This window comes from Pangasianodon hypophthalmus, chromosome 11, assembly GCF_027358585.1.
Source record: "Pangasianodon hypophthalmus isolate fPanHyp1 chromosome 11, fPanHyp1.pri, whole genome shotgun sequence".
NCBI lineage: Eukaryota > Metazoa > Chordata > Actinopteri > Siluriformes > Pangasiidae > Pangasianodon > Pangasianodon hypophthalmus.
Window position 1 is genome coordinate 5770952 of NC_069720.1, and position 143622 is coordinate 5914573.

The 143622-nt window shown below is 37.9% G+C and overlaps 10 protein-coding genes across 15 annotated transcripts in view; 5 read left to right on the forward strand and 5 right to left on the reverse strand.

Moving 5' to 3' along the window:
* The window catches only part of sos1 (son of sevenless homolog 1 (Drosophila)), a 48103-nt gene extending 30912 nt beyond the window's left edge, over positions 1–17191 (reverse strand). Inside the window, exons 1-3 of one of the 3 annotated variants that reach the window (XM_034308690.2) lie at positions 15907–17191; positions 2677–2802; positions 560–691 (exon numbers count right to left, since the gene is read on the reverse strand). In XM_034308690.2, coding sequence (XP_034164581.2) covers positions 560–691; positions 2677–2802; positions 15907–15993 — 345 coding nt within the window. In that variant the 5' untranslated portion in view covers positions 15994–17191. Of the gene's footprint in view, positions 1–559; positions 692–879; positions 1012–2676; positions 2803–15906 lie in introns of those variants that run through there. The other 2 variants (XM_034308691.2, XM_053237892.1) reach the window with 2 other exon arrangements.
* Positions 17192–20269: 3078 nt separating this feature from the next.
* Positions 20270–28966, forward strand: rfc4 (replication factor C (activator 1) 4). 2 transcript variants are annotated; one of them, XM_026930675.3, is made up of 11 exons: positions 20270–20378; positions 20576–20699; positions 22800–22878; positions 23230–23309; positions 23825–23944; positions 24078–24221; positions 25109–25229; positions 25336–25461; positions 25557–25637; positions 28277–28390; positions 28777–28966. In XM_026930675.3, exons 2-11 carry the CDS (start codon positions 20584–20586, stop codon positions 28870–28872), a joined length of 1077 nt encoding a protein of 358 aa, XP_026786476.1. In that variant the 5' UTR covers positions 20270–20378; positions 20576–20583; the 3' UTR covers positions 28873–28966. The 2 variants fall into 2 exon arrangements, with proteins under 2 accessions (XP_026786476.1, XP_026786477.1); XM_026930676.3 differs by having other exon boundaries at positions 20295–20412.
* Positions 28967–29975: 1009 nt separating this feature from the next.
* On the reverse strand, positions 29976–37628 carry LOC113536391 (eukaryotic initiation factor 4A-II). The gene is made up of 11 exons (XM_026930273.3): positions 37496–37628; positions 36269–36326; positions 36047–36179; positions 34332–34471; positions 33961–34129; positions 33130–33239; positions 32690–32833; positions 32288–32425; positions 31616–31705; positions 30754–30833; positions 29976–30671 (listed from the first exon to the last, which is right to left on the reverse strand). Exons 1-11 carry the CDS (start codon positions 37522–37524, stop codon positions 30527–30529), a joined length of 1236 nt encoding a protein of 411 aa, XP_026786074.1. The 5' UTR covers positions 37525–37628; the 3' UTR covers positions 29976–30526.
* Positions 37629–37663: 35 nt separating this feature from the next.
* Positions 37664–42980, reverse strand: plaat1 (phospholipase A and acyltransferase 1). The gene is made up of 5 exons (XM_026930735.3): positions 42769–42980; positions 41079–41134; positions 40808–40937; positions 39619–39887; positions 37664–38494 (listed from the first exon to the last, which is right to left on the reverse strand). Exons 2-5 carry the CDS (start codon positions 41109–41111, stop codon positions 38393–38395), a joined length of 534 nt encoding a protein of 177 aa, XP_026786536.1. The 5' UTR covers positions 41112–41134; positions 42769–42980; the 3' UTR covers positions 37664–38392.
* Positions 42981–44875: 1895 nt separating this feature from the next.
* On the forward strand, positions 44876–85102 carry ankrd13c (ankyrin repeat domain 13C). The gene is made up of 13 exons (XM_026930669.3): positions 44876–45590; positions 48076–48117; positions 56178–56282; positions 70237–70322; positions 72885–72930; positions 73642–73708; positions 77810–77954; positions 78052–78183; positions 78274–78435; positions 80754–80833; positions 81056–81154; positions 81336–81436; positions 83371–85102. The coding sequence occupies exons 1-13, from the start codon at positions 45200–45202 to the stop codon at positions 83499–83501; spliced, it is 1587 nt and encodes a 528-aa protein (XP_026786470.1). The 5' UTR covers positions 44876–45199; the 3' UTR covers positions 83502–85102.
* Positions 85103–86932: 1830 nt separating this feature from the next.
* On the reverse strand, positions 86933–98772 carry srsf11 (serine and arginine rich splicing factor 11). Of its 2 annotated transcripts, XM_026930587.3 has the most exons (12): positions 98332–98772; positions 96536–96669; positions 92802–92911; positions 92634–92723; positions 92486–92535; positions 91246–91379; positions 90373–90454; positions 90153–90266; positions 89852–89923; positions 89518–89610; positions 88380–88539; positions 86933–88297 (listed from the first exon to the last, which is right to left on the reverse strand). In XM_026930587.3, the coding sequence occupies exons 1-12, from the start codon at positions 98451–98453 to the stop codon at positions 88127–88129; spliced, it is 1332 nt and encodes a 443-aa protein (XP_026786388.1). In that variant the 5' UTR covers positions 98454–98772; the 3' UTR covers positions 86933–88126. The 2 variants fall into 2 exon arrangements, with proteins under 2 accessions (XP_026786388.1, XP_026786389.1); XM_026930588.3 differs by lacking the exons at positions 96536–96669; positions 98332–98772 and adding an exon at positions 93109–93227.
* Positions 98773–100393: 1621 nt separating this feature from the next.
* Positions 100394–108520, forward strand: sirt7 (sirtuin 7). Its single transcript, XM_026930348.3, has 10 exons — positions 100394–100549; positions 102049–102186; positions 102288–102392; positions 102480–102550; positions 102660–102732; positions 104779–104877; positions 105023–105259; positions 105337–105417; positions 105522–105628; positions 106653–108520. Exons 1-10 carry the CDS (start codon positions 100427–100429, stop codon positions 106852–106854), a joined length of 1236 nt encoding a protein of 411 aa, XP_026786149.3. The 5' UTR covers positions 100394–100426; the 3' UTR covers positions 106855–108520.
* Positions 108521–109437: 917 nt separating this feature from the next.
* rbbp9 (retinoblastoma binding protein 9) lies at positions 109438–112898 on the reverse strand. Its single transcript, XM_026930734.3, has 5 exons — positions 112713–112898; positions 111770–111812; positions 111543–111648; positions 110290–110375; positions 109438–109689 (listed from the first exon to the last, which is right to left on the reverse strand). The coding sequence occupies exons 1-5, from the start codon at positions 112806–112808 to the stop codon at positions 109466–109468; spliced, it is 555 nt and encodes a 184-aa protein (XP_026786535.3). The 5' UTR covers positions 112809–112898; the 3' UTR covers positions 109438–109465.
* A 3011-nt stretch (positions 112899–115909) lies between these two features.
* Positions 115910–120478, forward strand: zgc:194981 (uncharacterized protein LOC561073 homolog). 2 transcript variants are annotated; one of them, XM_034308464.2, is made up of 4 exons: positions 115910–116027; positions 116653–116855; positions 118848–118961; positions 119168–120478. In XM_034308464.2, the coding sequence occupies exons 1-4, from the start codon at positions 115958–115960 to the stop codon at positions 119249–119251; spliced, it is 471 nt and encodes a 156-aa protein (XP_034164355.1). In that variant the 5' UTR covers positions 115910–115957; the 3' UTR covers positions 119252–120478. The 2 variants fall into 2 exon arrangements, with proteins under 2 accessions (XP_034164355.1, XP_034164356.1); XM_034308465.2 differs by lacking the exon at positions 115910–116027 and adding an exon at positions 116038–116343.
* Positions 120479–121581: 1103 nt separating this feature from the next.
* Positions 121582–143039, forward strand: tdrd3 (tudor domain containing 3). The gene is made up of 14 exons (XM_026930843.3): positions 121582–121788; positions 123486–123576; positions 125266–125331; positions 126793–126953; positions 133221–133362; positions 133688–133759; positions 133898–134047; positions 135953–136102; positions 137569–137740; positions 137906–138028; positions 138519–139414; positions 140148–140273; positions 140476–140598; positions 142747–143039. The coding sequence occupies exons 1-13, from the start codon at positions 121751–121753 to the stop codon at positions 140590–140592; spliced, it is 2304 nt and encodes a 767-aa protein (XP_026786644.1). The 5' UTR covers positions 121582–121750; the 3' UTR covers positions 140593–140598; positions 142747–143039.
* The last annotated feature ends 583 nt before the right edge of the window (positions 143040–143622 follow it).

The window sequence follows — 143622 nt, forward strand, 5'->3', positions numbered from 1 at the left end:
TATATTGAGGTTAATATTTCTTTTTGCAGACTTTACATAAAAAGGTAATTGAAGAATAATCTCTAACTATTTTGCTGGCACTTCTTTAAGCAAATGTAAAAATCATGTTAGATATTTTTATATTGAGAATCTAACTTGACATGATTGTTTGAGAATTTTGAGAATTGAGAATCTAACTTGACATGATATTGTTTTAGCCAAATTGACAAAAGTCTAGTCCGGATGCTCGTGACAACCAGATTCAGGGTGGTTGTGTTCAGGTAGTTTGTTTTTATTCGTAGTTTCCAGAAAGTATCCTGTAACTATACCGCACACTCTTCTTGTCTGAATCTCACCACCTGCTGCACTACACACATCACATCAGCTAATGTAATGCATCACTTTTTAGCCTGGGAAATCACGTTTCCAGGGCAAATGGAAATGTGGCAACACAATGAACGTTCTATGTGCCTGGTGTGCTCATGAATTTATGACTTGTCCACCCTGAACAATAAAGGAAAGATATCTCTAAGAAGCAATATTTAGGAAATGTTATAAGGTTAATGTGAAAGTGCTGCACCTTCAGAAGTGGGTGAATCTTATCCACAGGCAGAGCGAGAGGGTTCCTCCTCTTCCGCTTCTCAATGGCCGCCTGGGCGTCCGCAATGGCCCACTTGTCGATGGGGTGAGGGAAACTCTTCTGGACTCGCTCCTGCCAAAAGCACAGAGAGACAGTGACACCGAGAACGACGACTTTATTCACTTTTGCATTTCGTCAAAAAATTTCAAAAAGTAGTTAAGCAGTCACGTTGACACTTAAACATATTTATGCCTAAACCAGGTTCAAATCTCGGGTTGTACATCCTTCTGAAAGCAACCCGGTCGCACAGAGAGACGTACGTGAACAGGTGAATGAAGCTGACTCATCTCATGAGAGGCAGATGAAAGAGAAAAAGAGATGAGGGAAGAAATGATCATGGAAAAGGAGGAGCAGAATAAAAGGAACACAGGATGCAAGGAGCCAAAAATGAATGGAACATGGAGAGGGAAAAAAAAAAAAAAAAAAAAAAAAAAAAAAAAAAAAAAAAACCACAACACACAGTTTGTGCTAGTGATGTGAGACATGTGACAGCACCACAAATAAAGCACCTTTCCAGCTCACGCGAGGCGTCTGCGCGCGAAAATGGATCAGAAACACAGAAAGCACAGAAAGAGTTGAGAAATGGGTCAGTGAGCAAACAGTCACAAATCAGTGAAGGACAAAATCTTTACTTTTTTGCATGGATTAAGATCGTATGAAAGCTTGCAGAACTTGTGGTCTCATTAAGTAAGGAATAAAACTCTTGGGAGCGTGGTGTTGTAGGAAAATAATCAACAACCAGACGCGAAGTGGAATTACTGTCAACACTCCGAAGTTGATCATTTTCCTAAAACAGCACAAGAGTTTCATTCCTCTTATACAACAGCAATCTGCAAACGCTTATAATTGTTTACTTATAAAAGAATGACACGCCATACTTTTTATCCATTTTTAGCTACGTTTAATGTTGTTGAAAAATTCAAAAACCCAGCTCCTGTTACGTTATAGCGGCTATAAACAGCCGTTCCCTCACCTTCTTGTCATTTTACCGAGAAACCGGAAAGCACTAACACTGGAGACTCCTCCCAAAAATGAGAAATAAACATCTCCTTACCGAGATCAACAACTGCACACATTTTTAATCCTTTTGTGGTCCTGTGAGATGTTACTAGGGCTGGGCAATATGAATATATAATATCAATATTGTGATAAAGTTTTTTGTGATGTTGTGATATCTTTTTTGAACAGTTTTTTTTTTTAACAGCAATTACTGAAAATATGAAAATTTGTAACAAACCTTTAAAATGATAAAATGTATTTTTTATTTGTTATCAGAATTTAGGAAAATTATTCAAACCTATTTTTCATTTTTATTTAATTGATTTAGTATTTTTTTAAATCTTTTTTAGACATTATAGAAATAAAATTTCATAGATTTTTTTTTAATGCACTACTGTTCTGCTGGCAGTTGGTTAGCAAACCTATTTACCATGACACATATTGTGTATCATCTTCAGGTATCGTGATACGAGATTTTTTCATGTCGCCCACCACTGGCTCTTACTACAGGAACAATAGTAATATTGTTACAATAAGTTAGGCAGTACAATTGTACAAAAAATTTAAGTGCAACGTAAAGCGAAGTGGAGCACAATACAAAAGCGAGTGATTATGTGGTAAGATGTAGACGGTTTTTGTGTGTATTTATCAAACAAATAACGCGGTTTTCATCAGAACATGTCTTAAAAATGCTCCAGCATGTTTTAGTCATGCTTGTTTTTCAGTATTTCACTCTATTTCCCGTATTTCACCACCTCAAGGAAAGAAACTCTTTCTGGTAAATCTGTTTCCCATTATCATTACTAATGCATCAAATTCTTCTGCAAGCATGTTAGAACCTGAGTAATCAATCAAGTCCGCAGAACACTTAGACATTTTATCTCCTGCAAGAACGACAGCGTCCGCATTAGCGTCCGAGGTGATTCGCTCGGAAGAGCATGCTTGCAGCACATCTGCAAGTTGTCTGGAAGCGGCAGTGCGAAACATACAGATACAGAAACATACACATACAGCAACTGTGTGTGTGTGTGTGTGTGTGTGTGTGTGTACAAGTTTACCTCCACATCCTGCACGGTGCGAGGTTGGGCCTGACAGAGCATGCTCAGTAGCAGCAGAATCAGCTCCTCGATGTACTGCAGAGCCTCCTCCTGAGATGACAGCTTGGGGTGTACCTGACTTAGCACCTATATTAAAACACACACACACACACACACACACACACTTAATAATGCAAAAAGCTAAACCACCAAATGTGTTTTCATGCACATTTACATCTTCATTTAGAGTTACAGCTATCAGATTATTCGAGTGCTCGTGTAAACAGTATGCTCTGAATCAGATTTCAACAAATGCTCGTATCTTTCCTTTTATCAACTACTACACAGTTTCTGTTACGTATAACTAAGATGGAGACCAAAAGACGTCATTGTGTGAACTTTGCAACCATAAAAACTCCTGAGGAAATATTTCCCAGTAAATATGGCTCAATTACAATTCCAACTAACTGACGAGAAATACACAATGGTGGATTAAAAGAAAATATAATGATGAAGTGCTTATCAACACAGCCCTTCTACTCCTCTTACTACTTGCATACTTCATTTAAGAATAAAATCAGATCGCTTACAGGAAAGCACAATCCTGCTGAAGTAAAATGCTAAAACAAACAAACAAAAAAAAAGGCAATTTGTGATAATCATGATTTGAATATTTGAGTAAATCATTTAGGCAATCGTTTTAGCTATTATCGTGCACTAGTCTTAAGCGAGGAATAATACACTTGAGGGTGTGCTCTTATGGGAAAATAATCAAGGGTCCAAAGAGTTACTTTGTAGTTACCACTGCAACATTAATTATTTTCCAATAAGTATGTTACTTAAAAACCACACTGACACTGGAGACTGCCTCCGTAAACGTTAAACATCTCCTTAGAAAAAAGTTAATCATATCAACGATTAATCGTTTTTTTTTTATTACAATAAATAAGAGTGTGTTTGATTAGTTTCAGATTATGCAGATCTCCTGCCATACAATTCCATGTGAATGAGTTGTTACTAGAGAAATGATAATATATATAGTAATGAGTGCAATAATCTTCTGGACCGATTGGATTTGAGAATTCAATAGCGCTGTGGAATAAATAACCACAACGTTCAGTAAAACCACAACAGTGATGAGAGGAGAAGAGATCATCAGGGTGTGTGCAGTTTCTAAACACTCAGCCCTCAGTCTCGCTACTGAAACTATGCGAACAGCAGAATGCAGAGTGACGTAATGCCGTTTGGTGAATCACATGACAGCATGACACCATCAGTTTCACTTCAGCGCAGGTTTCTCAGGGTTATGCAAAACAAGCGCACTTCCATTGCAACTTTCCAAGCTCAAAGTGAAGCATGGTGTGTAACGTCTCAGCAACACCACAGCTCCTTTTCTCTTTCTCGGCATGGCCAAGCCCTCGTGTCATAACATGACTAAGCAAGTTAACAGTGTCTCTTTATCCGCCTTCTCACTTTTCACCATGTCTCTCTTTCTCTGCAGAGCTGAATGTGAGATAGTGAGACAGCCAGCTTTTCTCTGGTACATGAGGGGGGAAAAACAATGTCTATAAACTGAAGGTGATATTTCCTGGTTTACAGTGCGAGTGGTGAGGGAGATTCCCTGCGTAATCATCGTTAGGTTTTCCGCTCTTGCACAAAATACATAAGATACATAAGAACGTGTGCAACCTCATCAAACCAATAAAAAGAAATGACCTCACTCCTGTTTTTCCCCCTCACTCTGTATGTCATGGAAAACATCGGCTATCTTAGTTCAGTTGAAAAGAAAGAGCGTCATCAGCATCTTTACCTCTGTGTAAATGCTGTCACTGCAAGGCCACTACCGTGGGAGTTTCTCCCGCTGGAACAAACTGTTTGTTTTCAGAGAAGGCCATCTACTGCCATCGTCAGCCCACTTCTTCTATTCATCCTTGCATCTAAATTGCAGCTTAGTTCAACTGAGGGAGTTCAAGGTGATTCGTATAGAAGGGAAAGCACAGATAATATTTAAAAAACGTCACATGCTCTTCGTGTTCCCTGTGATCGGTCTTAGGGTTAGCTGCCGGCAGACAGCGTTTATTTGACCCTTCGGAAGAATTTCCACTTCATGCAGGGAAAATTCCCTGACAGAAATGAATCAAGGCTAACTACATCAAATGAAATGTTTCTTCTCCTGAAGGCCATGCCATCTATCTAAACTCATCAACCTGGGGAATCAAGCAGGTCTGCATAATTAACCAAAGTCTGGCACTGATTTTCTGGCTTCTGCAATTAGCTAATCGAGAAAAGACAGTGATCCATGCAGCTCCAGGCATGGCCCATGCCAAACAAGAGTTAATTACCAAATGAGCACCAGGCCTTAACTGAGATGTTTCCATTTTGTGAATGATCTAATAAATCATGTGTTTTCTCAAAATTATATTCCTTCAACAGGAAGATGCCTGAGCACTCTGCACCAGCTGTACTGTGGTGCCTGTTTTCCTCAGGTGCTGTTCGAATAACAGCCCTTAACTTTACATCTCAAAAGCATCATCGCATATCAACCAAATATATATAGTTGCGATAAACAACGTATCAGCGATGGGTAAATCAGTGGTCTGGAGGCTTCGGATAACCAGTCTGAGCTACCAGTTATTATTTGCCCTTCCAGATAAAGGAGGTGCGATCTCTGTGCCTGTCAGGTTTAAGTAAGGAGGTGTGGTCTCTATGACTGTCAGTTCAAGAGAAGAAGGTGTGGCCTTTATGCCTGGTAGTTTTAGGGAAGAAGGTGTGGTTTCTATGCCTGCCAGGTTCAAAAAAGCAGGTATGGCCTATGCAACTTTCAGGTTTAGAAAAAGATATGTGTGATCTCATGCCAGGTTTAAGGAAGGAGATGTGGCCTATGTGCCTGTCAGGTTTAAGGAAAGGAGTGCGATCTCTATGCCTGTCAGGTTTAAGGAAAGGGGTGCGATCTCTGTGCCTGTCCAGGTTTAAGGAAGGAGGTGTGATCTCTATGCCTGTCAGGTTTAAGGAAAGGAGTGCGATCTCTATGCCTGTCAGGTTTAAGGAAAGGGGTGCGATCTCTGTGCCTGCCAGGTTTAAGGAAAGGAGTGCGATCTCTATGCCTGTCAGGTTTAAGGAAAGGGGTGCGATCTCTGTGCCTGCCAGGTTTAAGGAAAGGGGTGCGATCTCTGTGCCTGCCAGGTTTAAGGAAAGGGGTGCGATCTCTGTGCCTGTCAGGTTTAAGGAAAGGGGTGCGATCTCTGTGCCTGCCAGGTTTAAGGAAAGGGGTGCGATCTCTGTGCCTGTCAGGTTTAAGGAAAGGGGTGCAATCTCTGTGCCTGCCAGGTTTAAGGAAAGGGGTGTGATCATGGCCTCCATGTCTCTCAGGTTTAGGGACTTCACATCATATTGCAATAAGACAGTTGTGCAACTGTATTAAAAATCATTGATTGCTTTAAAGGTGTTTTATACATCCGATCTTCCATCAAGAGCTTTGTATCATTTTCACCCAGTCCTTTCTGAAATTCAGATTCCAATATAATATCGATGAGTCCGTCTCTCCCATGTGAGAGGCCTGTCTCTCCTGTGGCAGAAACATCACTCTGTCTAACCTCTGGAGGTTGGTGTGTTGGACGCTGCTGGGTCCGAGCATGCCAGGCCGAGCAAAGTATGTGAGGAATTGTGTTCCTGGGCATGGCGGCCAGCACTGGCCTGCACGTAGCCACAAGTGAGTACGACAGCGTGCCAGAGCCAGTGGGATGCAGCTGGTTCAGCATGACGGGGCTGCAGTGCACTTTCGCAGAAGTGAGACAGTGTAGTCCAGGTCAGCGAGACAAGCAGCAAAGTTAGGGACTGAGATCATTTACAGGCATTTTGGGGTTATTTACAACACCGAATCAGCAAAGTCACAAAGAACATTTACTGTATTAGCACAATCCAATGTATAAACAGTGATCATTTTTAACAGTCAATCATTTTAGGCCAAAAAAATCTTTAGTGAACTTTGAAATACTAATTAATAATTCACAAAATACACAGAGGCTCTGATGTATTAATGCTTGCAGTTATACAGAGCATTTTAAATCAGAACCTGAATGCAGTTTAATGAAAAGGGGATGTACAATAACAGCCAAAATATTCATTTTTTAATAATTATACTGCTTCATACTGATGTTAATTATTTAACACAATATTGTTACCTATTTAAAAACAGTAGTTTTCTTACAGTTTACAACCCAGATTTCTGTGAATCAATCAATATTGCACTCCATTACATTAGTAATAAAATACTTGGGAGTGTGCTGTTAAAGGAAATTAATAAACAAAGAAGCAGATATGAAGCAGTGTTACTGTACTATTACTACTCTGAAAATATTTTTTCTTCCAATTACATTCCCAACCATCTGACCAGCAATAAAAAACAATTTTAAAAAAACTATTTGCACTCTTTATTGGTTTATAGTTACCTTGAATGTTGTAGAACATGTGAGAAACAAATTAGTTCATGTTATCATTTGTGTTATGGCAGCTGTAAACAATCGTTCGATCACCAGGCGATTTTTTTTTTTTTTTCTCTCTTTAAGTTAAAAAAAAATAATAATACAGCTTGTCACATTACAGAGCAACCACAAAATCTCCTCTCCCCCAAAGAAGGGGAAAAAATGTAGATGCCGTTACAGAGCTGACACTGGAGACTCCTTCCAGTGTCAACATCTCCTCACAGAAAACCTGACCATATAAACTATTTTTAATTTAATTTAATCTGCCATCCAAGTCCTTGTATAAGCTGTTACTATAGAAACAATAACATATTAAAATGAGAGCATTAATTTAAACCTCCACTATTGTCAAAGCTGCTGTTATAGAAAACTCATCAACATCTCACTGCTGAAAAATAATATAATCAATAAATAATAAATCATTTATACAGATTATACAACCTCAAGCTGAGCTTCGTGTTTCTGCACTTTTCCATGCAATGTGCTGAAACATGTAGTTGGAGAAAAATATTGTATGAACTTTACACATTAATATTTAAATCAAGGCAAAATGTATCCTTCTGTCAAACCGCCAAGCTACTTTCCCCTGTCGTGTATTTACAAGCCATGCACTCAACTCGTGACACACTGACTGTTACTAATTTGTGCGACTAAATAATAGTTAAACAAATATGTAAACAACCCCAGACACCAAGATCCAACGGCAAAGAAAGAGAATAGCAAAACAAGCACGTGAACTTTTGTTGCACTTCTTCCAGTGTTCAGATTAAGGCCACAAACACTCTGAGTATTTTAGAATATATAATAATCCAGTCTGAAGCTTTGTTGTGGTTGTGTTGCGTAGCAGGAGTAAAGGGAGGCCTGCCAACCTGGTGCTGGGACCCGGATGATGGAGCGCACTCCAACACGAGCACACTCTCCAGCCCGCTTCGCCAGCACATTCCCAGCCTGTAGAACCATGTTTGAAGCCGCGCGAGCCGGCGCCAAAACCGACAAACCAAGCGGAGGGAGGGAGGGTGTGCCCCGACGTCTCTCGCTGGGAGCTCGTCTTTGTGCGTGTTGACACGACCAGAAATAACGTCGAGGGGAAGATGAGAAACTTAAGATCATGCAAAATAAAAGGGAGCTGTTGACCAAGTTCGTCTTTTGCACAAGGATTTTAAATGCAAAAATACTAATATAATGATTTTCTTCTTGTCTCCATGTCTACCATCTGGTTTCCTCTTTACTCCTTCTTTTTTTCCCCCCCATTTCCTTCTAACAGCATCTCTGATCTAAAGAAATTAGCCACATGATGGTAGCGATGGCTTGGCCGTCATGCCCACCACTTCATTCCTCGCATTCCTGTGGGCCATGATGGCACCTCGGTACTCGGCATACAGTAATGTGGAGCAGGAGCTTGTCTGTGCCTGATTTCACACTCCTCCATCGTGCTGCCGCTCCTCTGCTGCTCCCAGACGCTCACACACACTGACGGGTTCATGTGCTACAGAAAAATACTTCAAGATGTCATGTCCAATAATCAGAGACCGCTCAGCATACAACGCAAAATTACACAGAGGTTTGCTTGCAGTCACAGCTTTTGGCTTTTTTTTTTTTTTTTTTTTTAAACCTCACTGACTGGACTGTTGGTGAGCAAACACAGCGCTCCGACAGTTTGCCGATTTTTGTAAAGTATTTGCATTCAAAGGCATCAAGATGGCTGACACTTTTATTACACTATACATGCAAAAGTAAGGACAGGATCTATATGTGGATCCAGAAATATTGGCACCCTTGGTAAAGCTGGATAAAAACAGTTCTGAAACTTTCTACTTTGTAGTCAGTAGTTTAATCTTACCTCTAAATAAAGTGATTGTAACATGGTTTCATTTATTTCAATTAAAGGTTAGATTTATTTCATGTTTTCAATTTATCTCATTTATTATTTCCACATCCTCAAATTCAAATTAACACTCAAGAAATTAGGTCTAAATTTAGCAATCATAATAAAATATCAACTGCTACACATATGATAATATTAAACCAATTGATATTTGCTACAGTATGCAGTAAGCTTCAGAGTCAATGAACCCAAGCATTAAACGTGCAGTAGATTTTTTTTCCTTATTCGCACAAATAACCTGGAAGATATGTAGAGCATGATAATAAATAAATAAATAAATAAATAAATAATAGTTTCAGCCATAGAATCATCAAAAGCACGCTTGGGAAAAACTGACTTCTTGAGCTTGCTTGTGTTTTGTATAGGCCTCCTGTCAGTCCATTTTATACACATTCTACGGACCACCATAGATCCTGGGGGCAGAGCATCACACGGCCGAGAAGGAGGGAGTGGAGTTAAGGAGTTTAAAAAAAAAAAAAAAATTGTCAAATGTTAAACCCACCTACTTTAAAGTTAGAGACCTACTCTTGAAAAGAAAAAAAGACTAATTTTTGCTGTTCAATATTAAACACTGATCTAACGTGATCTGTGTTATCTAATTCGAGTGATGTGATGGTAAAAGTTTTCAAACAGATTCAACTAAATAAGTCAAAAAAACAAAAATCAAAAGGCTACTGAGTTGTCAGTGCTTAGACCCCTAGACATTAAAGGACACCTGCAAATAGGGCGATATGACGACAGTATATCAATATTGTAATTAATTATTGTCACAATATGCTTTCGTATGCTTTTTTTTTTTTTTAATAATTACAATATGGCCACTGACATTAAAATCTACTTAATCTTTAAAATTGCAAAATCTTTTAAAATTTAAAAATCTTTTTCAGTGTTCAAATAGCTTTTGTTCATTTTTATTTATGATTTCTAACAGATTTTTAATGCAACCCTACTGTATTGCCGGAAGATTATGAGCAAACCTATATATCGTGATAATATTGTGTATCGGAGTACTGCCTTTGAGAACTGTGACATTTTTGTTGTAAAATTACTTGCAAAATTAATGTAAATGTTCAATAAAGGTATACAAGAACAGTCGCATCACTATAACAAAAGTTTCGACGCTTCATAATAAAACACCACACCTCAGATCAGCTTTTACACTACAGTCACACTTTTTCAAATGTACAGAAAGAGAAGTTTCCTGCATAAGCGAAAACCTTTGTTTTAGACATACACTGAAACTGAACCATTTAGCAGAAACTGCAGAAAACTGGCAAGGAGTCATCAGTATCTACTGAATAAGGAATGATCAAAATAAGCCTCAGACCAAAAAAAAAAAAAAAAAAAAAAAAACACACACACACACAAAATCCCACAAGCGCACCCTTAAACACATGATGAGTTTCTAAAGGAGGAGTTTCCTTAAACGCACATTAACGGCAGAAAGCGTGATCTGTCCGAATCACACCCTGCTGTTACTGCGGCACGCTGCACTCAGAGCCGTGACTTCCGAGCAAAGCCCTGTCAGAGAAAGTGCTCAGCCTTTAGCACGTACCGGCACTGCGCTCTCTCACAGCCACTAACACCACCACTTAGGTTGGAAGCTGGGCGATCTCAGTATGAAAACTGCCATTTTAACTATATTGACTAAAGTCCTATTCTGATTGGATTCATTTATCGGGGGACGTCTGTAATAATTAATTTTTAAATATCTCCTCAGATATAATATTTTTTAAATATTACCCCAGGGCCCGATTAAAAACCCATTAAACAGCAGAAGTCATTCCAGAAGCATTTAATCCACATTCTATAAATATGCATATTAGAAACACACCAATTCTTCGAGAGCCCACGCCCTGCATGGCCTGCCTGTACATACTCTACATATTTTTGTAGGAAAAAATTGAATTCTATTCGATTTATAGGGTGTATTATCTTGCAAAAAAAACAGAACTTGTTGGCGCCGTTACAGTAAAATATTCGACGACTGGGTGGTGTGAAGTGGGCCGACATGAGGCGGAGTCACTGTTACTGTTTTCCACTAACAGCATGCTCTGATGTGTTTTATTCTTCTTATACCACAGCAATTTATCAGAGATTACAATTCTGTATTTATAAAAGAACAGTGCATTGTATTACTTATCCATTTATAGTTACGCATAATTTTGTGGAACATCCCCGAAGCCTCTCTTGAAGGTAATATGACAAAAACTGCAGCTTGTTAAATGCAAACAGTCATTAAGGCGTTCCAACGATTGTTACAAAGCACTGACACTGGAGACTCCTTCCATAAACGTTACAGAAAATCTTCAACGCAACGATCAGTCATTTTTCCTTGCCAAATAGCAAACACGTATTTATTAGTTTATTATTAGCTTTAGATTACCTCTCGCATCTGCTGTACAGGTTCCTGTGAACGAGCTGAACGAGCATTACTGTAGAAACGATAATGTATTGGAATTAATATAAACCTGTGATTTGTCTAACAGTCTGCACTTCTGTAGCACTTCTGCTGGCCAACCAGATCAGAGAATTTTGTTACTCCATGTTCTCTGGAGCTCGATAGCAAACAGTGCATAAGTCAAAGCGCCCTCTGTGAAGGTGAGACGGTGCTCGAGTGTGTCTGTACCGAGTCCAGTGTAGGTTTCTGCTGACTGAGCAGCGTATTCTACACAACACTACACACTCGAGTTGTTTATATACATCGATATTTCTTAGCCTCCAGGGTCTCATAGGAAACAACACTCATTCTGTATGGACTTGGGCGTACTTACAGCTGATAATCTGTTATATTTGTTCATACGATGTGTGATGTTTCTTTATATTCGCATCTCTCACTAAAAGAAAATCACACTGTCCTAGTGTGATGCATTAGAGGACTGCTCTACTGAGAGCATCACTTACACAACTCTCTAATCAGACATCAGCGTAATATGAGTGCTGCACTTTGCAATATTGGGTATCATGTTGCACTGGCCAATGTTAGGATAACAATTAGCAAATGCAGGATTAGCTGCAATATGATCAGCCGAGCCAACAGTAAACCACTATACCCGTGTCCAAGGTAAGGACGGGTCCAGATTTTAGTGGACAAACTCAGTGTCCTGGCTGTTTACAGTGACACAAGTCTGTCTGACTGACTATCACACAGGTCCAGGACTAACCTCTGGTTGTTTTGTCGTGCCTGAAAAAAGTGTGGTGTAAATCAACATGACTGGTTTCTTCGGGAGGAAGGATGGCAGGGTCGAGCGGTCCAAAGGCGACAGAGAGCATCATACACACATGCTTCATCAGTTAGCGTGATGTTTGTAAAGCTCACACTGTGCTCCAAAAGTACACAACACAAACACAGATTTTTCGATGATCTTTTCAATGCAAGCCTTCTGAGAAACCGCTGAAGTGAAAAAGTGAAGTATAGAGCTACGTATGAATTTTAATTTGGCTCTGCGCTCGAGTCGTTTTTGAAGCACCCGGCCCCTGCTGTTGCTATGGATTCAGAGTGACAGAAGATGGAGCAGAAAGAGTGTGGCTGAGAAACTGAGAGTGTGAGCACGTCCTCCTCCACACAGAACCAGAAGCTGGAGTCACACACTACAACTGAAACCCAAATGGATTACTGCTGGACGCAATGTGCACTCTATAGGGTGTGGCCTATAGGATAAACAAAGCCGGCTTTACACTGTACGGTTTTTGTCACAGACTAAAAAGTCACACTTCGTAAAATCACACATCTTTGGAGATCTTCGCTCTTAGAATGCATAACATAACAACCGATTTACCAAACAAAGCCGAGTTCTGGCTGCGTTTGAAAAGGTATTAAATCCTCTGAGCGTGAGCGCTGCTACGACGCTCGTCTAAAAACCACCAATAAAAGGACGGCATGGGATGGCGCAAAACTTGCCAACTTGCCCGCATTATTTATGATGCGTTCAGGATGCCCTGTAAGTGGTCATTCACAAGCTGTAATAATGCCATTTCCCACCTCGGCAGGTTTGACATGCAAAGTGGAAAAAAAACATGTTCGCCTCCCCAAAAGTCTGTCTTTTGTTTACTCTGTTAGATCATGTAAAGATCATAAAAAGCTACTTTAAGCTACTTTGGCTATTGGTTCTGCTCTACCATACTGAACTTCAAACAATCATACAACATTTTGGACTAAAACTGCAGCACAGCAATAATAGCAGATAATAGCAAGTAGTATTATCAACAAGCAAGCTAGCTAACAAGCTAGCTAACATTAGTTATATGCACGATAACTCTAATGTTGATTAATATCTCAAAACAGCAATCAGTAGCAGTATGGTCAATGTTATAGATTTAACCACATACTGTGTCTGTATATTAATGGATCTAAAGCCAAAACACCTATAAACTAATTTAAAAGTAGAGAAGTGACACTTTATACTGTTTGCAGTGTGAGCGGCCATGTTGATCTGATGTCACTCTGTAAACAGGGAAGGAACTGGTAGTTGAGTAGACTACCCTGAGAGGGCGTTTTCTGTGGCTTTTACTGGTTAGAAGCGAGGAATTAAATGCTGCAACCTCGCCTTGAGTGCAACATTAATATAACATTACCTGGCCCCTCGTACAGCGAGCAGCAAAGCTATCACGCATGCTAATGGATAGAAAATGCATCCGAATTAACTTTGAAAAACGGGAAAAACACTTTGAAGAAGGGATCCATATTGTTTTCTTTTACCCAGCCTGAAAATCTTTTTCGCATTTTAAACATGTTTTATCTCGCCACAACATTGCCACTATTATACCGAGGGCATGTTTGTGTTTATGCGAGCCTGATTTTTGCACAAGCTTGACAAGTCATTTCCTTAAGTCACAGGTCTATCGTTAGACGATCTTCATCAGTTCATTGTGTGATCGCAGTCTGTCTAGAATGCGACAAGTAATAATCGCAAATCTGCAAATTACAGACTAATTTTTATAGAATACAATATAATAAATAATAAAAAATGTAATAAAATATAATATATATTATAAATATAATACAACAAAGTCTTCACAATATTACAACCAGAGAGCTTTGAATCATGCACTAGCCGGTTAGTAGCTGGCGTGTGACAGGGTGAAATAGTGGGTGGGAATGCCAAATGGCCAAACATAGTCTCATAACATGACATATTTAGCCCAGGATATCGTATCGTGAATATTTCAAACCACAACACCCCTAGCACAGATGATACTGACTTAAAATGCCCAATCATATCTGATCTGCGTTTATATACTTTCCGATTCAATCCACTGAATGTGTGATGATTGAAATGATGGAGGTCTTTGAAACACTTTTTAAGCACTCTGCAATCACACCTCAGCTTTTACAGAGGATATCCATGTCAGTGTCAGATCAGTATAGAATATCCGGTGATACTCAGATCTCTGATGTTAGTAATGTGTCAGTAATTGAAAAAGTGGGATCCTGGGATCAGGATCATAAGATAGTGAACATACGTACATGAACAAACAGAGTGCAGGTCAGATGCTGGATTTGCGTTAGCAAGCAATTTTGATTTTGTCACTGACTTCTGAAACCGATCAGATCTCCATGCGTAGGAGTAAACGGATCAGATCGGATTTGTTTCCACATCCCATACGTCCCACGTTCATACGAGGTGCAAAATACGAAAGATATCTGATATCTGGTTGTTTATTTCATATCTAAACATTCAATTTTCCTGTTAATTCTGAAGTTATTGTTAGAGTTATGTGACAAATAATAAATGCGCCCGAGTGCGATAACCAGCTCCTGCCGCAAGTCAGGGATAGCCTGGTGAAAAGCTGAGTTGTGTTAAGACAGTTGCGTATGCACAAAATGGTTCTGCACAAAGTTAAATGTTCCTATTTGTTCGCACACACACTCTATCGACTAAAGTGTCGACTCCTGACATCCATCGCTCCTGACTTCTCGACCTCAACCACATTTCTCGTAAATCGACAGAAGTAACGCGGTGCCTGCCAGAGCAGCAGTAAGGAGTCTTCCTCCTCCTTCATTATACCTTGCATGATGTCTACAAAAATGACCTCTTCTACTACTTTAAAGGTAAAGTCTTCATCCTAGGGCAGTGGTCACCAACCCTCTTCCTTGAGATCTACCTTCCAGCAGGTTCATCACCAAAAAAAATCTAACATCTGTTTTGCCTGATCAAGAACTTCTTAAAGCAGTGATTAGATGGTCAGGTGGTTGGAGCTAAAGTCTTCAGGAAGGTAGATCAGGATTGGTGACCACTGGCTGAGGGAATGATGCAACACAGGAATCAGTTATGAGCTAGGTTTTGTGTATATGTAAACAGACAGGACAAAGAAATCAGATGTGTCAAAAAAAAATACTGGAATTGTGCAGCAGGAGAAAAAAAGGGAGCAAATTACAACACGTGTGTGCATGGAAGTGTGTGATGGGACACTTAAGAGCACAGGTTCTCAACTTTGTTCTTGCACATATTGTAGGACACACACTTCTGATGTTTTCCAGAATCAAATAGCATCAAAAATTGAATTCTTGCATCACTATTCCATGATCTAGATGGAAAAATATGGCACATAGTCACAACACAAGTGTGCATGGAAGTGTGTGTTGGGACACTTAAGAGCACAGGTTCTCAACTTTGGTCCTGCATATACTGTAGGACACACATCTCTGATGTTTTGCAGAATTTAATATCAAAAATTGAATTCTTGCATCACTATTCCATGACCTAGATGGATAAATATGGGACATGATCACAACCCGTGTAGATGGAAGTGTGATGGTTCCTGGACAAGACACAGGAGGTTCTCCAGGATGATTAATTGAATCAGTGCGTGTTACAGAAAGGTGAAAAAACACTGAGATATCCACGAGATGAGCTCATGAGAGCTTCATCCACACGGTCTTACCTTGTTGAGGGACGGCACCAGCAGTCCCTTCCATTTGGGCGCGTTCTCCTCGCTGAAGAAATCGTACTGGCACTGGGCCGCCTGCATGGCGTTTCAGCTGAGCCAGGGAACAGCTCCGGTCCCTACTGCTTCATCCACGCAGGAGCAGGGGCCACAGGCCCGGCGAGCTTCACATTCACACACGACGAGCCAGCGGAAAGCAGGAGCTCCGCCACACGGTCAAAGCGGCGAGCTAGAGCCACCATGGCATCTCCGGCTCGCTGCTCGCGCGCGCGGCTGCTATGCTTATGCTTACGCTTACACTATGTTATGTTATATTATGCTATGCTATGCTATGCTAACTCCCGAGTGTTATGCTAACTGTAAACGTTATACGCCGCCTGATGACGTTGGCCGCCTTTCACTCACTCCCCAAATTCCCAAAGTCCTCAGTCTTAATCCTGGGAAGCCTTCAAAATGTCAAATATATCTCCCAGTTTGTCCTCATGTAGTTTTAAAAAACTAAATAAAACAGTGTTGACATTATCCAATCGATCCGAATTCCACTACGAGCTCGTGCTAGCTGGCTAATAATAAACTAGCTGGGCTAAGCGAGCTTAAACAGCGATTTATATACGAAGGCTAGCTGCTAGCTACAGTTACATGGAAAAAAAACAACTTATATATATTTATATCACGTATTGTGATGTATAATGTGTTAAATTCGTTGTTTAAGACAAAAAGCTCTCCAGGTGTGTGTGTGTTCGTCCATTTTTATCCGAAATGTAGCTAACTAGTGTATTAGCCAGACAGTATTTTAACAGAACGCGAGAGACTACAGTGAAGTCCTGGGGACTGTGTTCCTGTCCTGCTTCCCAGCTTCAGTTCTGATACACTGAGGTATTTAAAAAAAATATTTTTTTTAAAAAAAAAAGAGTATTTATTCTCGGTTGAGTGTTGTGACTCGGGCGCAGCTGTATTGGTAGAAAAGAGACAGAGAGAACATGCGCAGTGGAAGAGAGAGAGAGAGAGAGAGTCTTCCCCAAAAACTCACTCGCTACACGAAAACAAAAAGACTGAGCCCCTTTTTTTGCGCGTCGCCCAAAACTCGTACCAATCAATAACCCGAAATAAACAACAACAACAACAACAACAAAGGAAAGAAAGTGAGAAATGCTCCGCACTGGTTTCCTCTTGATGGACTCGGAGAACGCCTCTGTGCGCGATAAACCCCGAGCGCTGTGCTACGCGAGCGAGCGAGTGAAGAGGTCGCAGACGAAACCAATCGATCACTGAAATGATCCGAAAGGGAACATAACGAGCACCGAGCAACAGATCTGCCTCCAAATAGCAAAAAGGGCATTAAATCATCTATCAGTTTACTCAACAGAAATATCTGCTATGTTATTGGCTCTGCAGTGGGTGCAAGAGGTCAGTCCACTTCTTCACCTTCCTGCACACCTCTGGCAAACGGTACTGAAGCATTCGGGCCCTCACGACCAGACTGTGCAACAGTTTCTTCCCCCAAGCCATCAGACTCCTCAGTGCTCAGGGACTGGACTGAAAACACACACACTCAACTGAGCATCAACCCATCCTCTTTGCAATTTATTCCCCCATGCCATCAGACTCCTCAGTGCTCTGGACTGGACTGAAAACACACACACACAGTTTTTTACACACACCTGTATTCAATTTCTGCTGCTATAAATATTTATTATATACTGTATATTTATACTCTCCATCTGGCTGCTAATCCTTATGTTTACATTCAGCAACTTATTTGTCAATCTTTTGCACTACTGTCATAAGATTAACTTTTTTATTAGTACTGTGTGCTAGTCGGCACTGCACTGTAACTCACTGTGCCCATTGTCTTGTTTTGATAGTTTTTGTACTGTGTTGTCCCGTCTGCACATGTTTGCATTGTGTATTTTATGTAAATATATGTAATGTCTACTGTAGTTCTGTGTTTTGTTTTATGTAGCACCTTGAGGAGGAACGTAGTTTCCTTTCATTGTGTACTAACTAGCTGTATAAGGTTGAAATGACAATAAAGCCACTTGACTTGACTTGAAGTGGTGATATGTTCTGATTCTTATTCACTATCAGGTTTAAAGAGTGGGAAATCTATATACTACAAAGTCTGTTCAGGATATATCAATCAAGAGCAGTCTTTTCCATTTTATGGGTACCCAGAAACAAGGAGGTGGATCACATAGCTAAACTGGCTCTGAAACACTCAGACATAGCGTTTAATGCTCCAATGAGTAAGATGGAAGTAAAAGGGCTAATTAAAGGAGCTGTAAATGGGATATGGTAAAGAAAATGGGATAGTGAAACAAAGGGATGACATCTATATAATATTCAGAGGTTAGTTGGGCTCGAGAGGAATAGTCATGGCGATAGAAGAGAAGATATCATAATATCTCGACTCAGAATTGGACATTCTTCACTCAGTCACTTTGTATCACTGGAAAACATGAATCCAGATGTTGTGCTAGATGTGATCTTCCCGAAACAGTTGAGCATGTCCTAATAAATTGTGAAGGTTATAAGAATGAAAGAGTACAATTTATACATTTAGTAAAATCTATAGGAATTTCTCAACTTTCACTGCAGAGTCTGTGAAGCTGTACAGACTAAAAATACATGCTTTCAACAATATATTTAAATGTATATATTCGACCAAAGAATTAACCTAGATACACGAGCGCATGCTTAAGTAAGGAATAAAATGCTCTGGGGCATGCTGTTATCGGAAAATAATAAATGACGGGATGGTGTGATGTAGCAGAGTTGATTATTTACCTATAAGAGCACATCCCGAAGTGTTTTTTTTCCCTCTTATACCACAGCAATTTGTCACGGTTGTGATGTGGGCAATAAAATTGTACAATAATTTAATAAATTATTATCTGAATTGAGACTTCAACAGTGTTGTGGTATAACAGTTTACACGTCACACATTCAATCCTAAGCCCATGAGCAAACATTTTACTCTGTCTTATCTTCAGTAACTTGATAGGCTCTATAGTGGATCCAGAGCCTAACCTGGAAACACTGGGCACGAGGTGGGAATGCATCCTGGATGGGAGGGTGTAATCCATCACAGGGCCCCATGCACCACATTCACATCTTTAATATGCAATGTATCTTAGCCCACAGGTTCCCAACCCTGGTCCTGGAGAACCCCCTGCCTTGCACTTTTTAGTGTTTTCCCAGCTCCCAACACACCAGATTTAACTAATCAGCTAATTAACAGTGTTTTCTGAATTGAATTGGGTGTGACAGAGAAGGGAAAACACTAGAATGTGCAGGACAGGGGGTACTCCAGGACCATCGCTGGGAACCTGTGTCTTAGTGAATCCACCTACTGGCATGTTTTTGGGAGGAAACCCACACAGACACAGCGAGAACATGCTAAACTCCAGACAGGTGGTAACCTGACATCAGGATTGAACCTGGGAACCTGGAGCTGTGAGACAGCAAAGCTACACACTGCACCAATGTAATGCCAAAATGTTTACATCCAATTGTCCATTTTTAGATTTTTAACATATTCTCTTAATAATTTTCACAGTTCCACAATACGTAAATCAAACAAATAATTGGTGAATTATTTACGTAAAACTTTACTTGTGTTATTTGAGAAATGCTGTAGTATTTGGTATATGCTGTAGAATTTTTCCCTTCACTAGAACTAAGAGGCCCAAACCTGTTCCAGCATGACAATGTCTCTGTGCACAAAGTGAGCTCCATGAAGACATAATGTTAGGGTTGGAGTGGAAGAACTCGAGTGTCCTGCACAGAACCCTGACCTCAACCCCACTGATCACCTTTGGGATGAACTGTAATGCAGACTGAACCCCAGACCTCCCTACTCAACATCAGTTCCTGACCTCACTAATGCTCTTGTAGTTGAATGATCACAAATCCCCACAGCCACACTCCAAAATCTAGTGGAAAGCCTTCCCAGAAGAGTGGAGGTTATTATAACAGCAAAGGAGAATAAATCTGGAATGAGATGATTAAAAAGCACATATGGGTGTGATCTTAAGGAGTGTAAATTTTCTAAAAGTGCGCACGTCACCTACATACTTCAGTTTCAAATTATATATTAATTAAGCATACAGAATGTGTATCATTATATCAACTCACTGTAATGATATTATATTGAGCCATTATACTGTGAAATAAATATTCAGTTCTGGTTGGCTGTACTTAAGTAATAACATCAATAAAATGTGCACAAATCACCATCCGTATTGATAAAAAAAAAAACAACAACAAAACAAAACAACAACAAAAAAAACTGCTGTCACGTCGAATACGGGCGAGAAAAAAAAAATCAGTAAACAGTTCCTGAAAGCGGTCGCCGCCAAAATGACGTTAGACGTGTCGTCATCAATTGTGCGCCTGGCGGGAATCTGGCGCTCTTTGCTTTTGGTGTTGTTTTCAGTTTAAACCCTTCATAAAATTTGGTCTTGTAGGTAATGAAGCTTTGTTATATTTGCACTTCTGGATGTGAGAGTCTTATTTATTCTCTGTAATAGAGTAAAGAGCTAAAAATAATGCCGTGAAAATAATATTACAGACTAGTTTAGCATTAACGTTATTAGCAAGACAGGTTAGTGTAATGGCTAGCTCACAAGGTGGCTTATAAATAATGTTTTGTTGTCTTGTCAAGGAGAAAACATGCAGGCTTTTCTGAAAGGAGCTACACAAGGTGTTAAACCTCAGAAGGACAAAGCCACAGCTTCAGGCAGTGGAGAGAATAAGCGACAGAAGCCAGTGCCTTGGGTGGAGAAATAGTAAGTGAATTTTTCTTTTCTGTCTCATCACATCACTTAAACTGGCTCTGATGGAGTGTGTTAGGTTTTAATTATCATCCTCATTCCTCTATCTCTTCAGATACACAACCTTCTTAATGATACATATAAAGTCTAAGGTTTTAGATTAGAAATTCCATGCAAGGACCTTGATTCATATTTAGTGTCCCATGCAGGATCTGGTTTCTTCAAGTTCATTTACTATTGCTGACTTTTTTTTTTTTTTTTACTTTACATGCATGCAAAATAATTAATCATGAATCATGTTCTTTCATGGTTGCAGCAATGCTGTTATTTTAAATTGGTAATAATTATTGACCACCCAGTTTGCATAATACCAAGAGAAAAATCTGTGAAGGACAGATAAATGTTTATAGCACAATATTGACAAAAACATCATATTGAGATCATATTGTTCTCTTTTGCCATGTATTAAAACAAACTTGGTGAAGCTGTGTTGTGTCACGCATAAAGAACGGCCTGCGTTGATTTAACACAATTGATCAAGCTACTAATCTGAAACCCTTTGAGATAATAGGAAATACAGTACTGTGCAAAAGTCTTAGGCACCCTTTTTTTCAGTACAGATTTCATTATAGATGTTCCCTGTATGACATCTGCATTATTGAGTCAGTACAAGAACATTTTCTATTTCTGTGGCAGATTCTCCAAGATGCTCAGTAAAACCATACCAGCTAATTTCCTTATAAAACTGCACAGATTGTACCTGAGACTACTGATGCATTTTTAAAAAGTAAACTGCTGTCACACCTAATAGTTAACTTATTACTGTTTACAGCTTTTTATGGTGTATTTTTTTATGAAGAATCATTTAATTTAATTATTTTTAACAGCATCTTTTCTTTGCAGCATTTCTTTGCATGTGCCTAAAACTTGTTTTAGGCAGTTTTTAAAATGGTTAGATTCAGGGCTGGCTGGTTATCAGGTCTCACTCTTTCAGGGAAAAAAGTACATTAAATAAGGCTCCAATTTGACATCTATATTATCTTATTTCCTGTTAACAAATGCTTAAAATGAATTCTTTTTTTTTATTTCTGTGGAAACAAGTGCAACAGCACTACTAGTGCTTGTAAATAAAATACACAGAATGGTATAAAGTAGATGCTGGGGCTGATTTCTTTTTAGCCCAGATTGTAGATTCATGCAGCCTGTAAGTGATTACACTTGGTTTCCATTTGACTTGGTGTCCATTTAAACCTAATTTACAGACACGATTGAGAAGGTGCATGTGAAATATAAAAGCAGTGTAATCAACATGAACAAGGTGGATTACTTTCTCAGTCAGTGATATTTCAAAATATGTTTGGCGGAGAAACTAGAAGTAAATAGATTAAACAAGCGTTGTTCAAACAAAGTACAAATTACACTAAGGGATGACAGAATCGTACGTTTTGTGCGTTTTGAAAGAAGGAGCAGACTAACGAGGAGCACAGCTTTTCTGTTTACCATACCATGCATTTTATTCCGAAGTAACAAGGCACGATAATGCGATTGTAACACTTGCCTTAAACAAATAGCAGTTCACACCAAGATTCAAATCTGTCTTTCATTATTTGTCTTTCTGCATGTATATGTAATAGTTTTATGCAAACCATAAGACTCAAAAAGGTTCAACTATAATGGTTTCATAAAAGTAATGCAGAGTTACTGATATATAGTAGATTTTTTTTTTTTTTAGTGCTCCCGTTCAGTATCCCATTTAGGTTGCTCAATTCTATGTTGAATATTTCCCTATCTCCATATTGAAGGATTCTGTGATCTCAGTATTTAAAGGTCAATACTATGATGAAGACTAACAAGCAATGGATTGCATATGGATGTAGCTATCTTGACTATCTTGACACACAACAGTGAAAATCGAGTCAATTCAATGCAGATTATGGCTGTATTTAATTTTATGTTTGGTTGAAGTGGGCACCAAATCTACAGTAGCTTTACTGTGACACTTGTGATAGAAATGTATAATGTGGTGATAAGTTATTACTCTAAACGTTTTAAAGGACTGCTCAGGATGTGCATGGCTTTTGTGTTAAAATCTTTTTTTTTTCCCCTTTTAAACAGCAGACCTAAGTGCGTGGATGAAGTTGCTTTTCAAGAGGAGGTCGTTGCAGTATTGAAGAAATCACTAGAGGGTGCTGATGTGAGTGTTTTCAAGGGTACAGTGTATAGACTTCCACAAGTCTATATACACCCTCTCTCCATTCATTATTACTCCACATTTAATCCGGGTTCACCGATAAATGATAGACGAGCATAAGGGGTTACGCTGAGCTACAGAATGAATAGTATTGAGGCTCTAAATAGAATATCTTGATGTGTAAACACCTCCTTCTGTATGTTCAGGATTTCACATAATTTGTCATGGGCTATTAGAAACGGCCTACTAGATTACACGTAACCCTCGACACACGTGCCACATGACAGATCCAGGGATTTTTATAAAAATGTAGAGTAAAACATGTTTTCTTTTTTTCTCTCTCTCTCATTATAGCTCCCAAATCTTCTGTTTTATGGCCCACCTGGAACAGGAAAGACCTCCACTATTCTTGCTGCTGCCAGGGAGCTTTATGGGTAAAAGCACACAATCTTTCTTTATTTTAGTCATAACAAACTCGCACCCTCTAGCTGAGCTTCCTCTATTGCACACTAATCTACTAATATGTGAAGGTGAATGGAAACATGGGAAGCCAGCAACTACGTTTTCATCTTGCTAGTGATATAAGAGTGCTATTATGAATACATGAGCTAGCAATTGGATAGTGTTGCTGTGATTGACAGCAGGCAGGGGAAGGCCATTGTTTCCATCCAGAGAGCTATCAAACACAGACAGCAAAATCTTACATAGCTGTGCCACATGGGAGCAACAATCCTTTGTTAAATTATTGAATAGAGCTTTTAATTTGCTCAGTGGACACCATATTCTTTCTCAGATAAAGTTGCACTGAACTGCTTGTAACCTGTGCATAGTGTGAAGTAGTGCAGTAACAGAAAGAAGGCTTTAAACATGGAAAAATATACACTGTATATTTTGGTAATAATTCCACATCTGCTCTGTTCAGCACTGATTTTACTTTTCTCGCCTCCAGACCAGAGCTTTACCGACAGAGAGTGCTGGAACTGAATGCCTCAGATGAGAGAGGGATTCAGGTGATTCGGGAGAAAGTGAAGAATTTTGCTCAGCTAACGGTGGCTGGTACGCGGCCGGAGTAAGTTTTGTTTAGATGTTTATGCTGGACTGTCCATAAATCTTTTTTTCATTGTGTGTCTGTGTGTGTGTGTGTGTGTGTGTGTGTGTGTGTGTGTGTGTGTCGGCTTAACCCTGTCCTGTCCTTCATCCAGTGGAAAATCATGTCCTCCATTTAAAATCATAATTCTGGACGAGGCGGATTCCATGACCAATGCGGCCCAGGCCGCTCTGAGGCGCACCATGGAGAAGGAGTCACGCACAACCCGCTTCTGCCTCATCTGTAACTACGTCAGCAGGTCAGACTGACTAAACACCGATGACATTATTAGGACTAAACAGAAGATCCAGAAGATCCTGGATCTTATATTATAAAGACTAAAGAATATCTAAGCACTAATATTTATTAGGATTGATATTATTATTACTATTAACACCTAAGCACTAATATTGTTAGGATTAATATTATTATTAACATCTAAGCACTAATATCATTAGGACTAAAAACCTCTGAAGATATTAGCTCTTATATTATTAGGATTAAACAGCAAGGAAGATCCTGGCTCTGATACTATTAGAACTAAACACCTCAGAAGATCTTAGTGCCGATATTATTAGGACTAAACACCGCGGAAGATTTAAGCTCTGACATTATTAGGACTGAACACCTCAGAAGATGTAAGCATTGATATTAGGACTGAACACCTCTGAACATTTTAGCGCTGATATTATTAGGACTAAACACCTTGGATGATTTTAGCATTTAAAATATCAGGACAAAGCACTTCAGAAGATCTTATTGCTGATATTAGTAGAATTAAAGTTAATAAAAATTGCACATTTAAAAACATTTTAGTGATTTAAGGGTTTGAAATTTAATGTACCAAACCCATGATATTCATTGAAAACAAATTTAAAAATGAATATACATAGTTTTGAATGATTTATGGAAATAGATTACAGTATTTCATTTATTTAGACTCGCTTTTCTTCGTCAAGTGATAGAAGGGTGATTCAAAGCAGATTAAACAGTGGAATTCGTTCTGACAAGGCTCTCCAGTTCTCCTGTTAACGTTTAATACCGTTCCACCTCTATGAAAAACTTAATAAAACAATCAGTACACAGATGCTGTTATTTCCTACTGGGATTTCGGATTGTTTACCATGTGGACGTTGCTTCTTGCAGAATCATCGAGCCTTTGACGTCTCGCTGCTCCAAATTCCGCTTCAAACCCCTCGCCAATGAGGTTCAGCGGGAGCGTCTGGTGGAAATCTGTGAGAAGGAGAATCTCAAATACAGCAAAGAGGTCAATATTAAAATCTGAAGTGTTTGGAATTCTTTGTGAGAAAGCTTCATCTGCATGTGGATGTGGCTGTGATGTTCAATGCTTGGTCCTGTGTGTCCTCTCGCAGGGGATTGATGCGCTGGTCAAAGTGTCAGAGGGAGATCTCCGGAAAGCTATAACGCTTCTGCAGAGCACAGCCAGACTCAGTACAGAGAAAGAGATCACAGAGAGCATCGTCGTAGAGATCTCAGGGGTGAGCCTTCGCATAACTCCACGTCTGTGTAATATATTTGCTGATTAAATGGATGTTTGGAGCTCTTTGAAAACATGATTGGATTTTGATTTTAGGTGGTTCCACCCAAAGTGATTGAAAATCTGCTTCAAACCTGTTACAAAGGCAACTTTGAAAAATTAGAGATTGCTGTGAAGGTGAGTATAAGGCGGAATATTATTTACTAAAAGGTAGACTAGATGATCTGATGCTCAGTTTCTGTATCAGGCTGATACCAGCAAAAAAAGTGGCTCAGTATCAGATCCTGTCACAAATGGCCAAGCTTGGAATTGTATTTGGAAAAGAAATTTACTTTTGGAAGTGGAAATGTTTACGTGTAAAAAGACTTGACTGGTTTTTCCTTTGTTAGGATTGATTTGATTATATTTATTCTTTATTATATTTACAACCTAAGTGGGTTTTTTTGTGTGTCAAAGAGTTTAACTCTGAATGTTAACTGTGAATTGGTATTAGAAACGAAAAAGTATCGTGCCATCTCTACTAAAAATTCATTTGATGCCAATGTCTTATTCAGTTTATTTAAATAGCAGCTTCACATTTTTTCTGAAAGTGGTGGTTTATTCGTTATAGAGTACGTGTAGTCAGCTCCAGATTTATTGGCACCCTTGGTAAAAAATAAATTTACTTCAGTTAAAGGTTAGATTTCTGTCAAGCTGTCAGCTTAATCTGTCAGTATGAGATTAAGCTATTTAACCACAGACATTAACCTTTTTTTACCAAGACTGCCAATAATTCTGAAGCTGAAAATGAAACATACACAATGTTCTCCTTATCATCCAATCAATGTAGACGATCAACCAAGATACAGTATGTATTGTGTCTGAAGTTTAGATTAGTTTGAACTGTTTTGCCTTAAAAGAGATCATTTGGCGCAGTAACACTTTGAGAATTAACAGAAAAATGTCTGTATTTAAATAATTTAATACACAAATTTTGAGCCACACCTCCTACCAAAGTCTGATGCCTGTGTGTAGTGACAGCAGACTATGTGGAGATTAAAGTGATTCAGCTTTAAGATGCAGCTGTGACTCTTTTGCCTATTTTTATAAACAATCATGTGCCATACACAGGCCTGTCACGATAACTACTTTTGTTGGATGATATATTGTCCCAGAAGTAATTGCTATATTAATAATTGCCAAACGATATTATCGTCGATATTACGAGATTAATGATATTATTGTCATTTTAAGACCATTTTATACCACTGATTATAATGATAATATAATAGCATAATAATGCAAGTACACCCTTTCAAAGAGCAGTGAACTTTTAATTCTTAAGAATATTCAGACTTTGCAATTGGAATGTCAAAAAACACCAGATTTTTAAATCAACAGTCCACAAGAGGGCACAACAAATAAATTCAAACGAAACAGTGCCTTGTTATATTGTTTATTGTTTATTGCAAAGAACAAACCTGGCTGTTAACAAAAAGTGCATTTATTTTTAAACTAAAGTGCATAAAATTATAAAATCAAAGGATTTAACCTACGCTCTCACACCAGTTCCAGTGTTCATTTTCACGCTGTTTTTAGTCAAAGTTTTTGTCTTCTGATAAATATTCTTTTAATTTAGTCAATATTTAATCATATTTATTAATTTTAGTCAATTTTACTCTGACTAAAATGGCATCAAATATTATTTTAGTTGACAAGAATATGAAAAATTAAACCAAATATTCACACATTTTATATATTAACTTAAACATGTGAAAACTGCCCTTGTTGTGAAAACCTGATCTCCTGAAATAATAACACTGCAATGAGTACACTATTGTAATACAATATTGTGAATTGTTTATGCTTTAGTTTGTCATTGTCCGTGTTTTAGTGCATTGTTACGGAAAGAGCGGATTCACAACATGACTTACTGTTCTATCTAGCGCATTACTTAGGTTCAAGTTCACTTGTGCATTCATGTCATTTTGTGCAGAAGCAAATTGTAATATTACGTTTATGTTGTGTATATATCTGATTAACTTATAAGTTAATTAAAGTGAGTTAATTAACCCGCTAGTGAAGAGCTTCAGTTTATCGGTGTTCATTCACTGTTCAGCTTCAGCTCAAGCAGCTTAAGCAGGTCAATTCCCGACATTATTGACTATGACTGGATTATTTGAAACACTAGAACTATTCTTTCTAGATTTTTCTTCCTCAAAAATCATTGTTAGTGCACTGTCAATATTTTGCATGTCATTTTTTCAACAGTATGTTTTAATTAAAATCAGTGCTAGTGCTTGCTACACATCTTAAATTTGAATGCAGAGTTTTTGCATTCTAATGTGCACTTTAATCTTAAATTCGATGAATGTTTGAAGTTCATGTTAACACAATGGGCAATACTGAGGTCAGCAATATATTGGGGTCATGTCCATATATTGTACGATAAGTCGATAACATAATTATCGTGACAGGCCTAGCCATACAGTGTCAGAAACTGCATACACAGGTGTTTCTGATTACTCACAACTCAACACCTAACATGTCTTAGCTAATCGACTAAAGGAATAAAGGGGAAGATGTTTACATCGATTTTTTTTTTCTTTTTACTTAGCCACGCTTAACTTTAGCCAAACTATGCTTTAATGTCTTTTTTTTCTTAATGAGTGATTTTCCATTAACATTCCTTTATTAGCTTAATGACTTTTCTGAAAACAGACTATAACAGTCCCTTGGATCCAGTACATGGATGACTCTCCATTCATAATTCTACAAGCATGCAGTCTAAATTGAGTTTAAAAACAGAGTCACTATTCTGTCTCCTGTATTTACAGAATATGATAGATGAAGGCTACGCTGCTACACAGATCCTCAGCCAGTTCCATGACGTTATTATAGAGGAGAAACTGGGTGATAAACAGAAGTCTGTCATCACTGAAAAGATGGCAGTAAGTGGAAACATCAGTGCTTATATATGCCAAATACACATTTTCTTAAAAGTGGAGTCAGTGATTTTTTTTTTTTTTTTTTTAGAAATATTTTCTGAAAATCTTCCTTCTTCTAAACTGTTAGCTTAGGTGAGAGAGAAAAAAAAACAAAAACAAATGTGGACCCCAACATCTAATCAAATTAGAAGGAGGATTCATGTCCACTTGCCTGCCAATTAATAAACCACCCCGTTTTATATTAGCATTCAGATGTGAGAGCCTCACTTCTGATAAAATCACTGACTACATCTTTAAGCTCTTAAGAACAAGGTTTACCTAAAGGCCTAAATGGTATATTGAAGGCTGTATTGAGAGTAACGAATGTCTGGATGTTTTGTTGTCTTTAGGTTGTTGATAAGTGCTTGGCGGACGGAGCTGATGAATACTTGCAGCTGCTGAACCTCTGCTCTGTGATCATGCAGCAGGCCACGCAGAGCGCCTGAGCTCACCACAGACCTTCAACACGTGCTCTCTATCTCACATAAATTAGATTTATTTTGTACATTAAAAAATTGTAATTAAAAATGTTTTCTTACACTTCCTTTGCTTGTTGCATCTCTGGCAAATAAATGTTAGATGCAGCAGGAGCTAACTTGTGACATAAAAGTAGTTCTCTAAAAGACATGAAATGCATTCAAAGGCACATTTGCAAAATTTTTATTTCCAAGTGAAATGGGAAAATTTCTTGTGTGTGCATCTGGGAACAGGGTTAGTTACTGAGGCCGGTCGAGGCTGAGGCCAATTTTTGTGCTCGCCTACATGAACTGTGTCTTTGCTGAGTATTTTCTTTTTTTTTGTCTTGTCCCACTCATGATGCACAGTGACAGTCAAAATGTGTGAAACAGTCGCTGCAATTTACTGGAAGATTACAGACAAATAAATTTTATGATTGCCTAAGATTTATCTGTCAAATACCTGAGGAAGGACAGTTTTGATTTCAGGTTGTCTTTAAGTATGTTCTGAAGGGGTCATGGTTATGTTGCACGTTCAGCTAACACAGCTAATCCATGCCTCTTTAGGGGTTGCAATGTGATTTTGTTATGCCAGTGAGACAGTGTTTAATCTACTGCACTTATTTAAACCAGTATTGGATATTAACAATAACAATTAACAATACACTGCCACGAGTTTTCCACTTCACTCAGCCTGGATAGCGTACGCTTGATTTTATGAAGTAGGAATGACCCTACAAATCCTGCTATGAGCTTTCACACTTTAATTATTTTATTAGGCTCACACTGACAGTGCCTTCCCTAACGCTCTACCAGTAACCCACAGGTTTGCATACCTGCTCTGCTTTGCTTATATCCATGGGTCCCTACATCAACACGTCTGTGTTCACTTCAGGAAGTGACTGTTCTGATGAATCTCTTACTTTACAATAGTTAGCCCTCTCCTCATGCCTGCCAGACACGTCATACTCTCCCTGACCTGTCCTAAACTGTAAATATACACAAAATGAAAGCACAGATCATGGTTAAGCAGGGTGGAAGAAATTATTTCACAGACATGAAGACAGAAGTACTGTGTCAATTACTTCACAAACTCACCAGCAAACATGTTTATTTTCCAGACAGCTCAAATACATTTCATAATCAATGAAGTGCTATTTATTGTTATTACTAAACAATGGCTCAGAAAACTTGTACCACATAATGGTTATAAATAATTTATCAGCTTTAATACAAGCATAAAATAATCTAAGATAAAGTGCTTATATAATTTAGAAAGGCCAGGAAATGTGAGCCTTGTGCTACAATAACTGCAGATGTTAAGTTAATCACGCGTAGTTGGCTGTCTCGATACAGCACGTATACCTTTCAGTCCACAGGTATACTGTATTATCAAATGGTAAAGAGCATCTAATACACACACTTTTATTATACTAGGAAAAATACCTATGAAGAAATAATTTTAAAGCACCCATGTCAGTATCATACCCAGGCAGTCCACTCATAAAGGAGTAGACTTTGAGCATTCCACTTTCAGCATTGAGACCACAAAATTCAAATATGGTTTCTGATAAAATAATGACAATGCGCCTCTGTTTTATTGAACAACAGTGAGCACTGCATTACGAGCAACCAGCTCAGCTATTTAAATCAGATCAGCCACATTCATGGGCATCTCCTCAACTGTAGTGTTGTAAAAAGTTTCAATGTCCCGAAGAATCCTCTTGTCCTCCTCCGTGACGAAGTTAATGGCGACGCCCTTCCTGCCGAAACGGCCACCACGTCCGATTCTGCAGAAAACGGGCGGTAGGGTTATAATCACACAACGAGTGAACATCTCAGGATTTCAGTGAAATGATGATCAGCACAAACCTATGGATGTAGTTTTCTCGGTTGGTCGGCAAATCGTAGTTAATGACTAGAGACACTTGCTGCACGTCAATGCCACGAGCCTGCGAGGAAATGAAATGAGAAAAGCAGGTTTTTAAAACATTAAAACATTCCTTCACTGAACATATCTATTGCTACTTAGTTAAGATGAAACTAAAGTATGGTTTCATGTGCAAAAAAAAAAAAAAAATCTTGATAATTTGATCAGCACCTTTAGTTGTACTTGTTATCTGATAATGGGGAAAACACTGGGTCAGTGTAAGGTAGTCAATAAGTTTTTTGTTTTCTAAATTATTCAGTTGATTCAGATGCTTGTCTTAGGTGTCAGTGTTAGGTCTTTGTGTGTGCAAGTACTGATCATTAGAGGGATCCCTCTTGAAAAAGGGATTTCAGTGATGGCTGTAAACTGTAAACTTATTCCATGATGACACAATTCAAACCTTTTATACATTTCCCAATCAAAGAACATTTTCCAGGTTTTTTCAGTAACTTTCACTTCAAGTAAACTGTGAAAACCCCAATTTATAGACTTTTATTCTTTCTTTTTAACCTGCCCAAAAAAACTCACTGAAAAGGAGGTCGAAAAAGATGTCTTGTGATTCTCTTTAAAATTGGTACGAATGAGAATGATTAATCGCCACTCTGAGTAAACCAGTCACGTTAAGGTGAATTATTTTTTCCCAAAACTGTTCTAGTTGACGTTAATGTTAGAAATGTCAGCATGTCAGCAGATATGAGCAGCATTTTCTAAATGTGGAAAATGTTCTCCTAAAAAGAACAAGAAACCTGATTTGAGGGGGAAAAAATGGCTCAATAGCTTATGAAAAGAATACAGCAAATTCACCAGCAAATCTGTAGTGATCAGCACCCTGCTGGATCCAGATCGAAACTCCCTCATAATCACATCACGTTCCTTCTGGTCCATGTCTCCATGCTGAAAGGATCAGAGCTGAGCGTCAATACAGAATCTCAGAATACGAACAGCAAGGCTGAGTGATAAGATGATGTAATTGGCTACTGGTGAAGATGTTCAGCCATAATAATTGACAGACAATGATGCATTTAATTATTACAAAACACTTTTAAATTCAACTTACTGATAACGAAAATACAACGAAACACTGAAAATAATTTAGCTGTGTACTTAAACTCTGCTCAAGCCAGGTATATCCATTAATTATGAGAAACCTCTGCACCCCACATGCATAGGAGGGATCATGTGACCTGGCTGTGGACTTCTGGGTTTTTAGACGTTTTATTTTTTAAGCCAAATTTGGACCAAAATTTATTAAAACTGTTATAGTCAGGCATGACTTTTGAAACGTGTGAGGGACGATTATGAGAACAGAGTGGTAAAAATTAGAACGCTATAGAGATCAATAACAAGCAGGTTACCATGACAACTCTGCTTTAAACAGACTTGCATGCAATTTATCAGGCTTCTCATGTTTTTTTTTTTTTTATATCACCCACCCAACCTTAATTAACAGTGTTCAACAGAGTGTTGGCTTCCTACCAGTGCAGAGACGGTGAAGTCCCGAGCGTGCATCTTCTCGGTCAGCCAGTCCACCTTCCGCCTGGTGTTCAGGAAGATCACAGCCTGGGTGATTGTCAGAGTCTCGTAAAGGTCACACAGTGTGTCTAACTTCCACTCCTGTTATAACAGATATAAACAAAATATCTAGAATACAAAGAATATCTCAGATGTTGGACCAGACCAAATGCTACTGACAGTTAAAAAATGTGACGTCAGACAGCTTTAGCTTGAATAAAATGTTTCAGAAAGCCATGCATCAGCTCCTGGATCCTGGAGCACAGGACAGTCTTTACAATGAACAGCAGCTGTTCTCGATCTTGGACATAACCATATAGTATGCGCTATACGATATTTATGACTGCTGGTATTTTAGGTGCTCACCTCTCGTTCCACATTGATGTAGAACTGCTTGATACCCTCCAGAGTAAGCTCCTCTTTTTTCACAAGGATGCGAACAGGCTCCCGCATAAACTTTTTGGTCACTTCCAAAACCTCAGCGGGCATCGTGGCAGAGAGAAGCACGACCTGGAACAGAGACAAGACAAGCTCAATGAGGATGTGCTGCTTTTAACACCGAACGTGTCTGCAGCTTTTATTTCACACCTGACCATAATGCCTTTAATCAGAATAAATGGCACAGTGCTGAGAACCTGACACGCTCCATTGGCTAATTACTGTATATCTACAAATAAACGATATTTTCCATCAAGCAATACGAGTAGTCTGTGTTCCTGGCACATGCATAGACCATTTTTTCACAGCAGTGGTACACTGAGATCAAACAACAAGCTGGAAGACACATAAAAATCACTGGTGCTCACTTGAATGTTGGTGCTTAGCTTCTGAAAAATTTCATAGATCTGATCCTTAAATCCTCGACTCAGCATTTCATCAGCTTCATCCAAGACAAACATCTTGATCCATTTAGGAGCTGTGCACAGTGAGAGGGAATTTAAAGCAAGCCCTCCGTGTAGCTACACACTGTAACTTATCTATGAGTGTCTTACTCTGACTTACAAATATGCATCATATGTTAGCATGATACACACTTTCTGAACGCTAGCAGTTAAAGTTGGCCAAAAATGAAATTTACACAAGCTTCCTCAGCGAGTTCGCTTCAAGTACACTCATATGCTCGCCACAAAAGGCACAATTTTGCTCAGTAATACCACTTACATAAGCATAATATACATTTTCCCGATTTTCAAATTTTTTTTTTTTTTTGGAAATAAAGGACCATCCTTACGATTAATTTTTAGATATCACCCTGCCCTAAGTAACAATGTTCAAAAGTGGGGCGTATAGTTTTGCTCACTAATACCATTTCTAGAAAAAGTCTCATCTCAGAAATACAGACTTTAAATATACAAATCTGATACAATAAAACTACATTACCACCTGTATCACTTCAGTGCACACTTTAGACCACACCTCCTACTCGAGACTTATTTTTTTAATTTTCTAAAAATAATCTGTTTACAGGTATCAAACATGTCTCAGCTAAATTAGATACAAATGACAAAATTGTGTAAATTTCATTTTTTAACTAACCCGCTATCTTAACGCTACACTTGTATTAAGAACTATATGAGTTGGTTTTAACCTACACTATTATAGAGTAAATGTAAATGCTAATTAGGCTGTTTACTTACACAGAAACCTCCTGTTTAACATGTCGAACACACGGCCCGGGGTCCCGACCACTATGTGGTAAGCCTCGGCTTGGAGTTTCTGCATCTCGTTTCGCACATTCGTGCCCCCGATGCAGGCATGGCATGTGGCACCCATATAATCACCGAGTGCCAGGATTACTTTCTGGATCTAATTACCCAAAAACAACAACAACAAAAAAACATATATGCAAATACAAAATACAGAGTTAAAAACAGAATCAAAATGATCTGAGTGTGTTTAGGAAAGAATGAAGAATGCATGTTTGTACCAAATACATTGATTTCTAAGCCTTAAAAAGGTGAGATGTTTGGGGTGAGTATCTTACTGCAGCGTCTCAGAGAGAGCGCACCTGTTGGGCCAGCTCTCTGGTAGGAGCCAGCACCATAGCCTGGGTCTCCTTCTGCTCCACATCCAGCTGCTGCAGGATGGAGATGGCGAACGTGGCTGTCTTGCCAGTTCCCGACTGAGCCTGAGCGATAACGTCATAACCTTAAAAAAAGACAAGAAATGATGTTAAAGCAATAAAAACCTAACCTGCCTCTAATGTATTTGATCGACGGTGTCCAACATAGGTTTCTGTGTGTTCTAGATGATAAGACATGTCACCCAAAATATTTTCTGTAAACATGCTGATGTGGTTTAGGACACAGTGTGACTTCACATGAGCAAAACTTTACAGCGTAGCTGAATGCTGTAACATTATGGAGGCTGTAACATCATATTGGACAACCTGAATCACTTTTTTTCCCTAGTAATTAGGCAAAGCTCGTTAAATGTGTAACTACAGCAGAAAGTCGTATGTGATGCGGATGAAATATTTAATATGAAATACCTAAATATGGGCTATCTCTGCTATCTTCAGAATCACTAATGTCATTAATATTAATATCTTCAGAATCACTAATGTCATTACATAGCTTAAGGATGTCCCAGGCATTGACTGTGGTATTAGCATCAAAGTTGAAGCTTTGGACACTGATCTGTTTGAGCAGAGCGTACAGATGAGGAGGTGAGAAAGCTGGACAGACTAAAAGACTAAAGCGCTGCTGCATTGTTCTCTTTAGGTAGAGATAACACAAGGGTTAATGCTGCGTTCACGACAACTGGGAATTTTCCAACTCGGAACCTCTGACTTCCCACATTAGATCGTTCACGCAAAATCAGCAGTCTGAAGTCGGAAATGAAATGAATACTTAAAACCAGTCTTCCTTTCGCTGACTAGAAGAACTGGAATTAAAGTGTTGTTTAGTAAGTTAGTGCTTCATTTATTTTTTTAAGTGCTTGTGATAATTCACTGTTACAGGTGCCAAAAATTAGATGAAAGGGCGGTTTGATCAAACAATCTCACAGAAAGCGAATTAATATTTCAACTATCAAAGTATCACCCAATATTTAGCGATTTCAAATATAAACAGAAACTCGAAAGCTGAAAAACCTTAAATCACACTGTTTTTTTTTTTTTTTTTTTTACTTGTTCTAACTTTTCCACTATGAGCGCCGCCATGTTGAAGTGACATCACAGAATCACAGCTCTGAGAAAACTCTTAAAAAAGCAGTATATTACACAAGAGACACTTTTCAGACAAAAACATAATGAAGGCTGCTGGGTTTCGCTGCAAAAATAAGAAGCGAGTGCGACAGTCAAAGTCTCCAGAAAAACTGTGGCTGCTTCTGCAAGATTCTCAGCAACACTTACAGCTCATTTCCTTATAAAACTGTACACATTGTACCTGAGACTACTAATTTTATTTTTTTAAGCGAAGGATCATCACACCAAATATTGACTTTGTTTCATTTATTACTGTTTACTGCTCTTTATAGTATTTTTTTTAATGTAGAAACATTTAATTTCATTATTTTTGAACGCATCTTTGCTCTACAGCATTTCTTCACATATGCCTAAGACTTTTGCACAGAACTGTACATATACATATATATACATATATATATATATATATATATATATATATATATATATATATATATATATATATACATATATATAAACTTTTGGAGCATCTGAAACCTGTTACAGGGTTGCAGTTTCTAACAGACAGCACTTACCTTTAATGCATGGAATGATTGCCCTCTGCTGAATGGCTGACGGTTTCTCAAAACCGTAAGCGTAGATACCGCGAAGGAGCGTCTCCTTCAAGTTCATATCATCGAAATTGTCCGTAATCTCGTTCCAGTTGCTCTGCAGAGAGGCCAAATTTTCAGATTTAAAGTCACAATCATTCAGCACGGATTTAAATCATTTCTGCGTGGCGAGGACGACTCACTCACCTCGATGACACCATCAGGCTCCATTCCCTCAGGGCCCCCATGGTCTCTGTCTCTAGAGCTGCAGCAGAAAATTATCATTAATACACGGAATTACAGTAATGTGATATGAACCTAGTAGTGCTGTCTGTGGTGGCATGGTGGTGCAGCGGGTAGTGTTGCCACCCCACAGCTCTGGGGTCGATCCTGAGCTCGGGTTACTGTGTGTGTGTGTGTGTGTGTGTGTGTGTGTGTGTGTGTAGAGTTTCACATGTTCTTCCCATGTCTTCATGGGTAGCTGGATTGGCTGTGCTTAAACTGCCCCTGAATATATATATCTGTGTGTGTGTGTGTGTGTGTGTGCGTGGTGATCTGTGATGGTCAATCCAGGGTGTATTCCCACTTCACACCCTGTGTTCCTTAACCAACATAAATCGGTTCCTGATGAAGATGAATAAATATCAATGCTGGAGAGCCATAACCATTAAAAGAGAATAATTTTTTCCATTTTATTTAGTGCAAAAGAACACTTAACACTCATAAAATTAACGTATAGTTCATTTATGAGTGCTTAAAATTAAATTAAGTAAAAATAATTTAATATAATTTTAACTAGTAATGTACAGGTTTCTTTTTTCTCTTACCTTGTTTAGCGGAAAGTAAGACAGATACAATCACTAAGCAAGGGCTCTGGCTGAATTCCAAATGGCTGCTAAGTAAATCTGTAGTGCACTAAATAGCATGTATAAACCGTCACTTATGCAGCGGCTCGTGTAGTGTGCAGATAGAGATTTGAAACACAGCCCCTGTCAATGGCTCTCTGTAACGGATTTTTTTAGAAGCCGGTATTGTTTTTTTCCTTTCCCATAAGACAGCATAATAAAAGGGAGGAATATAATATTCTATGCCTCAATACGTATGTAAAATAGTATATATATATATATATATATATATATATATATATATATATATATATATATATATATATATACATATATAAACTGTTTAAAGGCTAGCCAATTATTAGCCTTTCCACCATGTAACGCTACCTAAGCGGCCAGTTGACGTTAGCTAGCTGGCTAACGTTACTAACCCAGACGCTGGTTGTTATATAGCTACACAGTTAGCCGATAAGACTGGAATTCAGGCGTTTTAACTGTGCAGGGCGGGACTAAAAGATCAGGATGACACCGGGCTAAACTAGCACTCGCGCCAAGGATGCTTATGCGCGCGTATTAGAGCGGTTATTACCTGTTATAATCCGCAGAACCGCTGGACATGATCCGACCGAAGCTTCAGCGCCCGCTTAAAGAGGAAGTGCGCTGCGTGCGCAACACATATCAATCCGCCGACTCGCTCATTCTCTCTAGTTCCGGCAAAAAACCACAAACAAAAACAAAACAAACAATGACCACAAAACAGGTTTCATCCCATTTTATTGTAACGAATGAACACCATTTTTTAACGCGCTATTAGGGAAATACAAGCTCACAATGCAAAAGTATAATGTACAACACACCAGTTTATGAACTATATCAAGCGACGGAGGAATATTGCAGTAGAACACATTTTAAACGGTTCCAGATACTACGGGGTTTCCCTGGGGTTAAAATGGCGTCCGGAAACTTCGAAGTATTGTGGGAAATGAGGTCTGAAATTATAGGCGCGAGACCTGTGTTTCATTCATTCATTCATTCATTCATCTTCAGCAACACTTCTCTTAGCCCTGCTAATATAAAAATGCTGTTATATCTCTGTATATATGTAACAACTTTAAAAAGTAGTATCAAAAAGTAGCTTTAAACTTATTTAAGCTTTAAACAACTTTAAAAACCCGTACACTAACTCACATTACTTCATCATGCATTCAAAAATTGACACTTCATGCATAATCATCCTCCAGACATTTCAGAATGAAGAGAATAGACAATTTTAGCTATACTTATAATTTGCTATAATGCTATAATATATACTTTATTACACATTAAATAACTAAACTGTACGCACACTGTGTCAAAGAACAAAGCCAAAATCATTATCACAAACTAATTAGCACTAAATGCACACGTTTAAGGGTTAACAAATGTGATCTGACTCATTTCCAGTGTGCATATAACTAAAGGTCTGAATTTATGAGTTGCAGTAACATCAGAAAGGTCTGTTCCTGTTGCGAGCATTGATGAAGCCAAGCATAGAGAAGGCACTCGCTGCTGCCGTCACCAAACTTATCGCCCCGATAGCACGTGTTGCCTGAAAAGACAGGAGACCAGATACAGTAAACGTAATTAATGATCAATTTCAATGCATTAGGCATATCTGTATATTATTCAATAAATAAAGTAGCAAGAAATTTCCAATGTGGACACAGTGGCTTGCATAAATATTCACCCCCTTGAGCTTTTCCACAATTTGTAATGTTACGCTATGGAACTGAAATGGACTAAATTATGATTATATGCCATGAATCTTCACCAAATAGCACATTATATTTTAGTGAGAGGACAAATCAATTTAAGAAAAAAAATCAATACAAACATAAGAGTGACTGCATAAGTATTCAACTCTGTTGGCGTTAAACCTCTACATTATTTCTGGTGCAACCAGTTGACATCAGAAATCACATAATTCATTTAAAGGAAGTCCCAAACTTGTAATCCCGCATTTTCAAAAGGCATGTCAGAGGAGTTCTGGTTTGATGAGACCAGAAAAGGTCTTTCTGGCCTTGGTACATACTTTCTTGCATTTCTACACTTTCTGGCCTTGGTCCATAGCACTATGTTTGGTGGAAACTGAACACTGCTCATTTCTCTGTGACCACCATCTCCACAGTGAAGCATGGTGGTAGTAGCATCATGTTGTCAGCACTGGGAAACTGGTTATGGTTGAAGACAATATGGATAGAGATAAATACAGGACATTCTTAGACAAAAACCTGTCCTAATAGACTTGTAAGAAACATGAGACTGTGTGGTGCTTCACCTTTTCAGGACAACAATCCTAGTAATATTGCTAAAGCTACACTGGAGTGGTTCAAAACCAAGAACACGAATGTGTTAGGATGGCCCAGTCAAAGCCCAGCCCTCCATCCAGTTGAAAATCTGTGGCAAGACTTGCTGTTCATCAAAAGTTTCTATCCAATCTGACAGACCTTAAGCGATTTGATCAAGAGGAAAGGGCAAGAATATCAGGATCCTTCACAGCTAAGACTTAATCTCCGTTCCAGGTTGTAACACTACAACATGTGGAAAGGTTCAAGGGGTGAATACTTTTGCAAGGCACTGTATATTCTCTGCTCTTGTCCAGAACATCTACTAGGAATCTGTACATCAGCTCCTGTATCTAATGACAAACAGAAATGCCACGAGGTGGAAAACCTGCTCAGATACTCCCTCGCCATATCGCAGCAGGGTGACGAAGTGCTCGCAGTTGCTGCCCAACAGGTCATATGACACCTCCTGCCCAATCAGTAGCTGTGCTCGCTCAATGATCTCAGACACGGGCAAAGGTGTGTGACTGCTGTCATATTTATTGTTGACACGGAACGTATCTCCCCCCACAACGTCCTTCAGGAGCTGCATCCGCACCACAGCCTTCCGAGTGAACACTGACTTCACGCTGGACATTGCGGCTGCTTGGGTCTCATCTGAGGGAAGAGCAGAAATCACTCACATGACACGTACAGTGTACTATTCACACCAAAATTACTGGCACCTTTCATAATGAGCAAAACAAAAAAATTGTATGCATATACAGTGTATATTTCTTAAACATATGGAGACACTATAGTTTTAGAATCAATTTTCAACTTTTTTACACCTCCATCAGAGTCAGACTAGACTCAATTTTCAACTTTTTTCACTAAGACTCTTTGTGTAATGCTGGAGGTTGGGGATGCTTGCACGAAACTATTGGCACCCTCATACGGAGAGAATAACAGCACCAAGTCTCTTCCTGTAATTTCTAACAAGGTTGGGAAGACTTATAGAGGATTTTGGATTCTTCCTTCAACTCATCCATGCATATGAACATATTTCAGTTTATGTAACTGGGTGTCCTCTTGAATGTCCACAGGAACACTGGTTTCAGTAGGGTTCAAATCTGGAGAGTAGTCACTCGTTCCAATCACATTTTCAACTTTTTCCAGGGACTGAAACCTTTTTCATCATAGGCCTGGTTGTGCTTAATGGTATTTTTACGACGTATGTATTTTTTTTTATATCTACCAACTGTGTTGTGTTAAAAGCTCTGTGGTTTTCCCCATGGTGATGGATGACAAGGGAATTTAACATTTGTTTAATGGATAAAACAATTACTGAAGACGAATTAATAAATTAATTTCTAGGGGTTTCTATTACTTTTAAGGAACAAATTCTTAACAAGTCCTTTTGGAAACCGAAGTAGTTGGAATCAAAATATTGCAAAGATTCTATGTAATGTTTATTATATAGAATATTTTTGCCCATTCTCTTGAAGGGTGCCAATAATTCTGGAGTGTATTGTACTAATAACTTCTATTAACTTATTTTAGGGTTGGAGTTAGAGTTGCAAGCCTGACGCACTCACCGACTGGTGTAAGGTTGACGATGTAGCCATCTCCCAGATACAGGGCCCAGTGCTGATACGCCGGTCGAAAGATCTCGATGAGGTCACCAGGCTGAGGTTCGCTGTAAGTGTCCGGGTCACTAGTGGCCATCTGAAACAAAAATATCCCATTCATCAAAACTCAGGAGAATTCTGAATGCTTACCACGTCACTTTTGTTCACAAATGGTTGGAATGGTTTTAAAAAACTCTTTTCTTTCAGCACCAGTACAAGTAAAAGCTTCATTACTTACAGTATGATTTGTGTTTGGCTGATTATCCATCATCCCACAGCAAAACTGTACATATTCTACAAAAAAAAGTTACTTTTGATATACAGTTTGGTTTATATCATAATATCAACACTATCACACGTGTACATGCATTCATTTGTTAAAGCATCGCATAATCAAAGTTAAAAGTGAACAGCACAATGATCACTCTAGCTTCTGAGAAACTAGGTTAGGTTTATTTGTGTTATTACGATGATGATGGGGGTGTGCTGTTATAGCAAAATAATGGCATGAAGTAGCGCAAAGTTGATTATTTCCCAATAACAGCATGTTTTATTCCCTTTTATACTACAGCAATTTGCCAATGATTACATATTTTATTAATTAAAGAATGACCAATCATACATTTATAGTCATATCAGGTTATATCTTATAGTTATATTTAATGTTATGGATCCGCAAAACAAATTAGTTCCTGTTATCGCTTACGTTATAGCAGCTATAAACAATCATCCTCTCACCAGCGTTTCTTTTTTTTCTCTCTCTTGAAGTTAATAAGACAAATAAATGCAGCTTGTTGTGTTAGAAACCTCAAAGCTCCAAAAACTCCTCTGTCCTGAATATGTCACAAAATTTAAAATTACAGCTTTACCTCTGACTGTTACAAAGCACAGACACTGGAGTCCATAAATGTTAAATAAACCCCTCCTCACAGAAAACTTCACTCTGTCAACAAGTATACGATTTTTTAAACCGATTTATGACGAGCATTGATCATAGAAGACGCCGTGTAAGCTGTTACTATAGAAACTATAACATATTAGCATGAGTACATTAATATAAACCTGTGCGTTTCAGCTGCACTATTGTCAGAACTGCTGTTATGGAAGATTAATCAACTCCTTCTGACCAATCAGGACCAAGCATTGTAGTATAAGGAGGATTAACTAGGAATTCTGTATTGCTTCCTGATATGGATACGCTATTATTGAATACAGCACTATCTTGTGTGACTGGGGAATGTTGGAGAATGGCTGGACAATGAGGGCACACACACACACACACACACACATACACACGAGAAGCCACAATAGCCACAAAATAATGGAGAAACGGGTAGAAGAAGAAACAGAAGAAGTACAATGGAAGTGCTAAACTATGTGAGATATTATTATAGATCATTTTTGTCGGTACTTTGTATGATAATAATAATTAGCTTGTACATAAACTAACAGTTGTTGCATAATAATACCTGAATGTTATGACTAATAGTCAGCCACTACTTTATTTCATGGAATTGTCAACCAAATTTATCTACAGCATGTGCAACCTTATATATATATACATATATATATATATATATATATATATATACATATATATATATATATATATATATATATATATATATATATATATATATATGTACACACATGCACACACACACGCACACATATATATATACATACATATATAAAGTCGATTTTGGCTGCTGAAACTCCTAGGGGTGATCGAGTTTTTTTTTTTACCCACCATATGCGCTCTGTAACTGAATTTCAGAAACATAAATCTAACAAAAAGTTCAGACTAGTTTTATATATATATATATATATATATATATATATGTATATATATATATATATATATATATATATAAAGATATATAGATATATATAAACATTATATATCTAAAATAATGGGTTATACTTACTTAATAGCAGGAATCATCCTTGTCTGAATCTCTATTACACCTCCATCAGAGTCAGACTAGGCTCATTAGGAAAAAAAAAATCCCCAAAATATTTCCTCAATCTCAGTCTGAAGGTGATTGATTATGATAAAGCAGGCCAGTAAAGTGTGAAGGGTTCAGCAGTGGTTCCAGAGTCAGGACTGAGCTCTCCATAGGCTGATCTCACTCTGCTGGCTGGCACACTAACAGACCAGTGTCATTCTCAGGTCAGTGCTTTCATTGTGCTGGAAAAAACACCAAAAAAACTTGGTGCCCTCTGCTGCATCACACAGGCCAATGGGGGAGATGGAGTTTAGTCAGGTTTGGACAGAGGACTTTAGGAAAAGCATGTGTAGTGAAACACCTAGACAGATGAAATGTAGACAAGGTGTATGTGATAGATAAAGGAGTTCAAAAAATAACTAAAGGACATGCCTATGGTATCCAAAATTCAACAATTCAACATTTTAGAATGTCATTCAACACTTGTTTTAAAGATTAGATGTTTTATCCATTGATTGATAAGTTACTTAAAGTGGCCTTCTACTTCAGACTTCAGGAAATCCAGATCTTCACACAGCAGGATGATTCCACGATCATGGTGCCATTATTTTTTTTTTTTAAATATAACTTTTCAACAATGAGTCTAAAAAACATGTATTTGACAATTCAAATATGTGTTACCCATCTCAGGCAACTTTGCTGACAGTGGCTCACTTTGCTCTCAGATGAGTAACGGGGTTAATTTTTTAAATAGAATTAACAAATACATAAAATGTAGTTAACTAGCATCCACGCTAATGACATGAGGACATTAAAGACATGCTAACGATGAACTTAAAATAATTTTTAAAAAATGAATTACTTCCAATCAGTAATTTGAGTAACAGTTGTATTTTCAAAGTGACAGTAATCCATCAGTCAGTAATCCAGTATCACTGAAAATAAATGAAAAAGAATGAGAGACTTTTCTTCTTCCCATGATCTTCAGGAAATTCGAATGATGCTACTTCCTGTTGGACATGTGACTTGTGGAGCGTTCGAATATTTCATAGGAGCGAATGTGTTCAGGTAACAGAGTTTAGTGAACTGTTTTTTTGTAACCTGTATTAGACAACTTGTAGAGAAGGTAGATGTTTCAAGCATGAGATGTTAAATGGATTTGCACAACAGTGCAAAAATAACACAAATTTTGAAGTATTTTATTGATTCGGTTGTATTGATTTTAAGGTAAAATGTAGGAATAGTGTGCTCAGATAGGCATAGTGCTGTTTTCTTAGCCCTGTAGAGGATGGTAATAAAAAAAAAATAAATTAAGAGGATGGTAATTTAAAAAATGGCTATTTTTTTTTTTTAAATACTGACACTGGAGACTCCTTCCAAAAATGCTAAATAAATGTGCGTGTTCAATGCCAATATGGCAAAACAGTAGAACATTTCACAGTCAGATCAGTCAATATTTAATTATAAAATACATATCTTTATTTAGGGTGATTTAAAATGTGTCAATCCAGTAAACTTAGCCAAGAACCTGTGATATACTGTACATGTGTGTGATTTTTGGTTATATATTGCAGAATGGTAAAGTAATAAAGTGACAGTTTTCACAACAGCCACTAGATGGCAGCAGCTGCCACGTTCCTATGTTCATACCATGTTGATGCAATTTCTAAATGATTTATAAACAAACACAGCTCGTTTTAAACATATAGAAAGCCATTAGGTTATTTAATTGTCTATAGACAAGAAGTTGTTTACTACAGTGTACGTTGCTACGCTCCTAAGCGCAAAAATTCCCCAACGGAAGTCATTACAAGCTCTCTGAGGCACGTAAGTATTTTTTTCCCGCCTGTATTCGGAGTTCTGGATTATGATTGGCCAGAAGTATGACGCCTCCTGAGCTGGGATTGGCTATTATTTCATATTCACTCGGAGTCAACCGATTGGACAAATGGGCTTCTTGTGTTTCTGTGGTAATAGCCAATCCTGGAAGAGGGGGCGGGGTTTATGGAAGTCTGGGTAGGTTTTAAAGAAGAAAAAAAATAAATAAATAACGCGCACTTGTGATGTAGACAAGTTCTCGCGAGAGGACAAGCGGAAGTTAGGCAGATGGGGCTTTGGGGTTTGGTTGTTGGACGGTAAGGCTGGGTCTGGACGGGGTTTAGGATGACGGTGAGAGGAAAGTAATGGAGTGTTTTTGTTGATAAACATGTTATCCAGGTGTGTGTGATTTACAGCCGCTTGGAGTCGAAGCAGAACTGGGCGTTTTCATGTTGTGCGACTTGTTGTTGTTGTTGTTGCTGTTGCTATTGCGCGATCTCCCACTGGCGCTGTTGCCAGAGACGACTTGCACTCGTTTTTCCCAGGGTCATCGGCCACTGCGCCCTTTTCCTCCCCACCGAGAGTGCGCAAAATGACAGGAGAGAAGATCCGCTCCCTCCGCAAGGACCACAAGCCGGGCAAGGACGAGGACCTGCTCGAGCCGGACGAGGAAGCGGCGACCGGCACGTTCACGTCGTCCACCAGGACTAGCAGCAAAGGCAAAAGCAACAAGATCTTCAGCAACCACAAGATCATCAAATCCGCGTCGCAGCACAGCCACAGCCACAATCATCAGCAACAGACTCACATCAACGCCAACACTAACGGCATCTCCACCCCGGAAACCATCGACGATAAAAACAAAAACCCGATTATTCGAAGCGCCGACGATTTCCCCGTGCACGAGTGCGTGTTCAAAGGAGACGTGCGGCGATTATCGTCGCTTATTCGCACTCAGAATATTGCACAGAAAGATGTTCATGGTAAGTTTCATCCCATTTCTTCTTCCAGGTTACGTAACGTTTCTGCATCAGCCCACAATTCTCTTGATCTACACTATAGATATTCGATTATTCGATTATTCTCGATTCAAGTACATACTCGTGACTATAAACTAGGGCTTATTGATCCTACAGTAGATAGCTGTTGTACAATAATCAAGGACTGTACCATAAACTCTACCATCCCTTGCTGCTGGAGTGGTACCATCCATTTCCCGTAAAGGTGCTGTTAATCTGCCTTTAAAGCTTTGCTATTTAAAGCTCTACATTCCCAGGTGAAATATACATATTACACTAATGTGTACTCCCCTAGTGTCAGGTACACTTCAGTACCCTTTTTGAGGTATATGACTAATGTCGCTTCACTTTAAAAAATAATCGTCTTAAGAAATTCACTGCTTCTTGAGGATGTTTATAAGAAGTCGTTGGTCTTTATTGTAATTAGCTGGATACAATAATGCAAGGATTCGGTCGTGACCCCGTGTGGGATCGCTTGACTTACAGCTGGGCTCGCAAGAGAAAATCACAATCTCCTCTTTTGTTTCATTCATTTTATTAAAAATTTTTTTTTTTACAAATTAATATTAGAAATATCGAAGACGGATTTTGTTTGCTAATGTTACTGGGAGTCACATTCAGAGAAGCTGGGTTTAAATTAACACATGCTATTTCCATCTTTTTCCATCCTGACACACGAGAAACAGACGAATATCCCTGTCCATCTATCTCCGCTAAACAAACTAGTGTTGTGTCTCAAATCACATACTTTATATGTTTCTTGACCATTATTTAGTACTAACACTATCCAGTTTTCCTATTACAGTTAGTGTTTAAATGAATTAAAAACTTCTCATATTGCCTTCAAACCTATTGAAAGGTCTTTTTTTTTGTGTACCAGTCTTCTGAATTTTCCAGATTAGTAAATACTTTTGAATGTAAGATCAGTGTTTTCGATTTGAGCCACAGTTCATGACAGCATTCACGACGACAGAACACGTCAGTGTTTTAACGTCGCTAAACTTTATGCAGCTGGACCTGGAAACCTGATGGACTGGAATGTTTTGGCTCTGACGTGCCGTCTAGTGATTATCGGTTTTAAATCTTTCGGGTGCACGTAAGACACGCAGTGAGTGTATGAGTAATAATGCCGCTCATGTTACCACTGCTTCTTCACACACACGCAAAATCATACATCAGTTATAAACCAGGCTGATAAAATGTTCAGTTGTTACAGTAGTTCTATGTCATAGGCCTAAATTAAAACTTGGGGTCACAGAAAACTCATAATGTCCATTTGTGGTCGTTTTGCCGAAGTGTTTGCGAACCGATGCAATAATGTATGTTAATATTTAAAATCGTACAACATCAAAACCCCACAGCGCCTTTTTATGAGCATTATATATTATATAACACATGCACAAGTTCTTCAGTAGTTGACTCATCTTCACGCCCACTTTCTAGGCCGTAGTATTTAGAAGACACTCTTATTCAGATTTAAAAACTTGCATGTTTTTAATTTTATGTTCGCAGACTCATTTGTGCATTTTTTTTTTTTTTTTTTAGAAATATTGTATGGTTCTACGTAGACCAGAAAGGTTCTCCAAACTGAAAAAGCCTTAGGATTGCTAGATGAAACATTTTTTTATAACTTGTTAGACTCATGTTTTTATAGAAAATTACACCACAGCGCTTTTGACTTCTCGAATCTGATTGGTCAAAAGGAGTTAACAGCAGCTCTGAGAGTAGTTCATCAGCAAATTCCAGGTTTATATTAATACACTGTTTCTAATAGTTATCGTGTCTATAGTAGCAACTTACATTGTGACATTGGATTGTTTGGCTATCCACTAGCCTTGTGTGATATAATGATTTTATCATCTCTACACAATCTTACATTGCCACGGTGTCTAGTGACGTTAACACATAATACATTGTTACCGGACAGGAGCCAATCAGCATATGAATCTGGCCTGACTGCTAGTTGTGTAGGTGTATTTACAGAAAGTACGTGAGATGGGGAAGGGGGTGGGGCTTCCAGGCTGTGTCAGTTAATATCGGAGAGTTCGAAACACCTGCGTAAATCATTCCAGATTCATATGTGGCTCATCTCTTGTTTTATTGAGGAGTAAGAACTGCTCTTTTAGTGTAGTTTTTGAGTGATAACTTCTTAAAGTACTCCAAAGTTAAATTGTGATGCTCCTATACAAAATGTGTAAAGGTTGGCAGATCTGGAGTAAATGTATCGCTGGATATTGTGGCAGTGTTAAATCATGTAGAGATGTTTTAAATCGTTGTTTTGCACACGCATAACAACGTAAGTGTTTTATTCCTAACTTATTATTATGATTATTGTTAAATTATATATATATATATACTTCAGTAATGACCTGTTCATGCCTGAAGCTCATGTGAGAGTGACTAAACCTTGTAGAGCGATCATTAGTGACTCATTTCTCCTCTTCCTCAGGAAACACTCCTCTTCATCTGGCTGTAATGATGGGTCATAAAGGTAAGCGGCAACTCGGATGATCTGTGTGTTGAACTGTTGAACGGCTGCATAATGATTTAAAAGCTTTTAACCCAATTGTTTTTAGACAGTAAACAAGATATAAATGGACCACCGGTTCGCTGCTGGCTTGATTTATGAAAAAAGGCTCACAATAAAACTGATTTACTGAATACTGAATGAGTAGGAGGCAGCTAGGCCTTGTGGACACATGCAGTATATAGTATGTTAGTGGTATTGATATTGCTATACATCCTGACCAGCTAAACCATGTTTCTGTCAGCAGTTTGCTTTTCGAGACCAGGTTAATGTTGTTACCATGTTATAAAAGTCTGTCACAACCAATAATACATGACTAATTGTTTATTTGCCATTGTTAAACTACTTAACCACTGTCGTAAGTTCAACATGTTAAGATCTAAATCACCTCCAGCCCTGTTTTGGAGTAGTGCCCTATTCCTTTTTGCCTACAAACGGCCGAGTGCGATATGGACGTCGAGGTGAGAACAATTGCTGTTTAGCTGTAGCATTTATGATTTCTGACCTCTTGCTACGGCCACATGGGAGAAACGTTTCTACTTTCTTAACGGTCAGACCAAACGCTAATATATTTCACCTATCAGAAAAAAGGAATTCACTGAACGGGAAAGGACGCAGGAGTTGCTTTCGCTTTGTGCCGACTTTATCTAGGTGAACTTTGACCTGTGGATTTGCAAACCTCAGTCTTCAGAGCAAAACAATAAGGCAGGGCTGTGGGCTCTTTGGTCACTAAGAAAATGGAGGAATTATTAATTATGCTTAATTATAAAGTCACGCCGAGCGTTCACATTGGTGTGTTGATATTGTTGCCTGACACACATTAAAAGAAAACAGCAACAAATTTGCTAATGTTATACCTAAATTCCAAAATCACAAACCATCATGATTTCATGTGATTGCCTGATTTTGAAATTTGTCCACTGAAAATAATTGAAAGGACTGATTTTTCAATTATAGTGTTTTTTTCATGTCCTTATAATGTGTTAATTAACCATTTATTAATTGTTTAAAAAGATAAAAGCCAAATAAATAATTATGATTTATGCAACATTAAGAAAAGATGTTTAAAAATAAAAATAAATGATAAATAATTAAGATGTTTGGGTTTTGGGTTTTTTGGTCCAGTGTGTCCTGAATTTCGCTTCGACCATGAATTTTTATTTCTATTGGCTGATAGTTATCACTTACGTTATAGCAGCTGTAAACAGTAGTTTCCTCACCATGTTTTTGAAGTTAATAAGACAAAAAATTTCAGTGTGTTACTGAAAACACAAAGCGCAACATTCTCCATCCCGCAACTGTAAAATCGTGTGGTGGAAAACTTAACGTTACAGCTTTACCTCTGACTGTTACAGAGTTTTGACACTGGAGACTCCTTCCATAAATGCTAAATAAAAGCCTCCACACTGAAAAATTCATCATATCAACAATGACATGTTTTTTGTTGTTAAATAGCAACGTGTTTTTAATCCTTTTTACTATTTTTAGGCTTAAATAATGTTGTGCATTCAACATACAGCATACTAATCAACACTTTCTGTCCAATCAGAATCAAGAATTCAACTGAAGATTTGCTGTAAACAGCAAAACCTCATCATGCAGCCCTAGTTAGGCCATGTCACTGTAACAGATGCAGCTCTTATAGTCGGAACCTAAACCAGATGAACGCTTGTTCTCTGCTCGTGCTCCTGCTTTTTATTCCCAGAGTGTGCGAGCTGTTTTTCTAAAGCATCCCGAATGCAAAACGAGTCACTCTGGTCGATATAAAAATTCTGCTTCGGTGAGTAAAGGAGTTTTAAAAGCCGGCGCTGCGTGTAGAATGCAGTAACTTCTTTCTGAAGGATTGTGTGTTTTTGTGACTGTGTTGGAACTCGTGTATATTTTATGCATGTACACTTCAGTTGTCTCTCTGTCTCTAGGGGAACCCCTGGGTTGCGATAGAGTTTTCCGATCAGAAGGAGTTTCAAGAGCCCTTATTTAGAAGCTAGGAACTAGAGATTTCACCCATTTGATGCTGAGTATCGATATCGGGCCGATACCAGAAAAAAAATAGTGAATCAGATATCAGAGAAAATGTATTGGATATCGGCTCTTGTAACAAATGGCAAAGATTGGAATTGGATTTAAAAAAGAATTGTACTATTGGGACTGGAAATGTTTACATGTAAAAACTTGTTTTCATTATATGTATTTATGTGTATTTTGGCTTATACTCAAGGTTTCAATGTCAGTATCGCTATCGGAAAACATAGTATCGTACCATCTCTTCTTTAAATCTTGTAGAATCTGTTTCTCTAAAAGTGTAGTTATATTCAGCTCGGTTAAGGAATTTCTCAAAATGGGTTGAGAAATTTTCAACCTATTTTATTTTATTAGTTATAAATACATGAACATAGACGTCTCCTACAGGTTTTATACGTGCATTGTGAACAAATATTAATGTATAAATTTCTTGTCATTAGATGGCTGTTATTTAATATCAGTAAAGTACAGAACGATTTCTATGTATTGGATTTTTAGCTGTTTTTAGAAATTTAATACAATAACTGACTTGAAGATTTTGTCATGACACATTGCTACAACACGGTTTAATTTTTATTCCTGAATGACCACATATTAATAGTTTTTTGGGCCAGATGAGTGTAAAAATCTCATAAATTCAGCATCCAGAGAGAAATGCACTGAGCTCTGAGATGAGAAATAATGGGTCCTATAGTGGTGATGAAATATTCTTGTAACCGTGAGTCATATCTTGTCACAGAGAAGGGCCCCAGTTTCCCTTTCAGTCCAGTACAGCTACATTATCGAGAAGAGTGGAAATCATACAGATGTTCAACATCTGTTGTGTTTTAAGGCATTATGAAAGCAGACTTGAAAGGAATATTTTGGCCAGAAATGAAATTTACGTTGGCCGAAAGTCTGAAACATGATCCTTTAGTTAATGTTGCTAACAGGAAAGTGAACCGTATGGCTACCAGTTTAGCATTCTAGCATTTTATCTTAAGTATCCGGAATAGAACAGTTAGTCCTCTCCTCAAAGTGTTATACGGATGGCTAGCTCGTGGAATTAGCAATAATTTAATTGGGAGAAACGTGAGCCACCCTGTTGTTGATTATTTTTCTATAACAGCACACCTCTTTTTATTCAAATCAAATTTAAACTGCACTTAAATGGAACTCATAACTTCACATGATACACTTTCTGTTTAAGTGGTTACATTTGCGAGAAACCTGTTGCTAAGCAACTAGAAAATATGGACCCTGAATATAAGATAGCTAATAACTGCCTCAGTTATTAGCTATCCTAGCTAGCACCTTCATAAAATAAAACATACTTTATAAAAGTGAATAATGAGAGTGGAAACAAGATAAAATAGTCAGGAACATCAACATTTACCTCAGACTTGTTAGTAAATTGCTTAAAAAAATGACTCTTTATGACTAAAATTGAACTTTAGCTAATTATACTTAGCATCAGCTGCTAACCTTACTGCTCTGCTGTATTAGACATCTGCGTTGTGTGACAGGTCATGTCGTAGCATTGTGAAAGTGATCTGGCTTCAAGATGGAGATGTTTTTAGTTCTGCAAAGGCCTTTTGCCTATTTTCATAGCCAAGTGCGTGATAAGTTTGTTGAGATAAGTGTGTGATTGTTTAAGTGAGACTTTTGCACTGTGCTAAAGTGGAAACTATAAGCTTCCCTCACATGCTAGCTTCAGTGCTAATTTAAAGAAGAAAACCAAACATGTCATGGCTGATTGACTAGTTTTGGGGTAAGGATTCATTTAAACCCAGCAGTCAGTGAGAGGTTGAACATTTTATCAGTGTTGTGTAGTGGTGGAGACATATTTGTTTTGTCACTTTAATTTTTTATGCCTTTGTCACTAGGTTTTCGTCTTGTTTGCGTGTCTGTTCGAGATTCTTGTTAACTCGATAACTCAAGAACTAGTCATTGCATGTTTGTAGGATTTATGTGGAATTATCATTGTAACCAGCCGATGATTTGATTAGATTTTGGAACCGATCCAAACAGGGTCAAGGTCACAGCAAGGTCAAATGTCTGAAATAGTTTTTTTTTTTTTTTTTAAAGCTTTCTTTCTGTTTGTTGCACTTGTATGTTACTTACGTATTCATGTTGAGGAACTCAACTTGACTAGCTACGATTTTTGCCATCGGTCCATCTGTGCATCCTTTCATCTATGTGTCTCTCCGAGGTTTGAGATTCTCATTAGCATGATATCTCAAGAACGAGTGGTTGAACGTTTGTAGGATTTATATGGAATTATCATTGTAACCAGCAGATGAAATGATTAGATTAGTTTGAAGAATATTATTTAAGAGTAGCTCTGGCGTACAAATTAGTAACAAGAAGGGCTAGACGTGTTAGTGGCAAAGGCAACCCCATTAACATCGTTGGCTTCGAGTTCAACTTGTTTGGCTATGAAAGATTTTCTGTCAGTCCATCTTATCTGTATGGACATATCCTTGCTACCACCACATGAAGCGAATACATTTTAGAATTGATCCAAACATGGCAAAGATATATTTTAAGGATATTTGAGGCATTCAAATTAGTAATAAGAGCCACTAGATTTTTGGAGACAGACATTTCCGTTGATGCCAGTGGCGTTGAGTTCTACTTGTTTGCGGAATGAGGGTGAAAATCATAGACATGTACAGCATCTGTTCTCGTCTAAGGCACTAAGAAAGCAGTTAAATCCATAATTCTCCGATACGGTGAGAGGGACAGAAGTTAAACTCCTCAGCTCGTGTGCCCATTGGCAGTCCATGCACGTTCATTTTGCTCCGGATTGACGAGAACGCTGAGGCCTCCGGTCCAGCAACTCGGGCTGTGTCCAATCAGCTTCAGCATGTGTGGTCTGAGAGCGAGCGGCTGAGTGTTTCAGATTGTCCAGTCAGTCTGCTCTTTGTTACAAAGATTATTTTGGATAAATGCTGACATTATTACACAATCAAGCCTCTGGGATGTAAGTCAGACGATAGAAGGACTGGCTCCACATGATGGCTGCGTTATCAGGTCTGAGCGAGCTGATCCAGATCCGGACTTTGTTTATAACACCCACTCACACACTTCTCAGCCGTCTGTGATGCTTTCAGGCAGTAATTCCAGAATATGAAAATATGAATCCTCTCTTCTTTTATTTTTCCGGACTAGGCCCTTTAACAACGGTTTTATGCTAAGGCTAATTAATGAAGCAATCTACAATCATTAATGAATGATCTATAAATCTATGAAATGTGCTAAAATAATTAATATTGTGTTTAACAAGATAAATTAATTTATTCGATTTAAAAAAAAAAAAATCTTAGAGCTGTATTGTGTTTCTAATGTATTATAATCAAACCACAGAAAGTGCATTGTTGTTATCAGCATCATTAGGGGGCCAAGCACCAAACCTTCAGAAGCACTATAGTGGAAGTTTTCCTATTCGAGGTCAGAACCCCAGAATTGTAGGAGCTCAGTGGTGACTGCATTGTTTTCTTTGCGCTATAGTGAATAAATGTTCATTAGCCTCCAGGCCCCGGAGGTCCAGAAGCCCTTTGGTAATCAACTATTGTATAAACTCTATTATAGAAAGACTGACAGGGGATTGGTTGTGTGTGCGTGTGAGAGAGAGAAAACTGGAAGTGAGGAAATTGAGGAAAAAATTGCTTCAGAACAGCAAAACAGTTTCACAATAACAAAATACCCGGATTTCATTCATCTAGTGCGTGTGTTTCTTTATGCTAACATGGGTGGGTTTGTTAGAGTTAGGACACCATGACATTAGCTCAGCCATTTTGCTGCGTTTGCAGGTTTATTCCATGCTGCAAGTCACAAGGTCATATTTGAAGAATTTCTTCTTTGTGATTTGCGACACATATGTTCGTTAACATTGTTGAAGCGCTGTTACTAATTATACTTCGGTTAATTACCTGCAATTGTCCCAAGCAAGAACTTCTTTTATAGTCTCCAGGATGTTAATGTTGTGATGCTAATTCCGTGCCTTGTTGTAATTTGAGTTTAGGAGAAGTTTTATTGTTTTGGGTTGAAACTTTAAGGTATGAGTTAGAAATAGAGGCTGTCTTTTTGAAATATAAAGTTACTATGGGATTTAATTTGTGAAAGCCTTCCAGAAATCGTCTAGGTGAAGGCAGGACATGCAGAACTGGGTGAATTTGTAGACCTTGAGGACAGTACCATGTCCCAAAGACTAGGAACAGGTATTTAATATTCCACTAACTAGCCAATTAAGTATTTATTTATAAGATTACAGTTACGCATTACAGATTACCCTAGACTCGAGGCAGTGAGGTCAGACTGCATGTTTTACTACCTCTTATTAAATTCTACCCGTAAGCTTGTTAATTGTGGTCATCAATTATGGATGTGAATGAGTCCAGCTTTAAATAAACATGATCTGTACATCAGGGAATGGATGAGTAGAGTTTTGTTCATGGCTACACATGTCACTGTGTCTTCACAAGCCTCTAATGATAGATCATGTTATTTTAATATGATACTCAAGATATTTTCGAGTAATACTGTTAATTTGTGAGTTTAGCAGAAAGCTGGAGGTTATTTAAATGGGCCACTGAGATCTGAATGGGAGAAAATGGTGGTGATGTTATCATTACACCACAGTGTGGTTGAACTCTCAGATCTGTTTGGTCAGAAGGTGTTGATTTAATTTTCTATAACAGCAACGCTGACAGTAATACTGGCTGTCATTCAAACGACAGGTTTATAATAACACATTCATTCCAATACGGTTCAGACAGACTCGTATAACAGGACGCTCCACATAATGTACGACTAATAAAAAATGGATAAAATTGTGTTATTTGACGAAGAAAAATATGTAGTTGTTGATATGGTGGAGTTTTCTTTAAAGAGATGCTTATTGACCATTTATGGAAGGGGTCTCCAGTGTCAGCGCTATTTAAACACTAAGCAAGTTTTCCATCACAGGAAAGGCTTCAGGACAGATGACTTTGCGCTTTCTGGTTATTCGGTAAAAATGAAAAGCTGCTTTTTTTTTGTCTTATAAACTTCAAGAGAGAGGAAAAAAGAGAGGCTGCTGAGGGCACGACTGTTTACAGGAAATAGCTTGTCTTAGGGACGTTCCACAACATTAACCACAACTATAAATGGACTAAACGCACGGCGTGGTATTTTTTAATAAATGAAAAATTGTAATTGTTGGCAGATTGCCAACAGTGAGAAATAAAATACTACAGGATGTGCCACTGTAGGAAAATAATCAACTCCTGGGTCTTACAGTATCTTTGGGCTGCATCACACCATCTCATTGTGGATTATTTTCCTATAACCTAATGCCCCCGAGTGTTTGTGCTATTTATTTTGAATCATAAGTCAGTTATAGTGTATGTTAATTCCTCGTCAGATTTTATTTTTTTTTCAGTGGGCTGCTCCTTTAACTGCCTGTAATTGTTTAAATATTTTTCTCAAGTTTGTGGAACAAAAGCCACAAAGTAGAAAAAAGGAAGCCGTCTGCTTTTAGAGAAAATGTTCCATATGTGATTCCCCATTTTACAAATCACAGAACAAACAAATCTTCCATTTTTAGATTTATTAGAATAAAAATAAATGTAGTATTACTAAACCTTCCTGTCCTCTGTTCTGCCAAGCCTGCAAACCCTTTTCATCATGGTGTGGTTTGGTTACCAGGCGAGGGCTTCATTAGTTGGACACATTCCCTGGAGAGGTGAAGTCTTTAATACAAAATTAGAGCTGTTCCTTTGTGCTGCTGGCGTCAGAATGATGTTAAATTAAGCCGGGCCTCTTTTTTCGGGGTTAGGGTGGAGAGTGAACAGGACAGAAATGCCCTGGGAGCTGTATTCTACGCGTGTGTCACTTCATACGTTTGTGATCAATCTGCTTTATTATTTCTACACAGATTTTTAGAAGTTAATGTAAATCGATTTCCATCAGAGAAGCTTGAAGTTTTAAAGAGAAACGCTGTTTGTGTTTACATTCTTTTTTTTATTGGTCTTTTCCAGAATGTGCTCATCTCCTGCTGGCCCACAATGCACCAGTGAAGGTGAAAAACGCTCAGGGATGGAGTCCTCTTGCCGAAGCCATCAGCTTCGGAGACCGTCAGATGAGTATGTTTTACATTATTACATTTACATTTAAATACATGATCCCGTAGTGCATTATGGGTTTTCTGTACCATCTGTACCAGCTCAGCTGCATTGATTTGTCCCAGTGCATTGTGGTATTTCACAAGCGTGCTAGATTTTCTCTACTGTGATCAGACATGAAGTGCACTAAGTAGTAAATAGGGTATAATTTGGACACTCACGGCTGGATGGCACGCTTTGGGTCGTTTTACCAAGTTAACCCAGGAGTAACATGTAACGTGGGTGGAGCTAGAAACAGTGGTGACAGTTGAATGGTTAAACACACAATCAGCCTGAAAATGTAACTAGAGCTGGTCTGGTTTTGCAGTGATTTTCTTGTTTCTTTATCTTTTAAAATGTCCTTTTAGGAGGTGACCTTACAAGTTTATTATATCATTAGCTTCAGATTTTGTTTTATTTACCTGCAGAGTCACACTAGCAAGCAACAAATTGCTCATATCACTTGTAGTTTGACTCTTGTCGGTTTATACTGACCGATACCGTTGTCGCATGTGGGCGTGGCCTGTTCAGCTTAATTTTTTAGGTCAAAACAACAAATTGGTAGTAGCGATATATAGCTCGTAAAGCCTAATAGTTAAACACAGATTAAATAATACACTAATCAGTCTGAAAATAGTTTGATTTATATGTTATGTGTTGCGTAGCATCATTCTCAGATTAGCAAAGAAATCTAACTGTACTAGTTACGTACACTCACCAGATGTACTATTGATCTCTGTCCAAGCTTTATTTTTCTTTGTAATGTCCCTATACACGTTTTATGAGCGATCAGGATAAGATGAACCCATGGTTATAAGATTGTTTTTTTTTTTTTTGTGTGTGTGTGTGTGTCAAACAGTAAATGGGAACTAATTACAGGTAGGAACTAACGTTGTGAGGGGGGAACTGAAGAAATGTAGGACCACACCTACCATAGGATTGATCAGAGGACGCATTTGAGCCTTGCTAGTGTGAATGTAGGTTTATGGATTCTTGGTGCTGATGTGTTTAGGTTGCTTGTATGTCTCATAGGTTACACGTGATCCAAAATATTTCCTGTCTTCAAGTCAGGTAGAATCCCAAATGGCTTTCTGTTCGCTATGTTTGTTCTACCCTATGTAGGGTGCATTGTCAGATATAGTTTGCAAGCATTTTCTCTGTTTTGGTTGTTTTTGGTTGTTTTTGGGTTATTCAGTGCCATTATAACAACCTTGCTGTGTCTGATGCTTAATAGTGAACATGTTGAACGATTTTTTGAAACTCCTCATACTTTCATGGGTACCATTATATGATGGATAAACCAACACAGGGTTTACAAACAGTTCTTTGTTCTGATGAGTTATCGAGCTGCATGATGAAGTGCATGATGGAGAGGGTGGGTGTAAGTGATACTGTGCAGCTGTTCTACGAAAATGAGCTGTTTTTGATTCGAAGAAGGCCAACTTGCACTTGAGTGCCCAGTACATATAACCGTGAGCAACAATAGTCTTCAGTCGCACCCATCGGTAACACACACACACAAACAAACACACATACAGCTGCAGGCAGAGCTGTGTTTTTTGCATCAGTGTTCGTGTGCTCTCAGAGGAGATGAGCCTTCAGGCGATTCCTGAGGTTTATGAGAAGTTCATTCCACTGTGAAAAACATGTAAATAAAATCTAATGCACCAATAAGTGAAAAGAATCTAACTGCACCGGTACTGAAAATAATTAAATGGAGACAGTATTTCTTTGTTTACCAGAGATCATAATTGAATAATACAGTATATCTATACAACGGCATGGTATATTGAAATCTTGTATCCGATTGGTCAGAAGGTGTGCAGCTAGGACACTAGTTCCACCTATAATGTGAACAATAGGAGAATATTAATACACTCATTCGAATATGTTATTGCTTTTATGGTGACAGCTCGTACACCGGGACTTGTACAGCGAATGCTCCACGTGATCTAAGACTTAAACAGATTTAAAAAAAAAAGTTTCACTGTTTACCAAAGACAAACATATAATCATTGATGTGGTGAGATTTTTTGTTAGGAGACATTTATTTAACATTTATAGAAGGATGACAAGCTGTGTTTTTTGAGAGAGAGAGAGAGAGAGAGAGAAGGAGTTGCTGGAAGAACTAACTTCCACAGCAACGTAAGTTCCACAACTTCAAATCTTACTTTAAACCATTAAAATAAGTGACACGTTATTAATTAACAATTTAAACATTGTAATCTTTGGCAAATTGCTGAAGTATACGCGGAATAACACACTCCACGATGTGTTGTTATACGAAAATACTCCACTTCGGAGGGTTGCGCCAGCTATTGTGTGCTATTTCTTACATAATGTGAAGCAGTTGATACAACGCTTACGAGTTGGAAAGCATATAAAGCAAACAAACTAAGAACATATGACATGGCCCATATATGGTGCAATTTAGACTTAATGAATAATAAATGGACAATAAATCTCAACAATAAGCCATTTATGAATATTTAAGAATTAATGCAGAAATATAGAATTGAGCAAAATGGGTTTTTAAAATGCTACCACATAAAATACAAAATGCATTCCAAATTCAAAATGCATATAATCAATATTTCTTCTAAACTGTCTTCTCTAAATAAAAATATGAATAAGATTCTAACCTCATAAGAAATTTGTCTAAATTATACGCACTCACTTGCACCACAGATTCAACTTTACGGTGAAGTGATCAGTTATATATTTGCAGCTAAATTGTAAAATATATTTTTCCTCATTTTCCTTTAAGAAAACATGGGATGCACACTTGTTCCCTTGACTGTATCCAATCCAAATAAAATGTAAGATTGATTTTCAAATCGAAACTGACATTTTTTGCTTGTAGGCTCATGTCCTTGTCCTTGATCATACTGTCCATGATTCATCTCTACTAATCAAGTAGAGACACAATTCTTCTTTGTCTCTTCTTTTCTTGTATTTAAACACCCTCTCACACCGTAGAGTCATCAGTGAGATAAAAAAAATTATAAAGCATCACTGCTTATATTAATGCACTTGTAATACATTATCGTTTCTATAGTAACAGGTAATTGACAGGAACTTGTATGGCGCCACAAAAAGACTGATTAAAAATTTATGTAAAAGTTTTGTGAAGCTTTTGGGTAAGGAGACGTTTATTTATTGTATATAACAGTTAGTAAGTTTTCCACCATAAGAAAACTTAGAATGGAGGACATGCGGGTTTCACTTTAACATGACAAGCTGTGTTTTTTTTTTTTGTTTGTTTTTTTAAAAAAATTTTATTTACTTCAAGAAAGAGAGAAAAAAAGCAAGGCTCGTGAGCTGTTTATAGCTGCTATAACATCAGCATCAACAACATGTAGTAATAAACAGATAAAAAAAGATGTGTTGGTCATTACTAAATGAAAAATTGTCACCATTGGTAAATTGCTGTGCTATAAGAGCAATAAAACACTTCAGGACTTGCTGTTATTGGTAAATAATCAACTTTGGGGTGGTGACAGTCACCTGCTTAGTGTTAGGATGCATCATACCTCCTCACTGTTGATTATTTTCCCATAACAGCGGTCCTTGCTGTGTTTTATTCCTTACATAACCAATCATTTACCATAGTGACACGCGGAGATGCTCATTGCGGGGATGAGTACTAACTTCTGTTTCAGCGTTTGAGTCACCACTGCAGAGAGACTGTAGAGACTCAGCAGATATGGCCTCATAGCTGGGAAAGCGAGAGAGTGTGAAAGTGATGCTCGCTGTACCGTTTAACAGTGACCTCCGGAAATCAGGATAAATTAGAATATGAATACAGCAGTGCAGTTTTCTTAAAGAGCCTTTGGAATTCTTTAATTCAACAACAAGCCACATATTGGCTTTAACCTGAAAAAACATACGGTGAATGATTTTAACTCACTCATTATTGCTGCACGTTATTAGCATCTTTGGAAGTCTGGCCCTTTTAGCTAATTGCTGGAGGGGGGAAATTCCTCTTGGCCTCTGTCGGGTATGAGATGAAAAGGAATTTATTAGGTGTGAGTGTGTGTGTGTGTGTGTGTGTGTGTCTGTCGGCTGTGCCTCATCTGCCCTCCCTACAGCCAGCCTCGCTGCTTTGATCAGGCGTATAAGCTCAGCTTTACAGGCTCCCGTTCTGCACACTGCTGTTAGCAACATTAAAGGTTAAAGCGAATAAGAAGCCCAGCAGTCCTTGTTATTTTTTGGGGTCATTGCTGGTTTAGCTGGCCCATATTTTGCTGTGTTTTTCAAGGTTGGATAAGGATGGGAATGAGTTGGAAAGAAACTTCCATCCAGTATGAATAGAGGGCTTTTTAATCGACAGGTTTCTGTATGCAAAAAGCCTACAGTCTGGTTTTTATTTTTTTTATTTTGACTTCCTTGATTTATACAAAGCAGACAATAAGAAGACAGGTTTGCAAACCAGCTGGATGAGTTGTTTGGCAATTTTGTGAGACAAAAGCAGGGAAGTAAGTATATGTAGAAGTTCATAAACATGTTTTTTTTTCTCACTAGAGGACAAGCTGGCAATCCCGACTGGCAATCCAGCAAACACATTCGGCTTTTATAGTAGAATTCAGTCGGGTAGGAAGCAGTGTTTTGGAGAGCTTTGATACTGTAGGAACATAATGGTGTCCCTGCGCTTGTAGCTAGGGGTGGGGCGGTGTATAATGTGATAGGGAAAGAAAAATAGTGATACTGATAACATTATTCTATCCTGGAGTAGATAAGGACATCGCAAATATGTTGCTTCCGGGTATGACAATTCCCTTGAAATACAATACGTACGGAAGTTGATTATTTTCCTATAAAGGTACTATTATTTAACAGTACTACTATTATTTAATGCATAAAACACCCGAGAGCATGGTGTTTATAGGAAAATAATCCACAACAGGGTAGTGTGATATGGCCCAACATAATGCAGAGTTATGTTACCACCCCGAAGTGGATTATCGATGTGTTTTATTCCTTCTATACCACAGCAATTTGCCAACCATTAAAATTTTATATTAATTTTAAAATAAAAAGATACATTTTACTATTTATCCATTTTATGTTATGGAACATCCGCAAAGCAAGTTGGTTTCTGTTATCACGTACGTTATAGCATAATATCATATAAAAGAAAGAGAGGCTGTTGAGGGAATGATTATATGATTATATCATATAATCATTCCCTCAACAGCCTCTCTTTCTTTTCTCATAAAGTGTACAGAAAAATCACAGCTTGTCATGTGACTGAGGTACTACAAACCACAACATAGATCATATGTCCTGAAGACTTTCCCATTGCAGAAGACTCTTACACTCTGGACTCCTTCCATTCCAGTAAACATGTTTATTCATTTTAGTTTATCAACAATTAAACATTATTAACAATTAAACATAATTTCTTTCATTAAATAACAATACATTTTGAATAAATAACATTAAATAACAATACATTTCTGTTTATTAGTCTTAGATTATTTGGAGTTGCCATACAATACCCAGTGAATGAGCTATTACTGTAGAAAGATTGAATAATTCAACAGTGCTGTTGTATAAAATATGTACATCATGCTGTGAATTTTTTATTCCATTCTAGTTTGTTTATGTGCATGAATAAGTAGTGTATTTGTTCTAACTCCAGTGGACACTAAACCATACACGAGAGCTAAAAGGCAGAGCTGTCACTTCTAATCGGCGAGCATCCCGCGTATTCTTTCGCTTTTCGCTTTGCGTGCCTGGAGCAAAACCGTAAATGCTACCACACACGTGAACGTTTCCACTGTTGCCCTCTGCTCTGCCTCAGAACCCTGACTGAATCAGAGCCAAGATCGCAAGAGCACTGTCCTTTTGCCTCACTTTGCACTTTGATGTCTGCTCTACATTTGACGGCAGATGTGTTATTCGATCCTCCCACATCTGTACCGAGGATAAGCGCAACATGTTCTAATGTGGTCTGAGAAATTGGGCCAAGTTGCGAGGCAAGCCAGGACACTCTTAGAAAATAAGGTTCAGTCTAAAATTCTGAAGAGTTCTTTGTCTTGTGCTGTTGTAGAAACACTTGAAAGGTTCTACGTCAGTGTCTTGGTACGCTATTGGGCCACCGCAAGCCACTAGAACGTCTCGAATGCTTCTTGCTATAGATTTCTACAAGTTTGTGGAGTTGTATTAAGGGATGGAACACCTTTCTTGTAGAAGATATTCTCTCAGTTGCTGTTGGTCCAGAATCTCGCAGAGGTATTCTGGTGACTGCGAAGTAGAAGTGTGTATTGGGACTGGAACGTTGCAAGATTGGGCGGTCAGTTGGGTATGAAGCTCACAGAACAAACAAAGGCCACATCCATTAACTTGAGTGTATACTTTCATTCAAGTTCAAGTTCAGTTTATTTATGTAGCACATATAAAAACAGCCACACGACTGACCAAAGTGCTGTACAGAGGTTCAGAAAAAGAGTAAAATAAAATGAAGAAATCAGCACCACTAAACACAATTAAGACAGGGTCTAGCCCCAATAATACAATGACTAAGAAAATATATTAGTAAGACAAGGGGAGCAGAGTATATACATTTTGAAGACAAAATAATAGGCAAATACCGTAATAGAAGATTATTTATAAGCCAAGGGAAACAGATACGTTTTTAGGAGAGACTTAAAAGTGGTCAAAGAAGGGGCTAATCTAATCTCTAAAGGCAGGTTATCCCACAACCGCGGCCCATCCACTGAAAAAGCTCGATCCCCTCTGCGTTTGAGTCGGGAATGTGGGACTAAAAGAAGATTCTGATCGCTAGATGTTAAACTTCTGAAAGGAGTATATGGGTGCAACAATTCAGATAAGTAAGTGGAGGCTTGATCATGTAATGATTTATATACAAATACAAGAATTTTAAAATCGATTCTGAATTTGATAGGCAGCCAATGGAGGGTCCTCAGAATTGAAGTAATGTGAGCGCTTTTACGGCAGTTATGAAGGAATCTGGCAGCAGCATTTTGCACTAGTTGAAGGCGAGCAATTTGAGACTTTGAACTACTGCAGTATAGTGAATTGCAGTAGTCCAAGCGTGAGGTAATAAAAGCGTGAACAGCCATCTCTAAGGTTTTATGATTTAGAAAAGGTTTGATTTTTGACAGCAGATGAAGTTGATTAAAAACTAGAACCTATTACAGATGTTTGTCAAGGTTTAAAGATTCATCTAACAGAGCGCCCAAGTTCCGTACACATGATGAACTAAAAACAGATAGACTACCCAGATCTAAGCTGGTTGCCTGATAGTTGTCAGTGGGGCCAAAAACGATCACCTCAGTTTTATCTTCATTTAAAGATAAGAAATTTTGGGCTAACCAAGATTTAATTCATCCATTCATTCCTCTTCAGAAACTGATTTATTCTTTTTAGGATCATGGTGATGTATAGGTCATAGCATATGACATCATTTTCCTCCTCATCAAACTACCTTCACAGGGTGGAGTCTTCCTGGAAGAGACCACGCCCACCATAATAGAAATGTTTCATCATAGAAACTTTGAGATACAAAAGAACTTTGTTTTGATTTGCAGTGACTCTTAGCTCTAATGGGAAAAATGACTCGCAGCGTAATAGAGCTTCCAAAGTTTCCTTGCGCTAGAGTTTCCAAGTAGAACCCGATTAGGATGATCTCTTATGAGATGTTGTGATATTCAACATAGGGGTGACATTTCCTGTCATATAATTTTTTTTATGGAAATGTTATGTGAAATTAATCTAAATTTAAATCATAGATTACTGGAATCTTTTACCGACTTTCAAGCTTATCAAGTGAGGATAACCTTCTTGAAACAAATGAACCTAATGACAGAAACAGAAATTTAAGTGTTAAAAGCATCATTGAGGTGTCCTCATGTAAGGACACTGTTTTGGAAGTTTGGATGCTTCTGTAATCTTTTCCTGTCTGGACTTAGAGTATGATTATGAATTTATTAATGTGATGTCATTTGTTCTGTAATATTTGTTTTCCTTAAATGATATACTAGCTAGTATGTCAACATTAATGTCAGGAATGTCACTATTGAGATGTACGTAATACAGTCCCTGAAATTTTCAAGCAACAAAGAATTTATTCTTTTTCTTATTCTGGAGAATTTATTCTCCACCTTGCTATCGGACTGTCTTCACCATTCCTGCACTCATTCCCCTCTCTGCAAACTTTAATAAACCTGATATGTGAAATATAGGGAAGTGTGATATGGAGATATGGGACTTCTGATCAATAATCCCCTCTCTCGATGCTGCCTGAGATGGTGGTCTAGTAATGCTAGATGAACTCCAGACATCTTTACTCACCAGTTTAACATGGACAATTTCAAGCCTTATGATATTAACACTAAATGTCATATTGGTCATACAGCATAATGTGGACAGTAGTTGTCTATCTGTTGGCTTTAATATTTGACTGATATTGTGTATCTATAGATACCATAATAATTACAATAATTTTGTATTTTTAGAATTTTCATGATTTATTGCAACAAAAAAAAAACAAAAAACACCCCAGAATACATCAACTGCAGTGAGCATTTTTTTTTTAAAGAATAGTGTTTCCTTGTTAGGTTTTTTTTTTTTTTTTTGGGCACACACCTTTAGAATTATTGGCACCCTTCAAGAGAACATGCAAAAATAATTGTATGAAATAAACACTACACAATTCTTTTTCATTACTTAATTGTGTTGGAGAAACTAAATACATTTTCTATAAGTAAAAGTGTTAAAGTCTAAATTTCTCTCTTTTTATTGTTTTCTCTTAGTATCATAATTGGCACCCCAGTGAATATTTTAAATGAATGTAAATTGTAAACCTTAAAAATGTATAGGTATATTAAATATGGTTCTTCGAACATATAACCTCAAACTCTTTCACACATGTAAACTCTGTGAAGAGTTGACGTTTGTTTATTAAAAAAACATCAATTAAAACATTATATTTGAACAAACATGGTCCAGTTTCTTATTCAGATGAGACATGGCTTTGTTCAATTAAAAGTCTTGAACATTTGAACATTTTCTTGGATGTGGACACATGAACATACTGCCCTAAAATCAAATGTTTTTTAATTACATTCTTTAAGATGACCTATGTTTTGCCTACAGCATCCCTTTATAATTGGATGTGTTCATGTTATATATTTATTTATTCTCATTTTCATGAAGGATACCAATAATTATAAAGCTGACTGTGTGCATCAGTTTAATATCAGGTGTAAAGAAACTCCAGTAGTGACTAGTGGTAAAGGAATTTTTGGGGACGGAAATCAGCTTATTTCTCTGTGGCTGCTTTTGCTTGTAATAATGTTGCAATACCTTGTACTCAGAATTCTGAAATTTCCAAGCCAATTTTCCTGAGTTCCAGTGCTTCTGCTTGGAAAAACTGGCTGCTGAAAGCAAGATCATATTTGTTATGGCTAGTGTCTGAATTTGATAAACATAGAAGGAAGATCTGCATTAATTTATTATTTATAATTAAATTCATTTATAATTTATTTCAATTATTTATGCATGATTAATGATTAGAAACCATGTATAAGAGAGGTCAATTACTACTGTTTATCTTTGCTTACAAAAACCGTCACGATGGTCTAGTCATGTTAATAAGTTCGGACTGAACCCAACAAAGTTATGTTACAAATTTAAACTTATAAAGCTGTTAAAACACCTATGCACAAGAGGAAAGCTACACAAGTTAAGTTGTGTCAAGTTAAATCAAGTTTTACTAAGTAGTAAATGATGCAAAGAGAAATGGATTTACTGCGACTGTGTGCCGCCATCTTGGTTTGACGTCAGGTGTGTTTGTGTCAGAGAACTTGGGCTAGGTGGATGTTTCCCGAGTTCCTGACTTGGCGTTCTGAGTTGAATGATTGTTCCAATACACTCTTCCCTGTCTGGTTTTTCCGAGTTCCAAGTACAATGGAATGCAGCATAAGGATTTTGGTCAGGCTTTAATACAGTGTAGCTGCATATGGTTATTCGTTTCGTAACATCGTGGAAACAACGAAGGCCACATACATGGGTATGTAGGTGCAAACTTCCAAAAATTGCTTGTACTGCTCTCAATCAATTGCTTGTTTTACTGTTGTATTTGTAGAGGGTTTTTAAAATGCCTTCTAATCAGAAGCAACCTGGCTTTTGTGACAGGCTGAAAATCAATGTGATATTGACTTGGATGGAATTTGGGATTTGCAGACCAAGAGAATCCAAAAAGGACTCATCAGTTTCCCAACTATGTCCCCTACCACATTCTGAATTTGTAATATACTGAACAACATCTACACAGTGGAATCTACTGCTCTTTTTGTGAGTTCTCTCTGCTCTGGAAAGGGAGAGTCGACCTCAGATGGAGGTGATTTTGTTGGCGAGTGTCATTCCCAGCAGATCTGGAGCAACATGTCTGGCTACAGGATTAGCAAGACCTCGCTGTTCTCTGCTCTCAGCTAAGCTCTTGAACCGTTTAATAAACATTAGCAAGAGTAAAACCTCTGCCTGCTGCAATGTCAGTTTGCTTTATGCTATTTGGCAAATGGACATTTCATTTAAGTGTTTTGCAGGGGGAACCACTGGACATTGGCCTGTTAGGAGTTTTGTGCTTTTGTGATCAGTTTCTGGTCTGCTTGATTTCTTTGCAGATTGATTTTTGTAGTCATATATTTCCAGTTAAGAGATTTTTATTTCAGAAATTCAACCACGGTTTAAAAAAAAAAAAAAGAGAGAGAGACATGGAAATGTTGCACATGCTGGGGCATTTGCAGGCAGATGGCAAAATTTGTAGCCCCCTGTAGAAAGATAGCAAAGATAACAAACCACTCCTGTCGGGTCGCATCACCTCTGATTAAGCTGCTTGGTTGGACAAGGGCCCGTATGGGCTTCTAATTTTGAAACACTGGCTGAGTTAGGAGTTTGGCACAGCCATGTCCTGATGTTTTGCCACTTTGTACCACCACTGAGGTTACAAGAGCCAAAGCCTGCCCAAGGATGTGTTGCGTGGCTATGAGTGCGCTACATCTTTGGATTGGACTGGATTGGACACTCTTCACCAATCTTGCCTGCTCTTGCACTTACTATTTTTGTTTTTTATCCACCTTGATATTCTCTAATGAACATTGTACTATTTTGGAAACTATAAACAATATCCTGAGCAAACAGCATTTAATGCCCCCTACGCTCCAATGCCAATCAATCCTTTCCTGTGAGCTCCATATTTGTTTGCTTACACCCACAAGAGTCAAATCTGCCCAGTCCCAAGACTCCCATGGGCTCCTACTCCCGATATGCACCTCGAGGCCAAGGAGTACCCAAGAGTGGGCAATTTCTACAAAGGAGCACCCAAGAGTATAGTACATCTTCTGGACATTGTCTACCAAGGAGCGCCCAAGAGTGCACTCTACCTACCAAGAAGTGCTCAAGAGCGCCCAAGAGTGGGTTACATCAGGCAAGGAGTACCCAAGAGCTGGCAGCGTCTATAGATGAGCACCCAAGAATGAACTACATCTAACAAGGACCTCCTGAGAAGTGGTTGACCTCTGACAAGAAGGGTCCAGGAGTGAGTTACATCTAGCAGGGAGTGTCCGAGAGTGGGCAGTGTCTATCAAGGAGCACCTAGTAGTGTCCAAAAGCTGGTGACGTCTAGAAAGGAGTACCCAAGAACCTTCTATGTCAGACCAAGGTTGTCCTGAGAGTCCACCATGCCAGCCTACACTTGCATGAGAGTTTGCCTTGACTGCCAACCTGTGTCTAAGAACTTGCTGCAATCCAATATTTTTCTTTCTTTACTTAATCTGCTTGTTGGTCAGCCTTTTAAACCTCAGAAAATGGTGAACCTGCAGAGTGAATGAACATTCTCAAATCACATTTATTATATTTTTTTAGAAGGCCAACCTGAAGCATTAGGCAATGCTATCTGTGTGATAAAATGAACGTACACTGTGTACTGGGTATCATGCCACCTGGGCCTGACTGCCATACTTTTTTTTTTTTTTTTTTTTTTTTTTTAAATTTGGTGGATGAAAACATGTTTTTTCTCCTTCGATTGTTCCCCAAGGTCAGCTCAAGGAGTTACCTAATGTTACAGATTTTTTTGAAGACTTGCTTGAAGAGACTATGTGAAACTGTCAAAGGTGTTGTTTTTGTGCTGTGATGTAGATGAGCTACATTCCTTCCTAAATCCCTGACGTAGCCTGTTAGACCTTGACTGACATCTGACGCAAGTCCAACTCTGAGTAGATGTCAAAACATCCAAACTAAGCATGTAATTTCTCAGTACTTTGGTGCAACTGAGTTTATTTAAAAACAAGCTCATATTAGTTCCCCTGGGCTCCTCATCGCAGGGTTGCTAAGCTGAATGCTGTAGAGCTAAAGAGAGATCCTGCTGCTGCTGTTCTGTTCCTGCAGCTTGCCAAGGTCATTAGTTTATTCCGTCTTTTCCCGGTAAATGTCTTTTATTGAATACCTTAAAGTTAATTAAAGCTGAACTGAGATATAGTTGAAAATGGCATTTTGTATTTCATTTATAGATGTGATATTTCTTTAAACTGGTTTGGATGGATTCGCACTAGGGGTAGAAGATATGATAATATAATCTTATCATGATTGTCAGTATACATTTTCCTAACCATGTTATGATTAGAAGTATCACTTCTGCAAAATTCACTTCCTAAATTGTAACTCGGACTAATGGGTAGCTAATTGGATGTTAACATTTTCACTTTTGATCTTTTCAAAATGTTTTTAAATGTTATTTTTTTCATGTGGTTTTCCAACTTTCATGTTAGTAGTATTTTTAGCACTGTTGAATGCTCGATTCTGCTTGGTCAGTAGGCATTGATAAATTTTCCATAACAGCTACTCTGACAGTCATTCTGGCTTCAGGGTTTCATCATTTCTATAGTAGCAACTTGCACAATGACTTGTGTTAGTGCTTTGTTGCAGTCAGAGGTGAAGCTGTAACTTTAAGTTTTCACACACAGGGACAAATCTTCATGATGGGGAAGTTTCTGGGTTATGTGACAAGCTGTGTTTTTTTTTGTTTTTGTTTTTTTTTTTTTTAATTAACTTTGCGAGACAAAAAACGAGAGGTTGGTGAGTTGAACAACTGTTTGTAGGTGTTATAATGTAAATGATAACAGGAAGTAACATTTTCGCAGACGTTCCACAACATCAAAGGTAACTATAAGTGGAAAAATGTCTTTCTTTAATAAATAAATTTGACGGACTGATGCTGTGTAATAGGAATAAAACACTCCAGGATGTAAATAAATCAAATACTCATCTTCACGGTGGTAACAGTAACTGTGACTCACCCCATTCCATCATTGATTGTTTTCCTGTAACAAAACACCTCTATTTCATTCCGTACATATTACCGAGCAATACTTGAGCTATACCTCACAGGAGATACATGAAGATTGCATTCGGTAGTATGGCTTCATTTGGAAGTCCAGAACAGGTTCATGCTGCTTACCAAGTGATTGATGTCTGTGCATTAAAGGACCTCATTGAACTTGCAAACGAATGCATGGACATTGATCCACCTGCAGCCGATAGCTGAAGGGCTTTGGACTGGTAAGCTGATTTTCCAATGAAGTTACGGTCACTATTGACTCATTGGCACTTTTCACATTGCTATAATAAGTCCAAGATGGGGGGGGTTTGTTATATAGTTTGTTATTTTGTTTGGGATAGTCAGAGTAGGTGTGCTATTTAAGTCTGCCGTTGCAAGTTAAATTTGATATCTTTATAAAAAGATGCTAATACCCAAGCACTTCAGTTCGCACGAGTGGACTGTATAGGTAAAGTCTTGTATCATTATAACTGCAAAGTTTTGCGCTCCAGAGCTTACTGAGTGTGTGGGAAAGTCGATGAGCTGTGCAGTGTGAGAAGCGTCTGACCCGAGTGCACGTCTTTGTGTTTGCAGTCACAGCACTGTTGCGGAAGCTGAAGCAGCAGTCCAGAGAGAGCGTAGAGGACAAGAGGCCTCGGCTCCTCAAAGCCCTTAAAGAGGTAAGCAAATCTCTCACACAAGCCCACTTCAGCTCCCTGTTCACTGTCTAGTGAGCGAGTTTACATCCAGTGTGTAGTGCACTAGATGTTAAGTGCAGGACAAGTTTAGTTTGAAAGCCGAGCACGTAGCGTGTTGTCTGAAAAAGCTCCGGGTTACCCTTGTGCAGCCATGGAGCCACTCCAAATTCCTTTGGGCAATCTTTGGTTTGACACGCCATACAGACACAGACACACACACACACACACACACACACACACACATACATTTGTCTTACTATCCTTGTGAGGACTTTCTATTGATATAATCAGTAATACAGTTAATAAATGTATTATCTAGACCTGACCTGACCTTAACCTTAACCTCAGTAACCAAAAGGAAATTGTTTGTCCCTTTTTAGTTAAAAAAAAAAAAAAAAAAAAAAAAAAAACTAGTTTTCCTCATGGGGACCAGCCAAATGTCCCCACAAGGTCAAAATTCAGGTCAGATATTCCTGTCCTTGTGGGAATATTTGGCTGGTCCCCATGAGGAAATCTGCTTTTTACAAAAACAGCAAGGCTATTTTTTTAAAACTAAAAGAGCTGAAAGATTTCCGCCATGATAAAGATTAAAACATACCCTCACACACAAACAAGAAACACTGCCCAAGGGTAGTACCAACTGGAGCTAACGGTAGCCAGGGGCGGAGCTAACAACACTGTTGCTGATTGGTTAAGCATACCATGTCACGCAACATGCTAAACCATGTACACAAACACTACATTTTAAAAAACAGACAAATAAAACTAACATTTACATAACAAACATTATTTTGTTTTTGATTATGTTGTCATATTGCTGTTGTTGCGGTTTAGAAACTGCAGATCTGATAAAGAAGGGAAATTTTAGAAAGTGCTGGAAAACATTTTGGATATTCTTTTGTCAAAGGCACAGACCCAGGACAATCTGGAAAAAATCTTGAAAAGGTCTGGATTTTTTTTTATACAAGGAAAGGCCACGAAGTTTGTAGTCTAAAAATATATGTAATTACAATTTTCCTCTGTGTTATTATTATTATTATTTTATTTATTTATTTATTTTTTTTGTAAGAGGGAGGAATGTATATTTCTTTTGGAGATTATAGCTCTATTCAGACTGGATTAGTTTTATGGGTGTTAATGTAATTATTTTCGGGGTATCCCTGGGTATTTCAGTCCTGTCTGAATTTGCGATGTCACTGTGCGTGCACATGTCTGGAAAGATTACTCTGTATTTTCAGCTTCTATAAAATGACCAGAAGAAATACTCAAATAATATGTATATCCTGTGTGATCTGGCATGTTGGTAAAGATTGTGTTATATCCTGTGGGTAAAGAGGTTTTGTGCTTTTTCTTCAGTGTAAAGTCACTTCAGGAAGTGATTGCCTCATGCTGAAACCAGGTATTTAAACCAGGAGTTTAAAACGTGGACCAGTACAATATAGAAATAAAGTGTCAGAGAAGCGACGCTTCCAGGAGTTTTAGCAAAGTTATTGAGTTCTTAGCACAGGTACTGCCTACTAATATATTATGGTCATGTGACCTATATAATGAACAATGATCAAGCACAACCTTTGTGGCCATGCCCCCTACAATAAGTGCTTATAATGAAGGTCAAAACAGTCAGTATTTGTATTGTATTTTAGTGTGATGAGCATGCGTACATCATGAAGACATTCCCATCTCTGTGTTTTATACGGAGATCACGTGTCCTATGCAAAATGATCATAATTACTACAGACTTCCTCCGGGAACACTAATTAAAGGACACAGTGTGTCTGGAAATCTTAGCCAAATAGTCCAAATAGTACTTAAAAATGGAATTCCAAAATGTTAAAAATAAAATGTGGGTAAGTCCTGTGTCTGCAATGACTGTTTTTTTCCTTTGTCATTATAGTTGATGAAATTTAAAAATCTTTTGTCCACGAGCTTGATGAGTCATTTCATTGAGGCTATGAGAGATGAGCTGGTTAACCAAACACTGTCAGATGAACAATGTTAATCCAAGCACTTCCTCTATGCTGAACTTCACAATGGAGCCACGTGCCTCAACTTTTATTTTCATTTCTGATTGTTCCAGACATCTTCCAATTTGGAAAAGAAAAAAAAAAATGAACGGTCTGTTTTTTCGTGTTCAGGCTGGTTCTTGTTTTGAACTTTGCTGTGAAAAAATGCTGTTTGTGTTCTTCAGAAGCACGGCATCTTTAGTGTGCTGGATGAACACGCACGCGCACACACACACACACACACAAAACTCCTGGGAAAACTACAATTTGCAGCATCTGCTGTCTGAGTGTCACTGAGACTTTGGTCATTTAAAGGCTGACTGTGTTTATATTGTCTGTAAGAGAGAGAGAGAGAGAGTGCGAGAGAGTGCTGGGTTTAATATGATGGAAAACCTGAATCCACTCTTCCCTTTTGGGAATTATTTATATAACATTTAATGGGTATATCATTTATGTCATGAGATAATAAGCAAGTCACAAATCACAATTTTTATCTGATGGAGCACTTTATTGTGCGTCTATTTTTATTTTTACTTTACAGCTTGGCGACTTTTATTTGGAGCTTCACTGGGATTTTCAAAGCTGGGGTAAGTTTATGTATTTATAAATTCCTGAAACGCAGATGGTGACCCTTGTTTAAGCAACCCACATAATAACAGCAGTGTACGTGTGTGTGTGTGTGTGTGTGTGTGTGTGTGTAGCTTTACAGCATAATAATACAGTCTGAATTTTAGCAGACGGTGGCTGCAGCTCAGGACAGCAGTCGAGTGTATTAGAGTGAGGAAAGTGCAGCGTAGCAGAGTGGGATTACATCAGAGGGGACATCGATGGCCAGCTGGATTACAGCAGCGAGAGAAAGGGGAAGAGAGGGATGGGTGGGGAAGGGAATAGAGACAGTTCAAAAACACACAGAGGGAGTGGCGTGGCTGAGAGCGCAGAATTTTGCACCTCCTGGTGGTCAAATTGTGGCACTTCAGCTCTTCTTTCTGTTTGTTTAAATCCCAGCACACCTGAGAATCAATGATACTTAAAAAGGAAGAGATATTTAGAAAGTTCTGTAACGTTACATATTCAGTTACATTCCTAGTGTGGTGATTTAATATCTACACAAACATACACACACACACACTATTGATCTCAGTAGGAACTGTTAATATTCTTATAAACCTCTGTGTGGCAGGTGATCTACTGAAGCAGGTTCCTTATTTAAACTGTGATCCTTCTGTGCTCCATGTGCTGTTAAAGGAAATGGCTGAGTTTGTTCTCTCACTAACGGAGGTTTTAATTCTTCCCAACAGTGCCTTTACTCTCTAGAATTTTACCCTCGGACGCTTGCAAGATCTACAAGCAGGGAATCAACATCAGGTCAGTACTGTGATAGAGAAATGCTGTTTTGTGAGGAACTTTGTTTCTAAGCCAGACCTTTAGATTTTTGCTAAAGTCTTTGGGATTTTTCTTTAATAAACTTAGCTAAGCTTTTTTTTTAATGTGGTGCTATAAGTGTTTTACAGTCAAGTGACACTATCTTGCTTTGAGATGTTTGCACAAAGTTTGTTTTCCTGCTGGAAACTGGTGTACTGAAGTGTGGAGAGCAGGTTGAAACCTTATATTCTGAAGCTTGTGGCCAGAAAAGTACAAAATACACTATATAGACAAAAGTATGACTATCACACCCATACAGTCAGGTCCATAAGTATTTGGACAGTGACACACCTTTTGTATTTTTGCCTCTGTACACCACCACAGTGGATTTGAAACGAAGCAATAAAGATGTGATTGAAGTGTAGACTTTCAGCTTTAATTAAAAAATATTAAATTAAATAAATATTATAAAAATAGTATAAATAACAAAAAATATTGCATTAACTATTTAGGAATTACAGCCTTTTTTACATAGACCCTCCATTTTCACAGGCTCAAAAGTAATTGGACAATTGACTGATAAGCAGTTTCATGGCCAGGTGTGGCCTGTTTCCTTGTTATTCCATGACAAATTAAAGAAAAAAAAAAAGGTCTGGAGTTGATTCCAAGTTTTGAATTTGCATTTAGTAGCTGTTCATGGGAACTCTCAATATGTGGTCGATAAAGGTGTCTGTGCAAGTGAAGGAGGCCATCATTAGGCTGGAAAAAACAAAACCTATCAGAGAGATAGCAAAAAATTTAGGAGTGGCCAAATCAACAATTTGGTACATTCTTAAAAAGAAGGAACGCACTGGAGAGCTCAGCATCAGCAAAAGGCCTGGAAGACCACGGAAGACAACTAAAGTGGATGATTTCAGAATTCTTTCCTTCATGAAGAAAAACCCCTTCACAACATCTAGCCAAGTCAAGATCACCCTCGAGGAGGTAGACGCATCATTGTCAATGTCTACAATCAAGAGACGCCTTCATGAATGTAAATACAGAGGCTTTATCTCAAGATGTAAACCACTGGTAATGCTCAAGAACAGAAAGGCCAGATTAAACTTTGCTAGAAAACCTTTAAAAAAGCCTGCCTGTTTCTGGAACAAGATTCTTTGAACAGATGAAACCAAGATTAACTTGTACCAGAATGATGGGAAGAGAAGAGTATGGAGAAGGAAAGGAAGTGCTGATTATCCAAAGCATACCATATCATCTGTCAAACATGGTGGAAGAAGTGTTATGGCATGGGCATGCATGGCTGCCAGTGGAACTGGGTCACTGGTGTTTATTGATGATGTGACTGCTGATAGAAGTAGCAGGATGAATTCTGCAGTAAAGGCCTGACAAAGCATTTCAAAGGAGGTAACTCAGCATTTGGTGATGTCCTTGGGTCCCACACTTCAGACATTGACTGCAAAGGATTTGCATCCAAGTATTAAAAATAATACTTACAGTTATGATTGGTAGTTTGTCAAATTACTTGACAAAAAAGTTTTTTGTTTTTAAAAAAAAAAAAAAAAAAGACTGTAATTCCTAAATGGTTAACGCAATATTTTTGTTAAACCCCTTGAATTAAATTATGCACTTCAGTCACATCTTGATTGCTTCATTTTAAATCCATTGTGGTGGTATACAGAGGCAAAATTACAAAAATGTGTATGTGCTTGTTGAACATCCCATTCATCCCATTCCCCCTGACCATGACACTCATATGTGCTCTTCCCATTCCAGATTTATTCTCCTTTGCTGTTATAATAACCTCCACTCTTCTGGGAAGCTTTCCACTAGATTTTGGAGCGTGGCTGTGGGGATTTGTGTTCATTCAGCCACAAGAGCATTAGTGAGATCAGGAACTGATGTTGGTGAGGAGGTCTGGGGTGCATTCAGCATTCCAGTTCATCCTAAAGGTGTTCAGTGGGGTTGAGGTCAGGGCTCTGTGCAGGACACTCGAGTTCTTCCACTCCAACGTTGGCAATCCATGTCTTCATGGAGATCGCTTTGTGCACAGCGGCATTGTCATGCTGGAACAGGTTTGGGCCTCTTAGTTCCAGTGAAGGGAAATTGTAATTCTACAGTAAACAAAGACATTCTATACAATTGTGTGCCTCTACCTTTGTGGCAACAGTTTGGGGAAGAACCACATATGGGTGTGATGGTCAGGTGTGCACATATTTTTGTTCACATAGTGTATATCAGAAAGCTTAGACAATTACACCAACAGTCAATTGTTGCAACATCCGATTCTTCTAAATCCCGCCTCTTGCATTGTCCGCTTCCTGTGCTGGGATTGTCTCATAGTTCTTTTTATATGCAGCCCATATAATAGGAAAGGAAGAAGAATATCCAGCAATAGAGATTTGTAAGAATACAGGTGAAAAAACAAAAGTCTCAGAGGCTTCACTGTTTCCTCTGGTTACTCTAGTGTGTTACTCTATACTGACTTATCAAACGTCTGATCGGCGGACTGCGGTCTGGAAACACTCCCCTTGCTTCATCATGTTTGTAGTGTAAAATTCTCTTATAGCAGGTTTTAGCAAGATGATTTAGCAAGATGTCTCTTTGGCCTGATTTTCCTTGTGATGGACAGATGAAATGTGAGAAAAATAGCCTGTCCAGCAGTGATCCACCGAAATGGGGGCACTTATACCTCACAAAACCTTGATGATGATGATGACAGCCATTAGCATTCACAAATATTGATCATGGAATTACCGGAAACAACTTTATTATATGGTATTTATTTCAGTTATCAGTTTTTATGACATGCTCCAGCAAGACTAATGACATGTGGCGTCATCTTGAGTGTGTGTCAGAGTGGGCTGAAGTGGAAAATGACTCGGTATCTCCATGTCAATCCATTACCCATAACACCCCTCTTCGAATGATGACACTGAATGTTCTGTTTTCTGTATGTGGCTCCAGGGAGACATTGCCTAAATGCTAACTGTAACGACCATTAGCCATGACTGGAGAAACACCTTCCTCCAGCGTTAAATCGGCTACAGTCAATACTTTTAGCTCAACAGTATGAGTCTGAAGCATTTCCTACTACAGCTGGAACTGATAGCACAACAGGAGTAGATGTAATAATGCTTTCCATATGTATTACACTATGTTTTTTTTACAGGCGGATTTTCTTTTTTGGAATAATAATGAAGATATTAATGCTGTGAAATAACAAAATACAATTATGCAGTGACCAAGAAATGTTTGGGGGGAAAAAAAAGAAAATTATTTAATATTTCAGATTCTTAATAGTGATAAAGCTTTGCACACCCTCTGACTTTTCTTAAAGTTCCCAAATAACTCAATCTCTGCATTGCTTCTACTAACTTCTGAATGAAAACTACTTGTTTGCATAAACAATTTAATTTTCTGTAAAAGCTACTTATGAAGAATATGTTAGGATTCCAAAATAAAACTATACATAGGCATTAATTACACTATTTACATTTTAATGAAAAACTAAATATAATATTTAATCTAGTTTGTGCAAAATTTTGCCTGGATGTATTTTTATATTGTAGATATTTTTTTTCTTCTATTATATAAATTATTTATATTATATTATTTATATTTTATATAATTATATATATATATATATATATATATATATATATATATATATATATATATATATATATATATATTATAAAATATAAATAATATAATATAAATAATTTATATTTAAATTAAATTAAATTTTTCAGAGCATTTTTTTTAAATCGATCTCATCCGTGGGTGCCAATAATTCTGAAGCTGACTGTATAGTGAATAGGAAGACACACAATAAATTTAGGATTCAGCCTCACTTCGCTGGATGGAGCTTCAAAAAAAAGATTTTTATGTGTATTCTGGGTTACATAAAATGTAGCTTCATCATAATTGCGTAAATAAATAATAAAGCTAAAAAATGTACATTTCTGATCAAATGTAGCCACCTCATGACTTTTGGTTCTAAAAGGTGACTATTGCACCTTTAAATAGAACCGGACTCCACCTTTGTTGTGATGTGTGTTTGTGTGAGTGTAATGTGAATTTTGTCTTGCTCTCTTCTCTCAGGTTGGACACTACTCTCATCGACTTCACAGACATGAAATGCCAGCGAGGAGACCTGAGCTTCATCTTCAACGGCGACGCCATTCCGTCCGAGTCCTTCGTGGTACTGGACAACGAGCAGAAAGTGTACCAGCGGATACACCACGAGGTCAGCATGATCACACAGTTTACTCACATAGATCTTTCAGTGGCAGTATAACGAACGCTTCTTACGCCGTCCTGTGCTCCTGACGCTCATATTTCAGGAGTCGGAGATGGAGACGGAGGAAGAGGTGGACATTCTGATGAGCAGCGACATTTACTCAGCCACCCTGTCCACCAAATCCATCACCTTTTCCCGAGCACAGAGCGGCTGGCTCTTCCGCGAAGACAAAACCGTGAGTTCTTTTCCTGTGACGGAAAATGTGAGACGTGCCAGAGTTGTCTCATTTTCAAGGTGTTTGAGGATCAACTTGATTTGATTGCAGGAAAGGGTCGGGAATTTCCTGGCGGATTTCTACCTGGTCAACGGCCTGGTTCTGGAGTCGAGGAAACGGAGAGAGCACTTGAGCGAGGAGGATATTCTGAGGAACAAGGCTATCATGGAGAGCCTCAGCAAAGGAGGCAACCTCATCGAGCAGAACTTTGAGGTGAGCTTATTTTTAGCACTTAGAATGCTGACACATTTTAAAAGATGTTGCTTTAGGCTTTAGTTTACACCAGTCATTTGCGGGGTTTTTTTTGTATCCATGGGAATAAATTCAGCATTGTTGCTAATTGTGCTGTAGAACCCTGATGTTGTGTAGAGATGAACTAAAAATCTGAAAATACCTGCATTTTTTCCCCCTGTGGTTTGGATTATGGCTTTATATAAAAGCAGCTGATGACGTCAGTGTTGTGATGGACACTGTGTGCCGCGCTCTCGTTTGCGTTAAAGCTGTACAGCTGGCTGATGAAGGGGTTTTTTTTTTTGGCAGCTCTCCTTCACTTGTAAGTGAGAAGTCTGTTTCCTCTTCTGCTTCAGTTTTTGGCTGTTTTCCATTGTGCGACTTGGAAATTCCCAGGAAATGGTCAACTGCTTATTCAGCAAAACTGGACAGGACTCTAGCCAGTGCACAGATCTCACAGGTGTGAAATGATATTTTTGTTGTCAGTTTTGCTACACTGACAAGATTTGAAGTCTCTGTAGTAGATAATAAAGGAATCACTCTCACTGGTTTTAATGGAATGACTCTCTATAGAATGTTCTGTAGGCAAGAATTTCACCGCGTAGCTGACCTGCAGTAACACCAGATTAGCAAATTCATCCCATTTTCTTACATAAGAAGGTGACAAAGAGCAGCTCTAATCCCCATTGCTGTCATTATTAACCCAGATTCCTGCAATGTAGAACAGCAGGATCCTCCGCTCCTTTTAAAAACAGAGTCACGCTGAGACACGGCTAAAAATGATCTACATCTACCTCAACCCTCTTTCTTCTACATTAACACCTTCAAGTGGAATAACTAGTCTAAGATTTTAGTGTAAATACAGCATGCCTTACTGTCACTAAACATAGCTTTTGTCCTTCTACAAACGGGCCAAATAAATCAGTTTGCAGAAACAGTTAACAGATTTTTAAGTTCTATGGACTGATCAACTTTGGTGGACATGATGCCAATAAAGTCTCTTGCATTATTTATTCATTCATCTTCTGAAACTGCTTTATCCCAGTCAGGGTTGCAGTGGATCTGGAGACTATCCTGGGAACACAGGGTGTGGGGCGGGAATACACCCTGGATGAGACCCCTGTCCATCACAGTTCACCATTCACACACACATTCTCACACACACATTCTCACACGCATTCACACATATACCGCGCATAGCCAGTCCACCCTGGTATGTTTTTGGGAATTGGGAGGAGGCCGGTGAACCTGGAGGAAACCCACATGTAAACGGGAAAAATGTGAAACTCCACACAGGCAAAAACCCGAGATCAGGATCGAAGCTGTGCAGCAGCAGCGCTGTCCAAAAAGTGTTGTTATATAACAAACAGAAACGTATAATTGTTCATATGGTGAAGTTTTCTGTGAGGAGACGTTATTTAGTATTTAGGGAAGGAGTCTCCAGTGTCAGTGTCAGCTTTGTAACAGTCAGCGATAAAGCTGTAACTTTAGGTTTTCCAGCATGGGACACTTTTTAGGAAAGAGGATGTTACACTTAGTGGTTTCTCAGTGACAAATCATGAGTCATTTCTTTTGTCTGTTTAAAGCTGCTATAGCTTGTAGGAGTGACTATCAGGGACTAAATTGTTTTTAATGGATTTTGCATTAAACGGAACTATAAATGGAGAACGTAAGTATGACGTGTAGTTCTCTAATAAATATTAAGGTTTAATCACTGGCAAATTGCTGTGATATAAGAGGAATAAAACACTTCAGGATGTGGTGTTGTACAAAAAATAATCATCTTCAGTTGCCTTCTGATGACTCTTCCATGCAGATCATGTTTTGCAAGCAATGCTGGAGAGTAGAACGATGCACCACCACTCCTGTAGTTAAACCTTCCTGCATGTCCTTGCCATTATTTGGGGATTTTGCTTTTCCTTTCTGCCCAGCATACAGGAAGTTCTATGTGACAGTCACATTTCCCCAATGTAGCCTTTTGTCTTTTTGTAATAATGCAGTACACTTTGTATTACTGCTAGTAGCCATGTTGTGCAGGCCATTTAAAAGTAACTTTCCAGTTGCTTGGACTTTCAATTTCTCGTCACATCACATAAAATGAAGCACCAATCCAAACGAAAGGACAGAGGCAGCTCAATCACCAGCTGAGCATGATTTTTAATTATTTGAGGCTTTAAAGGTACTTAGTGAAGATGCTGGAATGGAGCTGAAGATATAACCCTGCAACGTAAACTGCTTCTACATTTTTTGATGAATTAAACATACCATTTTGTGTCTCTGTCTTTTTTGTGTGTCTGTAGCCGGTGAGACGCCAGTCCCTGACGGCTCCCACTCCGAACACTATTTCCTGGGAGGAGTACATCACAGCTGAGACTGGGAAGTGCGTCTGATGTTCATTTTTTTTTTTCATTAAACCCTTTTTAAAACAGCACAATATTGATTTATGTTACAGTAAATCAAGGATTTCATGCTGTAGCAGTGCTGAAATATGGCTTTTATAAAGACTAGCTCATTTCTTCTCTCTTTACTTTGATGCTTTTTCATTTTCACACATCATCTTGAGATTCCTCATGACTTTAACATGTGAGTTTCTGTCTTCTAGAGCTCCTCATCTTGGAAGAGAGCTTGTGTGCAAAGAGAGCAAGAAGAACTTTAAAGCCACTGTAGCCATGAGCCAGGACTTTCCTCTCGGCATCGAGTCGTAAGTGACTCTGTGTTTTTTCCTCTTTTTAATTCCATACTGAGAAAGTGATGTATTCTCACAAAGTGCTACCCAAATTTCCTCTAATGTCAGTCATAATCAGTAACATCCACTGTGTGCTAACCTGCTACTGTAGAAAAAGTCTTTTTGTTTTTGAAATGTGCTTTATTTCTGTTCACAGGTTATTAAACGTTTTAGAAGTGATTGCACCCTTCAAGCACTTTAATAAACTCAGAGAATTTGTTCAAATGAAGCTCCCACCAGGCTTCCCAGTGAAATTAGGTAAGATAATGACAATATTCACAACTGAGGACAAAAAAAACCCCAAAAAACAACATAAGCTCTCCGCTTTTGTGCACAGTGAGAGAAAAAGCATCATCAAAGTTTTGGTACCCTAGATTACAGAGACTCTAGCAGAAACTCAGAATCAAAGAGAACATATTGAGTGAGTTTATCTACATTTATCTAGTTTATCTAAAATCTAGAAAGTTTAAATCTCTACATAATGTGGCAATATACGCCAATCAGCCATAACGTTAAAACCACCTGCCTTATATTGTGTACGACCCCATTGTGCCGCCAAAACAGAAGGTGTGCTGTGGTATCTGGCACCAAGACGTTAACAGCAGATCCTTTAAGTCCTGTAAGTTGCGAGGTGGGGCCTCCATGGATCGGACTTCTTTGTCCAGCACATTCCACAGATGCTCGATGGGATTGAGATCTGGGGAATTTGGAGGCCAAGTCAACACCTTGAACTCTTTATGATCCTCAACCATTCCTGAACAATTTTTGCAGTGTAGAAGAGCGCGTTATCCTGCTGAAAGAGGCCACTGCCATTAGGGAATACTGTTGCCATGAAGGGGTGTACTTGGTCTGCAACAATGTTTAGGTAGGTGGTACATGTCAAAGTAACATCCATGTGAATGCCAGGACCCAAAGTTTCCAAGAAGAACATTGCTCAGAGCATCACACTGCCTCTGCCGGCTTGCCTTCTTCTCATAATGCATCCTGGTGCCATCTCTTCCTCAGGTAAGCGGCGGACACGCACCTGGCCGGCCGTCCACATGATATAAGAGAAAACACGAATCATCAGACCAGGCCAACTTGTGACACAGGACAGGGGTCAGCATGGGGACTCTGACTGGTCTGTGGTTACGCAGTCCTGCTGTGTGTTCTGACACCTTTCTATCATAGCCAGCATTAACCTTTTCAGCAATTTGTGCTACAGTAGCTCTTCTGTGGGATTGTACCAGACAGGCTAGCCTTCGCTCCCCACGCACATCAGTGAGTCTTGGGTGCTCACGACCCTGTCGCCGGTTCACCGGTTCACTGGTTGTCCTTCCTCAGACCGCTTTTGGTAGGTACTAACCACTGCATACCGGGAACACCCCACAAGACCTACCATTTTGGAGATGTTCTGACCCAATCGTCTAGCTCTTGTCAAAGTCGCTTAGATCCTTACGCTTGCCCATTTTTCCTGCTTCCAACACATCAACTTTGAGAACTGACTGTTCGCTTGCTGCTTAAGATATCCCAACCCTTGACAGGTGCCATTGTAACAAGACAATCAGTGTTATTCACGTCACCTGTCAGTGGTTGTAATGTTATGGCTGATTGGTGTAATGAACCATTTTAAAGAAGCAGTTTGAAATACTGCTCACTAAGAAAACAGTAGTTGCAGTTAAAGCATTCACAAGCCTCCCTTTTCTCTTCAACCCACCCCATCCTCTACATTTGTTTGCTTCCAAGTTGCCTTTTTAGAGCTTTTAAGGAGAAGGTACAGAGCTGAGTGTCTTGGGCAGAGATTATTTCTGGGCCAGAAAAATGCAAATTGCCTGTTAAAAAATAAATAAATAAATAAATAAATAGGCAGTAGCCTATTGTGCATCACAGTTATTCCAAAGTCTGTTTAAGATCATATGATTGTTAGAGGTCAAAAACACATTTAAACCTAATTTGTGTATTTTTTAAAAACTACGATGGTATTATTATGGGACTAAAAACACTTATAAACATTATGAACTACAAAAATACAAACAAACAAATAAATAAATAAGGTAATCTTTTCATTTTAAAGGGCAATAAGGCTTTAAAGAAACCCTCATTCAGTCCAAAAACTGATTTCCAAAAAACGAAAATTGGACATTTGTCACTTAGGAGATGATCACAATTAGGAGGATCAAACTGAAACCTCTCACTTCCTGTTTGTTTTCCAGACATCCCCGTGTTTCCCACCATCACGGCCACTGTGACGTTTCAGGAGTTCCGCTATGATGAATTCGAGGAGTCCATTTTCACCATCCCAAACGACTACAAAGAGGATCCCAGCCGCTTCCCAGATCTCTGATCCAGCTTTCTGTTTTTTTTTTCCTCTCTCTCTTTCTGCTTCTATTCTCCTCTCCACTGCATCTCCATCTCTTATCTTCTTCGGATGTGACGCTACAGGAAGCTACCATCATCACATCACTTCATTGAGCTTCGATACGAGACGCCTCTGCGGGGCTGAAAGACACAAACAAGGGTAGAAAACAGTTACTCTACGCGCTGTATTGGGGTAAAGGGATTGCGCTGTACTGACATTGTAGTGACACTTTAGCAGACTACGGGACATATAAGCGGAAATTAAAAGACTTTTTTGAAGCCAATAGATTAGCCAGGAGCACAAGGGAGCGGGACAGAGCACCACCCTAATGCACTACATCACTCCGCACAGTGCCGACGCCCCGAGGCTCCAGCCTAGCTCCTCTTCTTCAACACATCCATCGAGAGTGAACGTCCTCCCCTCCTCAACGCTTCCATGTTACTCTGGCAGGAAATGTGGCATTACAAGTTCTCTATTTATGTTTGTCACGATTTCTTATACCTTTGTTACACAACTGTACTCTTCACGTTCAAGAAAACCAATAGAAATTTGAGGAAATGACCTGAGTATAATTTTGCGTTGTATGAAACCTGTCAAAATAATCGCTATGTGCTTTTTACGGATAAGAAGATTCTCTGTAAATACCTCTGTTTGGATTTCAGTCCCAGAGCAGGGCGTGACGAGCTCTGCAAACGCTTCTGTTACTGCTTCTTTTTTTTTTTTTTTCCCACCCCAATTTCCCACTTCATGTTTTTGTGATTCTCCTTTTCATCCTTGACTGCACGGGACCACACGAGTTCCCCAAACAGCACAGGTTTTATTTCCGATCACACGTTTCTGATCATTTCCTACGGAATTGAATAAAGGATCAGGCGCTCGTTTGTAAATGCAGTGTACAGTTTGAGATAAACCTGTTTAACAGAGGCACGACTTTCAGTGGACGATGCGCATGTTATTTCTCACATTATTATCCTCATTTTTATGATAGATGGATGTAGATATATACAACATTTTAGATTATACAACATCTATACTGACAAACCTGTTATGATTGTATTATGTAAAAAAAAAAAAAAAAAGTTTTAGGAACAGCCCATGAGATGTAGATGGGAAATTCCTTAACTGGATGTTTTTTATTAGGATTTTTTTTGTTGTGCAGCTGAAGTGGAGAGAAAAAGGAAAAATGGTCAAATTCACACCAGCAAGCAACATGTCTGAATTTGAATAGAATTTTATTTATGTAACCCTTGTTTTGTTTTTTAAATCTACACTGGATTTCTGTATTTGGGGCTCCAAGGGGTCAGATGTTATAAATGCTTCCAAACCACACTACTGGTTAGTGTGGCGAACCGGCGCCTGCTTTGTTTATCCTTTTTTTTTTTTTTTTTTTTTTTTTTAAACTTCACAGCTTCAGGACTTCTTGTTTTTCTTGTTTTTTTTTTTTTTGTTTTTTTAGTTTGCGCCTTAAACTCCAGACCTGGTTTTCACCCGAACACATGGATAAACCAGTTGTACAGCAAGAACCTTGTATGCCACACTTTTTCCCCCACGAGGAATTGTACTTAATAAAATGTCTGCATACCAAATCGCAGTGCTTTTGATTGTGCGTTTTTTAGAATGTTATTTTTATGAATTGCCATGTTTGTGTGTTTGATGAGCTTATGAATGAACCCTGCAGTCAAAAAAACAATTTTTATGCATCTCCTTCACCCCTAATGTACAATTGGCTGTTTAGGTTTAGGTCATATTTTCAGTCAAAACTTTCACTGTATTTCTGAATAAAAACTGAATTGTGGGCGGGGTTATGTATGAGCTCAGTTTATTATGTCACAAATGCACTCTATTGCTTAAACCAATCATTGTTGGATATGCAGATTATTAGAGGACTTGGTGCTAATAAACGTAGCCATCATGCTGCATAGCTATCTAGCTAATTAAGATGTTAGTCATGAGCAAATTGACAGGTTTTGCTGCTGTTCAGTAAATCACTAAATCACATGAAGATGCAAATTGAGACTCAGGTCCTGAAATCCCACTTGTATTAATATTTAATGAGGCTAAAAGTATAGAGATGTTCCTAGGCCATTCGTTTCTTGAGCAATAAATAACAGATTAGGCAATTTATTTCCATTCCACATAGATTATTGTTGAAGATAAGGGTTTTTGTTATATTTTTTTAAATCCCTCTCTTGCCTGCTCCCTGTGGTGACCCTCAGAAAACGTTACACAGTGAAAAGCAAAACGTTCATTAGATTGCTCTTGCGTTGCTCGATCTTTTCAGAGAATTGGATCAGCAAGGGATTGCTTTTATAAGAATTAAACGCTGACTTTGTTTCAGAAGTGAATGTAATTCCCTCTGCTGCATTGCATTTCATTTCCATCATTGTGTTGCAGTCGCGCCACACTGAAATGCAAACACTCTTAATCACAGCCCTAAGCTGCACTCATTAATGGGGGCGTTCCTGTCCATATAATAAAACACCCTTTATAATTCATTATCCTTTTTTTAACCCTTAATCAAGCTTTTCAGAATTAATATTAATAAAACATGATAAATGTATTATCACTAAAAATATTAACAGCTCATCAAGCAAATTCTGACCAATCCCACCCATTCCATTGTTTTTGTACATGTCCTAATAGGCTTATTTGGTTATAATGCCCAAAAATATATATATATAAAAAATTTGTGAATCACAGCATCCCTGACCAGAACAAAGCATTTACTGTAGATCAGGCGTGTCTAATCTTATCCAGAAAGGATCAGTGTGGGTGCAGGTTTTCATTCCAACCAAACAGAAGCCACACCTGAGTCTACTGAAAGCCAAGGTTAACTGATTAAACAGGTGGAATCAGGTGTGGCTCCTGCCTGATAGGAATGAAATCTGCGCCCATGCTGGCCCTTTGTGGATAAGACTGGACACCCCTGCTGTAGATGAATGAACAAATGCAGTAAAAACATTGTGAAGCAGGAGCAAACTGCTGTGTCCAGCACACTCCTGTGTTAGTCACTGAGCCTTACTTAATCCCATGAGCTTTATATCTGACTGCCAACGAGACAAACGACCTTTTTGTTGTATCCCACAGGGTCTCAGGCTCGATGCACAGCTCTAGTTGAAGAATTAAAATTAAAATTGACCACAAGTCTACAGTTTAGAGCTTAACTGAGGTCTAAAGAAGCATCTGAATCCTGAAGCGTGATAGATACGGATTAGAACTGAACTATTCAGAATGCAGAGTATCCAGAATAAGTAACACCTTCTTTTATTATCCTAAATGCCGAGTCCTTAGTTTCAGTCCTGGAGTCCAGAACGGTTTGGTGATTTCCTGGCTCAGACACTTGTAAATATTTCAACTCACAGAACTCAGACTGTTCTGGACTTGTTACAGATCAAACCATTATCACCACAAATAAATTAAAGTAATAAATCACAAGACTTGAAGTTTTATTTTCAACTTTCACAACACTGCAAATAATAACCATAATTAACCATTCTCTAAGGAAATCTACAATCTGGGGATATGGAAAAAATACATGGCTGTGCAAAAAAAAAAAAAAAAAAAAAAAAACCAAAATGCAACAAACATATTTGACCAGTAGGCTTGTGCGATATATCGATTTAATCATCTCAACAAATCCAATTTACACTCCCATCTGCACGGTCAGTAATAATATTACTCTCTCCCATATCTCTCTCCTTCTTAATCCTGAAATGGTGGAAATGTTTCCCCGTTCCTATTGGTTGTGGATGATTAAATTGTTTAACGCAATTGTTTTAAATGGTAACCTTCGAGCAGGGAAAAAAAAAAATCAAAATCAAGCCTACTGACCAGTAATATTCACAGTAACATTAGCAGTTGTAACTTTAAATTAAATCAGAAATTAAAAAAAGCCAAGTGCAGTGTTTTTTCCACAGCACCCCTGCAAACACTCCCCAGCTTTCGACAGTAAGAAGTGTCACACGCAGCACGTCAGATTTTTATATATGATTAACTTGTGTGAAATGGAAAGCGAGTCAGATTTGTTTAATGAGAATAACTAATCAGCACACAAATATTCCGATGATAGATTTTTACACTGAAAAAAGTACTGAAAGATCGATGGCAGAATATTAAAAGAATTAAAACTACATTTTACAGGTGAGTACAGCAGTATTTAGGGAGATGTAGTCACATAAAAGGAACATTCTAGTGAATGTGATGGAAAATATCCCGACATTATTTTTTCATCAATAACATCAGCTCCGCAGTGAATAACCTTAAAGTGATAGTTGTGACGTTAACACAATGCTCCTTTTATTCCAAATGTAGCTGATCAGCCAGACGTCTGAACACCTGAATCATCACACACACATACATACACACACACACACACACACACACACACACACCTCAAAACACATCATTTGGCTCATTCCAGTACAAAACTAAAGGAGCAGACTGTGGACACCAAACACGTCTGGTCTAACTGACTACATTTGCTGTAAGGGAAAAATTAAAGAAACTTAATTTTTGGCCAAACTATCACTTTTAATTTATAACCATAAGTGTTACATGAGCAAATTTTTTAAAAGGTATGTCAGAATCATGTGCTGCTCCTGTGCATGCCATCAGTCACTCATGTCCATGTCTTCGTCCTGCTGCTCGTCGCTGTGTTGGTCTGACTCTCCCCTCCCAGCGCCGTCGGCGTGCGGAGACGGCGCCATGTCTGGGCTCCTTTCCCGCTCTTCCTCATGTTCGCTGTCGTAGCCCTGCTCTTCTTCATCATAATCCCGGATCACCTGCAGGAGAGACACGAGGCAGACGTAAGCTCGATGTTCAGGTTCTAAGTCAGAGATCAGAGAACTGTAACGTTTCATGGACCTTCACGTCGCTCTTCTCGCCGTCTGACTTCCTGTCTCGCTCCTTCTCCTTGTCTTTGCTCTTCTTGCTGGTGGAACGTTCTCTCTTGTCTCGGTTTTGGTCTTCTTTTCTGTCCCGGTCTCTTTCGCGTTCCTTGTCCTTCTTCTTTTCCTTCTTATGCCTGAAATAGACAAATTTGATAAGTAAATACAAAATATCATTTACTTAAGATTATTTAAGACTTCTTTGCCTCTGACTTATCTGTTACTTTTTTCTGGAATCTACTTGGTCAGAAGGTGTTGATTTATTTTCTATTAAGGAGCTGCACATTTATATTCATTTTAAACCATATAAAAAGGACATTTTTATTTAGTGTTTATGGAAGGAGTCTCCAGTGTCAGCACTCTGTAACAGTCACTAAGACCAGAGGCTGGTTTATAGCCACTCTGATGTTTTGCAGATTTTCCACAATATTAAATGTAACTGTAATTAGATTTAAAAAAAGAAAAAAAAAAAGTATTAAGTACTGTTCAATAATAATGTACAAACCGAAATCATTAGCAAATTGCTGTGGTTATATAATAATTTATTATATAACTTTATTTATAATGTTGGGCAGCAACTCTGACCACCATGTCACTGATTATTTTTCTGTTACAGCACACCCCCAATTTGTTTTATTCCTTGCAAATCTTGTTTCTACCATGGCCACATTTCGGCAATATAAAACTGAGGTTTTAATATATTTTGATGCTCAGAAGGCATTAGTTTGTTCTGTTCCTTTAATTTCTAAGCACTGTAGCCTATAAATAATTCCTTTCCACGTAATTAAAAGGAATACTTCACCTGCAACATAAATATTAGTCTATAACAGGAAAGGTAAAGCCAAATAACTGAGGAACTAAAAATACTAAAAATAAATATTTTAAAAAGTATTAAGTGGGCTTTGATCAACTTTTATTTGATATTACTCTGTAGCTGCAGGGACTTCATGCTAAGTCCACAAACATGATAACGAAGGCTACATTCCAGTGTGTTTAAACAGTACATGGATCGATTTTTGGTGTCTCTACATAAGAAAATAATATGTTCATGGTATGTTATTATTCCTAAGACAAGTCATAGTTTTTTTTTCTTCTGCTGAACTGCCGAGCTATACCTCCTGGGAGAAGGAGATCTAGAGAGCCTCCTCTTTGGAGATCTGGACTTTTTCGGTGAGTGGGAGATGCTGCGGCTCCTCCTGTGCCGTTTGCTGAAGGAAAGAGGAGGAAAAAACCCACATTTAATGAATTAGGTTTTATGCTTGCAGCGCAAACTGCACAAACTAAAGTTCTTTTATTCTTAAGATTCTTCTCCTCTACCCTCTCTGAGGCAGTGACACATAGAATTGCACAATCAATCTACCACTATGTAAACAGAATTCAGTCTCTCATATTCAAGCCAAACAAAAAATTAAATGTGTGTCACATGCCGTAAGATTTCCTGGAACCTACCGGCTGGTGCTGCGGGAGCGTCTGCCACTGCTGTAGCTCTTCGGAGGAGTTTTCGAGCGCTTTCTCCGATCCCTACGTGAAGAAAACAAATATAATGCTTATTGATTAGCAATTTGAGGACAATATTTTAGCTCAGTGGACATTTTTAAAACTTTTCTAGGGGCATTAAAATACAATTGCTTGATTGAACTTGGTGTCATTTGGCTTGGAAAGTGGCTTTATTTGTCTTTCTTTCTGTCTTTAGTTCACTCATTCTTTCACCTCAGTCAGTGTAATTTTACATTTCTCTTACTCCACCCACCTTGACCTGGAGCGCTTCCTCTTGTCTTTAGAGTGAGATCTCCTCCTGCGGGGGCTCTTAGACCTCCTCTTGCTCCTGGAGCGAGACCGTCGCCGTGACCGGCTCTTGGAACGCCTGCAACAGACCATGAGTTTGCAAAATAGCACCAGCATCCCACCATGTCACGCGCACACTGCACCACTCTTACAGGCACAACAGTGTGGAAAGTGTTTTCTCAAACCTGTATTTGGAGCGAGACCTCGATCGCTTCTTCCGTGACCTTGACCTCGACCTTGAATGCTTCCTTTTGTCATCCTTCTTATCTGAAAAACACATTTTAATAAAATGATGCAATGCAGTCTAGGGCTGTCAGGTTTCTTTTAACGTTATAATTGTGTCACTTTCCTAAGCAAAAAAAAATTGTCAGGAAAGCAGTATCAATTTTATCATAAAATAATTTATTAAAAAAAAAAAAAAAACTCTCAGATTCATTTTTGATTTATTTAGACAGCAATGGCTCTGTTGATATTTCTTTTTTATATTTAAAATTTTATACTTCTTAGGTGACCTAGGATCCTTGTTAAAATGCTTTGTGTGTGTTTTTTTTGCCCTTAATATCCTCTAACAGACAGGCTAAATCCCATATGCCTTCTGATTCACTATATATGTGCACTACATAGGGTATTAGGTAACAATTTTTTAGAATCTATGTAGTGCACTGTGTGCTAAAAAGAGCAGTATTTGAAATTCAGCCACAGAGAAAGAGCGCCTCCAAGTGCTTGAATTTGATTTTCAGTATAAATTTGATACATCATTTTCAAATAAATTGAAGTAGGCCATAACCTATGAATTTGCTCATATGCATTTTCATGCTTATAGTAAGCCTTTTTTGCCAGAATGTTTGGAAATGTCTTTCAATAAACTTGCATTAGGATGTGGGAATTAAAAGTGGAGATTTTCTGTCCTTTGACTTTAACACTAAATCGGATTCAGTATTAAACAGTGCAATTCATTTGAACAGCTCTAATATGTCTCTGTGCAAAGGTATTTTTCACTCCTCTGCTGTTTCACAGGTTGACTATAATAATGTTTCTAATGATGTACTAGCACTCACTTCCAGGCTCGATGGCAGCCGAGATCAGAGACTGGGCCTCTCTCACCCTCTTCATGGCCTCCTCAATCTCCTTGTTCGACGCATCTGCCTTTAGTCCAGCGTTTAGGTTTAAACCAGCAGCCAATGGATTTAACCTGTAATAAAATAGCAACACTGTAAGCTAGACTCCTTTACTCTGTAGTCATTTATCAAGGGTTTGGTCACAAAATACATTACTACAGAATATCCCTTTTACCCCAGATGCAGTCGATTACAGTGTTACTGATTAAAATGGACACAAGGCACAATGCAGAGCTAAACACAGCTCCATCTTGAGGCCAAATTGCTTTAATCCTCAGTTTGGTTTTGGTCTGTACCAGGAAGGTGAAATCTTCAGGTGAAATATTGTAGTTCCAATTTGTATTCAATCTGTAGTTAATCCCTATCCCTATTATTATTATCAGAGTATCTCTGGGATTTTAATCAAACATGTCATTGTTTTAAATGGGCTGTGCGTTCACCTGTCTGGAGAGATTATGCCATATTTTACTTCCTATAAAATGACCAGCAGAAATAACCCCAGAGGAAACTGTATATATCCTGTCCGAACTGACGTGCTGGTAAAGATTTATGTTTCCCTGTGGGGAAAGAGGTTTTGCATGCTCTCTTCAATGTAAAGACAATTTAGGAAATGGACTTTCCCATTGTCTCATGCTGAAAACAAAACTATATTAAAATGCAGGAGAATTAAAATGCAGACAAATGGACTTGTCAGCGGTTGTAGGGAAGTTATTGAGTTCTTAGCACGGCTACAGCCTATATACTCTACATGTCATGGTCATATGACCTACTAATGATCACGTACACTACAAGCGCTTATAATAAAGGACAAAGCAATCAGTTTGTAATAAAATGAGGTGGATGTAGTATATGGAAATTTAAGTGTACATCATGAAGAGCCCATTTCTTTGATTTATACATAGATCCCTTATCCTGTGCGATCATAATTACTAACGTATGACTGGAAATCTTATCCCGTCTGAATAGCACTTTAGAAAGCAGTCTGCACAATGCTAAACTGAATGCTACATTGCAAAACTAAAAAATAAAAGCAAACTTTGGACACCAAACATGTCTTTCTACACTTGGGGTAATAGGGAAATTTATATTTGTAATTATCTGGGTTTTTTTTCCCCCTAAATGGTTCCTTTAACATCCTAGATATTTAAAAACTAAGACACAGAGCCCTTCAAAGGCTTACTTGGGATCCATTGACGCCATGAGTTTCATAATCTGCTCCGCCGACAGAGACTAAAGATAAAACACAGAGATGTTTTAGGTTTGGTGCAATGAATAAACATAACTACACAGTGTTATATTCAAGAGCTTTGAAAAGAGCTTTCACTGACCTGAGGGTTCATATTGGGTCCAGGAATGCCTAAAGCTGCCATAGCATCCATGCCAGGCCCACCCAGAGAGCCAAGAGGAACACCACCAATCTGTCACAGGAGACACTTGGATGGATAAAAATTTTAACAGTGTGTCAGAAGCAGGGACAGAGAATGAGCAATGCTTACAGATGGCACTGGAGTGGGTGTGGGGAGAAGCCCGCCGCCTGGCAACATTCCTGCGACGGCGTTGGCTGGAGCCATCAGCGACAGAGCTTTGGACTCATCGGGGATCACTCCTGCAGGTCAGAGACAGAAATCAATCGCTCTGTTATGTCTGTTCCATAAAACAGACCCAGAAGCCTTAGAATACAATCTAATTTTGGCCAAGTCTACATTTGCACTTACATCAAGGCTCGATTTTCAGAGGACCTTTTACAAAATTGCATGATACTATAAAAAAATGTCACTAGACACACTGCCAAGATTTTATCACCTGAACTTTTTCTAAGTCATGAACCAAATGTAAGCAAGCACACAGCCGGTTGTCCAGGGGAGCTGCTTTCAATTTTCATTAGCTGTTTTATGAACAAGCGACTCACGTCGACTGCTTCGCTATAAAGCACACAAAAACATCAAAATAGACAAAACAGAGTTTATGATTCGGGATCAACATCAAAGGACAGTTTCATTACTAATGGACTGACTTACCCTACATACTGGACATTAGCGAAAAAAACAAAACAAAACAGACTTCGATTGTTTTTTTTTTTTGCAGGGGGCTTTTGCTGGCATCCATTTTATAGTTATCTGAAATTACTTATGATAAGTGTAGATGTGTGTGTGAGAAACACTGAGGAACACCAGCAGGAGAGGACAAGTGTGACCTGCCAGCAAAAGCCCATTTTTTATAACAATCAACAAAAGAATTCAATAATGGATGTTGTGTGAGAATCCATGGGGTCAATCTGTAATCAACATTTTACTGAGAGTGAGAGAGACAGCAATAAAGAGAGAGAGAGAGAGAAAGAGAGAGAGAGAGAGAGAGAGAGAGAGAGAGAGAGAGAAAGACAGAGTGAGAGAGAAATAGGACGGGCTGCAGAGGATAAAATTGTTGGATGGCATTTTCGGCGGGGTCTGGTTTATAGCACTGGTAGAATCAGGGACAAACAACTGGAAAACACAACAACAAAGAAGAAAAAAACAGAAAACCACCATTAATACGGTTCTCAGGCTTTTTGGGATTCTTGTGGAAAAGATAAATAGAACATTCTACACCAAAACTCAGCAATCTTTCCAACCTGCAGCGCCAAATTAGAAAAAAAATTGTGGTGGCCGGGGAAAACCCATTATCTGAATTCTGGAAAACAGCCAAAAAAAAAAAATCTGTTTCTGGTCAAAATTGAGTTTTTCTACCAAGAAAATATTTTGACATTTGTAAATATATTTTACAAAAAAAGGCTGTGGAAAGTTTTTTAAAAGCTACTTTATAACCTTACCTTGGCATCTTCCTGCAAAGATCACATCGGGTTTAACAAACACAGCGGTAAATGCTGTCAGTCTGCCTAAAGACATCTAAACCTTTGCTAGCTAAGAGTGCTTTTGTCACATTTTGATCAAGCTTTTGTATAGTTACATGCCATAATGAATTGACCATTAGGTTAATAAATTTAGTCTGTAATCAGACACTGTGATTAAAGGCTGTGAGTGACTTTTACCTCAGGTGATGATACAGAGGCTGCGTCAACACCTGGCATTAACATGCGTGTGAATACAAGTGTGTCTCAATGCTTCCCGAACAGCAGTGAAGGACCAACTAACAGACTTGCGTCACTGCCCCAATGGGAGAATACATCATCATTGGGAGACTGTTTGTAAATTGTGCTGAAAGGTATAGCTCTCTGCGGCAAGGCTAGTGGATAAAGGTGACGCTATAACAGCAGAGATAAAAGCAGCTGCTTTTCATAGCTTCTGTCATCTCATCTCTCATTTATTTATAAGCTTTGTTAGCGTTAGACCATGTCATTAAAACTTTTGAAATAGCCAGTAAGGCGCAATAAATGTGCTGGACAGCCTTTATCCAGTGAAAACAATGAATGAAATCAGATCACAAGTTGGTTCCTGGAGATCCATTCATAATGCCAGGTGGGAACAGCTATGCGTTTGCCCACTTGTGGATGAATGTTAATGCCAGGTGTGAACAGGGCCAGAGATTTCTGTGGATGATGCTGATAATCAAAGTGAAAACTCATTTCCCATTGTAAACTTATAATTATTTTAAATTTGGCAGTAATGCTTTTTCATAACTAGATTAGGTTATAAATGTAGAGGGAAGCATTTATCATTGGGCATCAGATATATTCAGTGGAATTGGAATGGAAATTTTTAAATGTGATTTTATCCCTTATCATTTTTAAAATGCCAGAAATTTACTTGTGGTTGAGATATATGCAAAAGAGAAACATATTTCCTTTAAGGAAAGAGAGAGTAGCTCTCAGAACTACATATAGTAGAAAATGATAAAATTTGACAGCTTTCCCAGACCACCACACATATAGGTTGAGATTTTTAAATATCATTTTAACGATGAATTTAAGTAAAAAATAATCATGTGATAACTAATAACCCATATAAATGACAGACTAGCCTCCAATCATATTACTGCATATTAAAAGAATGCAGCGAGCAAGCAGCAACGCATGCAGAGTCAACCTACACTACAGGGCCAAAAGTATGTGGACACCTGACCATCACACTCATATGTAGTTCTTCCCACAGACTGCTACCATAAAGTTGGAAGCACACAATTGTATAGAAAGTCTCTGTACGCTGTAACATTACAATTTCCCTCCACTGAAACTAAGAGGTCCAAACCTTCCAGCATGACAATGCCCCTGTGCACAAAGCGAGCTCCAGGAAGACAAGGTTTGCCAAGTTTGGAGTGGAAAAACTCGAGTGTCCTGCACAGAGCCCTGATCTCAAACTGATCACTTCTGGGATGAACTGGAACGCCATCTGCACCCCAGACCTCCTCATCCATGCTTGACCTCACTAATGCTCTTGTGGCTGAATGGATACCAATCCCCATAGCCACGCTCCAAAATCTAGTGGAAAGACTTCCCAGAAGAGTGGAGCTTATTATAACAGCAAAGGGGAATATATCTGCAATGGGATGAGCGCATATGGGTGTCATGATCAGGCGTCCACAAACTTTTGGCCATATAGTGCAACATTGTCTCTTTGGCTGGCTTAGACTTAGAGGCTACCTGCTGCTGACTGACCTGAAGCTTTTAGGTATGTCGTGGATCCATATTTGCTTAACCCATGGGTTCTCAGCGACTCCATTTTACGGGATCAGAATACTCAGGAGACATATTTGAACATGTGCATTTCATCCTGGCTTTACATCCAACTTTACACTACTTGATTTATATCCACACAAGAACCCTTGACCCTGTGTCCCATATAAATAAATACTAGCAAATGGTTTGGGAAAACCCATTTTACACCAAATTCATTAACTTGATAAGAATCCAATGAGATTTTCACTTTTCTAACCAACACCAGAGCACGTGCTTTGTTGCAATAGGCTACAGACTGAAATATCGCTGATGAGCGGTTTAGATTATGGACGTAAACAGAAAAAATAAAAGCATGACCATTGTATTTTGTTCATTTTATTGTATATTCCTGCAGTCGAGTCGATTCAGAGTTGAATCGCTTCAGACGTGTTTAAAGAACAGCACTGAGAGGACACACACCAAGCTTCCATTAAAACACACTAAATGTATATGCATATGTGCAAGCACTCTAAAAAAGGTATATTTCTTTCTAATCAGCTTATTCCTACTCATATATTTCTTTGCATACTGATTTCACTTTTTATCTGTTGGGACATGATTGCTGTGAGGATAGACACAAACCTTCAGCGAATGGGACGACGATCAAGGCTCTGTCCACGAAGACTGTGTTCGTCAGATGCTGCGAAACGCCAACTGATTCAGATTCGAGGAACTTTACAAAACAGACACGGGAAGTCACAGGCAAGGGAGAATCACTGGAAGAAAATATAAAGGCTTTTGCAAGACGTACGTATAACGTTTAGACACACCTGCTCCCAACAAGCCATCTTAAATCTCGTACTTTCCGTATAGTTTATATCCCAAATAACTCACAGTCGCTCCATGTCTATACATCCTACCTGAACTGCAGTGCAGCCGGATGTTTTTGTACAGGTGGAAACGACAAAAGAAAAGAATACAAGTTAGCTAAATTATTATTATAAATAAAAATAATAATAAGGGCTGGTTTTACGTTTGTGAGCTATATGGAAACTATTAAAATTATCCTATGTACACTGAATAGAAACTATGTACCTTTAAAAAGATGTATTAGAACCAGTAAAGCTTTTTTAAAATTATTATTATTTTTATTATTTATAAAGTTTTCTATCATATATATACACAGCACTTGTCCTAGTTTAAATTTGCATTTAGATTCATGATTAAAGCTGACATTTTTAAAAAAATTTTTTAAACTGAGCTTTAAATTAGGAAACATATTAGTGTTACTGGGATAATTTAAACACATTTCATAAAAATGACCAGAATTTTTAAATATATAAGTATATAAATAAGTGAGAAAAAAAAGTAAGCAAGTAGATAGAGTATATAACTGTCTAAATATGTAAATAAGTAAGTAAATAAGCTAAAAACTAAATAAATCAGTCAGATAAATAAGTGAAAAACTGACTATATGTAAATAAAGGAGTACGTATGAAAATAAATAAGTAAATAAATCAGTAAATAAATATGTAAAGATCTGACTAAATATGTAAACAAGTCAGTAAATAAATAAAAAAATAAGTAAGCAAGTAAGAATAAAAGTAAATTATTTGGTAATAACCGACTAAATATGTAAATAATTAAGTAAATAAGCTAAAAATTAAATAAATCAGTCAGTAAAATAAGTGAATAACTGACTATATGTAAATAAAGGAGTACATAAATAAATAAATAAGTCATTATATAAATATGTAAAGAACTGAATAAATATGTAAATAAGTGAGTAAATAAGTAAAAAAAATAATAAGCAAACAAGTAAATAAGTAAGAAAATAAGCAAATTAGGCAGTATTAACCGACTAAATATGTAAATAAGTGAGTAAATAAGTAAAAAAAAAAAAAGTAAGTAAACAAGTAAATAAAAAAGTAAATTAGGCAATAATAACCAACTAAATATGTAAATAAGTGAGTAAATAAATACGCAAATAAAGAAATAAATAAAACAAACAAACAAAGAGGTAGATATATAACCCTGTTGTATTAAATCTGTGTTCATTTCTGGAAGTTTTAGGTTTTTTTTTATTTTACAGTCTAACATTAATGTATATCTGTTAAGAAAAGTCGACATTAGAAAGATACATTTATAAATTCGCTTTTATTGTTATTAATTCGATGTTTTCGACTAGTTATAGCTCATAATTATTTAAAGTACTACATGTGCAGCAGTATGCTACATCGATACCTAGCTGTGCTAAACAGCCTTTGGCTGCATTCCAAATGCCTCTCTGCTCCCTACTGAGTGCACTACATAGTGCGTTAAAATGAACAGCTCCTGCGCCTTATGTAGTGCGCTCGAGTTTCACCAGGCATCCGTTTGGAACTCCGCCGTTAAAGCGACGTCTTTAAGCGCAGCAGAACGCTGCAGTTTGTACTCACTCTGGTGGGAACAGTTTGAGCTCGTCGATGTTTCCCAGGAAGCCGAACAGAGTCCTCATCTGCTCCGAGGTCGCGCTCGGAGACACGTTGGTCACCTGGACCACTTTAGTGCTGGAGCTCATTATTATTCTTACTGTTGTTATTCCTCTTAGCCGAGCAGCTAACGGTAGCCACCTAGCTAGCTAGCTAACTAGCGAATGAGCCTTAGCTCGTGAGAGCCCGAAATTTCAAACAGCTCGCGCTTTCAACGGTCAGGTCATGCGCGCGTTAATGTGTCTCGCGCACACTGCAGTTCGTTAAATTCAGATCCAAAAATTTTTTATGCTAATTTCTTTTTTTTTCCCTTTTCTTTTTTATTATTATTATTATTATTTTTATACAGACGACTTAACGCTCTACAAATGTTCCTGTTTTCACCAGGACCTCCTCAAGGCGAAGACTGAAAGTTTAATCTAAACATTTCAAAATAAAAGTCCTCTTTAAAAAAAAAAAATCCTCTCATAAAGAAAGTGTTATCTGGTCAATTGATTTTAATTTTGTAACGAATGAAATACTTTGGAGCATAAAAAAATAATTAACAGCCACTCCACATCATCTAACCAACCCATCGTTGATTGTTTTTCTCTAACAGCCTGTCTAGAAGTGTTTTATTCTTCTTACACTACAGCTATTTTTCAGCAATTATAAATTTTAATTTATTAAAGAATACACTATGCATATGTTTTTATCCATTTGTAGTTACAGTTAATGTTGTGGAACGTCCATGAAACAAGTCACTGTTATCACTTGCGTTATCGCATCTATAAACAACTATAAACTCTTGTCCTAAAGACTCTCATGGCAGAAAACGTACTGACCTGTTACGAAGCGCTGACACTGGAGACTCCTTCCATAAACATGAAATAAATGTCTCCTTACAAAAAGTTTCACCAAATCCAGTGTATGAAAGCAGCATGTCTTTTTACTCTGTTATTAATTATCAACTTTAAGTTATGTGCTTGTCTGCCATCCGAGTCCTTGTGTATGAACTGTTACTATAGAAACAAGAACATATTAGAACGAGTGCATTAATATTAACCTGTGATTTGCAGCTGCATTACTGTCAGAGCCTCTGTTATAGAAAATTACACCACAGTGCTGTGAATTCCCAAATCTGAAGGTGTCGATTAATTTTCTATAACAGCAACATGTTATAAAAGTTGCTACTATAACATAAGTGATAACAGGAACTAACTTGTGTCATGGATGTTGCACATTAAATGTAACTATAAACAGTTAAAAAGTAATTCTGGCTGTAATAGATATATATTAATGCCCTTGTTTTAATATGTTATTGTTTCTATAGTAACAACTTACACAGGGACTTTTATATTTTATTGTTAGGAGATGTTTATTTAACATTTGTGAACACAGTCCTGGTTGTAAGCTCTTTGTAAGACTCACAGTGCTTTACGAAGTTTATCAGAACAGGAAAGTCTTCAGGACAGAGGAGTTTATGTTTTCCAGTTTCTCGGTAAAATGAGAAGCTGCATTTTTTTTTTGAGGGAGGGAGAAAGGGGCTGATGGGGGAATGACTTTATCGCAGACTGCACAGCTCTAACATAAGAGAGATACCTTATCTGATAAGGTAGATAATTTGTCTGTCAGATGTTCCACAACATTAAATCTACTTTATATTTTTTAAAATACACATCGTTTCGTTCATGAATAAATTAAACATTGTAATCATTGGCAAATCGCTGTGGTATAAGCCAAACAACACACTCCAACACAATCTGTGCTGTTATACAAAAATAATTTCATGTATTTCATGTTGGGGTAGTGGCACTCCTCCTGCGCGTCATGCTGCATCACACCCCTCCCCCTGGCGTGCATTATTTTTGTATAACAGCACAGTCTGGAGTTTGTTATTTCTTACATAAACAACATCAGTCAGAATTTAGAATTAAGCAGCACTGTGGTATCAATAAAAAATATTGCACCGATAACCAAAAATAATCATTAGAACACTATTTATTTTGTATTCTTAAGTCAAGGCGAGTTGTGTGACTTTTATTTTGAAATTTAAAGTCTGTTCCGGTTTGTATCGGGAATAATGAAAGAAGTAGCAAGTATGGAGTCACAAACAGAGCAAAGCGGGCTTTCTCGAGCAGAGAGGAAAGCTCTTGAAAAAGCTAAACTCATTCAGAAGGAGACTCAGAGAAATAGTTTTAAACTGGTAAGTAGACAAAATGGATTATTTACTTATTTATTTGTTTATTACCGAAATATCTAATCCTGTTTGAAGCAGCGTTTGTTGTGGAACCGGCTGGTGCCTTGGATCCAGATTAAAGGGGTTCTTCTAGCAGGAATGAACTTTCCACAGCTGCCCCATTACACCAGATGTAGTCTATTGTCCATGGCATGTTTGGCATCAGTCCTTTTCTTCTTGAGTTTTGCACTAGAGTTACACTATATGTCCAAAAATATGTGGACACCTGAGCATCACACCTACATGTAATTCTTCCTCCAAACTGTTCCCACAAATTTGGAAACACAATTGTATAGAAAGTCTTTGTATGATGTAGCATTACAATTTCCCTTCACTGGAACTAAGAGGTCCAAACCTGTTCCAGCATGACAATGCCCCTGTGCACAAAGCAATCTCCATGAAGACATGGTGTGTGAAGGCTGGAGTGGAAGAACTTGAGTGTCCTGCACAGAGCCCTGACCTCAACCCCACTGAACACCTTTGGGATGAACCTAAACACCGACTGAACCCCAGACCTCCTCACCAACATCAGCGCCTGACCTCACTAATGCTCTTGTGGCTGAATGATCACAAACCCCCACAGCCACACTCCAAAATCTAGTGGAAAGCCTTCCCAGAAGAGTGGAGGTTATTATAACAGCAAAGGAGAATAAATCTGGAATGGGAGGAGCACATATGAGTGACATGGTCAGGTGTCCACAAACTTTTGGCTGTATATTGTATAAGTATAATGTTTAAATTAAATTCTTGGGCAAATGTTTCCATTGATCTTACCACAAGTGGACTCTTAATATTAATAAATAATTTTAACTTAATTTTGTGCTTGAATTGCACAGACAGACCTTCTCTCCTGCTTCTGCTGATGATATATCAGTCTTTTAATTTAGAATAAACTCTGTCTAATATTTGAATACTTTCATATGTTGAATTGAGCTTCTATCATGTACCAGATTCAAATACTAAATATCTTTAAAAAAAAAAAAAAACAAACACTGTGCCAGTATTGTAGTTAGTCTAAACATGTTCAACACATGTGTCAAGCTCTGGAATTTCAAGTTCATGTCTGGAGATTTATTTTTTATTCAAGTCCTTTAATATTCTGTTCAATGCACAGTCCAGATATGACTTTATTTACATACATTAATAGTTTCATTCTCAAACACACCATTTCCTTTTTCTGAAATGTCAGTAATGAAAGATTTTTCAAACTATTCACCCTGGACAAGAATTCCGTATTACACTGATTAGTTAAGCGCAGATATGTGTGAGCATGCATTAATTTCCACAAATGTAGAGAAACAAATGATTTTTTTTTTTGCCAAAACATAACACAGCCATCAAAATCTGCAAAATATTATTATATTTAGAATGTAAGACATACTATATAACATAATTAGTACATGTATAGTGACCCTTACATTTCGTTATGCTGATAAATAAAAATGTTGTTTTTGGACTTTAATCAGGTGGCCAGGATATTAAAGAAACCTGAATGTGAGCGAACCGAAGAGGAGCGCACTTTACTTCAAGGGCATCAAGACACTGTGCAAGAGCTGAGCAAACGCCAGGCTCGGAGGAACATCCTGAAACGGAAGCAGGAAGAGGTGAGTTGGATAGATTTTAATGTCGACCCTGTTTCAATAGCTGAAAATCCTTAATCATAACTTGATTGTTAGACACAGTGTTTGCATTTTGCTGCTTTCAGCTCTTTGATGATGAAGAGGATCTGAGGACCAAAGTGAAGCAGCTGGCCGAAGCGATGCGTCAGGCTCGCTATGTTGTCATCTACACAGGAGCCGGGATCAGCACGGTACCAGTGTCCTTAGTTCCTGTACTTCTGGCTTCATAGATTGCACGTTTGATGAAGGTTTATAACATTTCTTTTAATGTTTGCCAGGCTGCTTCAATCCCGGATTACCGCGGGCCTAATGGAGTTTGGACTCAGCTACAGAAGGGGCTCGCTGTCAGGTGAGTGAGGGAGTGCAAGACTGAGATCCAGCTTTTGCCTTTGTGCTCTTGATGTCCTCTCTCATGAAGGATGGAGAAATTACTCATTAATTCACTCTCTCTCCACCAGGCACTCTGACCTCAGTGAAGCAGAACCGACTCTGACTCACATGTGTATCCAGATGTTACACAAGGTCAAAATGGTGAGTGCTTGAAAATCTTGAAGCTCACAAATCTCAGCATAGCTCACAGGGTGTCTGATATCTTTTCACTTTTCTGGCCATGAGCTTCAGAGTCTTGAAAGTTGTTGCAATCTGATTCAGACTTTCATGTATACATACAACTTTAGATCAATTTTCATCAAGAAAAGAGTTTAGAGCATTATGTGCTAAAATGAATTCTAAGCACTATTCAGATGCTGTTATTATTGTTATTATTATTATTATTATTATTATTATTATTATTTAAAAGAAAAAACATTTTCTCACTTGCTAAATGCCTTTATTCAAAGCAACATATACTTTTCTGGTCACAAGCTTCAGAATCCTGAATTCTGAACACTTTTGATTTTTTTAGAAAATGATGTAGACATTGGCTTGAAAAAAAAAAAGTTTACAGTGTCACATAATGAAAATTCATTCCCAAACCCTATTCAAGTGCTTTTGGTTACATTTTTTTTTTTTTTTTTTTTTTACTCATTTGCTTTTATCCAATTTGGACTGCAAAATTCATTCATGTAATTATCTAATTGTGTGGCAGCAGTACAGTGCATAAAATCATGCAGATACGGGCCAGCAGCTTTGAGTAATGTTCATGTCAATCATCAGAATGGGGAAAAATATGATCAGTGATTTTGACTGTGGCATGATTGTTGGTACCGGACGGGCTGGTTTGAGTATTTCTATAACTGAAGTGAAGTGAAGTAACTGCTGATCTCCTGGGATTTTCATGCACAGTAGTCTCTAGAGTTTACTCAGAATCGTGCAATAAAGAAAAAACATCCAATGAGCGGCATTTCTGCAGATGGAAACACCTTGTTGATGAGAGAGCTCAATGGAGAATAGCCAGACTGGTTCAAGCTGACAGAAAGGGTACAGAACCTCAGATAACCACTCTGTACAATTTTGGTGAGCAGAAGAACATTTCAGAATACACAGCACATCGAACCGTGAGGCAGATGGGCTACAACAGGAGAAGACCATGTTAGATTCCACTTCTGTCAGCCAAGAACAGAAAGCTGAGGCTCACCAAAACTGGACAGTTGAAGACTGGAAAAACGTAGCCTGGTCTGGTGAATCTCGATTTCCGCTGAGGCACACAGATGGTAGGGTAGAATGTGGCGCATGAATCCATGAACCCAGCCTGCCTTGTGTCAACAGTCCAGGCTGGTGGAGGTGGTGTAATGGTGTGGGGAATGTTTTCTTGGCACACTTTGGGCATGTTAATATCAATCATCGCTTAAATGCCGCAGCCTGTCACAAAGCAAAACTCGTCTCGTGCCATGACAATGAGTTCAGTGTTCTTCAGTGGCCTTCCCAGTCATCGGATCTGAATCCAATAGAGCACCTTTGGGATGTGGTAGAATGGCAGATTTGCAGTATGAAAGTGCACCTGAAAAATCTGCAGGAATTGCGTGATGCAATCATGTCAACATGGAACGGAATGTCAAAGGAATGTTTCCAACATTTTGTGGAATCCAAGTAGAATTGAGGCTGTTCTGAGAGCAAAGAGAGTATAGTGTTCCTAATAAAGTGCTTGGTGAGTATATGTGCAGCATGTATTCAAATTTTTTTCTAAAGCCGTACTCAGATGACGGTGTGTGTGTAATGTATGTGTGTTGTAACTTTAAATGGACACTAAAACAGCATAATGAACAATATACTTTGAGTTGTTCATTCATTCATTAAACTTGAGTAAGTACTTTATCCTGGTCAGGGTTGCGGTGGGTTCAGAGCTTTCCTGGGAAAACTGTGTATGAGGTGAGAAAACACCCTGGTTGAAGCACCAGTTCACACTCTTATTCACACCTTGGGGCATTGTAGTATAGCCAATTCTCCTACTGGCATATATTTCAGAGGTAGGAGGAAACTGGAGGAAACCCACTTGGACACGTTGAGAACCCATGCTCAGAATCGAACCGGAGACCCTGGAGCTGTGAGGCAGCATTGCTATCCAAGGCACCACTGTGCTACCTGTAAATATACATTTCTATATCTTATCTGCAACTCTTTGTGTGTGATCATGCACAGGTTCAACACGTGGTTTCTCAGAACTGTGACGGTCTCCATTTGCGCAGCGGGCTTCCTAGACATGCCCTGTCTGAGCTGCATGGGAATATGTTCATCGAGGTGAGACTCTGTCCAATGCACTCAACCAAATGTTGTGTACTGTGTCTGCAAATGTGTTGTCTAAATCATGATTATGGGTTAATATACCACTTTTCGCATATTAAACCTGTCGTATCCTTCTTCTTGATCTGTTCATTTTGAGCAGGTGTGTGTGTCGTGCACTCCGGTTCGTGAGGTGATCCGTCTGTTTGATGTGACGGAGCGTACGGCGCTGCACAGGCACGCTACAGGCCGGTGGTGCGCTCAATGCAGAGGGGAGCTGAGGGACACTATAGTGCACTTTGGTGAGAGAGGCACCCTGGAGCAGCCGTTAAACTGGAAAGGCGCAGCTGAGGCCGCAGAGCAGGCCGATCTCATCCTCTGTCTTGGCTCCAGCCTGAAGGTCAGCTATCAAATGACATATTAGATTTAAAAACATTTTCTCAGCGGCTTCTCTAACGCTTGGCGTTGCTTTGGCAGGTCCTGAAGAAGTATGCTTGCTTGTGGTGCATGAAAAAAACAGTTGCTAAGAGACCAAAGCTATACATTGTCAACCTTCAGGTAAAGTCATGACACATCTGCTATGTTGCTATGTTTGTTTAGTGCTCTAAATGCATATTTGTTAATCTTTTTAAATTTTTTTTTCATTCTTTTTTTTTTTGTAGTGGACACCAAAAGATGACTTGGCCACTCTGAAAATACATGGAAAGTGTGATGATGTGATGCGTCTCTTGATGGAAGAGTTGGGAGTTGAAATTCCAACCTACAACAGGTAAGGATGAACTTTTTGTTACATTTTTTATTTGCTAAGGGTGTTTTTTCACTGCACATCGAACTAGGGACCCGGGAGCTATGTGGCGCAGTAAAAGCAACTGCATCCATAATTATGGAACGTACCCTTGCGTTTGTTAACATGTTTCAGCCTATGTTTGTTGCCAAAAATGCCTGATAATGAAGGGTTTGTTTGTTTCTCACTATTAAGATGACATGGTGATCCCTCTAGTAACACTAGTTCTAGTTTAATGGTGCCAAAATGTCTGTTACTTTGTACAGTGGAACAAGTAAGGAATAGACCAATTGGGGATATGCTGTTATAGAAAAATAATCAATGACTGGGTGGTATGCATAAAGCAGAGTTACTGTCATCACCCTGAAGTTGATTATTTTCCTATAACAGCATGTCCTGAAGTGTCTTATTCCTCTCATAGCATGACACTTTACCAACTATATTTTTTATTTAAAAAGACACGTCATACCTTTTCCATTTATAGTTAGTTACATTTAATGTTGTGGAATGTCTGTTAAACAAGTTAGTTCCTGTTCTCACTTACGTTTTAGCAGCAGTCATTCCCTCACCAGCCTGTCTTTTTTTCTCTCTCTTGAGCTTAATGAGACATGACAAGGCAGCTTGTCAAGTGACTGAGAAACCACAAGCAGAATAATTCCTCTCTCTTAAGAATGATGTGTGGACTTTACAAACCACTGACACTGGAGACTCCTTCCATAAATGTTAAAAATAAACATCTCCATACACAAAACTTTACCATTTCAACAACTATACACATTTTTTAAAAATGTTTTTTATATTTATGTTTACGTGGAACATAAACAAGTCCCTGTTACTATAGAAACGAGAACGTAGTAGAAAGAACGCATTAATATAAACCTGTGATTTTGCCTTGCACTTAGAACTACAGTTGCTGTAGAAAATAAATCATCGCCCTCTGATCAGAATTGAGAATTTAATAGCTCTGTGGTATAATTTTATTTACTGATGTGTCTTTTCAATTTAACAGATCTGAGGATCCCATCTTCAGCTTAGCCACCCCTCTCAGACTGGATGAAGAGGACAGTCACAGCCGTAAAACTTTAGCGGCCCCTGCTGCTCTGGAGTACTCTGAGTCTGATTCAGGGAGTAAAGATGAGGAGACAGGAGTACAGGGTGGCTGGTTTGGGCGAGGTTACTCCAAAGCGAGGAAGAAAAGAAAAACTACATAGTGACATGTAGTTTCACTTCAGGATAGCAGAGATTTGCTTTAAAGAAACATTCCACGCACGATCTATATTTTTATCATTATACTGCAAATCCAGCTATCTTGGTATATTATTGCGAGACAATACGGTCACCTAGGTGACTGAAAATTCTTTACTAAGCAGTGCAGATTTGCTCTCAGTGGAAAAATAGTGGGGGTTTCTATTCATCTGATAATAAAACTGCCAAAAATGCAATGAAGGATGATAGAAACAGACTTTTAAACTATCAAGTCCAGTAGGTATATTCTCATATTCTCATTACAAGGACATTGTATTTTGCTGACTTTTTTTTTTTTGGAAACTCCCTTAATTTCATGGATTGAAGGGGGAAATAAGTGTGCATTCAGGTAAAATAACTAAACCAGCCTAAACCTCAGTATAAAAGTGTCTCTGCTGTAAATAATTACAGTTTTAATACTGTGTGGAATGTTTCTTTAAGATAATAATAGCATTAGGACTGTGCCAGTTTTCCAGTATTAGCCATTTGCACCATACATTCATTCTCTCAGGTATTAAGCAAAATGACTCAGTTATGCTTAGAATCAGTGTTGAGAGAAGTTAAATGAAGTCTAATTCTGACTCCTGTGTGGTGGAGTTTTGTTTTACTTGCTCGACCACATCTAGTCTGCGCAAGGTCAGAAAATGAAAGAAATCTGTAGTGCAGATTTTATAGAAGTAGCTTGCTAAGTTAAAATGATTTATATAGACTAGGACAAAGTCAGTTTATGAATAATGTACAGCAGCGGTCATCCATTAGGCGTTCACACTTGGCGTTATTTTTTGCCCCCATCAACCACCAGACCATGTTTTGCCTGTATGTGACCATGTTTTTAGTCCTATGTAAGGTGGCCGCAAGGTGGAACAATCTGATCTAAAACTGGGGGAGGCAGAGGAAAAAAAACAAAAATTTGTGAATTAGTATAGGGAGATTTAGAACATAATGAAAAAAATATATTGTTGCCAATATTTCAAAATCACAATCTAATTAAAATGAACAAGCTGTCAATTTTTTTTGGGACATTCACCAGTATGTGATGTAACATCCCACTTTAACTGATGCTACACTCAGTCAGGTCGCACAAGCAGCTCAAATTCTATTCTATGTTCTGCATCCAAAGCTAGACAGGACAAGAAGGCCTAGTCGGTTAGCTGATACTAGCTGGTAAGAGCATTCTTATAGTTGCAGCTCACACAATGTGATACATTTTTTTCCCCTATGTCAGTACAAAAGGCTACTTCTTTTATAGAAGGAAACAGTGTGAAAGCACCCTTGCAGTTGTCATTGGGTCAAATTCTCAACAGTGTTTGTGGCAGCAGACAAACATTGATGGAAATTATTACTTTTCAGAACATTATTGCCTTCTACAGTCTATGTAGTGCGTCAGGGGTACATGGGTCAGAGAAAATTCCTAATGATGTACAGCTTGATAACTAACAAGCTGTATATATGACCTTTTCTTTTAAAGGATGATGTGGAGTTACTTCTTGAAGATTTCTAATTTAGCAGTGATTCCGTCGCTGCTCATTAACACTATGTTTACATGAACTCAGTTAAAGGCATAGTCTTAAGTTACTGTGGAAATGTACTGATCCTCAGAGAAATGAAAATTTTATATACATATATATACATATATATATATATATATATATATATATATATATATATATATATATATATATATATATATATATATATATATATATATATAAATATATATATATATATATATATATATATATATATATATATATATAAAAGAGAGAGAGAGAGAGAGAGAGAGACTAACATGTCTCATGTGTTTGTATTACATTTGCCTTAATGTAGTTAAGTAAGTTTGTTTGAATTTTCTTTTTAAGTTTATTTTAACCCTATACAAGGGTTTGGTTTTTGTATTTTGGTGTACGTTTTGGATTTGTACAGACAGAACCACTATGTTTAATGTACCTCTAACTTGAACTTTTTTGTGCTGTCAAAATAAAAAGGAAAATTTGTCCATTTTCTTGTTCTTTTCCTTGTTTGTAATGTACTTTGCATGATACTTAATATTTGCAACCATTTAATTAGGATTTCTGACCCACAGAGTCAGACTAGCAGGTTTTTACCCTGAAGTGAAATGTTCCGTTCAAACCATTAGTGAGAATCTTGCAAATTTTGTGTTTATTGCGTTTGAGTTTTCAGTACAGATTTTTTTTTTTAAAGATAATTTATCAGGTATCTGGATAATTGAAATGGCTTCGTCTGACAGTGAGGCACCAAAATATACTCCTCTGCCCCCCCTTTGTTCTACATTTTATTAAAATAATGAAAATATAATGAATGTTAATGAAAAAATTGGTTTAAATCTTGTAGCTATTATCAAATTATAATAGAGACAATAACCTCTGGTGGTAAGTTGGAAAAACACCACAGGCTTTCATGTAATCTCTACAGCAATTACACTTGTGAGACAAGATGAAATATAAGGAAACTGAGTTTGATCCCTCGGTTATTTTATTGAAATGTCTTGTAACGATGTGTTTTGTAAATGGAACTGAACACACAGTAACTGTCATTGCTGTTTAAAGCTTTATTCTTTTATCCAGCCGTTATCAGTTTCTGTATAGCACTGATGAGCTCTGGGAAATGTGTGTTCTGAAAATGTCCACGATCTGTATATTTGTGAAGCTCTGGCTTCAGTCCATCTGCTACTTCCTGCTGCTCCTCCCATGGTAGGAAAGGGTCATCTGTGGAGCCGAATTGGACGATGTGTTTCACGTTAGCTCTGATCCTCTCCCACTCCCATGGACGGCTGAAATACCCTGAGTGGGGGTAAAGAGAAAAAACATCAGTTATCCTACCAGTAACTAACAATTTATGTTATTTAAGGTATGAAACACTTGGGGGTGGGGGGTATGGTGTGTGTGCTATTATAGGAAAATAATTAAAGATCAGGTGACAGCAGCACATCTTGAAGTAGCTTATTCCTCTTATACCACAGCAATTAGTCAAAGATTACAACTTTAATTTATTAAAGAATGGCATGCCATCCTTTTTACACATTTATATGCTATATGTTACAAAGCGCTAACACTGGAGACTCCTTCCACAAATGTTAAATGAACATCTCCTTACAGAAAACTTTTAGACATCTTTGTTAAATAATAACACATTTTTAAAACTCAATTTCTCAGGTTATATGAAGCGTCTGCCATACAAGTCCCTGAGAATGAGAACGAGCACAATAATATAAACTGTGATTTACAGCTGGAACTACTGTCGAAGCTGCTATTATAAAGAATTAATCATCACCTTCTGAGCAACCAGAATCGAGAATACAACAGCTCTATGGTGTAAAGTGAATGTATAAAATACTCCATTTAAATGATCAAGTTAACTTTGCAAATAAGGGCAAGACTCACCGCTTGCTCTCTCATTCTCATCTCCCAGGTCGGAAGTGTAGGCGCCCACTAGGATGATGCCGAATACCTTGTGTGTCTCGCTGTACCTGAGACGCAGTCAGAGGGAAAAAGTGTGCAAGTCATTACACCAGTTTCACTTAGCTACTAATTAGTCATCCAAAAAGTCATCACATATACAGTATATAGGGCATGAAAATGTACCAAATGTACCAAATGTAATACTAAATGTAACTATAGGTTTGTAACTCTAATCAGGTCAGGGTTGCCAGAATGTCCTATTTCTACCCATGTGAGTTGTGGTATGTTGGTTAAAATGTACACCTGTCTGCTTGAAAGAGTGCCAAATTATTCCTTTATATAAAGCGTAAAACAACTGGGGTGTGCAGTTAGAGGAAAATAATCAACGACAGGTAGTGTGATGAAGCAGAGTTACTGTTCCCACCCTGAAGTGGATTATTTTCCTTTAATCCTGCATCCCAAAGTGTTTTGTTCCTCTTATACCACAGCAATTTGCCAACTATTACAATTTTTAATTTATTATTGAACACCACATCATGCTTTTCCTCACCAGCCTCTTTTTTTTTTTATTTTTTATTTTAACTCTCTTCAGATTAATAAGACAAAAAAGAACGCAGCATGTTATGTTACCGAGAACCCGGAATACTCAAACGTCTCTGTCCTGAAGACTTTCCCATGGTGGAAAATGATACAAAGCACTAAAACTGACTCTTTCCATAAACATTAAATAAATGTTTACATACAAAATACTTTTATATCAACGATTCTTTGTTAAATAATGACATTTTATTAATCTTGTTATTAGTATCCTTAGATTGTGTGAGTATCTCTCATACAAACATCTGTGAATGAGTTGTTACCATAGAAACGGTATGTATTAAAATGACCACATTAATATAAACCTGTGATTTGCAGCTGCACTGCTGTCCGAGCAGATGTTATAAGAAATTTTTCTAACCAATCAGATTTGAGAATTCAACAGGGCAGTGGTGTAATATACATTATTTTCTATTCTGATAAACCTCTATTTCATTCTGTTCTACCTGTCTTCTGAAAAGCTCCTGTACTTCCTTGGTGTAACATGTTTTGATATGCAAACGACCATGACAACTCAGTGACTATGCAAATTAGTCTACGGTGCGCCGCTTTTTGAGCACATATTAGCTACTTTTCCCTGATAAGAGATGGCAACACAAGGAAAATGGAAAGCAGCCTCCTCATCGAATGTCCAGTACCTCATAGCAGCAGCAGCTCCTGAGCTGTGGCCGATGATCACCGTCTCCTCATCACACTGAAGCTCCTTCTCCATGAACGGCAGCCATATGCTCTCTCTGGCCGTCACTGTTAGACCATTCAGCAGGTAAACAAATCAACAAATTAATGAATCCATTTCAAGTCTGACTCATAAAACGTTCCAGAGCTCTAAAATTTTGTGATATCTTTTGTATGCATCTTTAGGTACCAGGGTCTGGCATGTTCCTCAGCTCACTGCACACACCAGGTATCTGCGAAATAAGTACAATGATAGATAAATATGCAGATAGATAGATAGATAGATAGATAGAACTGACACAGATAGACAGACAGACAGAAAGGTAAATAGATAGACAGACAGATAGCTAGACAGACAGACATATAGATAGATAGATAGATAGATAGATAGATAGATAGATAGATAAAACTGACACAGATAGACAGACAGACAGACAGACAGACAGAAAGGTAAATAGATAGACAGACAGATAGCTAGACAGACAGACATATAGATAGATAGATAGATAGATAGACAAACAGACAGATAGCTAGACTGATAGATAGATAGATAGATAGATAGATAGATAGATAGACAGACAGACAGACAGACAGACAGATAGATAGATAGATAGATAGATAGATAGAAAGACAGACAGATATCTAGACAAACAGATAGGTGGACAGACAGATAGCAAGACAGACAGACAGACAGAGAGACAGACAGATAGATAGATATCTAGACAAACAGATAGGCGGACAGACAGATAGCAAAGCAGACAGACAGACAGATAGAAAGACAGACAGACACATAGATAGACAGACAGGTAGATAAACAAACAGGTAGACAGACAGACAGATAGACAGGTAGATAGACAGACAGACAGATAGATAGACAGACCAGGCAACTAACTTACATAGTTACAACTAATTACAATATTAGCTGTTTAATGATATTATTAATTCTAATTCATGTTATTTAATGTTTAGAAAATAAACGATTTAAAGCTGGGAAAAGGGGAAAAAGCATTTTACCGAGGTATTATCCGACGAAAATACCTGAGCTGCAGCTCTTATAAATATTAACAATAAACAGGACCCTGTCCCTGATGATCCTATAAAGTGTTCACATTAGAGGTTTATATCCTACATACCTGATTAATGTGTTTATTGAGCCAGCCATACCAGTTACTGTGTTCAACATCTCCTGCTCCATTACCTGGAACTATCACCACTTTCCTTACAGGCATGACTTCTGTGTTAGAGTCACACAAGTAATAAAAACCCTACAGCGTTATAGAGTGCTGCAGGAATGAGTCCTAAAACCCGGAAGTTAATTAGCATTTCAGCACTTCCGGTTCCATCGTCCCGAAGTTAAAGCATCCGCATACATACAATGAAAAAACAGATGCTCATCACAAAATATACATTTATTAGAGTCAAATTTAGTCGTAAGTATTCACTGGATGGATATATCCCACTTAAAATTTTAAAATGCATTTCTTTAATTTTGGGAGATAAAGGAAATTTAAAATATTTCATTCTAAGTCTGTAAATCTAAGTCTGGTATCTTTTGGAAAATTATGTGAGACTGAGTTTTTGTAAACTACTTTAGGATAAGCAATGTTGTTAAATACATTTCTAACCATTTTATTTGAAAGTTGACTTTCTTTGAAATCACAACCTTCAATCAAAAGCGGGGATAGAATAAGAGAGAATTTCCTTAATTAGAGAGACAATAGATTTAGGGATGGCTTTAGTAATAGAGTCAAATTTGGCCCGATTACAAATTAAATTATATTTAACAGAAACACTTTCATATGAAATAATACCATTATTTCTATCAATTAAATGGGACACTGACCAAACACCTTTCTCCATCCAGTCCTCTTCATACAGTGATTTATTCCTAACTGTAATATATCTATTATTCCATAATGGTGTATTGAGTGGTGTGAAGTTATGATTATATAAAATCTTCCAGTATAACATGACCTGTTGGTGAAACTGGGATAATTTAATTGGGAGACGTTGAACAGTGAAATCACATCTTAGTAAAAATTCTATTCCCCCTAATTTCTTAAATAATTCTCTGGGAATATGAAACCAAAAATTGTTGTTGTTTACAAAGGATTTCAACCATTTTATTTTTAGGGTTCCATTTATAGAATCAAAGTCAGTGGCTTGTAAACCTCCATCTTTAAAATCTTTTGTCATCTCTACTCTTTTCATGTAATGGGTTTTCTTTTTCCATATGTAACCAAAGTTAACCTGGTTGATTTTTTTTATGACTCTATTTGAAATGGCTGTTGTGTGTGCAGGATATATTAATCTTGAAATGCCTTCCATCTTAGTCAAAAATACTCTACCTAATAAGCTTATATCACGTAATAACCAAGAGTTAATTTTAATCTGACATTTATCTAATACTTTCAACACATTCACATATTCGTTTTCGTTATCTTTTGAGATAAGTATTCCTAAATATTTAACTTTAGATTTTATAGGGATATTATAAGCCTCGGTTAAGTGACATTGATGAACTGGCATTAATTCACACTTGCTCAAATTTCATTTTAAACCAGAGGCTTTAGAGAAGGTGTGAATTGTTTGTAATATTTTGGGGACCTCCGTTAGCTGCTTCATAAAGATGGTAATATTATGATGATGATGATGATGATGTACCTCCTGGTAAAGAAACCGAACTATTCGAATTTTCATAAAGAGATTTTATAATGTTTCGAAATTTATCTCCAAACCCAAACAATTTCAAACAATCAAAAATAAAGAGGTGTTCTATTGAATCAAATGCTTTATAGAAGTCCATGAAGAGAATAAAACCATCATCTTCCATTAGATGTCCGAAATCCAGAAAATCAAACACTAAACGAATATTATTATATATAGTGTATAGATCTCCCCTTCATAAAACCGGATTGGGAATCGCTTATAATTTTATGTAAAAACATTTTTAATCTATTAGCATATATAAGGGTTAGTTTATTTATAGCCTAACTTCAGCTTTTTACTTCTGGCGGTTGTATTTAAGCTTCAAAAGACATAAAAGTTGTTTTCACCGCCACCTTCTTCTTCTAATAGAACATGAGACACTAGGGGTTTTATACCGCCACCTGCTGGAGGAATGAGCGTCATTACAATCAGAGCTGTGTTCAAAATCAGAGCGGAAATGACGTACAGAGTGTGCAGTATACTGCACCAGAGAGTACACACTACAATTCTGGACTTGTCATTATACTGAACAACTCTGGAAAAATATTGGTTCATTTATTAATAAGAATATCCAGCAAGATATATCCATTACTTTCAAAGGAATTATTTTAGGACATTATGAATCTGACTCTACTAACTTGACTTGAATTTCCCTTCGGGGATTAATAAAGTTTATCTTATCTTATCTTATCTTATCTTATCTTAAAAGCAATGCTTGTTTTGTTATAAACTTAATTTTTTTTCTTTGTAAATTTTATATTCACAAATGTAAATTTACTGAAAACAAACCGCATTTTATTGTTTTTTTGAAAGAATTTAAAAATTATCTAAATACCATCAGAAAATAAGAAAACAAGAAGAACTATTTCATTTTGCAATGACTTTAATTTGTATACTGTAATTGATGGTTAAATGTCGTACCCTCAAGTTCTTATATTTCTGTTCTTTATTTTTTTCCTACTTTTTCTCTTGTAATCTTTAATACTTCTTTGATTTCAGTTGACATAATGTATAATGTATAATGTATGTTTCGGATACTTTGTGTATTATGTATAAGCATCTAATGTCAACTCTGTATTCTTGTCTTGCATTAAAAAAAAAAAAAAAAATAATAATAATAATAATGAGGTCGTGATGAAATTTAATTTAATTCAATTTTTTTTATTTAGAGCACTGTCAGGTCACGTGGTTGCATAATAACATTTTATTTAATTTTTATTTTATGTAATTTTACTTTGACGCCACAGTCAGGTCACATGATCGCATAATAATATTAATAATAATTATTTTATTTTATTTTATTAACCTCGCAGTTTCAAAGCACCACGTGGGATCGTGAGGAAGCCACAGTCAGGTCACGTGGTAGTTGTGATATTTTATTTTATTTTATTTTACTTTATTTGTTTAGTTTTAACACGACAGTTTCAAGACACCACATGGGGAGGTGATGAAATTATTATTGTTTAAAATTTATTTGAACGATACCACGTGGGGTCGTGACGAGACACAGTGAGGTCACGTTTTATATTTTATTCCATTTTATTTAATTAACATACCAGTTTCAGATAGTGATTAAAGGACAATCAGGTCATATGTACATAGGTCATAACATTTAATTTAATTTAATTAGCTGACTTGACTAAGCTTCAGGACACCACGTGGGATCGTGATGAAAGCACATTCGTGTCACGTGATTGAATCCGGAAGCAGGACTCAAAACACGGCCAATGTGAAAGGAGGTATAGAGAATTTTTTTTGTCTTACTTCTTTATCTATATTTTAATCTTTTAAAATAGTTTGTCAGCAGAATGCTGTAATGTTATGTAATATAATGTAATGTTATGTAATATAATGTAATGTAATGTAATATAATGTAATATAATGTAAAGTAATACCTGAGTGTGTAAACAGAGGAGCGTCAGTGAAGCGCCTCAGAGGCAGGTCAGATAAATTGGACCCTGCTGTCGTGTTGTAGTGGCACATTTTATTTGCAGTTTGGCTTCAGTGCTTATTTGAAAAGCTAAAATCTCTTTCCAAGGGAAATCAGTTAATGTGGTAAGTTATTTGCTTCCTTTTTGCTTGACTAAGTGGATAAATAAATGTATATTTCCTTACTGCCCTAACCTTTACTGCTGGAGTATTTTCTTTAAACACTACTTTAGCATTGTTCCTGGAAATGTGAGGACTGTTGGTAAAGATGGTCTGCAGCTGAAGCAGCTCAGGGTGTGTTCTGGTAGCTGCTCAGACTGCATTAGATGTTTCAGCAGAGAGGAGAAACTTGTTTCTCGCACTCTGACGTCACTCTGACGTCACTCGGCTGGTTAAAAAACATACTACTACTGATTTCCACTTTTATTTCCACAGATCTGTATTATACCAAGATGACGTACGCGCTGAGCCTCGTAGCAGCTGTTTTCATGGCTCATGTTGTGTCTGTGAGCAGCTCAGAACAAAACATCGACCCAAATGTAGTCAAAGCGGCTAACTTTGCCATCGAGTTCCACAATCACATGACAAACTATCCTTATGCGTATAAAGTCGTGGAAATCCTGTCTAACTCTGCTCAGGTACGTGACACTTAAAGCTGATCTTAAACTCTCAGTTACTCGTCTTATAACATATAATTTAGTAACAACAGTGAAACTAATAGGAAAAGTGTTTATTATGAGAGCCAATTAGGGTCCTGGTGAGGGATGTCTGTTTATAGCTGCTATAATGTAAGTGAGAACAGAACTTAACTTGGTTTGTGGATGTACTGCAACATTAAATGTGACTATAAACAAAAAAGTACAACATGTCATTCTTTAATTAATGAAATATGCAAATTTGCGAAATTACTGTGGTATAAGAGAAGTAAAACGCATGCTATTATTGGAAATGAATCAACTTTGGGGTGGTAGTTGTAACTCCACTTCATCACTATCTTTCTCTAGTTGATTATTTTCCTGTAAATGCATGCTTGCAAGTGTTTTATACGGGCCATGCTTGCTTCTGAGATTTAGAAGGGTAGGAGGGTTTAACTGTGTGACACATCATCCATTTGAAATCCAATCTTTCTTAATTAATTTTTTTCCTGTTGTTTGAAAATGTGTGGATTCAGACAGGAGGTTTGGTTAAATATCTGTACTATATGTATTTATATGACATTTAATTCTTAATAGATAAGCAAAAATGCATATATAAGGTAGGTAATTACGCAGCAAGGGGTCACTATGGCGTAGCGGATCCCGCTAGAGGATCCTGCGGAGGATCTTATGGATCCTGCGCTCTCACCCCTGTGGCCAGGGCTCGATTCCCGGGCAGGGAACCAACCCAGCCCCTGGTAGTGCACTCTCAGTGCCGGTCCTAAGCCAGGATAAAATGGGAGGCTTGCGTCAGGAAGGGCATCTGGCCAAATCAAAACATGTGGACCAATGATCCGCTGTGGCGACACTTAAGGGGAGCAGCCGAAAGAACAACAACAGCAATTATACAGCAAGGCTGAAAAAAGAACCATACTATATCGCACTAGAGGTTAAGAGTAATATCTCTATACTATATAATTACAAATCTAAACACTAAGTGATTTGGTATAACAAATTCTGAATATATTCCAGTGCTGGACTTAATCTCGGATTATCCTTATCCTTTTGTAAGACTATTAATAAAAATTTGGCAGTGTTTACTGCATCAGCTGCTCAGATGTTACCAGATCCAGCCATTGCATCAAAATAAACGTGATCTTTCGCCATCTCATTATTGTGTTGCTCTGTGCCTGGCTTGGGACATGGTGTCACATGGTGTGACAACATTTGACTAAAGGTTGTAACTCAGACCTGTGAATAGGAAAAAAACAAAGGAAACACCTTTTTTTATTTTAAATGAGTTATACTGTATATACAAGTATTAGCTTTAGATCACTCCACATACACACATATTAATTTGTTAAACGTATAACACTGACTATACAGTTCGCTGTTAGAAGAGGTAACTATACATCACTCATTACAGTCAGCTGGCTAACTTGTTGCTATCAAAAAATCTGGAAGACAGTCTGAAAATCAGCTATGTGCAAAAGTTTGTATCCCTCATGGTTTCTGGGTGAAAAAAGGAAAACGTATGTATAGGTCAGAATTTGTATGTAAAAATGAAATGTGGGTGTTTTAATGAATTTTAAAATGATGATACAAAAATAAAACAAAACTCAATGTCCCGAAGCCAAGAGAGCAAAATGATCTGTTCTCTGGGTGGGAGGGACGGCGTACCCTCTCTTTCTTGTCAATCACAGCAACACTAGCCAATCGTGGGCATCTGTGATCTCATGTATGCGGAAGAGGGTAGATAGCGCTTTGTAGTATGATGGGGGGAGAGTTAGGGAGCGGGTGGGAATTAGTGAACAAGACCAACATGGGGAGAAAATGGCGAGGGAAAAAATAATAATAAAATGAAACTATAAATAGCAGATCAGTGGGACTTCTAATTAAATGCGAAATTAAAAAGAGAGGTTTTGAAAAGTGTATAAGACTTTTGAACGTCTTGCTGTGTGTGTGTGTGTGTGTGTGTGTGTGCGCGTGCCTCAGATCTACCCTCCTGCCCGGGTGAAGTACTCCATAGAAGTGCGAGCTGCTCAGACGACCTGCAGAAACACCGGCAGCGTGGACCTGGAGGACTGCAGCGTCGCGGCGAACGCACAGGCAAGAGACCGTGTTCGATTTTCTGTCTCTGTTATTCTGCAGTTCATATTCAGGACTTAGTCGCCATGGAAACTGTACACGCTTCTGTAGTTTTCATGTAAATACAGTTATTATAGGCAGCTAGCATGTGCACTTACATTCTATATTGTAGACATTGTATAACTATTGATAGTGTTTTTACTTTTTTTTTTTTTTTTTTTAAACAGATGATGATCTGCAGCTTTGTGGTTCTGGCAGTTCCAGGAGAGAACACGGTTCCTGAATACGTTCTGTCACAGCACTGTGCCTGACGTGTTATTCGTCAAACCGCACGAGTAACTGCACTGTAGCTGTTTAAAAATCTACAACATTTGCTGAGAAACAGAAAGTCCTACGTCAGGAAAAGATTTTCCTTCAGAAAAATCCTGTTTCCTGTTTCCTTAAGAAGCTACATATTGAACAAAACATTCCTGGCATGTGGCATGCAGTTGTAGAAAAATAATCAACAACGAGGTGACAGTGCATCTCAAAGTGAAGCGGAGTTACTGTCACCACCCTGTAGTTGATTATTTTCCCATGAAAAGATGTCCTGAAGTGCTTTATTCCTCTTATATCACAGCAGTTTGCAATTGTTTTATTCATTTTATTCAAATAGTTTTTATCCGCTTGTAGTTACATTTAATATTATGGAACAAATTAAACAAGTTATTTCCTGTTATCACTTTAGTTATAGCAGCTGTACACAGTCATCGTCTTTCCTGTGGTGTAAAACTTAAAGTTAAAGCTGTTACAAAGCACTGACACTGGAGACTCCTTCCATAAGTAAACGTCTCCTCATAGAAAACTTTACCACAACATGTGGTGGGTTTTTTTTTATCCGTTTATTAACATTAGGCTTTGATTACATGGAGTTTTCGCTGAACAAGTCCATGTGTAAGTCGTTACCATAGAAACCATGACGCTGTTATAGAAAACGAATCAACATCCTTCTGATCCGAATGCTTCAGATTCGAGAATTGAAATTTAGTAGTGCTGTGGTATAAGATGATCATTATTTGAACATTAGATTGGTGGTGTAATAGCACTTTCATGCACTTTTCTTCATTCTCGAAATGAATATGGCATTATTATATATTAGTAGTATGTAATATTTATGTATTATAATAGTATGTTACTGTGAGGATTTTGCGTATAAAATAAGCAGATGAACAGTGAGCTGCGGAGAAGGGGGCCATTACTTTATTCACAGAGATGTTCGCAGCGTGAAGTTCTCAAACTCTGCACAGAGAGAGTGTGTGTCTCTACAGTGTATTTATTTACACCTGACATTGACTTTGAAAGTGGAAATGCAACAATGAGCTTCAGAGGTCACAGCAGATCAGCCACATGCGGTTATGTAGAATTATATAGAATATACTAATTGTATAAACCATGAATAATTGGTTGGAAGTGTGTGGTTCTGTTTGGGCATTTAAAAACACCACTGCTGTTCTTACTGCAATGTGCAATAATCCTGAAATAAAGGGGGAAAGAATCTGTTTCTGTGTCCTTTGCAAATTTCAGTGTGTGTGTGGAGAAAGAGAGAGAGAGAGAGAGAGAGAGAGAGAGGACTAATTAATTTGTCCTGAGACAGGAGGTTTGGGAAATGATTACAGGGCACTAAAGAAAACTTACTAAAAAGAAACACTAATGAAATAATAAAAAGGAAAAATGATGATGGAAAATTACTGACTAAAAATTTCAAAAGAAAAAATGACTAAAGAATAAAAAAAATAATGACAATAAATAAAATGACAAAGGGAAATTACTGAAGAAAATGTACTAAAAAAAATGATGAAAGAACAACTACAAAAGAAAAAATAGAAGAGAAATTTTCTTAAGGGAAAATTACAAAATAAAAATTACTAAGGAAAAATAATATAGAAAAATTACAGAAGAAAAAATACAAAGTACAAATTATGAAAAAAAAAATACTAAAGATAATTTATTTTTAAAAATGTTAAAGAAAAATTACAAAAAAAAGAAAAATAAAGTAAAATATTACTAAAGAAAACTTACTAAAGAAAAATTATTTAAAAAACAATTACAAAGGAATTTTCCTAAAGAAATATTACAAAAGAAAACATACTAAAGAAAACGTACTGAAGAAAGTAAATGTTAAAGAAAAAATTACAAAGAAAAAAATCCTAAAGTAAATATTCAAAAGAAAAATGACAAAGAAAACATATTAAAGTAAATTTAGTAAAGATAAATTATAAAAGAACAACCACAAAAGAAATTCTTAAGGGAAAAGTACAACATAAATATTACTAAGGAAAAATAGTAAAGAAAAATTACAGAAGAAAAAATACAAAGGAAAAATTATGAAAGAAAAAAATACTAAAGAAAAAATGCTAAAGATAATTTATTTTTAAAAATGTTAAAGAAAAATTGCAAAAGAAAAATGAATTAAAAAAAAGTTGCAAAGGAAAAATTACTAAAAAAAAATACAAAATAAAATTTTCTGTATGTAATATATTTATTTTTGCTGATTTTCATGCTGTGGACTTGACCGTAGTGCATTACCTAGTGAGTAATTTAAGCCCTATGTAGTGCACTTTGCATTGAGCAGGCTTTGAACAGGCTCCGTGACGGAACCGGAAGAGTTCACCTTTGACCTCTGACGTTACAGAAGTTTAGGAGTCGCATCTGTTCTTGTAGAGTAGGTTTGTTATTGAACAGTTAGCGAACGTCATTACGGTAAATAATGACAAAACAGCAACTTAGATAGACTGTTGGCTTTCACAGGACATTTTATTACGAGCTGGAAGATGATGGAGCTGAGCTCAGCGCTCACTAAAGAAGGCTGGTGAGTATTTACAACAAGCTAGCTGTTGTTAGCAAAAAAAAAAAAATGATAGCAACTCAGATTAGCGCGCTGTTGTCATAGCGGCACCCGTAATACGGGAAATCCCGCCTCCTGTGCGAGGATTGGTTATAAGTTTGTGCTCGCGCGTGTCTAATTGGTGGACCGTTTATGAGTATGAGGTTAGCCAATCCTGGCACAGGAAGTGGGATAGTGCTATCCAATCAGAGCTCGGCGGCGGAATACGGATGGGAAGAAAACAGATGGTTAACGTTAGCTAGCTGCGTAATGCTACACAAGGCTTCAAACGACGTTAATAAATGAATCACTAGCTGAATGAGAGAAGCAGTGGGAGCATTAATATATATCATTAATCTATGAGAACCACAACTAGCTGAGTAAAGTGGTAGTTTAAATAAGCTAGTCTAGCGTGCTAGCTAGCACGCTAATCTTAGCTAGTAGTTAGCAACGTCAGCTGGTTTATTGCTGCTATTATTGATACACCGGCTGTTACTGGTTATCTAGCCGTATTTTGGCAGACGTCAGTTCTGGTGCACGTGTAGTTTATTATCTGAAATTACTTTCTTTGTTTTTATTATTTCAATTTTTCAATAATATAAAACCAATCAGATAATTGTTGGTTGCATAAGTATTCACCCCCACCGTATCAATATTGGCTGCAATTACAGCTGCAAGTCTCCTGTGATATGTCTCTATCAGCTTTGCACATCATGATCCTGATATTTTTTGCCCGTTTTTCTCAGCAAAAGTGCCTAATCTCTGCCAGATTGGACAGAGTCCGCTGGCAAACATTACTTGTCAAGTCAGACTAACGTCTGGGCTTTGACTGGGCTCTTCTAATACATTCAGCTTCTTGCTTTTGACTCACTCCAGTGCTTTGGAAGTATGCTTAGAGACAGTGTTGTGTTGGAAGGTGAATCTTCACTTCAGTCCCAAGTCTCTTTCAATTCTCTTGGAACAAATATTCTTCTAGGATTGCTCCATCCATCATTCCAACAACATGATGCTACCACCCTCGTGCTTCACAGTGGGGATGGTGTTTTTGGAGTGATGAGCTGTGTTGCATTTCCTCTTCTGTTCCAAGACCAAGAAGTTCAGTTTGAGACCAGAGCAGCTTTTCCATATGTCTGCTGAGTCTTCCAACAGGACTTCGTATGCCTTTTTTCAGTAATAAACACAGCTCTGTGGAGAGGTTATGGTTTTTCTTCTCAACAGCTTCTCTCAGCTGAGCCGTGGATCTCTCATGCTCCCTCAGAGATGCCCTTGCTGTCTCTGATTTTGGTGGATGGCCTCTTCTAGGCAGAGCCATATTGTTTTCAGTTTTTATAATGGATTTATTGTGACTCTCATGTTCAAAGTTTGCAATTTTTTTAAAATAATCACATTGTGATACTTTTCCACAACTTTATCCCAGACTTCTTTTGACAGTTCCCTGATAGCTATATTGACTATAATAGCTAGGTACTCACTGTTGTTATGGAAACATAAGTGGCTGCTATTATCACATGACCTACTTTACATCTGATACCGATACCGGATATAGGGTCAGTGTTTTCTCTACTAAATATTACACGCTTACAAAGAAGAAGGCTCTAAAAAAGTTAAATATATCTCACATGAATGCACTGTTCAGTGAATTGTTCTTCTGATTAACAGATTTCTGTCATTCTTTCTATCAGGTATCTCACAGATGAAGGAATAGACGAGTGCAAAAGCTCTTCAGAGAAAGAGAAGGCAGTACTCAATGACATCATCAACGTAGCATTGAATGTAAGTCTGTATGTGTAGGAAAAGTCCTTAATGTCTAATCTGCCTTACTGTAGAGTCAGTAACACTCCAGTCACGATTCAGTTTGATTCACGATTTGATTCGACTCAATTCTCAGAATATGTTGAACAAAATTTGAATGAAGAAAAATTCTCACTGAAAAGACTCCTTTTATTTCTGAATCATAAACAGTGCATAACAATGTGCATTTTTTTTGTCTGTATAAAGCTAAATAAATCAAGAATTGCACAGAACAGAGGTTTAATATTGTAAACAAAATGTACTACAGGTTCACCATATCTTAAAAAATAAATAAATAAATCCATAAATTCGTCCAAAAAATTGATTGAATAAACAAAAAGTTTCAAATCTGGGTGAAAATTATCGATGGAAACGTAATGAGCACCTGAAGTGTCATTTAACCAGAAATAGAGCTCCAGGGTCGGCTAAAATGTCCACGTTTGGCACCACTGGTGTTCAAACTGTTCAGTTGCATTAAATGCATAATTAATAGGATTCTGATTTCTTTCTGGCATTGCTATGCATTGTTACACCCCTAATAGTTTCACACTCTCAGTGAATAGTTTCACAGTTAAAGGTTGTTAAGCAGTAATTCTTGAAAGTGTAATAAAAAAATGTTGTCAACATGACTAGGCAGAAGATTGCAGACAGTCCAGGTAGTTAAGCTGCATGAACTACAATGGTTCATGTCATAGCTTGGAAATCACTATAGACTTATTTATTAAAAAAACAGCAGATTTTTATTATGAATTAAACTTTTCCGAGAAGTAAGTGCACACAGTGGAAAAGTCAGTTCTAATTAAATATATCTCATTGAAAAATTAAAAGAACCAGTGACGTTCAAATATGCAAATACGGAACTAAGAAACTGAGACTTTCATCGTGTGCAAATCTGGATTTTGTTATGTTATAAAAGTAGAAATGTGTGTTTCTGAGTCTTTTCTTTGCTATATAATAACTGACCTGTCAGAAAATGTTCATTTTAACTTGGTACGCATTCACAAAGTAAGGAATAAAATGCTTGCTGTGGTATGAAAGGAATAAAAACACTTCAGGACGTGCTATTATAGGAAAATAATCAACTTCAGCGTGGAAACAGTGTCGGGCTCCTGTATTTTCCTGTAACAGCACGTCCTGAAGTGTTTTTGTTCCTCTTATACCAGAGAAATTTCTCAATGATTACAATAGTTTATTAATTAAAGAACAACACGTCATACTTTTTTATCCATTTATAGTTACATTTAATGTTGTGGAACATCCCCAGAACATGTTAGTTCTTGTTCTCACTTATAAACATAAAAGTCTTTCCTTCACCAAACTTTTTTTTTTTTTTTTTCTCTCTGTCTTGAAGCTAATAAGACAAAAACATGTTGTCATGTTACCGAGTCTTTTTCCTGAAGACTTGCCAATTGTTACAAAGCACTGGCACTGGAGACTCATTCCATAAATAACTCTCCTTACAGAAAACTTCATCATATCAATGATATGTTTCAACATAACAAGATAAGCGACATTCTTTTAATAATTCAGAAGTTCTGTGGTATAATTAGTAGTAAAATATTTCAAGGCACACTAATCACGAAGTCTGTGATGTTTATGTGACGTCATCTTGTCATAAAAGATTAATGATCGAAACAGATAAACATGGATTGTTATGCTTCTCCATTACAGACTGATCTGAGAACTATTGGAAAAGGTTTTCTACCTGCTGATATCAACAGTGGCAGAGTGGAGGAGGTAATTTTACTTAACTGTGTGTGAGTGTGTAAGTGACTGAGAGGGTATGTGAGTCCACGTGTGTTTGCAGTATTATTCCGGCACTTTCGCAGAGTGGCCACTGGATGTCCCTGTAGGAAGGTAGATGAGATATCGTGGGAATTCGTATTTGTTTTAAACAGTCATTTTTCTTTCCTCCTTCCCTGACGGAGTGAAATTGTAGGAAATGCGCGACCGCCCTCGGATCATGTTCACTCACTCCCTGTAGAAGTTATGAGGAGACCTTGCCAGATGTCTGGCCAAGAGAGGGATATTTGTACAGGGAATGCTGTTTGTAATGGTACAGTCTGCTCAGTCACCCAATCCTAATCCAGCCAGGCTTTTCTGGGAGGCGTCAGAGTAAAAAAATAAAAGGTCCTGAGATGGGTTTCACAAATTTCTGGGAAGTCCTGCAAGAAGAATTGAACAATATTTCTGCGGAATACTTGGAAAGAAAGTAGTATACAGAAAAGAGAGTGTTTGTGCAGCAGTTAGAGTTGTCAGGATCATTTATTGACACAAATAATTCATTGTGCTATCGATTTTTCTTTAGACTAACCCTGTTTAGTTTATGATTTGTTAAGTAATCACTTAAACCGGAAATGAAAATAAACCCATGGGTGTGAGAATGCGGTTGTTGATGATTTGCCAAACTGTTATCACATTCCCAAAGCTCACATTCCTGATTTCAAGCCAACTGAGTGCAACTTTACACTTAAAAAAATGAGTCAGGTTACATAAACATATGACTGCAATTTTCTGCATGAGGAATAAAACACTCAGAGGTGTGCTATTAAAGGAAAATAATTAATAATTAATTAAATACTGTTACCACTCTGAAGATTATTTTTTTCCATTAACGGCATGTCCTGAAGAGTTTTATTCCTCTCATATCAGTTTGCTAATGATTACATTTTCTGTTTGCTAAACAGTGATGATGTACTTTCTACACATTTAACATTATGGAATGTCCACAAAACAGATCGGTTCCTGTTATGACTTAGTCTCTCTTTTTTCCTTCTCTTGAAGACTTTCCCATGGTGGAAAACCTACTGACTGTTATGAAGCACTGACACTGGAGACTCCTTTCATAAATGTTAAATAACTGTCTTCTTACAGAAAACTGTATCATATCAACAATTATACATCTTTTTTAAATAGTAATACATTAGATTTGAATGAACTGTTACTATAGAAATGACAACACATTAGAATGAGTGCATTAATATTAACCTGTGATTTGAATTACAGCTGCCAATACTAGCCAAGCTGCAGTTAAAAAAAAACAAAAAAACACTCAGATGTGAGAATACATCAGCGTTATGGTATAGTCAGTGTTAATTAACTTCTTCAGTTTTGCAGCTTGTCTAGATAAATCATAGTTGTTCCAGGTTAGGATATTTGTAATGATTCTTTCTTAACCTTCTCATTGTTTTTTGCCAGTTGAAGGGCCCGTGTGTCCTCCAGGTGCTGAAGGTACGCAATGTCGCCGCCCCAAAAGAACACGAGGAGTCTCAGGCTGCTCCCAGGATGCTCCGCCTCCAGATGACTGACGGACAGACCACATGCGCAGGGCTGGAGTTTAAACATCTGTCAAAAATAAGGTAAAACCTTCACAGATGGTATGAAATACACTGCACATTGTAATGGCTGTCCACGTCCACAGTACTTAACACTGCTGTTAATTTAACTTCATCTTTAGTTCATTAGTATTATTTGTAGATTCTGTGCTAAATTTATGGTTAAAAGGAAGAAAAATCCTCATCAAAATGCGGTTTTGAAAGAATGTTGATTAAATTTTTTTCTGGCACATATTTCTGAACTGTATGTGGTGGGCAGGGCCTTACTGGGAGTTGGCGATGGTGATGTCAGATAACTCTGTGTAAAAATCAGAATTAGCAATACGCTTACATCAGCTACCTGCTTTACTGCAACCACTGAAAGGGAAATAAAATTTTTAAAAATAGAAAGTCATACATCTTGTAAAACAAGCATTGTTATCTTTATTCAAGAGCTATCAGTGTAGCTGGACTACATCAAGATAATCGTAATCTTCACCCTAAACATCTACAGTGCAATGCATAAGTATTCACCCCCTTAGAATCTTCTTCTCACCGCTTTTCCATAAAGCCCTGCTTTGTGATGTGTAGAGACGGTGGTTGTCCTGTGAACAGCTTCTTCTTCAGAGCTCCCCGTGGCCTCTTGGTTGCTTCTCTGACTAATCCCCTTTTTACCTGGTCACTGAGCTAGGCAGAGTCACGTGTGTGCTGGTTTTTTTTTTGTTTGTTGTATTTTTAATCTTGGCTCGACGGAATTTTCAAAGTTTGGAATAATTTTTATAGCCGAACCCCGATTAATACTTTTCCAGAACTTTGTCCTGGACTTGTTATGATAACCTCTTGGTTATCAGCACATTCCAGGAACAGGTGTATTTATATTAAGGTCACATGACACTTAATTGCACCCAACTAGACTCCATTTAAATAATTATGTGACTTCTGAGGGCAGCTGGTTGCACCAGAACTAATCTAGGGGTTTTGTAGTGACAGGGGTGAATACTTACGCAATCACTTCTTGTACTTTTTTTTTTAATGTGTAGATAATTTTGCAAAATATGTTCATATTTTCCACCACTTCAGTATTATGGGATATACTGTGTAGATTTAATGACATATAATTTCTAGGCTAGTTTGGGGGTCTCATGCTAGACACTGTACATCTAGTTCTATAAGAGCAGAACTCTGAGTAATGCATCTACACTCATTGTAGTATGTCATTGTGACTACAGGCAGGTAAATGCGAGGACAGCGAAGCTCATTTTAAACCAGACATGTGGACTATTTGAATTCTGCATTGTAGCAGTGCCTAAAGGAGAAAAGCACCAATAAAGCTTGTGCAGTCATATCTTATTCTTCCCACTTTCGTGTTTTGAATGCCGTAGCCCTAGACATATGTACACAATACATCAGCAAAGAAAGTGCTGCATAAAAATCCCTATTCATCATTCCTGCTTTCTTTTCTGGGATTGTGGACATGTTATGTGTGTTGCCATGGAGATGACCCTGACAGTCTTTATGCTGTTTGAATGAATTTATGGATATACAGTATTTCTCAAGCCTACCACTAGCGAATACTTACTAAGTGATGGGTTTTTATAACCACAAAGACATATGTTTTGACTAAGGCTTTAAATCAATTTCAAATTTACCAATTTACCATTTCCTCTCTTGTGTAATTAATTTGATGATGTCATTAATCATATAGGAAATTAAAAAGCTATTAAGCACATAAAACCAATGTCATGTAGTCATGACTTTTACATGTGCAAAGCGATTAAAAGATAATTAGCTCAATTATATCCACAGGACAGACTCAATGGAAGACAAGAAGAAGCCTTTATCTGTCACATATACTGTGCATTACAGCGCAGGAAGCTGAGGTCAGAGCGCAGGGTCTGCCATTATACTGCGGCCCTGAAGCAGATAGGGTTAAGGACCTTTGCTCAAGGGCCCAACACTGGCAACTTAGAGGAGAACTCGGGTTGAACCCTCGACCTTCTGATCAGTAACTCAGAGTCTTTAACCACTGACCCACCACTGTGGCTTGGGAGAGATTAAATAAATACATTAGCTTAGGACTGATAATTAGACTTAACTGACTGATGTACTGCATCAGCCTTCATCACTCATACAAATCACTGAGCGCTGAAGTACAGTTGAAACTAAAAGAAGGGCCCTCATGATTGCCGTAGACCTGACGAATGACATGTAACTGCAGTAAAGCTGTGATTTTTACACGATGAGGGATTGAAACAAATCCAAAGTTTTTCAGGCACTGCAGAAAAAAATGATTTCTGTTATCTGCAATATGCAAATCACATAGTTTTATTGTATTTATATTGTAAAAGATTATCTTGACCAATCCTGGAGGGTCGGAATAAATGAACGTTGTAACTTTTAAAACAATTTGTAATGGTCGCTAAAAGAAAGTGGAACCTAAACATGCGCTTTTATATTCAGTTCAGTCAAAGGGTGCCAATAATTTTGGAGCGCAACCTGGTCGCAAAGGCTACAACATGAGTCTATAAACACAGTGCACTCAAAATATGCTCCTTATATATAAACCTGTGTAGCATTCATGCAAACGCAGTACGCTCCAAAAATAATGGCACCCTTTGTGGAAAGAAGCAAGCTGATTGTATAAAAAGAATAATGATAAATTATGGCAAGTTTGAAAAAAAATAATAATTCTGGTCAAATTAATGCACACTTCTCGTTAACCGTGGCCAGTGTTCACTAGTCTATTTTAATACGGTTGAGTGAAAACGTTTACATCCCCTTAGAAGACATACAAGTTTAATTTATTGTAATGAGATATTTAGTGTTGCAGGTTGGTAACAGTAATTTTGCTTCATCACACCACCCCATAATTGACTATTTTTCTATAACAGCACATTTGGAAGTTTTTTTTTTTTATCCATTGCTTATCTCATGGTTGTGCTCTCATTTTACACAAGATTTTTGTCATTGAGTATTAAAATGACTTCTAAGGCAGTATGGTCAAACAGTTTTGTTTAGTCATAGCTGCCGGGTGTTTAAACATCAGTGAGGTTTGTCTGGAAATAATGATAAATTATAGATCTTAAAATATAGCTCTGTTGCCTGATGTTTCGATGCTTGGTTTTTTACAGACAGAGGTGGAAAATTCTGCTTCAGGGTCAACCTTGTTATTCAGTTCTGTGTAGTCTCATGTAGCTCTGTGTTGTTTTATGTACCACCATGGTCCTGGAGGAATGTTGTTTCGTTTCACTGTGTACTGTACCAGCTGTATATGGTTGAAATGACAATAAAGCCACTTGAACTTGAGATCTCAATAGATACAAGTACAGTTTCACAGAAAGAAATCATAGATCAGCATGCAAGACCTGTTTGTGTTCGCGAGCTGCCTAACACAGATGACGGTGACCCTCTGGCCTCTCCTTGCTTTGCTTTCGTTTAACTCGTTTCACCCCTTTTCCACTAGACAATCTTCTTCCATTCCTCCGTCTTATTTACTGCTGCGTCCTGGCACCAGCCGGCGGCGTGGCTCTGTTCCAGCCGGTACAGGTGGAGACTAGAGCACTGCGCTGCCACGCTTGTCTGAGGAACAGACTTCTCTTTATGCATGCACTCCTCCTCTCTCACTCTCCATCCATCCCTCTGTCCCTCCTCAGGGCCAGGAGATAATACATCCTACTGTTCTCCTCCCCAGTGTTATAGCTGGCCTCTTTTTTCAGAGACGCTGGTAAAGCTAGGAGGGATTTTTTTTTTGCGCTGTGAATTTAATTGAACTCATACTCCGAACATCTACGATCCACAACTCATAACAGTGCATTTTGCCTAGTTAATTTCCTTTTTTTTTTTTTTTTCAGGGAATGCGAACTGGGTTGCAAAATTAGGAATAATTTTCGTATGTTGATGACAATCTAACGATTCAAGAATACACACAGGATTAACCTTTATCAATTTCATAAATCATTTGCAGGAGAATTTACAATTTATTCGTCTGGACTCCAGATTTCCTTGTATTGTAAAGTTAAGAACGTTTTATCTGCGAGAGTGAGTGCAATGTGCAATGTGATGCGTTCTCTGCCATTTAACAGTCATTTTTGTGCTGCATCTGTGCAGGCTTAGAAATAAAATAACTAAACAGCACAAACCCTCTGTTCTTTTGATGGAACAAATGCTGTTTTGGAGTGATCTGGAGTTTGACAGTGTGCTGACTGTAATCCCAGGGCATAGTTTAAATGTAAAGGTATAGGTTTATTTTCTCAAAAAACACTTTTACAGCAAAAACAAGCACACATACTGTACATTCAGTATTCTTGCATTCAATGTATTTTGTGAAGGTGCCTGAAGATTTTGTAAAATCATCTGAAATACTGAGAATCATTGTGGTTGCTGTTTCACAGTGCTGTTATGTAGCAGGTAAACCAAGCAGACCAGTCAGACCCACTTCCTTCACACTGTCTTTTGGTTTCGTTTCTGTGCCGCAGCTGGAAATGGCCGAGAGGAAGATGGCTCTAATTGGAGCGCTAGTGTCACGCATCAGAGACTCAAATCCTGCCCCAGTCCTCGCATCTAACGAACGCATTCAGAAGAGCTCGACCTGATCGTAGAGCAGACCAGTCGAGTCGGGGGGTGGGATGGGGGGATTGAGTGGATATTAGCATGAGTGCTTTCATAAGTGCACCGTGTCATACTGAAATTTAACAGGGAGATCCATTTGAGGAAATGTGCTAACATTTTTTGGCATAATCACTACTCCCCATCTCGTCTGGCTTATGGCTTATTGGTATGCTTGTGAGGGGGAAATTGAGTTTCTCTCTCTCGCTCTCTCTCTCTCAGTCTCTCTCTCTTCGATAAGTTCACTTTAATTAAAATTTGACTGCTGGCTTCGAATCTAAACTTGCACAGCTGATGTGAAATTTGGAAAGGGGGTTGGGGGGGGGGTGGGGGTTGGTTTACTTTTTAGAACAGGCAGTAAAAGAAAATGCAGGTTGGATCTGGCATCTAAATGTGTGTTTGTTGCCTCTTTTTGGTAATGAATTACCCTTATTTTTCCACAAAGGGTGCCAGTAATTCTGGAACGCACTGAGGTTGCAAAGAATGCAACATAGCTCTTTAAACGCAATGCACTCAAAATAGGCCGCTTGTCTGCATTGTGTTTATAAACCGGTGATGCATTCTTTGCAACCACAGTGTGCTCCAGAATTATTGGCACCCTTTGTGAAAACAAGCATGCCTTAAATGATATTTTGAGCTTAATCATTTGGAGATGCTATATAGCTTTCTTTGAATACTGTAGTACTGTAGTTTCCAAACCCATTTCGTAAACTGTGAACAATCGGCACCCTTATTGTTAATATATAATGAAGCTCCATGTCCTTTGGAGAGAATAACAGCAATGAGTCCCTTCCTGTGATGTCTAACAAGGTTAGAGTCTCTCCTCTATGCACAACATTTCAAACTCCTTTATATTCTTACATTTGTGCATGTGGACGTTCTCTGTTCATAATGTTCATAATGTTCTTGAGTAAGAGTTGAGGAGCTGCATTTCTTTGTGCTTCACTCAGGAAAAGCCTGAGACGTTTCAAAGCAGCTTGATGTTATAATGGAGGTGGCATCACTACTTGTTTTTGAAACTAGACAACCAAGGGGGCAGTGTGCTCTGGCAAATTTTCAACTCTTCCAAACATTTTAAAATGTCCTTATTACAGGTTCCTGAGTGGCGCAACAAAAATAAGTCGCAAGTTCGAATCCCTACGATGTGACCTGTGGCTGGAAGTCCAAGAGAGTGAAATTGGCTGTCCTCTGTGGGGCTTTCTCTCTCTCTCTCTCTCTCTCTCTCTCTCTCTCTCTCTCTCTCTCCTGTCAATCAGAGTGATGCTAGCCAATCGTGGGCACTCATCTGTGAAATCATGTATGCGACAGAGGGCAGATAGTGCTTTCTTCCGAGTGTCCATTACCTGACTTGTGCAGGTCGAAACCTCACTTGTCTTTTTTGTCTAGAGTGTTCTTTAGTTTTCTCCATACCGATGGATGAGAGAGATTTTTAATGTGTGCGCCTTAATGGTTGCACACCAAGGAAACAGGAAATGGTCAGAGTTCCTAGGCACTGAGAGCAATTTAAAAATATTTTTTCAAGGACTACACTGTTGGCATTTAATTATAATTATTCTTTAGAGGTGTTGGTCATTTTTATCACCTGTTTTGAGAGGAAAAAACTTTATATTGTCTAATTTGCATTTTATGCAATTATTTTTACTCCAGTAAATCCGAGTCTAACGACCATGTAGCTGAGATTTGCTGTGATTTGCGTTCTGCTTGCAGTCTGAACACTCCACCTGGAACCAAAGTGAAACTCCTGGGCACGGTCCCAGTGAAAAATGGCTTTCTGCTGTTAGACGATTGCAAGATCGCAGTCCTTGGGGGCGAGGTGGATCACCTGATTGAGAAATGGGAGCTGCAAAGGGTGAGCCTCTTGAGAAAAGTGTCAGACTGTATGAGTAATATGAGTAATAAATAATACAATTTTTTTTGGTAGTAGTTATATGCACAGAACAGGGCATGCTGCATTGTATATTCATTCATTCTCAATTCACTTAATTAATTAAGAGATAAAACACTTGGGGGCATGCTGTTACAGGAAAATAGGTGAAGCAGACTTACTGTTACTTCCCTGAAGTTATTTCTTGCTTCTCTAAATTTCTAAGTTTTTTTTTTAATGTACATTTCTAAAACCCGTTTTACAATGTTTTTTTTCTTAATTTTTTTAAATTTATTTATTTTTTAAACAGAGTCTTGCGAAGCACAGCAGAACTAATATAGGTGCAGAGGGTGGCCCACCTCCATTTGTACCCTTTGGACAGGTAAAATGAGGTTTTGAACTACATTTTTTAAAGACCGTGATTACAGGAATAATCTGAAGACACACAACCTTTTTTTTGGTTGCAGCCTATTTGATTATACACACCCCAAGACTCTTATCAGTGTTTTTCCGTCCACAGAAATGTGTGCGTAAGGACGAGGTGGACAGTAAGACGCTGGATCAGAAGAAAACCCTACAAAGCAGCAACGCTTCCAAAGCTACAAATGAAAACGACGAGTTTGAGAAGCAGAGGATTGCCGCTATTGCTGAAGTAGCCAAAAGCAAAGAGGTGGGAAAAGTTGAAAGTAATGATCATGGTGGAGAAAGTACAGAAAAATTATACTTAAGTGAAATTAGAGGGTGTTGTGTCATACTCATACTTAATTAAAAGTGAAAGTAATCAAAATTATACTTGCAGGAAAGTTAAAAAAAAAGTATTGCACTACACTTTACACTTTAATGTAGTATTTAAAAGTAAAAAGCAAATGATTTTAACTGAAATTAGATATCTGGTATATTTTTTCAGCATGGTCTTAAACAGATGCAAATCCATAATCATTTGCTCAACTTAAGTCGTATGAAAAGTAGCAAAGTTTGTAGGATGGGCATTAATATGAGCATTAAAAATACTAATGAAATATCAGTAGTTTTTTTTTTTTATAATTAGAGAAAACTCAGATTGGAAGCAGCTGACTAGATGTTAACATTTTGTACTCTGTGCAATCTTTATCTGTAACTTAAATATTGTGATTTTACACACACACACACACACACACACACACACACACACACATACATACATACATATATATATATATATATATATATATATATATATATATATATATATATATATATATATATATATATATATATATATATAATAATGTGTGTATATATGTATATATATATAATGCATTGATATGATATTTCCGTCTTATACTACAGCGCTGTTGAATTCTCAAATCTGATTGGTCAGAAGGTTGATTTAATATTCTATAACAGCAGACAAATCACAGCTCGTTCTAATACGTTATCATTTCTATGTATGGAAGGGCACATTTCTCCAGTGTCAGTGCTTTGTAATGGGAAAGTCTTCAGGAGACAGGAGCTTGTGCCATTTTTATTTTTGTCTTACTAACTTCACGAGAGAAAAGAGAGGCTGGTGACTGAACGACTATTTTAAACTGCTTTAACATAGTTGACAGCAGGAACTAACGTCCCATGAACATTCCACTAGATATAAATGGATAAAATGTAGGACGTGTCATTTATTAATAAATTAAAAGTTGTAATTAGGCAAATTGCTGTGGCTATAAAAGGAATAAAACACTTCAGTATGTGCTGTTATTGGAAAAAAATAAACAATTATGAAGTATCAGGCTGATTATTTTCCTATAACAGCATGCCTCAGCATTTTTTATTCTTTGCATATTGCCCACCCCTAAGGGGCGGAGTTAGTGTTTGTCCCCATTCTTATGGCTTCATCCATATGAATGTCAAGAAATCCAACCACACACGTGTTCATTTGAATTCATACAAATCAGATGAATATTATAGTTTTTTCATGGAAATATAATTGACTAAGAGAACAAGTATTAATTTTTGTGTTTTCACTTGGTTACATTAGAGCACTTCAGTGAGCACTGCTGTAGAGTTTCTAAAGCAGCAGTTAATTGCAGTGTCATTTAGATGAATATTTCATGCAGCCCCAAAGACTCGTTATTCTGACTTGTAGCTCTGACTTATGCTGACTGAAATCTTTTGGCAATGTGGAAATATGAAAACAGCTCTTTGGTCTAATTCATTTACTTGTTGAGATTTTTGCCACTTTTGCAGACAAAAACTTGTAAATGTAATAAGTAATTGGGTTGTCTAGTCGTATAATTTCAGCCCTAGGCTGTGAGTGAGCTTAATATTTCTCACACAGGACAAAAAAAATTGATTTGAAATGAATAATGAAAAATGTAATTTCCTATGTTAGGGAAATGAATGACTGTTCCACTGTGTGATCCATCACATATTTTTTATTATTATTTTTTTTTTAAGATATTAAAAGATCTATATGATGTTCTATACAGATCGGTGTGCTTGCTCTATCGAGAAATATTGCTTTAACATCCCTGGTCATCTGTTCCCGAATCTGCAACCATTTGATAAACATCTGTTGTGTTGTGTCTCTGCTTGTGTGCAGACACGGACGTTTGGTGGTGGAGGCAATGCAGGGAGCAACCTCGCCAATCCAGGTTCCACTTCCAAGAACCGAGACACGTACCAGAGAAAAAGAGAGGAGCGAGATAAGAGTGGAACTGAGAGCAAGCCAGAGGGAGCGTATCGAGAGCTGGTATGAGTTGGTATCACATTTATCTAAAAAAAAAAAAAAAAAGAAAAAAATGTATACCTTTGGTATGGTATATCATATTACATAACATAAGTTCAGGTTTGTTGAATGAGAATGGCTTCAGTGAGATAAAACTATCTCACTGAAGAGATAAGATGATGACTAGTCAGTGATATTCCTCCAGGGGATTGTTTCCCTCCCCTTTTTTTCTCAGGATGTGAAACTCTTTTGTAGGGCACGCTCGCAGTAGTTTTTAATTCATTCCCAATCAGCGTGTAGTGGCTGTGTTCAGAATGGCATACTAAGCATACAATTAATTATAAGCCCTGATTAAACAGAGTATGTACTATGTAGTGTAAAATACACACTTTATAGTGTAAAACATTTAGTATACAGTATGTAGTGTATAGTATAGAGCACACAGACATATATATCAGAACGCAGTATGCAGTATGTAATAGACAGTATACAGTAAACAGTATGTAGTATGCAGAACACACTATGTAGTACATCGTATTCAGTCCCAAAGATTCGTTATTTTGACTTGTAGCTCTGACTTGTGCTGTCTGAAATCTTTTGGCAATGTGGAAATATGAAAACAGCTCTTTGGTCTAATTCATTTACTTGTTGAGAATGGCATACTAAGCATACAATTAATTTTAAGCCCTGATTAAACAGAGTATGTACTATGTAGTGTAAAATACACACTTTATAGTGTAAAACATTTAGTATACAGTATGTAGTGTATAGTATAGAGCACACAGACATATATATCAGAACGCAGTATGTAGTATGCAGTATGTAATAGACAGTATATAGTAAACAGTACGTAGTATGCAGAACACACTATGTAGTACATCGTATTCAGTCCGCAGTTTGTGAGCAATGTGAATTTCCAGTACACCGAAGACACCCAGATTATATAATATTCAGGCTGAATTTTTACACTGTACAGCATGCAGCGTGGAGTACTTTGTATGAAGTCTAGACTACATAGAATGCAGGATGCACTAAGTATGTAGTATGCAGTACATAGTGCACTGTATTCAGTATGCAGTTTGTAAGGAAGGTTAAGTTCCAGTACACCAAAGACACCCAGATGATGAGCTTAAATTGAACGCTGTATGCAGTACACAGTATGCAGTGCATAATATATGTATTACGCAATAATGTAGTATGCAGTAGACTACGTAGTATGCAGTACGTAGTACACACAATAGAGTATGCATTATACAATATACAATATTCAATATGTAGTACACAGTTTGTTGTGAACAGAATTTGTGTGTAGTGTACTGCATCTCGCAAAACAATGTTTTCATTCAGTTTAAAAGATAAAAGTTTGTGAGTTTTTTGTGGTGCTTCAGAATAAAAGCTGAATACTCATAGCTGTTATGTATGTAGTATACTCTACATTGGAGCAGTATCCAATATACTGCCATGGCTTCATGTGTTCTATAAAATTCCAGGTGGACGAGAGGGCTCTAAGGGATATCATGGAGATGGGTTTCAGTAAAGAGGCAGCCAGGCAGGCACTGCTGGACAACAACAATAATGTGGAGGCAGCACTTAACTCCCTGCTTGCAGGAGCCAACCAGGCCAAAGCAGCCCCCGTGGAGCCGAGTCGCCCACCACCCAGAGGTAGAATCATCATACAGTTAGCCTCAGATAAGAGCATTCCATTTAAGCTAGTGCTCTAAGCTGCCTCACGTGGTATTTCTGGATATGTGGAATTTTATACCATGTCAGAGTCAAACTAATATGATTTTTTGGGTGGTGTGATAATGCTGGTCTTCTCTCTATCAGGCAAGGGCAGAGGGCGAGGAAGATCCAGGCAGGATGATGACGAGGATGGAGGAGCGAGACCTTCAGGGCCTAGCACACTCTTCGACTTCCTGGAGTCTAAAATGGGAGCATTCTCTATTGATGGTAAATGGAATGTGCGCTATTTGAGGGCAGTGAAACAGCCAGTGCAGTAACACCATATTTATGCCTTCGAGGTCTTTTATTTATTGTCTTTCCTACTGAGTCTTTCATACTGACTCTAGCTGCCGTTTTATCTGTTTTCATTTAAATATAAAAACTCTCTGATTATTTAAGTGTGTATATGTCTATATGGAATAATGTATATGCCTTTTCTGTTGGATAGCAATTTTGCCTCCAATATTAGAAAAAGGTGTGATTAAAGGATACTAGGGCTAAGGATTCTAGGTCATACGTAAGGAATAAAACTCTGCCTGTTGCTATGTACCGCATCCATTACTCTGCATAAGGCATGATTGCCCTTGACATATGTGCCGTGACACTTCTGATGGAAATGCCATTGTAGCCCATGTTTAACATGAATATGTGACATCTCTGGTAATGGGTTTTCTCTCTGAGCCACTTAAAAGTTTTACACTCTTAATTGAACCTCTAGAGACGAAGAAACAGCCACCACAGAAAGTGCAGGAGCATCCAAGCAGGACAAGCGTTCAAAATCCTGATCACATCCCCCGAGAAGCCTCTCAGAACAAGCAGCCTAGCCGAAATGAGGGACGGTCGCAGAGGAATGATCGACCCCCTCGCTTCCAGAGGGACAGCGATTTCCCCAAACCCAGCTTTGCTGAATCGTCTCTCCTAATCCCCTCACAGAATCAGAGCTGGAGCGACGGTGAGAAAAGAGGGAGAGGCGGAGTAGAGCAACGGAAAGACGAAAGGCGAGACACGAAGGGCGGACATGTGAACTCTACCTCTACAGGAAACCAGAGGTCAAAAGGTCAACAGGGTCAGTCTGCGAACTTTTATCAGGGCTCAAAACGGGACCGGGGTCTGAGAGAGCCGGACCATGCAGGTGGATCCGATCAATCTAAAAAGAACCAAGCAAACGGCCCACTAGGACCCAAACCATTAGAATCAGCTGCGATGGACAGACCCGAACCCCACAGCAAGAGGAAAGGCAGGCCAGACAGACCTAACTCCGCCCACTTCGATCGGGACACGACAGGCAACTGGAACTCTGTCCACGTTCCTGGGACGACGGACTCTACCGTTATACACGATGGGGGTCAGACGCACTTCATTAAAGGAGGCGGGAATCCAAACACACTTCTCCAAAATGGCGATTCGGAGCCCAGACGCACGGGTCCCATCAAACCACAGACTTCAGGCCCGCCTCAGAAGAACAACAGCTTTTATAACTCCGCCCCCAAGAAGAGGTCAGGACCGATAAAAGGTCACAGAGGGTCAGAGATGGGTTATCAAGCGGAGAGTGGTAACCATGGAAACTGGAAATCTGGAGACCAGTGCCTTGCACTTTACTGGGAGGACAACAAGGTCAGTGGAATGTCAGTTTAATGTCACGATACTATGATACATGATATGATAACATTTTATTTTAGTGCCTATGCTTAAGTGTGTTCAGAATCAGTATCATGATATCATGAGTATCATGAGTATTAAATCTTCATATTGACCAGCCCTAACATGAACCCGGCCCTTAGAACCCTACACAGATTTAGATCTAATAATTATTTCAAAAATGAAGCCTGAAATCAATCAGTAGCAAATAGAAGTAGAATGAGCATCAACATCTTTTTATTTAAATCACTGATATTGATATATAACCATCAAAATCTGAGGAACTTGTACTGTTAGTCTTCAGATTACCCAGAAAATCAGGTCATAATGCTTTGCTGAGATTCTGATTAGAAAACAAAAAGATTCATTCACTCCAAACATTTCAGTCTATTAACTGATTGACAGACTTCTGAAACTAAAGTTTTGTCAAATCTTTTTTTCCTAAAGCACATAATTGAAGGCAGGATGCCTTCCTGTCATTTGGCAATGACCCGCTGAAAGCCATAAAATGCAGGTTAATGGCATATAGAGTGAAATTTAAATGGCATATAGAGTGAAATTTAAAAACTCGAAATGGTTGTCTATATATGTGTCGCTTTTAAAATGATATAGTACTAGTTTGCTTGTTTCACCATTTAAATGTGTTTATATTCTCTCTATATTTTAACCTTTGTTAATCTTCTTCTTGTTGTCATTCCTCTGTTTGCAGTTCTATCGGGCCGTGATTGAGGCGGTGCATCCCTCAGGCTCTACAGCCGTGGTCGTGTTCAGTGACTACGGCAACTGCGAGGAGGTCCTGCTTCAAAATATCAAACCTGTACACATGGACACATGGGTGAGCACGTGGTGATGATTATGCACAGTCACACAGCTTCAAATGAAATACAGAGGTGTAAATGGAGCTGATCTGATTTACAGTCATGTGAATCTGATTCAGGTTCATTTGTGCATGCCCTGTCAGGCAGCTGTTGGCTGTTGGCAGCTGTTGATGTGCTAGCCTTAATGACTGTTATTAAACCTGTGTATCTTTTACACAGGACGAGGATGACATTTATTACGAGACTTCTCTGGAATTCCGACGGGGAGGAGACGGCCAGCCCAGACGCACTCGACCTACGCAGCAGTATTACCAGCCTCCCAGAGCAAGGGACTGATGTTTGGTGAGAACACACACACACACACACACACACACACACACACACACACACACACACACACACACACACACACACACACACACGAAAACAGCTGTCGGTGCACTTTGGAGCTCTCAAATTCCTAAAAATCGTTTCATCATTAAATTAAATTAAATGGTTTAATATGAATCAATGAACCTGACTTTTTTAAGCAAAGAAAACCACAAACTTTAATAAAAAAAACTTTAATATTCAGATTTGCTTTTATTTCTTTACACACAATAAATTTGACATCACTGATATTTAGTTACTCCTGAATCCTAAATGGCATCAAGTTCACTATATATGCACACTACATAGGGTATAACCTAATGGCATTGCAGAAACTATACTGTGTAGTGCTATTTGAATCTATACCTATATATAAAATGTCATTTTATTTACCTACAGAAAAACTGTAACTCCTGACTCTTGATAATTTCTGTTATAAATTACTTACTTGTAATCTTCTTGTTGTTTTTTTTTTTTTTGTTTTTTTTTTGTTTTTTTAAATGAATCAGCACATTTATGCATGATAATAAAGTGAAATTATAGCTACTGTAACAGCATTTATTAAGCATTTTTGTACGTCAAGCTACAGGGAAATTTTTCCAAGATGTTTTTTTTTTCCTTTAAATTTGTACGTATTTACATATTCTACAAACGGTGATAGATCTACTCCGAAACCTTACACTTGTATTACACTCCGCTATGCTACAGTGATACTTCTAACTCACAAACATGTGAACACAATATAACATTGTGTCTAAAATGACAGTGTTTCCTATTTATAGCAAACGTGTTGTCTTGTGCTTGTCTCTTTTATTCTATTTTAACACACTGTTTGATCAACAAATCAGAGCCTCTTATTAGCCATCATGCACTACACTTGCTAGGCTTTATATAACAATTTGAGGTTTTTAGGTTCACATCTCTAAGTACAGTAGTGAATTTTAAAGTGATAGCGTGGTGATGAAACAGTTTTATGTTCACGTTGTAGTTAATAAATAGTCGGATAATAATTCAGTTATTTTTGATGTCTCAAGTTTGTTCTTGCACTGGAGCTACATGAGTATTGTAGCTAACAAGTGAGGGAAGCTTATAGCCACCAGTTCGGCATTCATATCTAAGACTTCACACCTAAATAATCACACATTCGCGTTAAAAGTTCAGTAGCACCATTCGTGCATGAACAGTTTAATAAAGCTGCAGAACACAGTAAGTCTGTATGGAAAAATATATGAATATATAAATATGTAAATATAAAAATATTCAATATAATATATATAAAATATCTAAATCAACTTGGATCTTTATCGACAAACTTACTTCTAGCATTTCCTCCATAGTAATAAGACAAATGTAAAAATACAGCTTTTCTTTTTTTTTCTTTTTTTTTTTTGCCTTTCTATCCACAAAACAGCATTTTTGACCACCAGTATCAAGCAAACCACCTTTTTGAATCTGCTCTCTAAAAAGTGTTTTCACATTGTAGTGTGAAAAAGGGAAAAACTTAGCTTTTTGGGAAAAATGACAAATGGTTGTCATGTGATCTCGACAATTCCAAAATGGTGTCACTTATTTCGATGCCATTTTCTGTATTGTGTATTTCTGTTTTAATGTTTTATATAGTATATAAACAATGATGGGGCTTGCAAGAAAGCATGTTTTATGTTTAAATTCACAAAACAAATGAAAATGGTGGACATGACATAAAGGTCATGGGTCAGGCTCCCAGTGCACATGCCCAGCATGCTGTTTTCTATCAGGACACTTTTGTGAAAAGGAATGAGAGTGCAAGTGTGGCCGAAACATAACAGGCCTGAGTCTGGTGAAAATCCGACTTCAAGGTACAGCTACGACTGTCTTTTCGGCCATTTCTATAGACTCCCGTGTATCCAGCATCAGAAACCACATTAGCAAGTCTGTTTGAGAAACTGAACAACTTCACAAAGCTGTTTGATGTGAGCGTTTGATGATGTAAGTAAGTATTAGCTACATGAGCCTTGTAACTCCAAGTGCAAAATAAAAAAATTTAAAAAATCCTCATACACCCAAGTCATTGCTGCTGGAATATATTTGGGATGAGTAACATGTAAACAACGTAACAGCGGTATGTGTTTGTTCCCTCAGGCCCCCGTTGGGAAGGTACATGGGCGATCAACGACCCGATCTCGTTTGAAACTACGGATTGAGATAAATCAACCGAAACACGCTGGCGGAAGACGAACTCCGTCCTCTCTCTGTCTCTATCTCTGTGAAGTGTAGAAGAAGAGAGCTGAAAGGGCTTGCTGCACTAGCTGCATCCACACACACACACACACACACGTGTGTTAATGTGATAATGTGATAATGCAAAGGCTGCTGTATGTGTTAACGGTTTTTATCGTATGTGGTTATAATAATACAATGCAACCATATTTCTTCAGCGTCGTCTGTGTCTTATTATACATAATGCACATCATTTCAGTGAAGGTATGAAATAGTAATTTTTTCACCTGACAATGTGGAATGGTTGTGCCTGTTAACAGTTCTCTGTTCTACAGCGACACGTTGTCCCTGTACAAGTACATGTACTGAATTTGGGTACTTTTCCTGCTCAGGTAGCAGGTGTACCAAATAAGGAGATATGGGTGGAGCTAGAAACGTTGCAGACATTTACATTTACATTTATGGCATTTGGCAGACGCCCTTATCCAGAGCGACTTACAATAGTGACCATTGATTGGCCAAACACAATGATCACGGAATCATCTTACATCCAGCAAAGTTCAGTAGTGTAATAACTGATGCTACGTTTTCCTTATTGCTTATATTAAGAGTGATTTTACGTAAAAATCCACCACTTCCGAATCCCAGCTCGCTTCCTGTTCACTAAATATGCTCACTACATAGGGTACAATATAATGGTAGGATAGTAGAATGCCATTTGAGATTCAGTCACAAAAAAGCATGACTCATTGAGTTTCTGTTTCATTGTACCATTTGCACGCACCAGTTTCTCAATCT

Excerpts from the sequence above, each read along its gene's own strand:
- plaat1 (XM_026930735.3), bottom strand. The coding sequence starts at position 41,111 with ATGATGGATAATCAGCCAAACACAAATCATACT. Across the intron at positions 40,938-41,078 it reads AGCCAAACACAAATCATACT|ATGGCCACTAGTGACCCGGA; the intron begins GTAAGTAATGAA and ends TTTTTGTTTCAG. Across the intron at positions 38,495-39,618 it reads GCGAGGGAGTATCTGAGCAG|GCAACACGTGCTATCGGGGC; the intron begins GTTTTCCACCTC and ends CTGTCTTTTCAG.
- srsf11 (XM_026930587.3), bottom strand. The coding sequence starts at position 98,453 with ATGAGCTCCAGCACTAAAGTGGTCCAGGTGACCAACGTGTCTCCGAGC. Across the intron at positions 90,455-91,245 it reads GGCTGCCATCGAGCCTGGAA|ATAAGAAGGATGACAAAAGG; the intron begins GTGAGTGCTAGT and ends TGTGTTTTTCAG. Across the intron at positions 88,298-88,379 it reads GCGAGAAGAGCGACGTGAAG|GTGATCCGGGATTATGATGA; the intron begins GTCCATGAAACG and ends TCTCTCCTGCAG.
- tdrd3 (XM_026930843.3), top strand. The coding sequence starts at position 121,751 with ATGATGGAGCTGAGCTCAGCGCTCACTAAAGAAGGCTG. Across the intron at positions 125,332-126,792 it reads ACAGTGGCAGAGTGGAGGAG|TTGAAGGGCCCGTGTGTCCT; the intron begins GTAATTTTACTT and ends GTTTTTTGCCAG. Across the intron at positions 137,741-137,905 it reads GAGTCGCCCACCACCCAGAG|GCAAGGGCAGAGGGCGAGGA; the intron begins GTAGAATCATCA and ends TCTCTCTATCAG.
- sirt7 (XM_026930348.3), top strand. The coding sequence starts at position 100,427 with ATGAAAGAAGTAGCAAGTATGGAGTCACAAACAGAGCAAAGCGGGCTT. Across the intron at positions 102,187-102,287 it reads TGAAACGGAAGCAGGAAGAG|CTCTTTGATGATGAAGAGGA; the intron begins GTGAGTTGGATA and ends TGCTGCTTTCAG. Across the intron at positions 104,878-105,022 it reads ATGGGAATATGTTCATCGAG|GTGTGTGTGTCGTGCACTCC; the intron begins GTGAGACTCTGT and ends CATTTTGAGCAG.
- LOC113536391 (XM_026930273.3), bottom strand. The coding sequence starts at position 37,524 with ATGTCCAGCGGTTCTGCGGATTATAACAG. Across the intron at positions 34,472-36,046 it reads AATCATTCCATGCATTAAAG|GTTATGACGTTATCGCTCAG; the intron begins GTAAGTGCTGTC and ends TCTTTTTTTAAG. Across the intron at positions 30,672-30,753 it reads CGAGAAAACTACATCCATAG|AATCGGACGTGGTGGCCGTT; the intron begins GTTTGTGCTGAT and ends CGTTTTCTGCAG.
- ankrd13c (XM_026930669.3), top strand. The coding sequence starts at position 45,200 with ATGACAGGAGAGAAGATCCGCTCCCTCCGCAAGGACCACAAGCCGGGC. Across the intron at positions 70,323-72,884 it reads TCCTCAAAGCCCTTAAAGAG|CTTGGCGACTTTTATTTGGA; the intron begins GTAAGCAAATCT and ends TTTACTTTACAG. Across the intron at positions 81,155-81,335 it reads TTTCCTCTCGGCATCGAGTC|GTTATTAAACGTTTTAGAAG; the intron begins GTAAGTGACTCT and ends TTCTGTTCACAG.
- zgc:194981 (XM_034308464.2), top strand. The coding sequence starts at position 115,958 with ATGAAAGCACATTCGTGTCACGTGATTGAATCCGGAAGCAGGACTCAA. Across the intron at positions 116,028-116,652 it reads CACGGCCAATGTGAAAGGAG|ATCTGTATTATACCAAGATG; the intron begins GTATAGAGAATT and ends TTATTTCCACAG. Across the intron at positions 118,962-119,167 it reads GCGTCGCGGCGAACGCACAG|ATGATGATCTGCAGCTTTGT; the intron begins GCAAGAGACCGT and ends TTTTTTAAACAG.
- rfc4 (XM_026930675.3), top strand. The coding sequence starts at position 20,584 with ATGCAGGCTTTTCTGAAAGGAGCTACACAAGGTGTTAAACCTCAGAAG. Across the intron at positions 23,310-23,824 it reads GCTGCCAGGGAGCTTTATGG|ACCAGAGCTTTACCGACAGA; the intron begins GTAAAAGCACAC and ends TCTCGCCTCCAG. Across the intron at positions 23,945-24,077 it reads GTGGCTGGTACGCGGCCGGA|TGGAAAATCATGTCCTCCAT; the intron begins GTAAGTTTTGTT and ends TCCTTCATCCAG.
- rbbp9 (XM_026930734.3), bottom strand. The coding sequence starts at position 112,808 with ATGCCTGTAAGGAAAGTGGTGATAGTTCCAGGTAATGGAGCAGGAGAT. Across the intron at positions 111,813-112,712 it reads TCAATAAACACATTAATCAG|ATACCTGGTGTGTGCAGTGA; the intron begins GTATGTAGGATA and ends CTTATTTCGCAG. Across the intron at positions 111,649-111,769 it reads GAGGAACATGCCAGACCCTG|TGACGGCCAGAGAGAGCATA; the intron begins GTACCTAAAGAT and ends ATGGTCTAACAG.